Source organism: Molothrus aeneus, chromosome 4 (assembly GCF_037042795.1).
Source record: "Molothrus aeneus isolate 106 chromosome 4, BPBGC_Maene_1.0, whole genome shotgun sequence".
NCBI classification, from domain to species: Eukaryota; Metazoa; Chordata; class Aves; order Passeriformes; family Icteridae; genus Molothrus; species Molothrus aeneus.
Window position 1 is genome coordinate 46,990,862 of NC_089649.1, and position 121,896 is coordinate 47,112,757.

The 121,896-nt window shown below is 38.9% G+C and overlaps 5 protein-coding genes across 10 annotated transcripts; 2 read left to right on the plus strand and 3 right to left on the minus strand.

Moving 5' to 3' along the window:
* Window positions 1–4,497: 4,497 nt before the first annotated feature.
* On the minus strand, window positions 4,498–28,607 carry SPATA18 (spermatogenesis associated 18). Its single transcript, XM_066549143.1, has 15 exons — window positions 28,521–28,607; window positions 26,482–26,587; window positions 26,291–26,370; window positions 24,755–24,873; window positions 22,829–22,951; window positions 22,645–22,651; window positions 21,159–22,181; window positions 20,918–21,106; window positions 19,877–20,038; window positions 19,332–19,507; window positions 17,568–17,691; window positions 17,137–17,202; window positions 16,261–16,300; window positions 15,730–15,789; window positions 4,498–4,584 (listed from the first exon to the last, which is right to left on the minus strand). The coding sequence occupies exons 1-14, from the start codon at window positions 28,605–28,607 to the stop codon at window positions 15,779–15,781; spliced, it is 2,313 nt and encodes a 770-aa protein (XP_066405240.1). The 3' UTR covers window positions 4,498–4,584; window positions 15,730–15,778.
* A 294-nt stretch (window positions 28,608–28,901) lies between these two features.
* On the plus strand, window positions 28,902–36,233 carry SGCB (sarcoglycan beta). Its single transcript, XM_066548440.1, has 6 exons — window positions 28,902–28,974; window positions 30,453–30,662; window positions 31,441–31,626; window positions 31,737–31,928; window positions 32,447–32,578; window positions 33,395–36,233. The coding sequence occupies exons 1-6, from the start codon at window positions 28,951–28,953 to the stop codon at window positions 33,596–33,598; spliced, it is 948 nt and encodes a 315-aa protein (XP_066404537.1). The 5' UTR covers window positions 28,902–28,950; the 3' UTR covers window positions 33,599–36,233.
* A 108-nt stretch (window positions 36,234–36,341) lies between these two features.
* Window positions 36,342–44,747, plus strand: LRRC66 (leucine rich repeat containing 66). Its single transcript, XM_066548439.1, has 6 exons — window positions 36,342–37,201; window positions 39,595–39,764; window positions 40,276–40,606; window positions 41,993–42,814; window positions 42,929–43,565; window positions 43,836–44,747. The coding sequence occupies exons 1-6, from the start codon at window positions 36,706–36,708 to the stop codon at window positions 44,725–44,727; spliced, it is 3,348 nt and encodes a 1,115-aa protein (XP_066404536.1). The 5' UTR covers window positions 36,342–36,705; the 3' UTR covers window positions 44,728–44,747.
* A 3,437-nt stretch (window positions 44,748–48,184) lies between these two features.
* On the minus strand, window positions 48,185–88,915 carry DCUN1D4 (defective in cullin neddylation 1 domain containing 4). 6 transcript variants are annotated; one of them, XM_066548441.1, is made up of 12 exons: window positions 88,804–88,915; window positions 79,369–79,439; window positions 78,386–78,425; window positions 72,632–72,661; window positions 71,228–71,342; window positions 61,795–61,889; window positions 59,434–59,504; window positions 58,619–58,710; window positions 57,618–57,726; window positions 53,173–53,277; window positions 52,620–52,722; window positions 48,185–52,508 (listed from the first exon to the last, which is right to left on the minus strand). In XM_066548441.1, the coding sequence occupies exons 1-12, from the start codon at window positions 88,826–88,828 to the stop codon at window positions 52,453–52,455; spliced, it is 912 nt and encodes a 303-aa protein (XP_066404538.1). In that variant the 5' UTR covers window positions 88,829–88,915; the 3' UTR covers window positions 48,185–52,452. The 6 variants fall into 6 exon arrangements, with proteins under 6 accessions (XP_066404538.1, XP_066404539.1, XP_066404540.1 ...); XM_066548442.1 differs by lacking the exon at window positions 72,632–72,661; XM_066548443.1 differs by lacking the exon at window positions 88,804–88,915 and having other exon boundaries at window positions 79,373–79,389.
* Window positions 88,916–96,499: 7,584 nt separating this feature from the next.
* CWH43 (cell wall biogenesis 43 C-terminal homolog) lies at window positions 96,500–121,662 on the minus strand. Its single transcript, XM_066549104.1, has 16 exons — window positions 121,589–121,662; window positions 120,605–120,796; window positions 117,474–117,594; window positions 117,207–117,361; window positions 115,681–115,882; window positions 114,639–114,727; window positions 113,089–113,343; window positions 110,216–110,341; window positions 108,025–108,104; window positions 107,042–107,147; window positions 104,177–104,312; window positions 102,809–102,958; window positions 100,329–100,473; window positions 99,646–99,707; window positions 98,438–98,593; window positions 96,500–96,930 (listed from the first exon to the last, which is right to left on the minus strand). The coding sequence occupies exons 1-16, from the start codon at window positions 121,629–121,631 to the stop codon at window positions 96,843–96,845; spliced, it is 2,106 nt and encodes a 701-aa protein (XP_066405201.1). The 5' UTR covers window positions 121,632–121,662; the 3' UTR covers window positions 96,500–96,842.
* Window positions 121,663–121,896: the final 234 nt, after the last annotated feature.

Here is a 121,896-nt window from a genome sequence, read left to right on the forward strand (position 1 = left end):
AATCCTATAGGAATCAAAGCAATATTCATATTTAGCAAAATACTACTGAAATAGCCTAGAGGAAGGGCACCAGTGGAGCATAGCTGCTGTGAGAAGTGCATCATCTGGAAATCTCCTTTTCAAATGAGACAGGTTCTGTTCATTACCCTAATGACATTTTTTTCTTCTACTCAGCTTGTACAAAACACACCACTGTAGCTGGGTCCACAACTTGATGGGGGATAGAAGAAAGGCTGGATGAGGGCAGAGCAGCCTGGTTCACACTGACACCAGCATTTTCTTAATTGTAGCTTACTGCAGTGGTGGATTTTGACCTGCAGGACTCTGAAAGGGATGGGCCCTCTGTTGTCTTCCAAATCACTCACTTTTGACTAGTGAGTGCTGGCAAAGGGGGCTTTGGCTGGGGGCTGCGCTGGTTTTCCTGCTGGTTCAGTGCTTGACTTCTCAAACATGGAAATATTTTAAATATATTTTAATATAAGAACTGGAGCAGTTTCTCATTAAAACCCACTTAAATTACCCTCTTCAATGATGAGTTTAATCCTTGAATTATTAATACCCACCAATGAAAGACAGGAGATTGATGTTATTTCCCTGAGTTAGTAATGGTGCTGGAAGAAGAAAACACTACACTAACAGACAACAGACAGACAAAGGGCTGTAGAATTAGCTTGTGTGGCTGGTTTTTCAGTTCAGCAACAGCTGATTTCAATCACTTCTAAACAAACTTCTGAAGTGTTTTGTTCAACTGGCTAATGCCTCTATAAATATCTTCTGTTTAACTATGGACAAATTAACTCCCAGCTTGAAAAGCTAACCAAGATTTGTTGAGGGTTTCCTTCATCTGTCTATGACAAATACTTATCAATAAGAGACAAACCATTGCTTTGGAGCTCAAGAGAGCTCAGTTGAATCCTGCCATGGGTTCTGTGTAGCTACAGAATACAGAACCACTGTGTCCTATTTATCTTTGTAACCCTGGAAAACTCCTTCAGCCTTACAATTAAACTTCCTGCCTTGTTAGGGATTATTTTCTGAGTCAAATATCAAAACCCAAAAGCACCCCAAACATCAACGCCATGAGGGAAGTCTTTTGGACTTCACTCTGGAGTGGAGCCTAAGATCCCAGGCAATGCATGGTCTCCTTGGGCCAGAGCATGTCTTTGGCCAGCAGACTGTGCCGTAGAGGGAGCCGCTGACCATCTGCATCCTATCAAAACTCATTGGAAATTGCACAAGATAATGTCCTTCTGAGTTAACCTCAGCTTTGTGGAGCTGTCCAGAGAGCTGCTGAGCTAAAGCACAGGTTTCTGGGAGCATTGGACACTATTTGTCCCTTAGATGTTTTCTGTCTGTCTGTGTGCCCATCCCATGTGTGACCCCAGCACCAGGTGAGCTGTGGACAGGAGTTTCCCCTCAAAGCACCCAACAGGCAAGCCAAAGAAGACACGGAGCCAGGACTCAGCTGGCTAGTGCAGGGCAGGGCTCAGTGGTAAACAGCAATGGTCAGGGATCCCTCACTTTTCACAGCCTCAAACCTGCTGCTTGTATCATCCTCGGAAGAAGATTCCCACTGGGAAAGGGAAGATGGTATAACACAGGCAATATCCGCCTGCAACCCCTTTACATTCACCTTGGGCCCCTCTTTCCTCTCCTGTGCCAACAGGCATGAGAACATAGACTGGGTTTTCTGACTCAAACACACATTTCTTGCCATGTTTTGTTGTGGGCATTTAAAACTAAGAAGGGCATTTAAAACTATTTTCATAAAGGCTGATCTGGCTGTGAGAGTCATTACATGTTATATTTGAGTGAAAGCCATGTCTTCCTTTGGTAAACAAAAACCTCCTTAAATATCCTGATGGGAACTAGTCTCAGGAAGCTGGTGCATTGTACATACCATTGTACATACCAGCCAAGGCAGAGAGAGCCTGAACAAGCCCAGCTCTGAACAAATTACTTCTTTCAAATTTTCCACTAGGAGCTGTGGGTGTGCCATAAAACATGGCTCCTGACAAAGGAATTCATCATTCAAAAAAAAACCCCAAACACCACTGGGGCTTAGGTATGAGACAAAATGAAAGCATTTACATTTCTGTCTTTCATAATTCAAAATACATAATATTTTGGAAGCAACATAGCAAAATTTAAAGGAATTGTTGAAATCTCGATTTATGCAACTCTTAAACCCAGATTTGGAACATCTGCTTGTCAATGACTGTATCATTATGAGCAGATGCTGTCTTCAAAGACTCAGACAACACAAGGGGAGGAGATATTTCTTTTTTTCTCTCTCCTGTGCATGTGTATGTACACCCATATACAACAATCCAGAGAAATTGCACTTGAAGAAAAATATGGAGCTACACCACAGCACCCTGGCATAATGAACATATATATGTCTACATTCATCCATTACACATGACTACTATGGCATAGATCTGCAATTTTATCACCATGCAATTCCCCTTGATTATACTGACAGCTTTAATTAGTTCCAAAGAATTTGGCTTCCATTATATCCTGCAGCTGAAAAAGCTTGGCAAGAAATAATTTAGCAGTAAACTTCAATTTTCCCTACCTTAAAAAAAATTAAAAGAAAAGAAAGATGGAAAAGGAAACTTTTGGTATAATATCCAGGTGTAAAAATAATGGCATAGCGGTAGTGAAACCATTTTGCTGTTATCTGCTGGCAATCAGAGAGGTAGCAAAAATACAGTCTGTGTATGTATCACTGTTTTCTTCTTTTTAAAGACATTTAAGACAGTCCTACTAGCAAGATAATAAAGAAAAAATATACCTGAACCTCCTTCTTTGCAAGCAGGAAATTGTTATATACTTGAAAGCCCCTGTGCACATCTATTACTAGAATTTGCTAATATTATCATTATCACGGAGTTATCCGGGGAATGCAGTGATTACCAAGCAGCAAGGAACACATCTGGAATATGTCTACACAAAGGGTCCAAAAAACACATACCTTGATGCTCTGTGTTCAGAAGAAAACCTTCTGTGTTACTGTTCATTCACCAACCTTTTATGAAGGGCACAGTCAGAGGGTTCACATATGAGGTCCTCACCAGGCTGTGATTTCTGGATGACATCTAGCACCTCAGTGGTATTTACATCACCACAAGTAATCAGGGGCCATGGAAAAGACTGCCAGCACCACCTGCAAGAAAACTGGGTTTGGAGTTTGATATTGTGACTCAGATTTGGTACAACGGGAATGTAGAAGATTATTTACACAAGCAGGAAAAAAACTACCCTGACAGGATCTCAAAATCACCTACAAATGAGACAAAGAAATGATTGCTGTTGCTGGCAAGGGGCAAACTGACTCACACTTCATTCATGTGGCTGCACTCTCTTCTGCAGGATCTGGGTTTCCCATGAGAAATAACTGAGTAAGGGAACAGCTAAATACAGCTCAGGAGGTTCTGGTTTTACCAATTTGTGTTGGAACACTGGATGCTGAGAATTTTCAACTTTCTGTTCTGAAAGGCACAGACTCACAAGAGAATACTATATTTGACCTAAGGCCATAGAGAAGGCTTCTAAAATTGAATGATACAACTAGGATTGTGAGTGTGTAGTTTGATTAGAAGTGTGTAATATCACATGGTGGAAAACTTAGATTTTAAAGTTTTAGAACATAATATTATATGTGAAACAAGATAGAAGTTTTAAGGCAGTAGCTAGTCCTTCTTTTTCACCTTCTTCATGAGTTTGTGGTGTTTTGTAATTAAACAGAAAAGTCCACATTGCAAGATACAAGAGATTAGTTATTGAGTTAAAAGTGAAAATAATTTAGGTGTCATTTCTTAATTAGATAGTTTAGCCTTAAAAGACCTTGTAGAGAAAAATATTTAGCCATTTTATAACTTATTAGTAGAATACTGCAGAACTCACGACTTGTAAGACTGTGATATAGATAAGAAAAAATAAACATCTGAGTCTGAACACAAAATACCATCCCTACTGCTTTCAATCCCAACCTTAACAGAAGCAGAAAAAAGACCCAAAACCCAACAAATTTAATCTTGTGAATTACTATGCCTCTGTCCTTCATGAATGAACTTGCCCTCTCCAAATGACATAGGTCTGCTTTTTTCAATGTAACCTGATTTAATATCATTACTGTGGTTTCCACTATGTTGCCACAAAACAAGGCATTCAATTTTAGAAAAAAAGCCACTTCCTCAACTGTACACAGAACTTGAATACTCACCATTAATACAAGTGCACAGGCAAATTTTTTTATCCTTGAAAGGCAATCTAAATATTGACTCAATTATTTTCTGTATGAAAGTACCTGGAACGCACCTTTTTGTTTCCCCTTTACAGAATGAAAGTCAGTGGGGTCCTCTCCAAAGCCAGGTGCATTCACATGTGAAATATTCCCTTCTGCACCCATTTTTATGGATAGCCTACCAAGTGTCACTTTTTCAGCATCCCTGGAGAATGGCTTTTCTCCTCAAATAGGTTTTTCATCTACAGGCTTTTTCCACTACATGAGTCCGCACGACACAAAATTTGGTGTTCAGATGTAAAATTGTCTTCTGCTGTCCGAACTGCCCTGGCCTATAGAGCAACAGGAAGACACCACAAGTCAGGTTGCAAATCAGTCCCTAGTGACACACTTCAAATGTTGACCAAATTTATGCATAATCCAGGATTACAGTTTTAATAATCATTTCCTAGAAAAGTGTTCACATTTTATTCCAAACCAGTGCAACAGGCATTATTAAACCCCTTAAAAGCCTTTGTATTAATAGAGTAACACTATTGCTTCTGTCTGAGTCAACTTTTCTGTCCATAGTGAAAAGCAGTCTTGCTAAAAAGCCATCCAGAGGGTTCTAATGGTTTCATCTTCTACATAAAGAGGTTAAAAACACTCTACCAAATTCTGATACCAAAAATACTTTAAAGGTGGGTTTATAAAATGTCAAAACATCCATATTTTTAGAAAATGAAAAGGTAAATATCTAAAGGAATTTGATTTATACTGACTGCATGGCTGCTCTCATGCCAAAACTGGATAGTACCCACAAAAAAGTAATAAAAAGATCCTACATAATTTTAAAGCAAGATAATGTTTTGTCTATAGTCATCCACCCTTTCAAAAGCAAGTTAAACTGCAATGCATTGTTCTGAGAGACATTAAACTTGGAAAACCTATCAAATGGCTACAACATATTTTTAAAAAAATAATCAGTGATAGTGTGTGCAGAGAGCAGTTAAAAATAATTACATCAAACCAAATACATGGCCCGTGCAGTTAATACATCTGTATCTGTGCTGGCTTTGTACAAAGTAAAGAGCACAAACAAACAAAAAAAAAAAAAATAATAAAGCAAACAACAAAAACAAAACCCACCAAAAAATCTCAGTTAAACAGACCCTGAATCAAAATTACAGATTTGAACACAGAGCGTCCATGAAAAATCCAAACAGTCTAATCAATGCAGATGAAGTAAAATTTCACTGTTTACTCAGTGAAAGTCACTAGAAGAAACAACAAACCAAAATTAATTTGTTTTTAGTTTTGCATCCACCCAAATCACTCTATGGCTATCAAACGTGACCATGTAAGATTTGGTGTAACTCTATGTCTTGGTCCTGTTACAGCTTTCTGTGGGAGATGCTTTCCTGCATCGTGTGGCAGACAGACCTCAAATAACACTGAATCCCGAGAGCTCAACTTGATGTGTTCTGCACTATGGTAAAGGACACAAGTATGTTTATTTGACTAGAAATAAAAATCTATTAGTCTGCTGGAGCTCGGGCTTGCTTTGAAAGAATCATTTCCTTCCAAATCACTGGGTGACAACAAAGAGGGGATGTCAAAAACCCCATGTCAATAGTCCCTTTGGACAGAAACTGTGCTTGAAGGAATCTCAGCCCATGGGCTGAAATCTCTCCTCTAGGCATATTGCAAAAGGTAATTTGGGACTTTTAGGCAAAAGAAATTGTCATCACCCTAAAATCATTAAGGCAATACAGCAAGAGTTAAACTGTGGCTTCAGCATAGAATAGTTGATCTATCTTGAAAAGCAAAAGGTTTAAGGAAACCAGGTGGACCATATTATACACACTGTGGCCAGTGCAGGCTGTCTGCTACCAGATAAGATTTTCAGTCACGCAATAGTTCAACAGAGAAACTGGAAACACTGAAATCTAAATTAGACAGGAAAGCTCACAATCTAAAGCTGCCTGATGTCTCTTCAGCTTCAGACAAACTTAAGGTCTCTGTTAGGAGGGGAAGGTTAAACAGACTGACGCCTCCTGAATGACGATTTTACCATTCCTCCATCTTGGCCCAGTCCTAGAGATTTCCTTTCCCTTCTTCCTTGTTTTGGGCAGAATGCCATCTGCTTGCAGCACCTCACCATCTGGTCCAGCCCAAAGGTACATCCCTGCTTTATCAGTTCAGCACCTCTTTTCACAATTTCACTTGAAAATACAAAAGATAAGGAAAAATTACTTCCAGATGTCAGGAACTGAACATGAACTTATACAGACAGAGGTGATATTATGTGATGAGAACACTGTGGGATGATTAGAAATAGAAAAAAGTCTTCTTTTAGAGGTCTGTCAAAGCATTTTAAGTATTTATTGTCTCTGCAGAATTCCCCATTCTAACTATGCCATCCAGAATTAATCTAAACAAAGACTTGGGAACATTTCAGAAATATGGTCTATGTATTGAAGAAAACACCTAAAAAGATGATAAAGACAAATCTCCCTTAAATCCAGCTTGGTCCTAGGATTTGTCCTATCCAGCTCCAAGGGAATGCCTTCCACATCCACAGCTTCCCTAACAGAACTGGGTGCACCCCACCATGAGATATCAACTCAGCATTCCCCACTGTGGGGACAAAGGGAAGAGATACCCTTTGAGTTGCAGCTACAAACTCCAAGTTACACAAGTGGGGCATTTTCTAGATGCAAGGCATGTTTTCTCAGCTCCTCACCACTACAACTTTCTGTACAATGGGAACAAAACAAATACACCCCTTGTTCCAAAATCCAAGTGTGGTACATACACATGCTTGAATGCTTGCTGCCATAGTAATGGTTTACGACTTACTACATTTAGCCTGGTTCTTTGTAGCTGCATAATATATATTATTTTGCTTCACAAGAGACTAAGTCTGGTTTTGATTAGGCTTGTAGAGAGCTGTCAGAAAGTCAGACTCAAGCAAATAAGCCCCTGTAGGTTCTCTTGGAAAAGCCTATAAAATGTCTGCTGTTCATTTAAATTAGGCTCAGAAAGAAACACAAACCTGAAGGCTGCCAGTGTTTATACATTTGTTTAAGATTTTTTTTCCTTGTGGGGCAGAGGAGGCTGGGAGAGGAGTTATTCTGGGAATAAGCCTAGTCAGAGAGCAGCCATGGGCCCAGACCCTCATTCCTGTACACAAAGCAAAGGAAAAACAGGCTTATGCAGGCACCCTGAGCTGTAGCATAAATCCCTCCTATGAATTTAAGCCTAGCAGTGGAGGAGCAGCACAACTACTTTGCAGACATTTCTGAAACCACTAGGTTGTGGCAGTGGTTAAAGCGAGTTTTGAGAATACTTTCCTGTACACGGCTTGCTTAATCACAGTTTTTCTACACATCTCTGAGACTTAGTTAACCAAACCTGCCTGGGCCACAACCCAGATGGCAAGGCAAGATTTCCCTCCACATCTAGCTCAGGCTGTCATGGGGCTGCTGCTCCCAGAATGTGGTGCCTGTCCTACACTTAAATGCCCCTACACACAGAATGGGTATGTTAACCAGCTCCTTTACCTTGTAGTGTACTTTTATTTTCTTAAGTGCTCCCTGGTTTCTATTTCCATGCTTTAGCTGCCAGGAGTGAGGGCTGCAGCGCCAGCTGAGAGGATGACATTGCTCTGTCGTCTTCAGCTCTCACTCTGAGCTGTCTGAAACTCTCCTTACAGTTGGGATTACTTTGGAGGCATCGCTTGAGAGCCTGTCTCTGCTGCTTCTGAGCCAAGCAGGCTGACTGCTCTCTGCCCTTCTCCCCTTCATGCATGCACATGCAGATCCTCAGCTCTCCCACACCCCTGACTCACACATTCTCCATATGAAGATAATAGGCTCAAAACTTCATTTCTTTGCTCTGTCTCATCTGGGTCCCACAGCCTCCAGCACGTCCCTTCCCCATGTGCAGATCCATAGCTGTCCTCCAGAGCCTTCCTCCAGGCACCTGCCTGCCCAGCACCATCCCTCAGGTTTTGGAGTCACATCTCCTACTCCTGGGTTGCCATAAATCCAGCATTGCCTCCCACAGCCTCTGGTTGCATGTTTTTCCTGGGGGATTCACCTGACCACTGTACTCATGTGCACACACTGGTTTTGTCTGCAGCTCCTGCTTGGCACTTTCTCAACATGTTTTTGACTTCCCAAGCTGGGACAGGGGACAGGAATAACCTCTGAGGTCTCTGAGGGGGCAGAGCCTCCCCCAGGACCTCCACCAGCTGCTAGTCCTGACCTCTGCCACTCTAGGGGGCAGGGAGCACAGATTTCCTCAGGATTTTGATGACTGCTAATTATATAACAGTTTGAGAAATAAGTAAATATAAACAGAACTTGGAGGTCCTACACACCTGTCTTTGACCACTCTAGATCAGCAGTGAAGTCCCCAGCAGGGAAATTAGTATCCTGGACCCCAGCAGGAGATAATTCCTCTTTCTTTTTTCTGTCTGGCCATCCACTCAAATGCTTACAGAGGTGTTCTAGCTGCTGCATCTAAGCTACCAGAACAAGGTCCCTTGCTGCCCACTGCAGGGTCCTGGGGACAGTTTGGGAGTCTCTCAGTACTGAAACTTTCTACTAATTGCTCTTATAGTTGTTAGCAGGAAGGTGAGAAGGCACTGGTTGGCTCAGCAGGGCAAGTGAGAGGTGCTGCCCTCCATTCACTCCAAACCTCTCCTTCCCACCATATCAGGGTCAGGCTGCATTTGGCTGAACACACACATGCTAATTGTAGAAAGCAATTAATAGGCACAAAGCATTATCTGTATCTTATCTAGTGTCAGCATTTGATTAATTGTTCCCAAAGACTGAGGCTTCTCAGACTTTCATTTTAATTAGGAGGAACAGTTGCCAAAAGCAATTTCTCTGAGACAACTTTCACCATTTGTTGAAGTATTCATTTATCTGATATTATTCCAAGGCCGTGTTAAAAAAAAAAAAAAAAGCCAAACCCAAAACAACAACAGCAACAAAAACCACCCTATAAGAACAGCCCATCTATTCAAATTCTGAGAAGTCTCCTGGACAGCAGCTAGGGGGGAAGAGCTGACCTTATGAAAAATCTCCTGTCCTTGGCCCAGCCGAATCTCTCAAGCAGCTTTGCTCCCTGTGTGCACTCCATGCTTTAGGGAGATATGGAGGAAGCTACTTTTAAGCCTATTCAAAAATAAGGGAAAAGTGTACAATTACCTTCAAGAACACTTAAAGGCCCACATATTTTAGGGGTGACTTAGGAAGGCTCTTAATGTAAGAGACTTTTTGCTCATATTCCCTCTAATCCTTCCTCTCTGTCTTTATTACACATAGGAATTTCTGCATGTAAACATTCATCCAGATGCCTGGGTTGTTTTTATTTATATGAGATGATGGAGCTAACTGCACAATACTTGGGCACAGAGAGTGATTCATGCTGTGCAACAGGAGCGTGGATGGGTCCACAGCTGACTCATGGGACTAGGGGAGCACGTTGCACCAAGCACTGATATGGTCAGACCGCATCTGCTTTGCAGACACATCACCTGTGAAATCCAGTCCTGCTGCACAAAAGGTAAGAAACTGTTCCTGACCCAAAGATTTTAGTCTGAAAGCTGCATAGTAGATGAACTGTGAAGGAAGAGCCATGGGAACAATAACCATATCCTGTGGGTGCACAGAGATTTAGATACATGAACAGGGTATTTCAATGACAGAGGCACCTGTATATGTTGACTGCTTGCCTGTTACTGGTTGCATGATTCAGACAAGAAGCAATGGCACAAAATAGCCTAGGGAAAGTGCCACTCAACCAAGAGAACAGACTTCAAAACTCTGGACGACCCAGAACTTAGAGATAAACAGCACAAATCCAGAATCATGGCAGAAAATATTTTTAGAAGGGTCATTTTTTCTCTGACAAGTGTTATACATATATTTTGGAGATGCCTATGAAGGCCCTCATCAAATCTAAGGGATAGGCAAATACAACTAAGAAAAAAAATCATGTCTTAAGAAATGAGAGCCATGTCATCAATAAATCAAAAGGCAAGTTTAGATTACTTATAAAATATTTCAATGTTATTTAAAGCTCTTGCTGCAAACCATCAGGTATATAGTTTCTATTCTTTTCATGAGGAATTTCTAGTATTTCATTCTGTTAATATTGACAGAGACCTGTCCATTGAATGGTCTCCAAAATTTCAAGAACTTTATAGTGATACTCTTCACATTTATTTCTTGTCTTGGCAAAGTGGACAGAAATAGAGTTAAGTAAGATATTTTCCTTTGCATCATCAAGCTCCAGGTAGCTACTTTGAAACTTTGTAAGGCTGGTTACTAAAATCTGTTCAGGCTGCTTAATGCATAGAATCACCCTGCAGTAAGTTTTAGCAATAGAGGAATACACCATGATGCACTATGGCATTCACATTGTCATGGTACGTGTGCAAATGGATGCCCAAAGCTCAGCATTTCTAAAACAACCGTGCCATTCATATGAAAAGCATTTAGACATCAAGAGTCCAGCAAAAAATGTGTGGATGAATTAAGTTCTAGGGGGAAAAAGACTCATAAATTTGAAACAACTTAGGATAATAAAGCTTCTTAACTGATCACAGATAATGAGCCACTTCCCACCGACACACTACAATGGTACAATGAAAATGATAAGTGTATGATACAAAGTTGTTGTCAGGCCTTATCCTGAATACTGGGCACCATTTCTAGTCATCTGTACTCAAGAAAGAGGAACTGAAACAGAAATAAACCCAGAACCACCCAAAAAGGATAATCAAGGCAATGAAAAACCTCTCTTCAGAGGAGATGGAAAGATTTGGTGGTTTTAGTTGAGAGGAGAAAAGATTTTTGCTCTCAACAGTAGGGCAAATACCAAAGGCAGAGAACGAGGACTTCTGAAGATAATGACACTGGCAGAAGAGCAAAGAGGTATAGCCTTTTTGGCTATAGGAAATGAATACATTTGGGCTGGATACAAAAGAAAACTTCCAAGCATTAGAGAAATTACATTCTGGACCAACATTGCAATTAAAGATAGAGCATGGTGCTAAACAAACTTTCTTTTAAAATAGTAATTCATAAGTTGAAGAACATAATTACCCAAACCAGTTACTGTGACAGCAGCCTTCCCTGCAGCTGTATCCTGAGGGTTCAGCAGGTGCAATTGACTCTGTCTTTGATTAGAAAATGAACAGAGGTGCAGCTAAAAGCAGGGACTACCTTCCTGATTCAAAGGCTTAGCAGACTTCATTAAAAAGTCTGCAAAGATGTTCAAAAACATCTATTTCAGTCATAGACAAAGGAAATAGTGAAGCAACTTGCCAGTCAGCCATCTCAACAGAAAAATCACACACAAGATAACAATTTTGCAAGCTGCCATTTTCTTGAACTAGATAGAAATTTTAAAAGAACTAGAGTAATTTTCTTGAACTAGAAGTAATTTTAAAAGAACAAATGTTGTGAGAAGTTAATTTTCAATCTGAATTTCAGTTTGGGATTTGTTTTTATATATGTTCTTTGAGAAGATTGGTCAGAATACAACCAGATAAATACCATTCAGTTTGGAAAGACTCATTAAGTAATTTTGAAAAATTGACCCCTCAACAGGAAAAAACCTAAACTCAAACAGTTTCTCCAATAATGTATTGATAGTGATGTTCATCTTACAACACATACGTCAAGATTTTCATATTCTTATCAGGCAGCAAACTTCAATAGTTCAATCAGCAAGCTAATTTGACATCATAATTCTCCATTTGACATCTGTTGATACTGCTTCAATCTGTGACTATTATGTGTTTACTGGCAAACTGCATTATGGCAATAGCTTTTAAAACTGCAGCTGAATTAAAACCTGATTTTTCTGTTCTTAAGGCAATAGTGCCATCTAGTGGGAAATATTCAGCTTTGCGTCTTATGCTGGGCAAAGGAGCCCAGAGAGCCTTTCTTAGACAAACAATTCCTCAAGAAAAAGAGATGTACTTTTTTTTCCCTAAGTTGGTTCCCTCCGGTTAATACATAAACTTTCATCTAAAATGAAAAAAATGAAAACTTTCATCTAACCCTTTCTAGTCACTCTGGTAAGGTTTCATAAGGTTTTTGCTCTGCTCCAAGGTGTTCTACAAACCACAGCCCCTGTCTGGGTAGGTGTCTAGGGAGCCTGCCAGGAGGGTAGGAGGCAGAGCACCCAGCCCAACTGCAAGTAGTGCTACTCTGCATTGTCCAGCAAGACCAGCCTCGCCAACCAAGTCCATGCTGTGAGTCCTCAGCTCTGCTGCATGTGTTACACACACACACACAATGGCCAGTCACATCTTAACCCTGCTTCTTCTGGCAACCTTTTCAGACTCTTTTATCTGATTTTGTGCCTCCTCTCCTTTTAATGGCTTTTTGCCTCAGTTTCTGCAGAGTCAAACAAAAACATCTCACATTGCAGAGAGCACCCGACACCTTTTTACATTTAAAATGCTGTCTGTCCTGCAGAGTGTAAACAACGAGGATGCATCTGGTTTTTCCACAAGCAGTAGGTCTTCTTTATTTCCTTTTTAATAATGGAGGTTATGCTTGCCCTTTTCCAGTTTATGAACTTCATGGGATGACTTCATGCCATGACTTCTCAAACAAGATGGATAGTGGCTCAGTCACTTCCTTGGCTAGTTCCTGTGGATATTACTCACCAGATGTCAGGGACTTGTGCACCTTCGGGTTCCTGAGGTGTTCTCAAACTCATTCTCCTACAGAAGACAGTTCTCTGTGGAATCTCATCCTGCTAAGATCTTTAGCTCAGATGCTTTTACAGAGGGTTTTGACCTCAGACCATGGCAGACAGTATACTGAGGGGGGACACCTAATCAGGTCACAGTGGGAACCATAGGTTCTTGTGAGTAGTATGTAATAGAACCTCCTATATTTGGTCATTTCCAGTTTCTCTTCTCTGTTGCTACAGGACATTTTTCTTATAAGGTCATATTCTGAGTTCACCTTCCTGATTGGACCTGTGCCCCTATACCTGGCTGCATTTGCCCCATCCAAAGGTTTTTTTGGAATCTAGCCTCTGTACCCTGTGCCACTGTTGTTATTTTCGTTATTAAAGTTTTTATTTTCTGGGCTATTCCATCATTCCCGTTGCTCTTTATTAGCCAGCTCCTCCCACCTATGCCAGGCAGGGGGATCACAGTGGGCTTCTAAGCCCGTAGTTCTTCATTCTCCAAATCCTTGATTTCACCTTCTACAACTTTGGCAATGTGGCTGGAGCAGTTGCTGGTGGAGACTGAGGCAAAAAAGCCATTGAATACCTCAGTCTTCTCCATGTCCTGGGTAACTAGGTCTCCTGTATTCTTCCTGAGAGAACCCACATTTTTCCCTAGTCTTTAATTGCTGATGCACCTGAAGGCATTTATTTAGCTATGATGCCCTTGGCAAATTTACTTTTGCTGGTGCTTTTGCTTTCTTAAACAGATCCTTGGCTTTTGGGACAATTTCTCTGTGTTTATCCCAGGCTACCTTTTCCTGTTGCTACCCTCTGTAAGCTACCTGTTTAAGTTTGTCCAGGAGCTCCTTGTTCATCCATGCAGGTAATCCTGGTGTTCTTCCCTGATTTCATCTATGTAGAAATACATTGCTTTTCACCCTGGAGTGACATGGAGCTCATGTCACATGTCATTGTAGCCCAAAAGAGCTACAATATCATGTAGCTCCCTTGGGCTCCTCTACTTTCCAGGGCTCTATCTCACAGCACTCTATCAAGGAGATCCTTGAAGAGACCAAAGTCTGCTTTCCTGAAGCGCTGGGTAGCAAGCTTGCTTCTCACTCTTCTCATTGACTCAAGGATCTCAAACTACACCACTTCGTGGTCACTGCAGCTCAGGCTGCCCTTGAGCTTCACATTCCCCACCAGCTGCTCCTTGTTGGTGAGAATGAGGTCCAGCATACACCTCCCCTCATTGGTTCCTCCATCATTTAGAGAAGGAAGTTACCATCAGTGCACTTCTGACACCCCCTGAACTGCCTGAGCCCTGCTGTGTTGTCCCTTCAATAGGTATTAGGGTGGTTGAAGTCCCTCATGAGGATCAGGGCTTGCAAACATGAGGCTGCTCCTACCTGTCTGTAGTGGGCCTCATTGACTCAGTCTTTCTGGCCAAGTGGTTTGTAGCAGTTCCCTGCTAATAATGACACCTGATCCTGCCCTCCCTTTAATCCTTACCCAGTCAGCTCCTCATCCATGCCCAGGCCAAGCTCTATGCACTCCAGCTGGTTGACAGAGAGGGCAACACCATTCATCTCCCATGCCTTTCCTTCATAAAGTGCCTTTGCCCTTCCATTCCAGCCCTCCAGACACAGGAACCATCCCACCACTTCTCAGGATGCCAATATGGTCCATAGCCCTTGCAGTCTTGCACACGTCTCTAGTTTCTCCTGTTTACTTCCCATCCTACCCGCTTTTTTTAGAATAGAGGATTTAAGCTGGGCCCCCGGTGAAGCTCTCTGCCTGCAGTGGCTGGAATTCCTTGGTGCTATTCCTTCAGGTGTTCTCCATTGATCTGCACACCCTCTCCAGGCTCTGGTCATCTCTTTCTGGCTCAGAGAGCTAACTGGTATGAGTGGGATGGCATGTCATCCCACATCTTATCACCATTAAGTTTCTTCAGGTCTCTCTAATTTTTACACTTAAAGTGCAATAAATGCCTACAGTAAGAGATAACTGGACAGGATTTTTTCACTGTATTCACAACAATTACTGATCTATCAATACAGTATGAAATCCCATTAAGTGCGACACTGAAGAGGCCTCAAATATTTCAAGCCTACAAATACTCAGTGGCACACTTTCAAAATACTTCTAGTATTGAACTACACATTTTTATTATAATAATTTCTAAGTTAGAATGTATTCAAACAAGGACTATTACTGCCTTGCTAAAGAACACGTGAGCATTCATCCATAAATGTCAATAAAGCCCGGGGGATTGCTGGAGTATCGGCAGTTTATGACTGCTCTGTGCAATTTCTGCATTGCAGTTAGAAAATTCAGTTTATCACAGGGATATATTAAAAGGCTGCTGTCTGAGACTGCCACATCCTATGACTATTGCTATTTTCTAAAATTATAAATAAGAACCAATTAATTACATTGTTTTCAAGTAACAGCTAGCCTCAACATTCTGCAACATTCACCATTATATTAAACATCCTATCAAGATAAACTGCATCATTTGGAATCTGGGGGAAGCAAACATTCTAGATGCAATAATTCTATCTCCACCTGCAAGATTACATCATGGGTTCCTGACCACTTTGCAAATTTTGCCAAATGATCCTGTACTGCATAGACTTTTTTTAAAATCAGAAGTGTTTCTAAAATTATAAATAAGCCTTCTATAATACTAAAAAACACACTGAACACAAACTCCATTTGGAGTGACAACCGCCATTCATTGAGAGATTTGAGGTATTTCCAAAGAGAAACGGCACCAGCAAAGTTGTTGAATCCAGTTGTGTTGCACTGCAGGAGGATGTCCAGTTAGCAGCGTCCTGTGAAAGAAAAAGGTACATTTCAGTGCAACTACATTTTCTAAATCTCTAAATTGGCTTGGCTTCAAGATAGGCACACACTTATACAGCCTGAAATCCCTCACTTCACTGTCACAACTTAGCCATCTCTTTGGAATTTGAAAGGCAGGAAGACAGCAGATGTACAGTAGCAAACTGTCTCTTGTGTAAGGAAGGAAGCAAGTTTTACTTACTACAGCACTGGCCACAGTGAAGGCAACCAGCAGAGAGAAACCATGACAATGGTCCAAGTAGAGTGAAAAAACAAGTTTTCCTCCAAGTAAAAAATCTCAGCCTTTTTCCCCCCATAAAAAAAAAAGGCTATCCAATTTAAGACTTCGGCAAGTATTTTAGAATCAGAGACATTCAACATGTAATTTTGTTCTTTTGTTCAATCGTTCAAGGGCTTAATGGGAAAACCATGAGCCACTAGGAACCAATATGCCCACTTACTTTTGACCCTCACTGTTGAAAGACTGCGGCTTCGAGGCACCTGCAAGACAAAGAGAAAAGGAAAATCAGGTGTGCTAAAGAACTGTAACAAAAAAAGCCACCTGGGCACCCATCAACTTTCAGAAAATCTGCATATCCAGAACATCTGCACATCTATCAGTGCAGCTCTACTTGTACTAAGTCAAGTTCAACAACTTTCTATTTTTTTTTTTTTCGCAGCCTGCACACACACAAAAAAGGGAGCCCTACCCAAAGCCTCTCACATTTTCAATATTCACATTTTAAGTTGAGGGTGCCTATGTCCATTTAATAAGATGGACTAACAACTAGAAAAATATACACATTTTTAACAGAAATAATTAAAAACGTTTTGTAACCATACAATACGCAGAATTCTGCTAAAGTTTCACATATCTTATTTGTACCACCTTCCCTTCCTGCTCACCCTACATTTATTTTTGGCCCCTTTGATGTATTTCATAAATTAGGAGTAAATTTAGGTTACTAAGTCCAGGAGGCAGGAACTATGTCTTGCATATGTACTCCAAAATGACTGAAACACTTCCAGATGTTGCTATTATTATTCAGAAAGGCACTAAAGCAACAGAGTAGGGGCAAAGCATTCCAAGATACACAGTTGATACTTCTGAGAATTTAACTATGATCTACTTCTCATACAGTATCTCTACAGATCATTATACCAGGCAATAACTATCTATCAGTTCAGCTTCACCTCATTCGAGACTATCAAGCAAAGGCACTTTTTCCCAGTGTTAAAATGTACATGTGGCACATCAACATTTTTAACAGGTTGCCTACATTCCTAGTTAAAATACTTGATGCTGTTTACACTACAAACATTTAGCTGAGGCTTACTTGACCACACAGCAGAGGACGGCCACAGCTGCAGCTTCTGCTTCTAATTCTGCATCTGCGAGGACACTACAAGAGAAAAGTAGTCTCTTGTAAGTAAATTTCTCCTGAGAGAGAAGGTTTAATAAAGACACACTTTGCAAGCCATGACAGACTTGCCATGCTGGAGACAAGGTTTGAGGACAGAGCAGAAACACAGTAAGCTATCTCCTAAAAACAGGTTCTGACAACAACCATACATCTGCATAATTAATACATGAAGGAAAATGGAACTATTCATCCTATATACAGGATGAGGCACTAAAACCTAATTGATATTTGATATACTACTCCACCCATATAGGGGACAGTTAAAAACGTAACTTTTTACATTTTAAAAACAGTGTTGAAATCCACTGACTTCCCTTAACGTATTTCTTTAACAAAATACGTACCATAACCATTTTTTTAGTGACTACTTCTCCCTTCACAATAACAGTACCGTCTTCTATCAGAGGAGGCCAGACGTGATAGGCCACAAAGGGAGCTGCGAAATCTGAGTCAAAGCTACGATAGTACCTGTTGAAACAAACAGTACAAGAAATGTCTGCATATAAGTGCCAAAAGATAAATACGTTCCAAATCATCAATGTTGATAAAAAGTAGCTACAGCTCTAATATCTTTCCACATCACAAAAATATGTATTCTTTATGTGATCCTGTAAAAGAAATGGACTTGGAAGACAGACTTAGCAGAACATACTGTTTACTTATCGTGACAGACATTCTAGTAAAGCCATCTCACACTTCAGAAGGCCACTAGACCTTAATTTTTGCTTAAGCCCAACACAAGCCAAGGCCCCTGTGTCCGCTGACAGATTAAACCTTCTGAGCAGCAATTCGGCAGACATAGTCATCCCCTCTTCCTGGAATATCTTGCTAGAACAAGCCCCCTATAAGGACAAATAACACATCTGGCTTTATGGATTCAAACTCACAACAAATACCAAATAACAGAAATTGTATTAAAAGCAATGCATCTATACTTAAGTAATCTAGTAAATTATTTAAAACAAAGTCATAACCAGAGGCACAAAGCAAGGCATAGGGTACAACAATGTTTGGCTGGCTGTTTGTAGAATGCTATCACATGTAATAAACAGATATATTTTAATTTCTACAACTTTAATTTGCTCCATCTCTGTGTACCACATACAAATGCTATACATGTAAGCATATACATATGCCACATTTATCTAGCTAGATAGACAGATGTACGTGTCTCCCACAGCAGCACAGAAAAACATATTAAATGTGGTTTCTTAAGGCCATACACACCAAGTAGGTGGAGAAAGCATCTCAAGACTATATCACAGTGGTTTTGCTTCCTAATTTAGCCAATAGCTTTGAGTGTCAAAAGCTAACTGTCCTATATTTGGATAGGATCATTGAGTAGTCCTGTATGATTTTTCACTCCCCTGTTGAGAGTCTACTTTCATCTTCTCTATTTCTCTCCTTGACTTCTCAAGCTCTTCATGACCTCCTTAGTGATGTAAGGTGTTTTGCTTTTGAGAGCAATTTTTATGACCTATCAATTCCAATTATTTTCTAGACAACATGGAAGCACCCTACAGCTCTCTGCTAAAGAAGCAGCTTGACTCTATAGAAAAAAGAAAAATTATTAACAAAATTCTCAATTTTAAGAGGCAGTTTTGATTTTGCCCAGCTCTAAACCAGAAGAGATGGGAGCATATTAATACTCGTATGTTGTACAGCAACCACTACCTGGAGGTTGCAGCAAACATGTTGATGACCCTGGTAATGACACCATCTGCAAGATCTCAGTAAATATATGACTTTTACAGAACAGGCCAGTAAGGAGGAATGAAGATGCAAACATTTTTAAAAAGGCAGATAGAGACTAAGCAGGGAAAGCTGATGATCATATTCTTCTTAAATGATAAATTAAATATGCTCTTGAGACTGAAGTTTATCCAGAAAATTGCTCTGCTGTTCACTAAAAAAAAATTGTTGACGCTTATGTACATGCTAGTATTTACACACTATCCTAAACCTTAAAGACATACCAAATTCACTACAGGCCAGGGGGTTTTGCCCTAAATTAATGTTTAGCAATCTTGAACTGCTATATTAATTAGGAAACAAGTAGACTACAAAACCTTTAATGGTAAGTCTGACTGAATATAAAAATTTCTTACATGTTCCTATTGAAGCATTCTCCATCAACACCATAGGCAATATCAAGAGGAGGAATAAGTGTCTGCATTGAATAAGCCAAACAGCACAACTCTCGAATCAAAGCGCTGATCACAACGAAATCCAATTCTCCTGGACATGGAAGCTTTGGGTTCCTGTTCATGCAGCAAACTACTTCCTGAAAATAAACATACACGAGTAATTTGCACTCACTAACAATTTTTTTCACAAGCAACTACAGAAATCCCCCCTAAATATGCCTCTCAGCTTTCTACATTTAAAAATCAGTATAAGAACCTCATAGTAATGTTGCCCTGGACTATTCCAGAAAACAACTTCAGAAAGAATGTGCTGCTATGAACAAACCAAGGAAGCTATTACTAAGTCATACATATACTAATCCTAGCAATATTGTTCCAGAAAATAAACTGCTACAAGACAAAGTCCATACAGTAACTCTTTTCTACTTCAGGTTACAGTGCATTTCTAATTTACATATTCTGAATTTACTAGCTCCTGAAAGAGATCACCACTGCCTTCGACTTACATGGACACTGCAACAAACGTCATACAGATCCTTGTGGCAAGCTATATAATCCAGGACAGCAACTTCAAGTGACGTAGGTCCGCCTCTGTAACATATACTCAAAGTGTCTTTTACATTTATTTTCACCTTCCAGAAGGCCATCTTTGCAGCACGGAATGATTCCTGCAAAAGTAAAGAACATCTAGTTAAATACAGGAGACCCGGTTTAATATTTTATCAGTTATCTGAGAAAATTAATTTAACCCACTATCATCAAAACAAGGAGGAATATAATACATTGCTGTAAAGGAGATTAACTCATGAGTAATGAATTCTCTGATTGAGTGTAATTTATTTGCAGAAGATAAGATTGAAAAGCTTCATTTGCTGGGAAAAGAGGTTGAATTGGAGAGTGTAAACTGAATGATGGTTGAAAGAAAAAATCTTCAGTAAGTAAAATGTGCTTGGGATCACACACATTAAGAGATGCTGCATCTCTAATACAGGTATGTGTTACACCATTTTTATAGAAAAGAAGATTCAATACAGAAAAAATGAAGACTTTCTTCAAACTGAGTTCATGGTAAATGTGGGGTATCTAGATGGTTTCAAGGGACCCAATTAAACTAAAAAAGCACATAGCTACAAGCATAAGGAAAGCATGATACAGAAAGATTTTTAGCTTTTTAGTGTTGTAGTATTAATGCACCATTCCCAAAAGAATTTTTCTAACTAAGGCAATGTTGATCACTGCAGATACTATGTACTTTTCTGACCAAATCACTTGACCAATTTCAGATTAAATTTCACTCTTTTAGTACCCATACAATAAATCATTGACCCTGTTCCAATCTTGGGACAGGTCAGGTAGGACACTACATTGAGCGTTCAATGTAGAAGTGTGAGGGGAAGAAAGAAAAATCAAAATAAAAAACGGAAGAAAGCTTTTCTTCTCTGCACTTGACAGAAATGCTAATTTACCCACAATTTAAACCACTGCAGACATAGTATTTTACAACACACCTCCAGCCTGTAAAATAAGAAATAATATTTCTTTCTCACCACACATGCAATGTATATTATCCTCTGCACCGTCTCCAAGTTACAGACGTATCGCCTCAAAATGCACTCTGCCTCCAAGCGTTCTTTAGCGTAAATGAAGTTATAGCGAGCTATAAGGCAGGCGCGGTGTGAAGCGCTGCCCCGCCTGAGCCGGGGAGGTGAACAGGGCCTCGGGCAAAGGGCACGGCACTTGGGAGGACAGGGCGTCACGCAGGGTCTCGTGCAGGGTCTCACGCAGGGCCTCACGCAGGGCCTCACGCAGGGCCTCAAACGGCACGGCAGAGGAGAGATACAGGGCCTCACACAGGGCCTGGCACAGGGCCTGATACAGGGCCTGACACCGGGCCTGACACCACACAGCGGAGGAGAGCAGGCCCTCAGACGGCATGGTAGAGGAGAGCAGGCCCTTGGACGGCAGGGTAGGCACGGTGGAGAGCAGGCCCTCAGACGGCATGGTGGAGAGCAGGCCCTTGGACGGCAGGGTAGGCATGGTGGAGAGCAGACCCTCAGACGGCATGGTGGAGAGCAGGCCCTTGGACGGCAGGGTAGGCACGGTGGAGAGCAGGCCCTTGGACGGCAGGGTAGGCACGGTGGAGAGCAGGCCCTCAGACGGCATGGTGGAGTGCAGGCCCTCACAGGACATGGAGAGCAGGCCCTCGGAAGACATGGAGAGCAGGCCCTTGGACGGCATGGAGAGCAGGCCCTTGGAAGACATGGAGAGCAGGCCCTTGGACGGCATGGAGAGCAGGCTCTCACAGGGCATGGAGAGCAGGCCCTTGGACGGCATGGAGAGCAGGCCCTCACAGGGCATGGAGAGCAGGCCCTCGGACGGCATGGAGAGCAGGCCCTCACAGGGCATGGAGAGCAGGCCCTCGGACGGCATGGAGAGCAGGCCCTCACAGGGCATGGAGAGCAGGCCCTCGGACGGCATGGAGAGCAGGCCCTCACAGGGCATGGAGAGCAGGCCCTCGGACGGCATGGAGAGCAGGCCCTCGGACGGCATGGAGAGCAGGCCCTCGGACGGCATGGAGAGCAGGCCCTCACAGGGCATGGAGAGCAGGCCCTCGGACGGCATGGAGAACAGGCCCTCGGACGGCATGGAGAGCAGGCCCTCGGAGGGCATGGAGAGCAGGCCCTCACAGGGCATGGTGGAGGAGAAATACAGGCCCTCGGAAGGCATGGTGGAGGAGAGATACAGGGCCTCAGACGGCACGGTGGAGAGACACACCTCCGGCGGCATGGTGGAGGAGTGCAGCGCGTAAGCCTACGACACACATGCAAAGAAGCTTCATGTCACTTTACCATCCTCAGATGCTTTTCCCTATGGCAGACTTCTTCATCAATTTAATTTTTACAAGGGTAAGGTGAGTTTTGAGCCAAAGTAATTAAAGAAGCTACAGCTGGTTAGTCTAATATGAAGGCATTTTCATAACATGTTTTATGGCCTAAAGCATAAAAAGGTGAAAGAAAAGTAACATGTAAAGCATATAAGGCCAAGCACTTTGTTCCTAGGAAACACACTTTTAACTAATAATATTTTGGAGATTTGTTCCTCTTTCAGTACCACTGAAGAGTACTGCTGAAGTCAAACAAGTAAAAATTGAATACTACAACTACAGAGCAGAACTCTATAAAAGAGGACTCATCAATAAAAGAACTATTTCATACAGCTGCTCTCCCTGTATTTTGTAAAGGTGCATTATTTGCTGTTTTGTCTGAAACCTAACATAATTGCTTTAAAATAAAATATTTGGGCACTAGAACAAATAACCTAAAGAGTTTATGTTCCTTCATAACAAAGTAAAAAACCTTGGCTTTTGTTTATATTTCAATTTAAATGAGGAAGAAATTCATGCTACCTAACATGACTGATTTCTATGATTCAGTGACTTCTCTGAGTAAGGTCTCTACCTGCTCTGGATAACAGACTTTTTGCAATCCAGCATAGCAATCTCATCCCGCAAGTTCTCAATCTTCTGCTCGTACTCATCCAGTTGCTCTAGCCTCCTTAAGTTGCACCGGGAAGCTTTCAGACTTAATCACAGAACAGTCAGTCACAAGGTGTCCTTCTATCAATGTAAACTATCTATCAATTAATCCTCATCATCAAACAAAAGGAGCAAAAAAAAATAGGAAAATAATTGACCAAGCTCCTTATGCTTGCTGAATAATTTCAGCATGCTTTCCTTATGCTGAAATACAGGAAAAATCCAGAGTTTAAAAACAAATGAAACAAAGCAGACCCTTGATCTTACTTTAAATTGTGTACATGTATTGTGGCAGGAAAGTGGATATAGCGCTGTGTGCTATAGGAACAATCACTGCTTAACATTTGGCGTCCTTATACTAGCTCAGATGATCAGGTCTAAAAGAAACTAATTTCTTTCTCACATTTAAGACGCTAACTAAACCATCTCAGTTTTCTGTCCTATAGATCAAGAACCTATGTATTGTCTTCTATCAGGTTCTTGGGCTCTTTTTCTTTGCAGAAATATATTAGTCAGTCAAAAGATATCACAGATGTTAGTCAAGTAATACCAAAAGCTAACAATTCCTCTCCTGCTGTCCCCAAAAGAGGGAGTGATTCTTAAAGATTGGCAGACAACCAGTGAAACAAGTTTATCTTCTCTCCTTTACTCTTAGTTAATATTAAAAACTATCCCAAAATCTCTGCTTTCTGTCCAAATACCAGTATTACTGTTGCTTTTCTCTTACCAAAAGTGGAAGGCAAAAAGAAAATATGTTTTCTATTTATTTTGAAGGTATTCACTCTGTCCTTCCTTTTCCTTACTGGAGGACCCTGGTGAGATTTTTTTGAGACTCTGAATCAACAAAAGCTCTAACACTTATCAATTGATAGGATTCTTGTTCCACCTTTTTAAGGAACAAGCTGACTGAGATGACCACAGGTAATAAGGCCAGCAACATCTGCTAAGAGGAAAGACTGCCCACTTCCATCCTAAGTCAGCTCCTTCAGGGAGGACTAAAGAATTCTACTACAAAGGACAATTGGGAAAGAAAAGCAGATTTGGGAAGATGAGCTCTAGAAATAGGCATGGGGGAAATCCAAACTGATATTCTTCGAATCACTTAGTAAGGGCAGGAAATTATATCACTTAATGTACTGACCCAAGACTTACGGAACATTCATTGTTCTCATGGTAATAGGATGCATGAGAATGGGTCTGCCACTTTGAGCTACCTCTTAAATGGCCATGGAACTGGTAATTACTGCACAAACTTTTATCTGAAGCAATTTATTAACTTTTATATTATAATACTCCATAAAATATGTTTTATGCAACTAGACAAAAACTTTTCAGGCCTAGTTACTCATCTGGAAATCCAACTCTCTTCCTCCATCTTGTGACAATGGCTTTTATCTTCTTGGATATTTATGTATCAAAAACATTGTATAATTAATTGTGACATGTTGTAGGTCCTTCAATAAATGTTACACTGTAGCTACTCAATTGTTTTTTTTATTTAGGGTTTGCTTAGCATGCAACATTTCATAGACTATAACTCCACAAGGGATTGTCATGGACTATACAAAACCTTTTTATGTAGAATACTGGCATGTTTTTCAACATCTCTGTCAAAAGCAAAACTTACCAAGTCAATTTATGAATGTGGGTGTGACTATATAATTTGTACCCCACTTTGGATATATACACACTTTGGATATATATATACACGATACAGAGCTCAGATGCATTTTGAAACTCTGGTTTTAGGCCAGAAATAAAACATTTTACAAATCTCCATCAATATTTAGACATCAAGGGGAAAAAAAACCAAAAAGCAAACAGAGGGAACTGCAGTTAATCTCCCTACTCTCGTTCCATCTGGTTGATCTGCACACGAGTTTCACTTAGTTTGTCTTCCAGGTCTTGCAGTTCACACCTTGGTTTGCAGGACAAATCTCTCAGCTGTAGCTCTCCTTCAGCTGAATCCTACCAGGAAATGAAGTCACACTGCTTGAATGTTCTACCTTATAAATTCCCCCAGTAAAGTACTAGAGCATAATGGGCAGATGTATTTCTAAATATTTCAGCAATGACCATTCCTAAAGAAACTGAGAACAAAAGCTATTGCATTCTCTCTAAGACATAAGCAATACCTTTCAGGCACACCAAAGAAAGACTCAGTTATAGAAAGTAAAATATTCACTTATTTTATACCTCATGGTAGAAATTATAGACGGTCAGCATAAGCAGATTTACTGCCTGAATCATCAGAACAAAGCATTTTGCAGATGTGTTGCATAGTTGGTTTTTTTCAGTTAGTCAACTCCTGATTGACTAAATCACGAACTCAAGTAAACGTTTTGGGAATTCATGTGTACAAAACAACAGAAAAAGTTATTAGAACACGGAAGGCAAGTATCATTCCAGAAAGCACACTACTATACATGCAGCTGCCTTTAACAACCCATAGAATGGCCAGCTAGTACTGGAATTAAATTAGTAACTGTGCAACAGGCTTTTCTTTAAATTTTGAATGTCACATGCAATTACAAATCTGCAACTGGTATTCCTGGTGTACTGTCATTTAATAACTTTGTTGTTTTATATTTTGGGAGGGTTTTGGCATACCACCACTCCTGCTTTATAATAGACTCTAACTCTTAAGGGATATCACTTTTTATTTGTCCTATTTTAATTGTGAAATATTTTGACAGAGCAGGTGTAAAACTGAGAAAGCAAAGAACATGGAGACATCACTGTCAAATCTCAGGATCTTGAAGATCTTCCCCTAGCCTGAATTAGCAAAGTCTCTTATTTTCATTCAAACCAGAAAGCCACAACAGATCTGTCTTTTCTGTTAATATCAAACTGTTAGCATTACAACCCCTCCAGTAAATACCAAATACATATGAACTCCAAATATCATGGCAGGAGCATAGTGATATCATGACACACATGAACACTTTTTTTTAAACACTCTAGGAAATAATATAATGTTAAGATATCCTTAGAGTTTTTTCCTTAAAAAAAAAAAAAGTAAAAGGAGCTCACAGATTAATGCATGGAGTTTATGCACACCTTCAGCTTACACATGTATTTTCACAGTGCTCTTTTTTCTAAAAGAGATATGGCATAAATACTACTATTATGTCTCTGAAATGTAAATGTAAATGGCAAATCTGTACCTAGAAAAGGAAAGCAGTATAATAACACAGACTTCTTATACAAAGCAAATTCATCCATAATAACATAGTTGTCTCCATAGGTGTCTCCACAAGCAACTAAGGACATATTTCATTAAGTAAAATCTGAGGGAGGCTAGTATTAACAGAAAGTCATTAAAGCGCTTCTGCAGCTATAAATTCACCTAGTTCTATTCCCTTAAAATAAGTTTCTTACACACCTGAGTGAGGTTGTCACTTCCTGAAGCAGTACAGCATATACTTGGCAGGAGACAGCCTTTTATTTTTGCTGCACAATCATCTAAGAAAACACATACATTAAGAAATAGTAAGAACACGTACAGAAAAAGCCAGAGTTGGAAAAAATGGCACATGTGAAATGTGTAAGTAATTAGACAAGGCATCAATTTACCTCCTTGAGATGTTTCATTGAGAATTGAGAAGAGCTGCTTTTGAATTGCATTGTTCAGTTCTAATATTTCACAGCATCGGCTCAGATTTTCATCAGCAGAATTCCCCTGTAAATTAATGTGCATTTTTACATCTGTGTGGGCTTTCTTACTTAAAGTTACTCCTGTTACAATCATGGCACATACCCCCCCATAATTACATTTTCCCAACCTTTTCTTACTGGATCCATTAGAATACTCATTTTTGAATACTCATTTCTAATACGCAAATGAGCAAAACATCAGGACTTCTATGACCCAGTTCATTCACTACTTGAGAAAGCATACTCCTTTTCCATCATAAAGAGGATGCAACCACAAGTTGAGTTAAAGTCTTTCAACAGTTATTAAAATAATAATCTAGCTGATTGTTGGATTTTAAAAAATAGCCCAAAATCTGGTTTTCCATATTAGCTGAAATAATACATATAAGGCTCTTATCTTGCTTTGTCAGCAGTCACATGAAGCCTGCATGCAATTTCACCTCATTTTTAAGAGTTACAAACTGAAACATATACTACTGAAGGAGCAAAACCCAGCATTATGCCTAGGAAACAGAAAAACTACATCACTTTCATTAAGTGCAATTCTGAAAAGGAGTTGATTAGGTTAATCTGTTCAGGGTACTACTGCACCTGCCAGAAGAATACACACTTTGTACCCACTTTCCTTATCTTTACCTATAACTTGTGTATCACCTTCCACATAGATCACCCTCTAGGTCTTCAGGGAAGTTTTTACAAGCTTCCCAAACAGTTGAAATTCCCACCCATACCCCCATCAGCTTGTGTTTTGATTGCTGCAACATGCTTTCCTCAGGCCTTGGGGAGTGCAGTAAACCTGCTCACCTCCACAAGAACACAGCTGCAAAGTGCATTTTTCCAGCTCATTACAGCAACATAACACAGTATTTCCATCTGGCAGCTCCTCTTTTTCTGCAACAGCAGCCTGAAACTGTTCATCTTCATTTCCCAAGACCATAAAGACTATTCCTAGCCAACTTTTGATGGAGAGGTCAGCTCCTGCTGCCGCTCAGCCCTCCTAAGGTCTACCTCCAACAACCATTTGCAAGATTTTGAAATACATGACACTGTTCCTCCTCTGGCCTCCTCTGTGGTAGCTTTACCAGCTACTCCCAAACTCCTTAAAACTGTCCTCTGCCATGAATCTTGCAGACAGTTACTCTGGCTATGTAACTGTAACTCCTATTCAACCATGAAGTAAAAGAAAAAAAACTGATTTCCCCTGAAAACACTGCATTTCTTTTCTCATCAACTACAGCACACACAGTAGGTGGTTACAAGCTCGTGACCAACTATCTGCATCCCGAAGGTACAGAAACCTGGGGATGCCGGACGGAAAATTCTATCAAGATTTTTTTTCCACTGAGCAAAGTCACAGCTGTGAAGTCTCATCTTTCCCTAATTTTACACTTTCTCTACTGCTTCCACTGTTTCACCTCCTCACCTCACCTCCTGTCACTCCTGCATGGACTCCATCTCACCCACCGGCAGCCCTCTCCTCATAACGGCCGCTCCTCCCGCACCGCCCGCCGTTTCTGAAGCCGTTTGGCGGCCGTGCCGCGCGTTGCCTTCTAACAGCCTTTCTCCCGAACAAGTTTCCCCACCCAAAAGAGCTGGGATGCTGGATAACCCCTTCTCACTTCCAGCAGCCTTTTTCCTCACGTTTTCCTGACTGTTCCTGGGCCCCAACCCATTCCTTCTGAGCATGACCCCAGCCGTAGTCCTTTCACCGGCCGTTTTTCAACGCTCTCCTCTCTTCTAAGCACAGCCGGTACCGATCAAATCTCACTTTAAGCCTCCAACCCTTCTTTTCAGGGAACCTTGTCACGGACAAAAAGCCAAATAACCGAAGCTGTGGGAGCTTAACAGGGTGTTAAAACTGCGCTAACTGGACGCGCGTTCCGGGCAGTGTCCCAGACCGCCCGTGGAACGCCGAGCGAGGGCGGCTGCCTCTGGCCCCGAGGAGTGGCAGGACTCACCTCGTAGTTCTGCTGCCAGCTCTCCAGCTTCTCCTGCAGCTCCCGGGCGCTTCCCGCGCCCACCAGGCTCTTTAAGTCTTTGGCCATGGCTAGATGTCAGCTCGCTCTGCTGTCCCTTCGGCAGTATTCTTCGGGCGGCGCAGGTGTAATGGAGATGGTAATGCCAGCCCGGGCCCCTTCCCTGGGCTTGGCCGCGTCCGAGGGCTTCCACAGCCGCGGTGGTGTCTCAACGGCTGGCGCGGCGATGGCGGTGCCACGGTACTGGGGGGCTGCGAGGCGCCTCGGGGGGCGCGTGGACGGTTCGCGGCCGCCAGGTGACGCTGCCGGGTAACGACGGTGCGCGCCAGCCGCGGGGACCCGGCGCGCGGAGCGGCACCAGGGGGCGCTCGCGGGCCCCGCGCAGCGGCGGCGGCGGCGGTGGCGGGGAAAGATGGCGGCGGCCGCCCCCGAGCAGGTCCGTCCGCAGCGGGACGCGGGCACGGCGAGGCGCGGCGCCGTCCCCGCCGGGGCCAGGGGGAAGCGGGGCCGCGGGGAGCAGGCGGTCCGGCCGGGGGTGCTGCTCGCGGAGGGGAAGCGCGGGCGGGAGCGCCATTTTCGCCGCGGTGGGCGAGGCTGGTGTGGTGCCGGAGCGCTCCGGCTGGGGAGGGGAGAGACGGCGCTCGGGCGGCCCTTCCCGCCTTGTGCCCGGACAGTGTTCGGACGGGACGGGCTCGGGGAGAGACGGCCCGAGCCTGCTGTCCGAGCGGGGCGGCCCGGAGCGGCGCCGTCCTGCCCGGAGGCGTGGGTGTGTGACTGACAAATACTTCGTGCTCTGTGTGAGGCGCCTGGCATTGGAGCGGTGCGGGGACGCCGCCGCCGCGCCTGTCGGGGCGCTTGGCGCTGCCGAGGGGGCGGGAGGCAGCCGTGGGTGCCTGCGGGGCTCCGCAGCTCGTGTGCGCTCTGCAGGGTCACAGGGGGTCCAGAACATCTCCGAGGCAGCGAAGCCTCCACAAACTCGTCCAGGTCAAGCACCTTTCTCAACACCATCTCCTAATAGTTCTTCAACAGCAGAAGAAAATACGGTGTTGTTACTCATTACATCAGTGTAGATGTGTGCAAGTGTATTTACTTAAGGTGTAGCTTTAGGGTTCATTTCAAGTGAACAAACTTAATTCCATCCAAAAGATCAAACTCCTTCTTTGAAGATGTGAATCCCTAAGTAACAAACCGTTCCCTTCAAGGGAAGTGGAACAAAATTTTGGACAGCTACGAAAATACATCAAAGGTTTATTTTTACTATGAATATGTACAAGAGTTTCCTCTATGACTTTGTTATATTGACAGGATATCCCTTACAATCTCATAACTTCAGATTATTACATGAAAGCTACTCTGGCCAAGTTCCCCATGCCAGGTTTGAAGACTCACAGTATCTTTCCAATGCTGCGTGCAAGCAACAGGAGTTGAACGCAAACCCTGTGCTGTCAAACTAATTTAAAAACTGTATCCACCACACTCTTTTTGAATAGTCACTGGGAGTCTATCACAGATGAGCATGGAGGGAACTAAAATCCTGTGTATTGGCAGATGACCTGCCAATTATGTCCCATATCATCCCTGAGAGGTAAAAACGTAATTAATTTCTTGGTAGCTGGTTTTAGTTTTTTAACTGTAACAATATAATTAATCATTCCTATCTGCCATGATAAAAATGAGATATAAAGCCATATATTGTCTGAAAGTATCTGGATTTTAAATTTAGTCATTGTGCTAGCAGAGGTTGCTGTGGTTCTAAGTGTACATTCTGACAGCCAGCTGCCAGACTTAAATCTAATACTGAACATAATAACCAATATATCCCACTAGTCAATTTACATTTTTTGCATACATATGTGTGTGCCACTGTAGCTAATTTGCATGCCTTTTAAAGCTGACCCATGCCTTGTGTTACAGCAAAGCTCTAACGGCCCGGTGAAGAAGTCTATGCGAGAGAAGGCTGTGGAACGCAGGAATGTTAATAAGGAGCACAACAGTAACTTCAAAGCAGGATACATCCCAATTGATGAAGACCGTCTCCATAAGACAGGGTTACGTGGCAGGAAAGGCAACTTGGCCATATGTGTGATTGTTGTTCTTTTTATTTTGGCTATCATCAATCTGATTGTGAGTATAATAGCTATAGTGTAAGCAACATTAGGTCGTATTTCATTTTGACAGTTCAGTAAAAAAAATGTTTCCAGTATGGCTGAGGATTTAAAACATACTGAAGGAGATTCTCATTTTTCTTCTTTCTTTTTAGTTCTTTTTTAGTCTGAGCAAGGTTAGATGGAAGAATGGTGTAAGTTCAGGCATGAGTATTTTTGTAATAATGGTCACCTCATGAGAAGTGTTATTAGTACATAGCATTCAGGATATATGGCATATAAAACGTGGTTATATTTTATCTTACAGAGCTGTATGTGAGCATTAAGAATTAACAAGCCACTATAATTTAAAGCTTCATTGTTCTAATCATCACATTTTTATTGCTTGGTCAATGAGAAGTAACAAATTATTTTTCATAATTGCACATCCATCTGGGAGGATGCATTCTTGCAGTTCAACATATTATATACCAAGCTGAACTGTTCAGGAAATTTATTTAATTAATTATTACCCTTAAACAGAAAAAAGATATAACTATGGATGTGTTTTAATATTTCATATATGTATAAATCATTTCAGTTACTGTTTCAAGTAAGTCTAAAAATAATTTAAAATGCTTTTCATAATTAAATGTATTATGATGTTTTCAGTAGGAACAAACTAAAGTCAACTCACACTTAAAGCTCACTTTAATATTGGCATTAATAATTGTTCAAATAAAACATCTAATTAATACAATTGTGGTAGGAAGATCTGAACAATTAGCATAATCCTTTAAAATGTGTTTCTCTTTCAGATTACCCTGGTTATCTGGGCAGTGATAAGAATTGGTCCCAATGGTTGTGACAGTATGGAATTCCATGAGAGTGGCTTGCTGCGGTTCAAGCAGGTGTCTGACATGGGCGTCATCCATCCCTTATATAAAAGCACTGTGGGAGGGAGACGGAACGAAGACTTGGTGATCACTGGGAATAATCAGCCTGTAAGTTATACCATGAATTGAAAGTGTGTGAGCAACTAGAGAATTACACTCACATTGCTAATAAATGTTACATTTGAAACATCATTAAGTTCATGCCTTTGTTTCTGAAGATTGTATTTCAGCAAGGAACAACCAAGCTTAGTGTGGAAAAAGACAAAACTTCTATCACCAGTGATATTGGCATGGAATTTGTTGACCCACGAACACAAAATACTTTGTTCAGCACTGACTATGAAACTCATGAGTTTCATCTGCCAAATGGAGTTAAAATCTTGAATGTGCAAAAGGCCTCTACAGAGAGGGTATGTTTCTTATTTTTTGTAAGTAATGAGAATAAAGCCCATTGCTGGTTTCTGTAAGAGTAGAGTAGAGTTAGTGTTTTTATAGGGGGTTGAGTGTGCCTTTGGAAGCACTGAGCAATCCTGTTGCAGAAAAAACACACACAACTATAAATACATAGGAGGAACAGATTCAGTGAAAACAGAGGGGTAAATTTACATTATCTGTCTTAACAGGAAGCCTATATTTGGTACAAGTGTTAGCTGTGTTAGTAATTGCATGCCTTCCAGGGTTTCTTTTTTTACAGCAGTTTATACTAACATAAAAGATTAATTTTACATACCTTCCAAAATTCAGTGATCCTGTTTTGAAATTGACCATGGAAAATAACAAATATGCTGAAGTTAGTGGGCAGAAGGGAAATTCAAGTTTTTTATTAAATTGCACAGCACTGCTTTCAAGGTAATTAAAGTTACTCAGACAAACACAAGTGGCACATTTTCACTAATCCATAATACAGTTTTTTTGGTTGTGTTCTTAGATTACCAGCAATGCAACCAGTGATTTAAACATAAAGGTTGATGGTCGTGCCATTGTCCGGGGAAATGAAGGTGTTTTCATCACAGGCAAGACAATTGAGTTTCGAATGGGTGGAAACATGGAACTTAAAGCAGTAAGTACTTCAAATCGAAGCAATTTTTTTTAACAGCTTAGTTTCAAATTTAGGCTCATAGTAAACTGATGTAGCTTTATATAGCTTCAAACTTTATATAAATTACTCATGCATAAAAGTCAGTATATTTAGTAGGATTTAAATAGATGATTTATTACTTTGCTGTTAAGTAGTGGTTGAGTAAGTTCAGGTAACATTGATTTACTACTGTTAAGACACCTACTATGCAGTTAAAGCTAAGGTATTGACATGAATACCAAAGGGAGTTAATCTCCTCTGGAAGCTTAACCAGGGTTGACAACCTTTGCCAGACGAGCAGAGCATATAGTTTGGAGCATTACCTTCTGTGCTGCTGCTGTAAGACTCACTAGCATTCCTTTAAGATTTTTAGAGATTAAGATGGTAGTATATATGGAGCAATAGAAAAGAAGGATAAAAATAGAGGTATATGCACTTTCAGGTGTGAAGGAATTTCATGTATGAATTCAATTGCCTGTTTCATGTCCATATTTTACATTTACTGCAATTGCTAATAAGAATGTAAGATGAAAAGTCACCCTACTGCTGTCCTTCTCCGTATCGATCCACCACTGGAGTAGCAAAGTAATTGCTCACTAGAAATCCATAGGCATCACTATAATTTTCATTAAAAAATTAAACATTTGTATACATACCTTTTGTATTATTGTTGAATCTACAGCCATCCTGGAGATGTTATTTATCCATTAAACCAGCTTGTCCTTCTCAAAAACAATCTGCCTTATTTACGTTAGAAGTTGTAATTCTCCAATTTATTTTTTCCCCTCTCCTTAATAGGAAAACAGCATCATCCTGAACGGAAGTGTGATGGTCAGCCCAACACGGCTGCCGAGCTCTTCTTACGGGGATCAGTTCAACAACGGCAACTGGCTGCGCTTCAAGCTGTGCATGTGCGCTGACGGGACGCTCTTCAAGGTCCAGGTCACCGGGCACAACATGGGCTGCCAGACCTCTGCCAACCCCTGTGGAGCCACGCACTGAAACAACTGCTCCTGGGACAGGCCTCCTTGGTGTTTACATAGAGCTGTAGGAAGTAATTGCATGCCTTCCAGGGTTTCTTTTTTTACAGCAGTTTATACTAACATTTCTTACACAGTATTTTTAAGGAAAGGCTGTTACGGTCAGCAACGTTAGGTCATCATGCTGTTAGCTGCAATAGTGGCATTGAATCTGTAAGCTTTCAGTGTACATGCACACTGAAGTACCTTCTTGAATTGGGATCAGTGGAATATATGTAAATATATCTTGGCAACAACTCTACTGCCTACAGTTGTCTCTAGAGGAGGTTTTTGTCCTACATCCCAAGACCTTGAAGACTGCTGAGAACACAACTGCAGTCTCAAGTACTTCAACAGGAATGTCAACTTCTTGTTGGAAATAGATTTTCCTAGGATGGCTGAAATGGCAGACTTTTCTTTCTTTTTGATATATTGATTTACCCCAAACTTAGGGGGCTTATCAGATGTGTAACAAGAGGGGTAGCGGCAGATTCACTTTAAAATATTGCATTATTTCTGCCATGTATTCATTCTCACGTTGCTAAAAAATTATGCTATCATAAATACTATTTGCAAAGTAATACTGAGTATGGAAATTTAACTTGAATTTTGAAGTAGTCTTGTGGTTATTGAAGTGTTGCTTGAAATTCCATTCTATCTGTGCAGTTAATGCATTCTGCAGTTGCTTAATTTATGTGAAGTACATATAAAACGTGTTTCTAGTAAAAGTATATTTTTTAAAATGTACTTACAACTTGCTTACTACCCAAAAATAGTGTTTTCCTGGGTGTTCTAATGTGAATAGTGTCTGAGTCCATTAATCAATAGGTAATAATCTGAGTATAACTGTTGCAGCAGTGTCTGAGATAGATCTCTCCTTCCTCATAAATGTCAGTACTGATGCATTACTGAGAAAATCAAAACATTAAATTCTGAAGTTAAACTGCAGGTCTGTAATAATAAATGTGGTGGTAGGACATCAGGGTAAATACATGTGTATCAGAATTTGTCAGCAGTGAAACTATGGTGAACTGGGGCCTATTAGAGTCTTCCAACTGCTTTGGCAGCAGTGAGGTGTTTTGTGCTAAAAATAGACCAGCTATTTATAAGATTCTCTCTTTCCTCACCCCATGTATTCCTTCAGTTTAAAACAGCTTTGTTTTGCAGTAGCGTCAAGTAACCTTAATATTGGAGGTCTCAAAATGACTTTGTAACAGCTTTTTGACAAGTTTTTTGATAAGCACACACTTCTTTACCTAAAAATTATGTGAGTTTTACACATTTACTTCAGAATTGATTATTTGTTACAGGAAGATAAACTATCTACCCGTGTTTTACTGTGCTCAAAGTACATAGGATTGCATGAATCACAAATTGGCTCCTGCTGTAACAAGAAATTAATATCCAAGGTCCCAGTTTCTGAATTTACTGGCAGGCAGTAAGCACTCATGCAGAATGTGTATGGTTGGAAGTGATTTTTGGAGGGGTATTCATCAGTCAGGCATTATGGCACATGGGGGAGGTCAGAGGAGTCATATTTCCCTCACTGCTCAAAGGCAAAGCCAGATTTTGATGCTCAGTAGTTGTTGCATTTTTGGGGCTGGACAGCAATAGAGCTGTTCTGACAAAATTGGAATAAGCAGAATATAATGCAGCAAAAACTACTGAGTTCTCACATTAAAGATTGTTGGGAAGTACTAACATGTTGTAACATTGCGTACTTCCTTCATGGACCTCATAGTTTTATCACAGTTAATAGTTACTAAACACTTTAACACACATTTTGCTGCTTTACACCCACCTGTGCTGCTAAGCAGTGCCTCAATTAGTATCTGTTAGAGTTAAGAGGAGGAAATGAACTAACGTTTTTAGAATTTTCACTCTCGTGCTAATGGAAGTTGGTCACTTTATATATACAAATGCAAACACATATTAAAAATATAAAGAGCGGTATCCTCAAAGCTGAAGTACATGTTGAAAATAACAGATACTACCTTGGTCAAGTAGGTTAAACACATATTAAAGCTCTTCTCTGATTAATACTGACATGCCTATATGCTAGTATTGGATTCTTGTAATTTTCAAGAGTTCTTTTTAAAATACTGTGTGCAATGTACTGTGTGCTGAAAGATTTGTCACAAAGGTACTCTTAAATCATGATCTGCAGAATTGTTTTTGAAGTGTGGATTTTTTTGATCAAAATGTAGCAAAACCAATCATAAAAATACCAAATGAAATAAATTATCAAATTTGCTAGCCACTATGTATTGTTAATATATTTTATATTTATATTACACAGTTTGAGAAATGTTGGTACCACACATGCCTCTGTTGAGCATTTACTTGTTTATCTTCTAACTGCCTAAGGTACATTTTTCTATATGTATTTAAAACACTGAGTGGAACACTGTTTATTTCAGTCCCACTGATGCACTTAAGATTCTGCATGTATAAAGTGTATTCTACATGCCTCTGTAAAATGCCATACTGGGTATGCTGAAACAACTTGCATGTGAAGAGCTCTCACCATCTCTAAGTCTGGTGGTTGTTCCAATGGGTGAAAGGCAGTAGAATTTCAAATGCTTGTTTTGAAATAAAACAATAAATTCTGAGATGCAGCTGCAGTCCAGAAGTGTTATTTGTAAGAACATGGTTTTTCATTAAAATACATTGTTGTGTTATTGATATGACAGCTGGAAGTATAAAAATTGTTCCACACCTGTTTGTCATAGGTTGTATGTAGTGGACTTTGCTCAGTGTAATTGTGTGCAATACCTGAAGCAGAGTTCAAAAGTCTCCACTGTTGTTAGATCTCAAGCTCCCAAGAAGTTGTGTTTCTCGACCAAAAGGCTGGAAAAGGAAAAAAAAAAAGGTTCTAATTGTTTTTGGGATAGATGGGGGGAGGAGGGAGGTTACCAGTTTATGAATGCTCTTTTTGAAAATAAGACTCCAAAACTGAATGTTCAAGGCCGAATGTTGGTAATGCTGTGCTTATTCGGTGTTGATTTTTTTTTAATGTCAAACTCTTAATGCTTTCTATCCGTGTTGTGCTGAATTTAACCATAATTGTACATTTTACATATAGATACTATGGATAACTATCACTGGCATGTCATAGCTGTGGTCCTTTACTTTAATCTTCCTGGATCAGTGGGAGCCAAGTCCCAGCGGATCCTTCCTGCTACACATCGCCATTCAGAGTGCCGGTGGGATGGGCAGTTCTTGCTCAATTGCTCTTTTACCAGAATATCTACTATTCCAGAAGATACATCACAAACAGCAGTAACAGCTGATTTGAGTTACAATTATATTAAAACTTTTGTGTGCTCTGATGGAAGAAATGAAGAGTGGATGCTAAAACACCTGAACCTCAGTAACAACCTGATTTCTGAACTCACCTTAACTACTTGTACAAATTTACCCAATTTAGAAACTCTAAACCTCAGTGGTAATGCCATCCACACCCTCACACTGGAAATGCCTGCACCGGCACACGGATCTAAAAAGTACAGCATTGTTGATCGTCTCCTGCCTGCTTTGAAAGTATTGTCAGTTGAAAGAAACAATCTTAATACAGTTCCAAGAGGTAAGCATTTCAAAAATCTTTAAGGACTTGATTCCCAAGGGGTAGGTTGGCTTTGGATTTAATTCATACATCTTACTGAATCCAGACTGTGACTTTCTCATTTTATTATACTTAAGGTGGGGGAAAGTTCCACTGGCAAATACAGAGGTGGAAGTAAATCGGTTGTTTGTTTACTTTGTTAAGTTTTTTATTGCAGTGTTAGCAACTGTACTGCATTAACAGCAATCAAATATAACCAGTTTTATCCTTAGGGAGCCCAAGCAGTACTCTTACTTGTTGTATAGAAAGGGGGAGTATGAATCTTTAGAAAACTACCAGCCTCCACATCCCAGTCGTGGACTTTGACGCCAAAAAAATTACAGATCATACTACCCTTCAGAAGGAAATTAACACTCTTAAATAAAACTTACTGTAGTTTGGGTATTTCAGAGACAGGAAAATATATTTTTTTCATTGCTAACAATTTTGCTCAGTGCCATTTAATACTCAATCACAGCGACATCTTGGTGTAACAGGAGAGGGCTGCAAGTCTTCAAGAGACTTTGAGAAGGGCTTTGCTGGTCACTGAACTATGCTGGGCAGCTTAGCCTTATCCAGGGATGAGTCACAGTGACCAAACAGTTTAAATGAAGCAGAAGCTACCAGATGAGCAACCCTGTCCTGTACAATATGTTGAATTTATTGATGTCTGATAACACCATCGGATTCATGAGTTTGAAAATACAGGAGGACAAGTGATGACAAACAAAAATGCCACTTATCCCACAAAGTCACACAAAGATAATATATTTGCCCCTACACATGGATCATGAAAGTTCCATTTTTCTCCTTTTATGCTATTAAATAATTCTCTGGCACACAGGAAACCCGTTTCATTTAATGATTTTGTAGTGTCGGTATAGACAAGCTATCTGAATAGACAGTATAGAAAAGCTTACATTTTAAAATATATCTATTAAGATTTGATTTCTTTTGATACAGATAAAAATGATTTCATTGGATTTAGATAAATATGACTGGCCATTATAGGATGCCTCAGAAGGTCAGACAGATCAATCCTCTTCTATAAGAGACTCTCAGGTTTTTAAGTTCAAATTGCTGTGCATGATACCACCATACTTCAAGTTATACTTAAATCCTATATTCATTTAAATACATGTTCAGAACCCTATTCTTGTCCAGAAGACTTCACTAAAATTCTGAGGTTTAAGCTCTGGAAAGAAAACACAATATGCAGTTCTATACCAGAAGTTTCCCACAGAAAAACCCTTCCCTCACCTTTCCCCACCCACCCCAGGAGTAAGGCTGCTGACCACTGCTGCCATACCAGTGTATATTTTTGGCACAAACGTAAATTCAGGGAAGTAGCACAGTACAATTCCTCATGTAGGTACACTGGTGAATTTATGAAGTGTCAGAACTACTGTATGCCTTTCCTAGCACCCACCTCTAGTTTTATACCAGGAATGAATCATTCTCTCTGCTTTTCACAATAAACCCAAAGATCAATTACTCAGCAAACAGAACTGCTGTCTGAGAAAAGAGGTTACTGGTAAACAAGGTGACACCAAGGGCAAAATTGTTAAGAACTCGTAGCTTCTCAACAATGCTGTATGATCAAGAATCACTTCAGAGTGGCACTGTGGTGTTGAGCACTCAGCATCAGTGGGCATGCTGAGTGTTCAAGTGCCTGCCTTTCCACTGGACCCTGCACATTGGAGCTTCAGGGGCTGCCTTCACAGCACCTCAAAACAATTAGGTGTCTCCAGCAAACAAAAGTGTTCTTTATGCAAGGTGGATGTCATTGTAGCTAGGATACACTGAAGAATAGACTGTCATGCTTCGTAATTCACAGGCAGATAGGCATAGGCAACAACATGGTTTTGTTTTCATTTGGTTTTACATCCTAGGAATACAGTTCAAGTAATTCCACATAAGAAGAACTCCCAAAAAACTGCACATCCAAATGGATAGGAGATACAGTATCACCTTTTGCATCTCTTTTACTTGCAATTAGCATATTTGGATCTTGTCAACTCAATATATTCTATTCTATATCCTACCTCCAGTTCTCCAGAGAAGCTTGCTCAAAGTACAGAGATCAAAGTCAGAATAATTTTGATAGCACAAAGAAATGCTAGTGGCTTTTATGAAAGTGTCAATTTTTAAGAATTCATTGACTGTGAATGTTTTAATGTGCCAGCTGTTGATGCTATGCAGCTTTTAGAATGGGACAACCCCTGATTAGGAAAGGCATAACACAAAGGCTGCAGCCACTCATTGCAATAGTGAGGAATGGAAGGAATCTTGTGGCAAAGAATTTTATAAAGAACACTTGATGCAATTGAGAAAGCAAAAAAATGAAATATAAAATAGGGTTTTTTTCTTCCTAGGTCTAGGCCTCCTGCAGTCTTTACAAACTGTCCATATGTCATCCAATGCCATACAACAGATTGATCCAAAGGATTTTCAAAACTGCTCACAGCTGAAAGACATTGACCTGCGAAACAACAAGATAACTAAAATTCATCCAGATGCCTTCAGAGATCTCAACAAATTACAGGTTTTAAAGCAATACAGCTGTTTCAATATTTTATGGTAATCATTAAAGAGATTATTTACCAACTATTCAGCATGATTATATGGTTCTGATTATAATACTAGTGTAGAATTTAAAAACTAGAGAAAATGGTGAAAATAATATTTTATATATTTCCTTTTTATATGTAGGAAAACACACATGCTGAAATGTAATAGATATAACCATAAATTCACAATTTCTTTATGCCACAAACCAATCCATAACAATACATGTCCCTTTCTACCCCCACTCCTTCCATGGCAAGAGCTCTGCAGCTCCCTATTCACACAGGTAAGTCTACAATGGCAGAAATCTAAACACCACCATTTAAACTTTTCATCTACATTAAAAAAGCTTAAAACAACATTACTGAAATTCTAAGCAGGTTCACAGAAATCAGAATTGCTTGTACACTGAATCACTGTTGTAAGATGTTGCAATACGAATTCCACTGTAAGCCTTATCAAATTAATTCTGTGTTGTTTCCATATAGGTCGTGGATCTCCGTGAAAATGCTCTGACAATCCCTCTACCACAGATACTAGTCAGTTTGAACTTTTTTCAACTTGAAGTGTATTTCTCAAAGAATGCCTGGATATTTAACTGCAGGCTAAATGCTTTTAAACAGTTCTTTCATTTTGTCTTTGACTCCACAAGGCAGAAATGGAGCCTTTCCTACAATAAGTCTGCCAACAACCCCCAGAAACCTCTGCTGTATCTTTCAAGTTTCCATTTAAACTGCAGGCACAATGTTGTGCTCAGAAGGGCTACAATCCCAACAGGGAACACATCAGTGCTGACCTGTAACTTGGACAACATTAGGGGTATGTAAATCAGGCACTCCATTCAAATGTTACTAAAATCCAAATGAATGCAGAATGATCAAATAACTCTGGTTTTAAAAGTGTCTTTCTAAAGACACTGTTTAACTGAATAACAATTTAACATGCAAAAATATTTCATTAGAAAGTAGCATTCTGCTTAGAATATTTGAAAGTTAGGTTTCCTGAGTCTTCATCTCCTTCCTTACATTAAAGGAGGAAGTGATGCTAAATTCCATACAAGTAAGTTTCAGTAAGAAATGCATTGCAAATGTATCAGTTCATTTTGGACTGAAACAAAGGACTGAACAGCAGGGTGGCACTTCTGAGGCATGTAGAAAACCAAGAAGGATGCAATAGTTTTCAGTATTCAGTTACAGCAAAATTAATTGAAGGTTTATTTGCAGGGAAGAAGATTTCTAGTTCTTCTAATTAAGTACAGCCACTGTAGCACACACTTCACTTACATTTAAAATTAATAAAGAACATTGAAGGTATAAGCAACAAAATCTAAAGAGCCAAGACTTACTATGGAGATGGAAAACTAAGACCAAACTCAGAGCAGAAGGTGTATTTGCCATGTGCCATAAGACAAAATGGTTTAACTCTAATGGACTAATAGCATTTGGAGGTGGTAAGGCTTTCCCCTGGGAATATTTCATCCCCAGTGAAAATATGCAGGACCTACCAGAAATGCCACCTGCTCTGTTTACAAGAAAAGTCACAGGAACCTGGATTAAATCAACACATTGGATTGCAGCAAAACTCAGCTGGGAACAAAAGCTGATCCAAAGACAAAGCCAAAAATGCAACTTTGAAACAAATTGCTAAAAGCCAACAACCAGCCATGGCCCACACTAGCTCAAGTTTGGAACAATTGCTCAGTCTGTACAAATACCCTTGATTTACAGACTTTTTTTGCTGCAGTCAGATCAGGAACTACAGGAAAATCACAGTGATTGAAACACTGGCAATGAAGAGGTGATGTTTTATCCCACAGGTGCACACAGTGACCATGGCCAGGCTGCAGAGCATCTGGCTGTAGATGTCTCTTCCACAAGGAAGATCAGGAGGTGTTTCTAGAACAACTCTGAACTTGCTTAGATTATTTCAGTGACCTACTTCCTCACATTACCATTTTTCTTGTAAAGTCTACGATTAAGACCCCACATGTACTGTGTTTTTAGATGGGAGACAGTGGGGACAGGCCTGTAATATGCTTTAACAGACTTCATACCATGTAAAATCACTTAGGATGGATAAAAGGAAAATGAGGCTTATAATAAACTGTTAAAATTATGAAAGATAGTCCAGAGTATATTCTTAACAACATACCCAAGTATACTATGCTTTTAACAAAGACTGAGTTTGTATTTTCGTTCATTTCAGGCAATGGAGTCTCCTGGTGGACACCTAAGGGCAGAATTTCAAAAAATCACAGTCTTCCTCATATGACACTGGATAAAATGAATAATTTAGTGATATACAATGCTGAGAAAACTGCTGAAGGATTATATTTGTGTCTTTTTAATACAACAAAAGAGAAATATCTGATTTACAATATAGAGGTGAAAGAAGGAGTGTCAGCATTTTTGGTTCGAAAAACCAGGGACACTCTTTTTAGAGAGAAAGAAACTGAGCCAAACTTTGCACTGGCTGTCTCCCTCTCTGTGCTCATTACATTTGTTTGTGCTTTTTGTCTGGGTGCTTTTGCTAGACCCTACCTGGAGAGCCTGTGGAGACTCATGCGCAGGAACAAAAATTCAGGTTCAGAACACACGTATTCTAACCAAGCTTTTTCAGATGAAACCTTGAGCAGAGACTCTTCTGCAAGCAAGCCAACAAATATGCAGCGTAATACGTTCAATTGTCCTAAGAATTCTTTAAGGAACACACAAATTTTTCCTACAGAAGCTTCTACTGTGTATGAAAATGTCACTGGCAGTGGTGTACATTCACCAAATCCCAAAGCAGAGTACCAGAAACAAAGCAATACTGAGATCAACATGAAGAAAATACCAATGTTTTCAAAAGCCCAAACTAGTAGTGACAATAATGAAAGCATAAATGTTTATGATACTGGACTATTTTTTGTAAGGACGGATTACCAGAACAGCAACAAAATAACACCAAACAGCAAACTAAGAAACAACTCTGGTCTGCTGCAGTCTGAGATCACAAAAGCTACACCAGATTCTCCAGAAAGAAAAGGTGCCCTTTCACATAATAAACCCAGGCAAACTAGAAAATTTATGCAGGGAAGGCAAAGCTGTGAAGAACAACTTTGTCTAAATGGCAACAAAAATATACATAGTGATGTTGGAGATTTTATTTCACCCAGTAGCTTCAGAAGAGATGCAGATATTGAGAAGTTAGGCATCTATGAAACAATAGAAAAATTTCCCATGACAGAGCATGACTGTAAAAGGATACATTCAGATGAAAAAGATGCTACAGCTGATATATTTGGTGACAGTTCTTCAGCTGAAGGGACTCCATTCACAATGAGTGACTGTAGTTCTTTAGCAGACTTTGAAGTGGAACATCCTGGTGTTAGTGACAACCTGCCAGTGTGTCAGTCACCTCTAGATGAAGCCAACACAGACAGTGGAACTGAGAAGTTTGTAACACCACCAGAGTCTCCAAACAATACTGCTGAACTTCAGCAGACTGGGAAAAATGAAGATGAGAACAGTGCCTATTTTGAAACCACTATTAATTATGGATCAGACACCACCATGCAGGGAACAGCATCCCCTTACACTGATAAAAGCAGTAGCCACATAAGCGTGTCTGATCCAGATACAGTTAGTTCTTCAAGTCAAGAAATTCCAGTTACATTTGATTATTTTACTAATGTAGAGTCAACAGTAGAAAACTCTATTTCTGATTCTTTCCACAGTCAAAGAACAGATTTTGGTAACAGGGTACTTAAGTTAAAACTTTTTCCCACATATGACACAGAGAAAACTTCTGAAGGGGATGAACTGCAGCTTTCTCTGCTTCCCAGAGAATCACAGCATTCCCTCACTTTCAGTCACACAGAACAAAAAGGAAATGCACCAGCAGGAAGCACAGATGAGCACATAGCCAGGAACTCCCCTGAAAAGAATCATGGTGAAGCAGACATTAATGCAGAGTCAACAGAAGAAAACTCTATTTCTGGTTCTCTCCACAATCAAAGTACAGATTTTGGTAACAGGGTACTTAAGTTAAAACCTTTCCCCACATATGACACAGAAAAAACTTCTGAAGAGGATGAACTGCAGCTTTCTCTGTTTCCCAGAGAACCACAGCATTTCCTTACCTTCAGTCACACAGAACAAAAAGAAAATGCACCAGCAGGAAGCACAGATGAGCACATAGCCAGGAAGTCCCCTGAAAAGAACCATGAAGCAGACATTACATTACAAAGAAACACGAGTACATCTGAGGACAATGGCTTTATTTTTGCTCCCATTGATACTGATTTGAATGAAGTTGTAAAAAAACCATCACTGCTGCATTCCAGCCAAAAATCATCTCTTCAATTGCTGCCTGAACACACAGCTGAAAAACATTTCATGTTTGTTACACAGCAAGATGACTTGCTACCACAGGAGAAGCAGGCTTGTGTAGATGAAATGCAAGGAGGTTCTGATGAGAAAAATTCTGATGGACTCACAGAATTGCAGGATATCGGCAATCACAGCCTGCCTGAAGAAACGCAGTCTTGTAGTCCTACAGCAGTTCTGCTGCATCTTCATAGTTCTGGGAAAACACAGTCAGAATACACGACAGATGATCCCTTCCAACTGGATCAGAGTGATGAGGATGAATATTCCTTCTCAATCCCACAAGGTTTCTTCAATGAAAGCACACCATACAGCTCATGTTCCTTCCCACAAAAGCCTACAGGAAATACTGAAATCTCTGAATCCAGCAAGATGAAGGATCACACTACTTTGTCAGAACTGGAGAACCACTCTGCAACAACTGGAGAACACCTCCAAAATTCCAGTGAAAATCTTAGCCAAAAAAGTCGGACAAATTCGGGACAGAATCAGTTTTTTGTTAAGAGGAAAAGAGCATTTGATGGATTTGCTAATATTTTGCAAAGCAGGAAAACAAACTTCAATAGCTGAAACACAAAACGGTAATACTAAGCTCCCACAGTTTATGTCACTACAGCAGGTGCAAACATTATTTTGTTTTAAAGTGAAATTACTTCTGTTTAGAAGGGTACTCGTAAAAAAACCAAGAATAGACTTTATAAAAAGCTACTCCAGAATATTAACAAAGCTTTTGCCGAATTATGTTTACTTTCTCATTAGTGGTAGTTGATACTAATACATCATTTCCCTTGGAATTTGCTTCAGATACTCAGTTTTGTCTTTTTGTCTAAAATAAATGCAATATGGAAATTTATTACTATTACTGTGTTTTCTTATGAGACTCAACCTATATATACAGTGAAATAGTACATACCATTGTCTTCTGCTTTTTGAACCAGATTTGTGGATTATCTCTGAATTCCTAGTGTTGCAAAGATAAGTAAAGTCCAAGAAGTATTCAATTACATTTCAAAAATTACTTTTTAACTTGGCAAAAGAGAGAAAACCACCTTTCTCAAAGACACAGAATAGAGTTCAATTCTGCAGAAACATCAGTTATAGAAATGTAGCTGTAATGGGACGTGAAGTTTGCAGATGTGGTGACACAGGCATGGTAATTTTAAAAGAGACAAAGGATCCTATATCCACTTGAGAATTTTATTTAAGAGGGGAAAAATCAAGAGCAGTTGAAAACTGCTATTTTAAAACATCAGTAGCCAAAAGATAGCAATTGAAAGGTAACTTTACCTCTGAACATAGCCCAAGGCCCTTTCAACAGACTGTACCACTGATGCAGTCCTTGAAGGGAAATGTCATCATGAAAGGGAGCAGACCCAGTTCTGGGAAAATGCAGGATGTTGGCTACAACTCTAGGAAAACTCTTTCACAAAGACAATTAACTCCTAAAAACTCCAAACAGAAGGAACATATTTCAATTCCATCACAAGAGGAGCAAGTCCATTGGCACACTACATCACTGAAACTACCTTTAAAGAAAAAATTAAGAACAAAGTGTCACTGCCAGTTTCAGTAAAGCTCATTATCCACACAAGTTCTTTGTGGCCAAAACAACTTTAAAAATGCAATGCCTGAAAAAAAGCACTGACTCACTGTTTTTGGTATCTGTGGATCTTCAAACATCATTAACACCTCTCCAAGGCCTGTCACCTTTTGGTCGTTGCAGCTACTAACACGTTAAGAAATCTAACTATACAAGCAAGGCAATTTTGTGAATCATGGGGGAAAAAACACACTCGAGTTCTCTATTGGTATCTCATACATTGAAATGTTTTGCCATTTGCTTGTGCAACAGTCCAATAGGATTTCAAAATATAAAGTGGAAAATTATTTTCTCACCTTTTTTTCTGACTATGAAAATGCTGTGGTGATGAGGCAGACAGTACACTACATGTGAGAAGCTGCAGGATTTCTAAGATTCTTTTTATGCCATAAAGTTGTGGAAAAGTTTCTGTTCTTGTCAGACAAAATAAATTCACTCTTTTATAGTGGGGTTTTAACATGTGGCAAAGTATTCATTCTACTGCCAAAATATTATGTTTCATCTCAAACTTATCTTTGTATGGCTGTCAAATCTTGCCACTGTCCTTTGCTACTCACCTCTCCATTCTTAATATCACATCTTCATTCAAATTCAAACTCAGCTGCTTCTCCTTAATATTAGTTCATTTCATTAGCAATTGCTCTTTAATAGGTCAAATGCAGTAATCAGGATGAAACAAAACTCCCATTTTCAAACACATAATAGTTTGATAATTGTCAAGTTATTTGCTGTGGGTACAAAGCATTTCAATCTTTCCTAAATATGCTGGAAATTGGGCTGGAAAATAACCCTTAAATATAAGGAGAAGACATGCACATTTAACCTACACATAATCAATAAAACAAACTTTTTTGGATAGTAAATTCTTCATGGTAGAGAAGACTGTGACTCACCCTCTCTCTGATAAATACAGGTAAGCAACAGCATACATTCTGAGAATTGGCAAAGCCAATCCCAGCCTTCATCAGAAACATAAACACAATGAAAAACTTCTTCAGCATGGGTTCTGCATTACAATTTTCTAATTACAATGTAAATACATCCACTTCAAGTAATATTTTAAGTCAAGGTTGGAAGCAATATCTGGAGGTCACCTAGTCCAAGCAAGGCCACCTAGAGCCAGTTGCTCAGGACACTTTCAGACAGCTTCTGTGTATCTCTGAAGAGAGACTCAGTAACAGTGCATGGCAACCCTCACAGAAAAAGAGAGCAGTTCCTGATGTGCAGATGGAGCCTCCTAGGTTTCAGTTAATGCCCACTGCCTCTGTCCTGTCACTGGGCACTGGCTGAAGAGCCTTTGTCTTCTTTACACCATCCCTTCAGATACTGAAACACTTTAGTAAGACTTTCCACAGCACCTTCTCTTCTCCAGGCCGAACAGCTGTAAGCCTTTCCTCATGGGAGAGAAGTTCCCATCCCTTCATTTCCTTCTTCATTATCTTCACAGCCCTTTACTGGACCCTCTCCAGAATGTCACAGTGTCTCTGGTACTGGGAAGCCCAGAACTGGACACAACACTCAGGTGTGGCCTCACTGGGGCTGTGTAGGAGGGAATAGTCATCCCTCAGCCTGCTGGCAATACTTTGTCAGAATCAGGCAGGAACCACTCACCTTCTCAACAGGCTGGCTCATCTCTGACTCAGTGTCCACCAGGACCCCCAGGCCCTTTTCTGCCAAGCTGCTTTCCAGCTGGGTGGCCCCCAGTAGACACTGGTGCAGGGGGCTGCTCCTCCCCAGCTGCAGGACTTTGCACCTCTCCAGGATAAAGCTCAGGTAGCTCCTGTCAGGAATTTCTCAAGCACGCTGAGATCCCTCTGGAAGGCAGTATGGTCCTCTGGCTTATCATCCTTTCTTTACTTCCAGCTCTGTCATATCAGCAAACTTGCTGAGGAGACCCTGTGCCCCATCACCCAGGTCAGTAATGAAGCTGCTGAACAGGACTGGACCCAGCTCTGACCCTGGGGGTACAGCACTAGTCACTGGTCTCCAATTAGACTTTGCTCTGCAGACCACCACTCTCTGGGCCCTACAATTTTCAGTTTTCACCCATCTGTTCATCCATTCCATACATCAACAGCTTTTCTATGAGGACCTTGTGGGTCAAAAGGCTGGACCAAGATGAGTGGGTAACAATTACGCTTCTGTAAAATTTTGTCTTGAGACATTTCTACTCAAATTCACTTATTGTTGAAAATTTTTGTATTACAGTACTGTTTTACACCAACACACTCCATTTGAACCATAACCTTTTTGATACATGTACCCGTTCCCAACAGTTTTAAATATGGATTTGCTCCGCTATTAGAAACCAGGGGAACAAGATCCTACACACAAATTCCCTGCTAATATTTGATAAAGGCTGCCTGCTGATGTATGTTCAGATATGAGAATTTCTGAAGTATGAACCATAGAAAAATCTGAAGTCAGTTTCTGAAACCAACACAAATACTGTTTATTTGTGGGATGCCATTTTACAACAACACCAAGAAAAGACCTAAAAAAATCAACTGGATTAACTCATGTTAGGTGGCATAATAGTATTTTCATCATATTGTGAGTCATAGGAGTTCAGCACACCTTATTTATGTAATATCCAGGTAACTAAGACATAAAGCATTCACAGTTACAGGTTAACTGCTGTTCCTGCCACAGCAGTGTCAGTAGGAGCTATGTGGACACATGTACACATGCACACACACACACACACAGTGGGGGAGTGGGTGAGGATTTAAAAAATAAAAGCAAACAAACAAAAAAAAATTAAGCTGAATTTTGGTCTCAATTAAAGAAAACAAATCATTCTGTTTGTGGATGGATTCTATATACTTTTACAACAATATGAAAAGACAAAATATAAGGCCTAGAAAGAGGTATGTTAGCAGCTATAAATAAAGCCAGGGCACAAGCTAACATTTAAAGCTGCCTATATAAATTCCAAGAGTATCAAACAACTTTTGAGACTTGTGACTAAGGGTAAACAGAAATCTGGGAAAACCTTAACACAACTGAAGTCCATTTCTTGTGCTTCAAAATAGTAACTTGGAAACATTAATGAAGTAGCAATAAACTACGACTAATTTTAATTGTGTGAGAATATTTCTGATGAAATAAAACACACATTTGTGGTAAAATGGGAGAAGCGTCTACAGAATTAGAAATGGCTACAGAAAGAGAACCCAAGTAGTTATTGTAGCTTAAGAACAACCTTAAAGAGGTTTTAACTGAAAACTCAAATACATAAATATTTCAGTAATTTCAATGTTCTTCAGCTTGCTTTCCTTGGAAAAGATAAAAAAGTGAAGAAATAACAGCAATAGAGAATTATATTAATACTTTAAATACTTAGTTATTTTGCTTTAGAAAAAAATTTAATTCATGGACTCTTTTGGTTACTAGTATTAATAGAATCATTTAGGTTGAAAAGATTCTTAAGACTACTGAGTGGAAAGAGCTCCAAATGTTTGTCATCTATCAAAGAACATCAACTGCTATAGTCTCTGGACACTGTTTTCCTTTCACTAACTGTCTTTCGAATTTACATCTCCCAAACACCAAAAATGAACTGTAGATTGATCATCAAGTTTCTGCTTGAAGTTCAATAACAGTACACCAGTAACATTAGCACAAGACCCATAACACTTTTTCAGGAATGACCTCTCAAGTGTCTTGTCCCAGAAAACAGCATGCTTTGTACATTACTTTTCATAAGGGTTGGGATGGGAGCCCACAATCAAACAAAAAAAATAATCTATATCAGCTATTTGATGGCATAATAAACAAAAAAAGCAAATGCCACACTTGTACTAAATACAAGATTAACTAAGTTATTTAAGTTTCCACAACTATTAAAAGTTTCCCAATATACAGGAGTAGACAATGTTAGGATCTTCTGCTTATCAGCATATTTAGCAAAACCAACAGGATGGATAGCACAGGGAAGCTCACCAAACCACAGGTCCATTTTAGTCCATTGTTCACTATAAATGTCAGTAAAGCTGTCTCTACTAGCTTTAATTGAATCTGTGGTTTATTTTATGAAGATGCATGTTTATAAACCTGCTGATGGTGACAGATTCATACTGTTTCAAATGGAAGAAAAAATTTGCAGCATATGATTCATTTCCAAACGTATCCTTCCTTTCCATCACTCTCAATTACTTTTACCCAAATTAAAAAAAACAAGTTTGTTTGCTTACACAACTCAAGTACTTTCTGAGGTTTCTTTCCCCATTTCTATGCTTTTAAGTAAATTTTTTATTCTGATAAACATTTGCAAAACTGCCAACACTTGGCTGAACCAATTTCTGTCAATCCTGTTATATGAAAACTATACCTGTAACAGTAATAGATTAAAAGTGTCTTTGGCTCTTGCTTCCACTATTGGAAGCTCAGTTATTTGTGACATACAAAACCTTTTATACAAACTTGTATTTGTTGCAGGATTCACACTAATTTGTGCTGAACAGTCTCCTAGAGTCAACAGCTAGCTTAATGTTTTAAGAACAATTACATCTATTTCCCTTAAAATCTTGGCAATCGCAATTTGGCCTAATGTTAAAAGTTATATTGCTTCTAAGTTCATTCTTTGAAGAACTAAACCAGCAGCTCCACTGGTATTTCATTACAGTAATACTATTGTAATATACACATTTACATCAGAAGTCTTAATAAAAGATGTGTATTCTTAGAAGGCTTATTGTAAACATTAAATACCACACTCCACTGAATTTCTTGTGCAAACTGGCAACAAACATGGAATTAAGGTTATGTGCATTAGTACACGAGAAAGCACTGACTGTGTATGTTTTACCACTACTAACTTTAAAAAGCACTATTTAGTATTATGGAAATCCAAATGTAGCTATTTCACAGGAAAGGTAGTATTCTTAACATCATTAAATTCTAGGTTTTGTATATGCATGTATATAAATATTGTATATTTACGTATATACAAATATATACAAACAGACACATAGTTTTTGTCTTTGGCAGCTGAGCTTGAAAAACAAAAACTAAGAACAACAACAAACAGATCTGAACACAAATGACCACCTGTACCATGACAATTACAACCTCCTGGCCCAGGGCAGCAAACTAATCTGCTTTTGCTAAACTAGACTTAATCCTGAAAGGAGTCAAGTCAATGGCAGTTGTTCCTCACTTGATGGCAAGGATAGAACCTTCAACACAGAAGAGAATTTCACTTTCAACTTAAAATGCTTTCCTCCTATTCCCCTGGATGGCATTCTAGGGAAATAACAAAACTGCCAACATCTTGAAAAATATTTCTACAGAAAAGTAATGCTATTTGTTGTTCCAAAACACCCACTGGCCCTTTGTTGTTAAATGCTCCATGAATTAATAACATTTTAATAAATCCTTAGGGATAAAAGTTTAATAGCACCTGATACTTTAAGGACCTATTTAGAAATATCAATAATAACATTAATAAAGAAGGGTAAGGCAAAGACAAGAACTTCAACATTATTTCATTCACTCATTTTTTCCCAAAATAATCACTAGAACCATCCCATACAGACAGAGATGAGTGAAACAGGCAGTGGTCCCTACTAAAAAGTACTGTCACTTAATGCTGGTGTCTTACATGCCCATTGCCTGCAATGGACATTCTGCCAGGAAACTTTAATCCCCAACAGGAAAGAAAAAGTAATACTCTGACTATTCAACATCGTATTTTTTCCAATATCATATTTTTAAGTACTTAGAAACACGAAGCTGGAGGCCCTTGGAAAGACTAGTGTTACAAACAAAATAATCCCCAAAACCTTTATCATGTCTGTGCTAGGGGTGAGCATACTTCATTCCCCAAACCACTTACTTCAGCTAGCACTTTCAATGTCATTGGGTCACTAGATCACAACATAGACCAAACACTCGTGGTACACCAAAAATTAAAAGGAGTATGCCAAAGGCAATTTACAAGTCTAAAACCCATTTTTAAAAGGTACTTTAATTTGTTCTTTTGTACCTGTAACAACTACTGCAGTTTTAACATTAAAAAGTCAGTACTTTTTTCTTCAAATGGAAATCATCTGTGGCATGTACAACTATTACAGTGTTTAAATATTTATATGTATATATATTTTTTAAGACACCAATATTTCATTCCTATAAAGCATTAAGTCAGGTTTGGCAAATTCTGGTGAAGGAAATCACAGCATGTCTTCTCTTCTCAGAAATTGGCATCTCAAATAGTAACATTGAAACCGTAAATAGTTCTTCACATAACTATGTCCAGAAAGACTGAAATGCTACATTTGAGACCAAAAGAAAAACAAAATAACTAAAGTTTCAACAGACATGTAAGTGATGATTAGAAATATGCCACAAAATTATTTTTACAATACATTTCTGCAGAAATAATTCCTAGGTGAAGCCTTTTTTTATACACATATACAAAATTTAGACAGCAATATACACATAATCACAGTGAAGACTCTGGCAAGTTCACCAATTTGTAGTGTAAATACAAAATGCAAAGCAGCCTTCAAAGAGAACAATGCTAAACAGCAAGCATAGCTAGCTTGTTAAATAGCAAACATCAAAAGTTCCTTGCCAAAGGGATGCAGTGCAAGAAAAGCAGCATGCACTTTGATACAAATAGCAGTTTATGGCTAATGGTTGACATAACTGTGGTAACAGTGACTCTTGAGTGGCTGTGCATAGTTAAACTCCTATGTCATCTGTTTTCCTTTATACCACTCCACAAACTCATCCAACAACACTGGCCCTGTGGAGAGATCAAAGAACTGTATTTTACAAAAATTTGTAAAAGAACACTGATTGATTAAGCTCAGAGAAATAAATTATTTTAGAAAAATTAACAAATGGTAGTACTTACAGGCTCCATCTTCATCATAGTTACTGAGGTCAAGGTTAATTGTTCTGCTGAATTCAAGAACGTTACACCATTGGTCCTTATTGATAACTTTGTATTTTGATTGCTGCTTGAGGCAAGAAACAGAAATTACTGAAATGTATTTTCAACTGTCTCAAACTCAGATTTTCTTACAGAAAATTTCAACTTTTTGGTGCCTTATTATTTTAATCTGTATGCCATCTAAAACTAGAAAGGATTAAACCAGCAAGTATTGAAACTAGTGTTGAATCATGCTTCTGATTAAGACATCTTTTGAAGGGCAAACATACCGCAATAAAAAAAAGTTCAAAAGCAAATAAATAACATTCTATAGTTTGTTCTGCATTACACAAATCTTAACAGCATAGGATTTTAGGGAAAAGGAAGAAAGGAAAGATAACCAGCTGTATGCGCTGCTTTGGTGGTTACAATTTCCTAAATCAGAACACAGCATTCTTAGCTGTTCATTCTACCTCGAGTTAAAAGTATCAAGGACAGATTAAAACCCCCCATAATTCTGTTTCCAATTCCATACCTCTAGAAACTGATGAAACACTGGAAAAAGGGACCATGCTTTTCCTAAAAGAAGGCCCAACATACATTTAGCAGTATTGATATCTAGGCTGCGCTGGTCCTTTTCCTGCATGAAAACGTCAAAAAGGAAAACAGAGCATGAATTCCAGATTTTTCACTTCCCTCACAGCTCACCCGTGGACAAAATAAATTACCAAATAAATAATATACAACAGTATCTAGCAGTGTTTTTTAATAATACACAACTTGCCAGTAAGATTTCCTTCCTTATAGGTAATGGTTTGTTATATGGAGATGTTGCTTTTTATAGATGTTCCCAATAAAAACATCACCGTTATGGCAGATGAGGCATGAGGTTATTTCTGACTTCAGACCTTCCCAGCCAGCAATGGCCACCACATCCCCAGCCAGGCTGGCACTTATGCTCTGCACAGCCACACCTCTCAGAGTAGCAGTGCTGTCCCCACTTCCCACCCTATTATTACAACTATGTGAGCTGTCAATAGACACTCAGTGCTAATTGACACCTCCTTCCCTGCTCGAGAGTGAGCCAAGGGAGGATCTTTGTTCAGTTATTCTAACTGATTACATGGAATTCAGATTAAATTATCAAATGAGCAGACAGTACACTAGCACACTGAGACTCCCCTCTGGACTGTCCAGTTTTAGTTCAATGTAACAACAACATATTTAAGCTTAAGGGCTGGTTTTTTTTTGTTTCTGCTAAGTAAGAACATATGTACCCAGCAGGTTTGTTAATCAGTGGCAAATATTTAGTAACATAACTTCTGCACATCTCAAAGTAACGTGTATGTGTATGATTCCATTTTGTTAAGTAGTTTATTCACCTACATTTGTTATCACAAAATTAAACCAATTTTGCTGAGAGATGAGACGCAAACCCCCACACTTTTATGCCTTGGTTTGAGCTACAAATTCACAAGTTATATTCACAAAAAATAAATTTCCATATTAGCTAACATAGACGTTGTTCTGTGTATCTATTCATGACAGCAGACTGCAAAGGCTAAATTAAGAGGTATCACAGAATCATGGAATGGGTAAGGGACCACAGTGGGTCATCAGGTCCAGCGCTCCTGCTCAAGCAGGGTCACCCTAGAGCACACAGCACAGAACTGCACCCAAGTGGTTCTTGACTATCTCCTGAGAGGGAGACGCCACAGCCTCTCTGGGCAGTCTGTTTCAGTGTGTGCTCACCTGCAGAGCAAAAAAATTCTCCCCCATATTCAGATGGAACTTCCTGTGCATCACTCTGCTCACAGCCTCTTGTCCTATTGTTTGGCAGCACTGAGAAAAGCCTGGATCCATTCTCTGACACCTTCCCTGCAGATACTGATAGACACTGGCAAGGCTCCTATCCTTTAACCAACCTCATTGCCCTCCACTGGACCTGCTCCAGGAGCTCCATGTCTCTCCTGCCCTGGGGAGCCCAGAGCTGGGCAACAGCACTCCTGATGTGGCCTCACCAGGGCTGAGTAGAGAGGAAGGACCACCTCCCTCAGCCTGCTGGCAATGTCCTTCCTAATGCCCCCCAGAAAACCACTGGCTTTCCTGGCCACCAGAACACACTGCTGACTCATGGACAGCTTGTTGTCCACCAGGACATATCCCACACAGGGATATTCTGGATGTAGGGACTGTCTAACAGATCATTGCAAGACAGCTAGCTGCCCACCACAAGGGGAATTGTGCCCTAGATTTCACCTGCAAAAATGCACTTGTATGTATTACAGAACATGCATCTTTATTAAAAAAAAACAAGCTCAAATCGTAACTGAATTGTTCTATCACACATGAAGGAATTGACAGAGCAAGATCCCAGTTCTCAGTCAACAACTGAATGCCCTAGTTACAAGGTTATGTTCATTTCATATTAAATGCTCCTCAGTTCTAAAATTGTATAGACAGAATTTAATGCAGATTTGTTTTGAAAGTAAAGTGGGGAGACCAGCAATTCTGAAAACATGAGAAACTGTTTTGCATTCTGGGCACTAAATCCAAGAGGGAATTAGGGAAAAAAAAGTAAATTCCATTATGAACAATGCTTTTCAATTAGCAATAAAGAAGAAAAAGAAACCTGCAAAGGCATTTTTGTACTAGTATGATATAAATCTTTCACTTATTTCCAACCTCAAAAAGTTCTAAAAACTAATCCTCTTTCCAAAGCCCATCTATACTTCTGTCACAAACACCTTTAAAGCAGAAACAATACTGCTGTCAGAATACATTTTATTTTACCTACTTTTCATACTCTGAATTCTTCCCACACACTCAAGTATTAATGAAATCAGGCTCTATTGCCTTTACTTTGGCCACACTGGGTTTTCATGCCTTATATTGTTACATTTCTACATTCCCTCTCTCAGACAACTGATCAGAACAAATCGTTCAGATAAGCCCTTTCTACCCACCTCCAACTGCCTAATGGCACATCTGCCATGACAGATGATGCAACTGCATTCTTAGCTTACATTCTAAACACATTCCTTGGATACAGTTGAAGGAATTTATTTAAAAACTTTATTTTATCTTGGTATTTGTTTTACACTAATGATAGACACTCTTCCTGAGATTTTTTCCCCTAATATTTCACATTAAAGATCAATTTAAGCCATGCAATAGATGCATCTGTATGTTCTAAAACTTGGCAGTAACAAGGGCAAACATGGAGTGAGGAATGTTATCTGTGCTTAATATCAACATATGGTGTTATAAATTATTTCCCCAAATCTACGCTGACTTAAATCATGCATGCCACATGAAACCTTGATGACACATCTTTATTCACAAACTAACTTCAAATGCCAAATCAACAGACTCTTTAAAAACCTTTTCTCTTAAAACTTAGGAAGTTTAGACAAGTGGCTTTTTGCCATAGAGCACTCCCTTGAAAGAATTATCCTTAGGACAGAAATTATACAATCTCCTGAATGTGAAACCATCAGCTTTTTTCTATCAATCACTTCAGTGATCCTGAAAAGAAGTTATGCCCAATTTAATCTACCATCTATGAATATACCTGCCTTTGTTCTTTTCTATTTTTACTGGATGCCATTCTCCTATAGACTTTCCCCAAGTCTGTAGTATGGAAAGTTCAATAATCATAATAGCCAAATATGATTATTGAACCTCAGTTTATACGTCGTTGACTTCAAGTTCTACAATCTGCAGGGGCTTTTTGTCACAAATGAAGTCACAGCACCTGTGTCTCAATGTTTACATTTTTTGAGACCACTGTTTGTCACACCAGTTTGGTACCTCTTGAAGAGAACACACACACTATCCACCTTTTTAGTATCTGCACTTACTTCTGACAGGCCATCAGCTGGCACAGGTTTGCTCTCTATCCCAAATATTTCATCAGCATCTTTAACTTCTTAGGCAATGCCTTTGCATTTTACATTCAGCAAAACTAGCAGAATAAAGCTTCATACAGCAAAGGAGGAATTAAGAGGTTGATGTAGCTTTTCTTTTCCTCACATACTAACTAATCCCAGGCATTTTTTTCTATTCAACTGCAAGTTTCCTTGTTTAAAAGTGAACTACCATAAATCCGAATGCTGAGATGCAGAAAGCACTGAGGTACCAAATATCTGAGTTGCTAATGAGATACTATCAGAACTGCTATCAGTTCAACTTCTCCTTATTTTTCTCATGCTACTTTTTTTGGTGCAAGTTTTCTTAGTATTTTTAGTTTTCTTGCACTGAAATCTGAGGTTCAGTTTTACCTTTTTATGTTAAGTCTTCTGTACACTCCATCACATTAGCAAAAGGGATGTCCAAATTCTATTTCAAAATGTTATTTCAGAAAATAAAGTTCTCTTATTACTCCTTGCAAGTATGAACAGTCTTATGCATATTGGTTCCATTACAGGTAAAATTTCATCAAAGCATGTGTTATAGCAGGAAGACTAATATCAGGGTATTCTTTAATGAATACTGAAAACATCATTAAAGCCATTCCAACAATCTTCTGAATCGGTATTTATATCATATCCAGCTTTTATCATGTTATCCATTTTTACCAGCTATTGAAATGTGTGAAGTGCCTTCCTGTTTTATATATGTTTATGCTCACAAAATTCAGAGTAAGAAAAACAACAGTAAATTATAAATTCGGGGGAACTCAGTATAAAGTTCCAATATATAACAGAATGGGGCCTAAATAATTTCCCTGAAGTCATAAAATAGCTTGAGGCAGAGACATAATTAATACATGTCACTAAACCACTAAGCATTACACATTCTATATACTTTTCTTTTCCAGTTTTGACATCTTGCATATACTGTTTAAGAACACAAATTGTTCCATTTGTTCTAAGCAATCTTGAGTGGTACTTTCAGAGAAACAAACTTAGAAGTACACAGTCTTCCAGTTATTATTTATGACAGTAAAGTTTGTAATTTCAAATTGACAGTACTTACCCGTGCAAAGTCAAAGGCATATCTATAAATAAGTTTAAAATTGGTAGGCTCATTTAATAAAGATCTCAAGTAATCCAGAGAATTTCTCAATTTTTCTGTAGTATCACACCTACAAAACAAGCACCAAGTGAGTTTAGAGTCTGCATGCTTACTGAGATGTCTGATGTTCTAGGAAAGAATCTCTAACAAGTATGCCCATTACCCTGTTCAAAACACATCACTCTGTAGACACAAGTTTTTGAGTATGTCTGCATAAAATGCCTTATTAAACCCAGTGTAAAACAAATTTAGATGAAGTAGCGAAGTCTTACACTGGGACTGACTGGCTTTGTAAAAAATGCACCCTCTAACAGATAAAGCTAAGAGCTTGTCCACACCTGGCAAACAAGCATCAAATCAAAGCAGTGAAAAATACTTCTAAAGCCTTGCTGAAACTATAGAACTTCCTACAAAGTTTTAGTAATTCTCTTCTGGAAGGTAAGTCAAAACACTTCGTTCTTTCTCCAACTCTCTGTGAAACATGATTATTCAACTTTATTTATATTAATTTTGCCATAAAATTAAGCTCTTAACTGGAGAAAGCAACTTTTAGAGCAATGCAGAGTTACAGAAAGGGTTGGTATTATTTAGTGTTTTACATCACTCTAACAACATAGCAATATCTAAAAGATACATGCAATCCAGCAACAAAGATTGTTGGTGTCCTTGGGGACAGAAAGAGTGTCAAACCTCATGACATTTCTCTTTTATTGGGACTGCAGATCTTTTAACCCAACTATATTTAAATGTGCAACATCAGGTTTCATCAAGTTGTCTCTAAGTGACCATATTATCAAAAATCAGGCCAAAAATTTGTGACTTCTACTCCATGGCAGAGTTCTTTGCTTTAGGTGTTGAGTGAAAACACTAAAGTGTGTTTTTTCTGAAAAGCTTTGTTTACTATAACAAATATAGTAACTATAGAGAATTAAGTAACTACAGAGAATTTTCAAGGCACTTACTGTAGTGATGTCATTCCTTTTAACCATTCTTGTAATGTAAAGTAGCCCATATTTTGTGCATCCAACTTCCATGCTAGCACAAGCATAACAACCTGTTTTAATGAGAAAAAAATGGAGACTGAGAATTTAACAAAAAGATCCATGTGTTTTATAAATAACCACTGTCTAGTAGGATACCAATGCTTTTACTTGTGTAAGTGGAAAGTTCAGAACTTTGCTACACTATTTTAGAAGTTTAAAAACCCTGTAAGTGGCAAATCTGTACACAATCCAAATGAAGAGAAGGGAATAGTACAAATACATGGAGTGAACATCAACCCAAGTTATCAGTCATCTCAAAAACAATACAATGGGGAGAAAATGAGTTGGTGTGAAAGCTGCAGAAAAGATTTCCCAAAGTAACTACAAAATTTCAGTATCAGTTTGACAAGCTATACCTGACATTTGTTAAACCTTCATCTCAATGAGCATCATCTGCAATCCATGGAATCAATTATTTGAAAGCTAATAATGATCCCACAATTCAAGCAGATAAGTAAATCTAGATGAACTAACAGTAATACACATCAAAACACAGGCTGATATATAATACCTCAGTTTTGCCCAAAAGAAAACAGTCTTTTTCACATCTCACACAGAAGACCAAAGCAAAAAAGAATTTAGATAAGGTAATACCATGAGATTATTATTATCTTATTTATCAACTTAAGAAACCACTTTTGACAAATATGTGAAGAAAAAAAAAAACTTGCAGGACAACTGACCCTACCAACCTGGAGAAAAAAATAATCAAGTTACTTAAATTTGCAACTTACATTTTCTGGTTCAACTCCAATGTCTTCACAAAATTTCTCCATGCCTTCTGGCCCTACAATATCATCTGTGCCTGCAAACAAAATATATTTTACTTATCTCTAAAAATTAAAATGGCCTGTCCTTTACAGCACAAAAGAAGTACAATCACATAATGCAAACCTAACTTTCATACAGTTTGTTTGCTTTGGCATTAAATAAATATTTCCACACTTACTATCAGACTTGGATACACTTAAATCTTTATCTCACCTTTGAAAACAGAGAAACCGTAAAACAACTTTTCATCCCTGCCAATCTTTCAACTCATTTACTGAGATAATCTTGGAAATGTAAATTAGTAAGATTTTTTCCATAATGCACTTAAGACTAACAGAACACCATACAGTATTACCAAATTAAATGAGTGGACGTTGGCTAGTGAAACTCATGCCCTGGCTGGAATCTCTACTTTATCACAAGATCAAACCACATAAAAACATGATGTACAGCTATACAGGATACAAGGCATTATCATTCCCAGAACCTCATTCCTCATTGTCTCATATATTATCTTTATATAATGTTATCCTGCTTATTCATATTGTTACACCATGGTCACACATCATCTGTCTAAGAGTAAATGCAACAGGAAGGAAATAATGAATTACAGTTATTTCTTTGCCTACTTAAAAGGAAAAAAAAGATTCAAAACACAAATGCTATTAAAATGCACCACTAATAAAGCATGGTCTTAAATCAAGATATTTACAATTTCTATAATACTCTGAAAAAATTATACAGACATTATGAATTGTACTGTGCAATTCTATACTTTAAGTATTTGAACTATTTTGTTAGAATTATTTGACTCATATTTAAAAGGGCTCATTTGAAAAAAAATACATGCTGAACTGCCTACTTTCCTCCAACATAAAGATCACATGTGTAAGAAAAACAGGATTTATAAAGGGAAGATCAATCTGTATTTTATTATTAGGTGATCTATTCTAGAAATAACAAGGTTTAATTAGGTCTTTTCCCATCTTCTCATAACAGCCTCTCAGCTCTCAGAGTGTACACAACAGCCTTTAAAAAGACTCATTCTGTTATGCAAAAACACACCAAGGGAGGGAAAAAAAACCCAAATGCAGTGTCAACTGTCTGCATACATAAAGAAGACTTATGAAGCAAGAACACAAGAGATTATTCCTTGAAAATTCAATTTTTAGAATGTTACTCAATACTGTAAACAGAATCGTACTCTCCACTTTTCTGTGTTTTATCTTGGTGTGTGCATCCAGTGGAAACCCCACAGTTCTTTCACAAACAGCCTTCCTTTCATCCTTTCTTTCCATGAAAGTCTTGACAAAAATGAGTCATGCCTGTTGCTAGAGTAAAAAAATAAATCAAGCTGGTCAGAAAGGCAGACAATCTAACAGGTTAGATTTGGCTTGAATTTGTCTGAATCTCCTCTCACAGACTGCCACAGACAAGTGAGATCTCAAAGTATTTAATTTCATTTATATAATTTTATTAGGAGAAAAAAATGTTTTATTACATCAAATTAAGTCACTCTTCATTATGTTTAAAAAGTAGACAAAACAGAACAAGTTAGACATGTTATTCAAGACATCACCAGAAAACTGCAAGATGACACAAAATATCTATTTAATTTCTTTTTGGTCTTTACAGTCATGAGATCATTTTCCCCCATACGTCAAATTCTTCCTTTCAGAAAACATTTGCAGGAAAACAAACAACCAACTTCACTAATAAAGGATTATCTGTGACCACAGACAATAATTAACATTCCTAGAAGTAATGCCTGAAGAAAGTTCTCATACACAAGGGCAAGAATAAATAATACAGGCTACCTTCCCTATACCTTGTGATGCAAAACTATCTGATAAAACTAATACAGGATATTTGAATTCATTCACTTCTTTGCTTGAAACCCTCAGCACCAGATTCAGCAGGAACAAAACTAGCATTACTACCTCCCTCACCCTTTAGATTTTTTAATTAAAGACACACCACTTCTGAGGCTAATTCTGTACTATACAGCACTAACATGGCAGATGATAGAGAGGTAACAACATTTTCAACAGAAGTACAGCTTTAACTGTAGATTTGAATAGTAATACATGTTCCAAAATATTTCAAATTACACACCTTCTGTATTCTTTTCATAGGATATAGACAAAGACAAAACTGAACCTTGAACTCTTCAACCTCACATCCCACAGGATAAAGGAAAGTTTCTCTAAGACTTCTACAAAACATCTTTTATATTCCATCTTTTGAAAGCTCAGTTAATGCAATTTTCATATTCCAATATAAATTTAATTGTTACTGGTAGGAAATTTGCATTTCACACTTACCTGCATATTCATAGAACCATTCTAAGCATCTCTTACTTGAAAAGACTTCTTCTTCCTCTGCTTTTATTCTAGTTGAATCATATTTTCTATACATACTTAGAAAAAAGAAAGAGAAACGAGTAATTAATTAATCAACACTTTTTAAAAGCGATCTTTTAGTCAACAGCCACTCTTAGCAGAAACATTATTCCTTTTAGTTTACTCAACATTCTGTCCTCATATCCAGTCATTTGGAACACTGCTTAAGAATCAATGACACTAAATACTTGGTTTGCTCACTCTGTCATACTTCCACTGATTCATAACCATTACATTAATGTCACTACATTACACATGTAATGACCTTCTCCTAAAATGAATATAGGTCAGTTCAAATTCAACCCCAAACTGCTCTGTAAAAGTTCACAGTAAGGCCTTGCCCTACACCACCAGTTACCACAGACAGCTGATGGGCTGCAATCCAGCTGTGGGTCTATGGCCAGAGTAATTCCATGTCACAGTCAACACAGGTCCTACCTCTAGGTGCACTTTGAATTATTAACTAAAGAATACTGCAAACACTCTTTTTGCTGCCTGGAAAAGATTCTACAAAAGGCATAAAGGCCAAAAGAGACAAGACCTACACTTTTATTATTCTAAAGCCAGTAAATTGGTAACATGAAAGAATCACAGAAAAAAAAGGTTGAAAGTCCTCATAGACAATACCTCAAGGGATGTCATTCATCATGGAACACAGAACCATCTGGAAAGCTGGCCCCTTCCCCTAGAGACTACCAGCAGGGTAATGCTCTTCTCCTTCAACAAGAAGTGTAAGGAATTTTAACAACACTAAGGAAACAAATTTAGTATCTGAAACACCTAAAGCACAGAGAGCATGACAGAATGTGAAGGGTCACTCCCTCAGTTAGACCTTCTGAAACAGGCACAATATCATTTGTGCCTGCTAGAGGAAAGAGACTCAGCAGTCCAAGTAGTTAACCACTGCTGCATATGCATTCTCTGATCCATTTCCACCACTCTTCAGAGCATGGGCTCAAAGGCTGAAAAGAGCAACAAATAAATGGTTTAGTCTAGAGGTGGTAGCCAAGAACAGCTCTGTGAGTGTTCCAAGCATGCAGAGTTTCCTCTCACAATGTCAAATCCTGATGGGGGAAGACAATGAAGCGGCTAACTGGATCAAGGAGAATTTTGAAACCATTTGAATAATGAAATTAATTTGGAGCTGACTTCATCAGTGTTTTATCCTTCTAGAAAGACATGTAAAAGACACCTAGATTTATGAGCTTAGAAGACACTGATCTCACTATCCTCCACCTAGCTCAGCTATCAGCTGTGAGGAAGTGTAGCTAGAAGTTAACAGCACACAGATCATTCTGACAAGAATTCAAAGAAATATTTCATGTTTACTGTCATAGTTCCCTTAAAGCAGCTAACCTTTAGAAAAGTAATACTAGTCAGAACAAAATTATAAATTTTCCTAATTAGAAGAAAAATACAAATGAGGCTCTTAAGAAAGTTCTTATGAAAAATTGACACTGTACTGAAACACACTGATCTACAACAAACTGGAACACTGCATAGAAATGTCAGCCATATGTGTTCCAAACACATTCATATACACACAATTTTAGGTTTGGGTTTTTTTCATTTTGAAAACACTCTTTTCCTATTTGAATTATCTATTTTGCATAAGCTTTACTGAAGCTGCAAAGGAAAAGGCTGACAACATTGCTCAGTAAGAGGTAATCCAGAAGGTATAAGTCTGAGTTGGAATAATTTTTTTTAAATAGGTCTGATAACATTTTCACACTTGCAAAATGAACTGTGATTATGAAAGACCTAGCCAATAATTTTTAGGGTACTCTGAATTCAGAGCAATCAAGACAAAGAAAGGAGGCATTCTGCCACTTTGGCGAAAGTTTTAATTATTCAGTATCCCCTTTTTTGTCACAAACAAACGTGACAAACACCAAGTAGAATACCAAGTTGGAAACTGTAGTAGGAGCTAGTCAACATCTTTATTCTATTCTCTTTATTCAAGAAGTCTGTAAGAGTACTGCTGGGATTGAGGACATGGCAAAGCTAACAAGGTTCACAAAGAAAGTTATTTATCACAAGACTCAATGCTTTTTCTTACAAACGGATGATAATCAATTGTCTTGCCCTGCTTGTTCATGTAAATCATCGACACATTAAGCTGTCAGTATGCAAACAGTGCATTTAAGAAGGAACTCAAGAAACAACTTATTGACAGAGCTGTAAGTCATTCAGGTATTTTAGAAAAAAAGGTATCCTGCATCTACAAATGGCAGAGCTAAATATTGCAGCCTGAAACAAGACATAGGTGCCAGCAGTATGGATAACAGGAATGGTGAGCAAGAACAGAAAAAAACAGCCCTTTTTATACATTCTCTGCATCTGCACATAGCAGAAGAATTTCAGACAACTGATATGAGATTGAAAGTCACTTGTCTTAAGGGCTAAGGTCACAGTTCAGGAACTGCAGGAAATGGCAATAATAAATTAAGTCCATGTGCCCAACATATGGCCAAGTAACTCCAATTAAAATGCTCTTGCCTCAAACTTACGATTGTTCAAAAAGCGCAATACCTGACCACTGGAGCTTGATTTTTGAGAAACCAGAACTGACTACAGATATTCCAGCTTGTGCCAGTTGACAAGTCCAGAAAATAAAGTCAAAAGGGATATTATCTTGAAATATTATCCCACTCTCTGCTATGAGCTAATTAGCCAGACATGCATTACAGTGCATATGACTCTGTATCACGTTTATAATGAAAACAGACTATGCATGGTCAGAATTAGTGATCTCATGTATAAAGACAAACCCTTTGCTTTCCCTGCTTACTCCACATATTAAATGAGTGTCTCATTCCAGCCTAGCCAAGCCAGCTATTTCTACTAGCAAGAGACTCCTAATCTCTGAAGTGGCTAGGGAAGCAAGATGAGTGGGGAGATGCAAACAAGTAGACAAGTACCTGAGATTATTCAGCCTAGGACAACTTGGTTCAATCTAGTGGCACAGAGTAAAGGTGTTTTTAAGGACTACATCCCCTGAATTATGATTAATATAGATTTTATTACCTCAAGAACCATATTTACAGAGGAGAAAAACACAAACTTCCAGACACATCTGGCATCCATTTTATATCTTGCAGTATTCCTCATCTCTGTGGAATTTCTCAGTATATACTGCAAGATGATGTGCCTTGTCTTTGTTCTAATGACAGTATCTCTTGCTATGCAGAAAAATACACTGCTAGAGTGCACAGGGTAGATATCTGAATACTTTGGGAATACCAAACATCTAATGAACAGATCTCACAAACAGCAAGTCATCAATGGCTCACAGTTTCATCAAGATGACCAGCACCAGTACTTGCAAACAGATGCACAACCATTATGCCAACCACATTCTGCTTAGTAATTTGCTTCCATATTGATGGTCTGTAAAAGGAAACTGCCAGTCACAGGAAACTGCCAGCAAAGTGTCAGTCACACACCAGATGTGAAACAACACAATGCTCACCAAAAAAAAGGAAAAAAAAAAAAGGAAAAAAAAAAGGGGGGGAGGGGGAGGGTGAGAGCAGGCAAGGCACAGGGGAAAAATAAAAAACTCAAAAAGATGCCTTCCATAAATATACCTGGCACTTTTGGTACTAGAATTTGCACACTGTCAAAGAATGCTGGCACTGAAACAGGATTGCTAAAGGCATTTTCTCCATCATCAGTTAGAAAGGTGCAAGCACAGCTTTATCCCAGAGTGTCTGCTATACCCATCACTACCACACAATACCAAACTCAGAACCTTTGCCTTTAGAATTACCCTTCCATTTCTAACTCATGACATGAATATCCATCAGGAACAGGAAAAAGAAGAAAAGTGTTACTTACAGGCTAAGTATGTATTTACCTCTCAGATAAAACACACATGTAAGTACAATAACTCAGAAAAATCTTCACTTGAAAAATAGCTTTTTTTTAGTTTAGCATGATACTGTGTCAGTGACAGCAATATACAAGTTATTTGTAACAAATATCCCTGTAAGGAGCATTTAGGTTTTTTTTTTTATTATTATCTCTTTCTAACAGCCATTTCATCAGCTAGAGAGAGGAAAGAATGTGGGACAGGGCAGGGCAAAAGCAACATGAGATAACCCGTCTAAATTTTGTAAGAGTGATTTCAGTTACTTAACCACATCAAAATGTAATAATTTTCTCAGAGATGCTTGCACCTCCATCATGACCTAATGGCTGACTCATAACATCCATGTTCAAACATACATATGAAATACTCATGTGAGCTAGGAAACTGTAATATACCAGCAAAAAAGGTAAGACAATGTAGTTTATAACTGGAAGTGCTATAGGCAAGCATCAACAACCACAAAAAAAATTAAAACTGAGTGTCTAGGCACTTCACACTTTGTGGGAACTTTAAATACATGGTCCACAATTTTCCAGATTATTTTCTTCTCTTCCTACCTAATTTGGTGGGAAAACAAAAGCATGAAAATTCCATCCAACTATAATGGGGTGACTAGGCAAGTGACTGTAAAAGTTGATGGTTGCTGCCAGCAAAAAGAACAAGGGCAATTCTCTTCAACCCACTGCAGTTTTCAAAGCTGGCTGATCTGCTGCTCTGAGCATGTTTCACCTGTACTGGAGTTGGTTAAAGCTCCAGCTGCAGTCCCTCCCACTGCACCAACTCTGGGCTGTGTAGCTCCAGAATATTCCAACCAAGATCAGTGAAAACATGGAGCTTAGGTCACAGAAAACATTCTCTTCATGGTGGAAGCTGGTAATAATCCATTGAGGAGGAAAAAGAATATCAAAAGGGAAGGGGAAAAAAGCTATGTTTTATTATGGTAAGTCAAAAGCTTCTCATGAAGATCTACTGCCTGGTCATTTCAGATGGTCAGTGCTTACTGAATGAAGACATCAAGAAATTCACCAACAGAAGCTTTGTTTCTAAGCAACCAGAACTTAGTCAAAATCTTTTCTGAATTTTGTTTGAGTTTTGAACTAAGTAACTAATTGCTTCCAGATTACTTTTTTTTCAAAACATGCCAATTTTTGATTGAAGAAGATGCCCCACACTACTTCCATTAATACTTATTAATTTTAAATTTTGGCTGAGAATTTTCATCAATGCAGCACAATGAACATACTTTAATAAAGCCTTATCTATTCACCCACAATTATGATTCCAGCAATAGTTTCATAAAATCTGCAGTAGAAACAGAAGGGTGGGAGAAGAGATGTTTTGCAATTTACAAGACATGACAAAAACAGTTTAAAGCAACCCTCAGGACAAACTTGACTGTTAAGTTTTATGAATGACTATACCTTATGTCTCCTTGTTTAAAGACTTACAATCATTCCTAAACCATTAAATGTTTGGAACTTTATCAGGCCTACTTAATGAGCAGTATGTGTAACAACACACATGCTGATAGTCACATGTCCAGTTTAAGTGAAGTGTGCTGAAAAGAAAATACAGAAATATAGAAAATGGAAAAATTATGCTTGTGTGTACCTGAAAACCCTACTTCAAGCAAAAAGATCTACACATCTATGACAGCTGGGAACACAGGTGGTCTGCATGGGGCAGGACCTAACCAGATAGTAAACAAAAGCAGAACAAAAACCAAACCAACTCTCAACACCAAAGGTTTGGAAAACTTTGGAAGTTAGTACATCTTATGTTAATGACACTCTGTTTTCAAAAACTGCATTTTTCCACACAGAGTATGGAGTTTACAATTCAATACAGAAAATCTATTTTTCATGTTAGTAGGCCATTTTGTGGTTCCTACACACATAAGGGTAAATTCATTGAAAACATTTATCTAATTGTTTGAAAACCTAAATTTCAGAGAAGTAGGTAAATATTCCTAGTTTTCATCCTCCTGAAGTGACAATACCCATTACTGCAAGGCTTTTGCCCTCAGTGTGATTCCAGAATAAGGAGTAGAATTACTTTTTAAATGAGACTGTCAAAACATAAGACATTATATTGAACAGCTCATTTTTCCCTATTTGGCTAGATATGATGTAACAGATAAGCAACATAAAACAATTACCCAGTGAGGACTATCGTTTTACCTAGCAAGTATCTTTACATGAATCTTGCTGTACCTTTCTGAAGATGCTTAACATAGTGATGGAAGAACAATGTACAGAAAATGTAATTTTAACTCTGATTTGAGAATACCCTATACTGTGACAGCTTTAAGCACAATAAAGTCAAGACTGTGATACTGAGATGAAAATACAACGAAGTCTTCAAGTGATTATGTTCAAGTTAGCACATGCTCAACTGTTTACTTCCAACAGCTATTCTTTAAGGCAAGATAACTCTTACTGTTATCTATGGAGCACTGAGTTCTTTTTATTATTCGTCATCTGGTATAAAAATTCCCTCCCGCTGAAACACTGCATTCATGCATGGTTCATGGTGATGCTATAAACACTAATTAAGAGAATTCAAGTTCTTATTATGTAAGGGTGCAATACTAATGAACATGCTTGGAGTCTTCTATAATCAGCTTATGCACTAGATCAGCATTTCCAAATAATTTCACAACTAGATTTCTTCCTATAAATGTTTTTCCTCGATTGCCTGTGCATTCCACCAGTGCTTCTGAGATGAGGCTGTACTCCTAGCAGCTTGAAATTAAGGGTGTAAGACATGTTTAAGTTTATAACTTGAAGAGTCTTTAGAAACTATCTTCTCTTTCAGCATAGAGACCTGCTGAAAGAAACTTTATGGAAGAAGGCATATCTAAAAATATTCCTATCAGATCTGAAGAGATTATAGGAATGAATAAAAAATAGTGAAGACTGAAAAGATCACCCAACAAAACACTCCATTACAGATTAAAAAACCCCACATTTTTATAATGGACAAACCAGAAAAAATCATCAACCTTCAGTCTCAGTTGCAGTAACACCATTAATGATGACATCCCTTGAAAATCTTTGGACTACTACCCAATATTTTCCACTGAGAACAAACAGGAGACTTTGAATTACTGAATTTGTTAATGTTGACCCTATAAGTATGCCACTGTAGCTGAGAAACACACAAAAATGTATGTCATTCCATTAAGTATTTGAAGTGACAAATCACTTCTGTTAGGAAAGAGAGGCTCTTCTGGAGAGGACTGTGTAGCTCTTCAGACAGTGACTGCCTTTCTTCACTTAATACAGAATCCGCACAGACTAATGTACTGTGAAGGCTTATCCTGAGTTACTAGAATGAAGCTTCTAATAATTCTGTCTCTAAAACAGAAGCTGAGAACTGGGCCTAGGAGACCCTTATTCTATAAACTGGTATTCCACTCTACTCTTTTTAATGTATATAGCATTCTCTGCACACAATGTAAGCAGAACTGGCTTTGTAAACTAGGTACGCTACAGCACACTGCTGTAGAGTTCCCTGATTTCAGACTGATTTCTGCTCAACTAACTGAGATGTCTGATCCAAAAACTAAACTTGACAGGTATGAACTCCACCTGACCAAAACAAGCATGGAAGTAGGAGACTGTATTTTGACTAACCCATTCAAGAAGATTACAGGGGTAAAAATCCTTCCTTGAAAGAAAATACAACTTCAAGACCAGGCTGAATGTCCAGCAAATAATTTCATATTGCCAGTCATGCTAAAATAAAAAACTGTTTTCTTGAAGACTAAAACAAAATAAACACTCTGGAAAACAGAGAAAGCTCAAAAACCTTTATAGGAAGTCAGTCAGATAAAAACTGGAACCACATCAGAGGATATTACCCCATGGCTCATGACTAGCAGATCTGGTTTCTCCTCCAATTCTAAAAGCAGGCTGAGATCTTCCCTTTAATAAAGACTTACATAGCAGTAAAATGAAAACTAGATCCATTAGTTATAAACTGAGAGGCAGATATTAACAAATCCTTCAAATTACGTTTGCAACAAGCTCTTAAAAATGATGAAATATCCAGTATTCAGAGAGCAAAAAATCAGGTTTTTATAATTTTCTTATGTAATTACACAAATCAGTATTTCTTACTTACATGCAAGCTTACTTTTTAGGGGGTTGCTTTTTTCTATCATCAGTGTCTTGGCTAAGGTAGGTAGAGCTCAGTTTTATGAACCCCTCTATATCCTACAAAGGGTCTGTCCTTGTATTGCTTCCACATTGTATGCCTATCTGTGAATAACCTGTAATGCCCTCTATCAACTATTTACCTTTTATATTTCATTATTTCTGAAAAGGAACAAAAAATATTAAGGACATGAACAGCTTTTTTGTTCTAGTTAGTGTTACAATGCAATGAAAGAGAGAGTTGAAATCTCTTTCTTCTGCATCAAGAGATCATTTAATAAATTCCAGTGCAGTTACACTTGTGCAACCCTATTAAACACAATGGAGTTATAGGGGCATGACCAGAGGCTTAATTTGGCTACCAGTATTTTTCTTACTCATGCTAGATTATAAAAAGGAGAGAACCTAGCCTGATTTCAGGCTGACAGTTTGGAGAAAAATGCCTCTTTTAACCTCCCTGAAGGTACTTGCCATGGAAGCGTGTGTTTTCTGGGACGTCCGTAACACATGAGTATAACAGAGCTCAAATTCTACTGATTGATGCAGTGCCAAGCAAACTTTCTAGTTGTATAAGCCACTTTTCAACATCAGAGCAGTCCTGTATCTATCATGCAGGAGTGTGCAGTTCTATACAGCCTCAAGTTCTGAATTTAGTCCACATAAATAGTGATTTTTGCACACCCTGAGCACATTCAATGCTTTCTGAATGACTCACTACACATACTGGAAATCCAGCACTTGCAGAGGTCTCAGCTATCCAATACTTCATGCCAAGAGAATACACTGTTCATGCACTCTCTTTAACCTGTTTGGCTTCTGCTGTCCAGTGAGAAGCCCCTCAATAACTGCTGAACTACTGGCTGTCACCTTACCTGGGCAATTTCCCTTCTATGTTCAGTATCAATCACAACGTAACAGGGAGAGACTAGCAAGATTTTAAGAGCTGAGTGGACTATAACTACATTCACTTTTTTGACAGGCTAGAGATTGATAATAGCCAATCCAGACCTTATGCATGTACATGAGAAAATAGTACTGTATCTCTTAGAAGTTGGTTTTGAACAAACAAGTACATATCTTCATAGCTGGCAACTAGAGCAAGGAAAAGTTCCCTACATGCTTCTTGTATGTCTAGAGAAAGGTGAGATGCAAACTGAATCTACATATACTTATCAATATCCCACAGTTCAATCACCAGCTATGGTTCCACATTGAGAAACCAAGTAAATTTCAATATTATTTCCATTAGTATTTAAACACATGATATATCAGCTCTTCAACTTTAGATATTCCATCAGTCTTAGCTCATGGTAAGATGACATACCCATCATGTCTACTTTTCTTAGCAGATAAATCATCTCCTGCTGCAGGTCTCCTCTTTTTCCTTGGAGGCATCACTTTACTAAAGCAGTCTGATGAACTGCAAGACCGAAGACTTCCTACAGAGGGAATTAAAAACACCAGCACAAAGAAATGAAACTGTTGCAGACCAGTTAAACTGTGTCCACTAATAGGCATATTACAAAGGAAAGGGAAGGCAGTTAGGGGATTTAAAAATTAAAAAAGAAACAGTCTCCTTTCAATAGCAAAATCCATCTCAGCTTTACATGGTTTCCTATGACCAGATTTCCATTAAGGTCAAAAGTACTATAGCAAAATGCACAGTAGCACTGGCATTACTCCAGTCTAACAGCAGTCAAGAACTGACACTATCCTAAAGACGTATTTCGGTCCTCAAAAAGTCATCCTTATTTTTAGTCTTTTATTCAAATCACACGTTCTAAGAGTTGATCATTGCTTTTTGAAATACAGATGTGAGTGAACACCTACCTCTAGAAAACAGAACTTTATTTTCAAGCCTCAAGTTTTTTGTTAGACAGAGAGCAAGAGGTAGGAAAGGTTTTGTTTGTTCTTTGGTGAGAGGGTTTTTTTCAGGTTTTTTGGAAGGTTTTTTGTTTTGTTTTGCAGGGACAGGTAGAGACAGTCAGCAAACACCAGGGAAAGAAATAAGTGGCTGGCTGTATTATTTGCACTGAACAGTTCTCAAAAAATGAAGGTCCCCAAATAGGAAATAGCCAATTCAAGACACTGATGACAATCAGGTGGCAGTCTTTCCATCCCCTTCTCTCAGCTACATACTCCTGTCTCTGGTAACTCTTCCGTGTGCCAATCCAGCTCACCAAACCTGTACATAATTAACCAAGGAAAAAAGAATAACAACTTTCTGTACATTAGCACAAGAAAGAGCACAGGACCAGCCCTTTTGACCACAGAAAGTCATTAAATTGCTTTTGCTGCCTCATGAAAACAGTAGGCTAACATCCAGGCACAATTTTGTCCTACTTTCATGTGCTGAAGACCACAGTGACACCTGAGAAAGGTGCGTGTAAGAGCAGCTCCAAGAGCTATCACACCTCTAAGTGTTACACAGAGAATTTGAAAAGAAAAGGAAGAGAGAAGTGAGGTATAAAAATCCAGACATAAAGCGATGCCAAAGAAATTTGCAAGAAAACATTAAGAACTCCAGCATTCCTAAGCTATCTTCTCTTTGCTACAACAGCATCCAAGTTTAGCTACGCTCAATCAAGATGCCCACAAAATCTTTTATCATACAAAATCACAGCACAGAAGCAAGCAATAAAACTTTGACTGCTTTTTGACACCAAGGGAACAGACTGAAATCAGAGGCCCAATTCCCAACAAACACTGACAGCAATCTTTTGCTTACCTATTCTTCGAATCTTTGAAAGGCTCTCTCCTGTTATAGGAGAAACACATGTAAGGAACCTTCGAGCCTCACAGGCTTTGCTACATGTACATTATTTAAACATGCATGGAAATTCTAACCCATAAGAAAGTACATATTTCTCTAGTATTATGTTCATATTTCTCTAGTATTACGTAAGATGTTCAACCCAATTTTTACACCAAGATGAACTAATCTGGTTTCAACTAATAAAGTTTTTGCACTAAGTATGCCTTCTTTGGTCTTATCTTTATATTCATTTCTATCTATTAAGAAGAAAATTAATCTCTCTAGTTCAAGAAATACTCTCCAATTAAAAAAATTCTTCCTATTTATTCTTTTTTTTAACCCTAAAACTCCCTCCCCATTATTATCCTGGGAGAGTATTACTGTCTGGCCATACACTGTCTTTTTGAAAGAGAATTAACAGAATTGTAAATTCAAATTACAATTTAACTAATCATCAAAAAACTTGCAAGTATTGTGGTCCATAAACTATTACCACAAAAAAAATCGTAATGGCTGTGTCAGAAGAACTTCTAGAAGCCCTGTCCAGAACACATTACAAAAGGAAATTAGTGACAATAGTATTGATTTTCTCCTCAACAATATGAGATATATTTGAAACAGGTAAGCCAGAGACCATAAAAAACTCAAGAGTACACCCAAGGCATTTTACAAATTAAACAAACTAAGGAACCTGTCCTGCTGAATGTCATTTGTTCCATCTAGTTATGCCTGCACATTAATGATACTGAAAAACTCTACTCTCAAAAGTTATTGAATCTGCAATACTTTATCTTTCAGATCAAATTTCTGAAGACTCTGCCAGTAAGTATTTTTTGAAAGCCTACACAGACTAAAAACACCTAAGATGACAGCAGAACTCAACAGATGGCTAGAAAGAGCCAACAGACTTAAGACACACACTGAACTTAATAAATGAAAATGTGATAGTCAACACCTCTTTTTGGTAAATATGCATTTACTTAAGTATAACCTGTAGCTATCTCATTCCTTTGAGAGCAAATAGATTGCTTTTAAGTGTCTTTCTTTTAAAAAAGTAAAAATCCATTAGTGATGGACACAGGCATTGGATGCTGGTAAAATGCAAGAAAAAAATAGACATCCCCCTCACCCCCCACAAATTTGTGCAGTTTACTGGTCAGTTGATTGTGAAAAGAAATATGCAAGGCCTCTGTGACAAAAGAAGCAGAGCAAAAGAGAAAAAATAAATAAATAAAAGTAAAATAAAGCAGTTATAGAACAGAGAAATCATTTTGTCAGACCTGCAACCCCATACAAACCAAAGAACTTAACTCAAGAATTCCTGCTTGGACTTTTTGCCTCCTTAAACGATAGGATGTTTTTAAGAAGATTGGTGAACTTGTTTTAAAGGCTTAAACTGATCACAATTCACTACACAACCCAATTTCTCTAATGACTCCTATGAAAAACTTGTATCCTTTTTGGTTTGAATGTATCTAGTTGCAGCTCTCAAAGGCACAGAAAAGGGAAGAAAAGAGACAGCTCAGAAATTGGTAGGTTTAAATGCACACATACACTGCCCTCACACACTGACAGCTGACAGCACACAGACACCAGGTGGACATATTGTAAATGCTTTCCAAGACTTAACATCTTAATAACTGGGGTTTGGAGCAAGTCTTCACTAGACTTTAGCTTTTGAATAATCTCTAAACTACTATAAAACACAGTGTAAGGATTTTACTTTCAAAGCATTTATTTTGTTACTAAAATTGGTGTATTAAATTTGAAGGGCAGTTATAATTTCTTTGAAGGGCAGAATATTTATTTCATTTTCATTAAAGCTAAAAAATATCAAATTGGGTTTTTTTACTTTGAACTCCTGCAATTTCTTAATTTACAGTACAGCTCACTAAATAGCAATATTAACCTTTCCTACACAGAGCTTTCTAATTCTAATGTAATTTTAGATCTAGCAGTGCACAACTAAGTTCTCTTCCCAAAGGTCTGACCATCTGCAAACAAACATGCAGCTACCTCTGACTACATGTAAATTTGACAGAATTTTACTTACCAAGTGCAGCTTTGCTGATGTGATTATCTTCAAAGTTTCTCACTCCTAGGCCTCAACTCAAGATTGGCAGAACCCTGCTAGTTCTCCTTGGTTTTTTGACACTTGAAACTAGCATTTGCAAGGTAGATGGCTGCTGAATAGACCACCACCAGCCAAAAGCCTGTCAAGTTTAAATGCTGTTTGCCAAACATCCTATTGAATACTTCCAAATTTGCAGCAGACAAAGCTTCCAAATGGAAGTATCAATTCAAGAGCTAAAATTCACCCTAGGAAATTTAAAACAATATATAAAATAAAATCCACAAGAGAGGGACAGCCCTAGAACAGCAACAAAACCAGAATAAAAAAAAAGAAAAAAAGTCAATAAAGAAGAACTCTACAAGCTGTGTCCCTACGGAAATTATTTACAGGCATGGCACTTTCACCTTCTCTAGCTAAAGCCTGTGAGGAATCCTGCTCTTCTGATGCTTCAGTAGAAGGATGCTTCAAAGGAAAAATAATTAGAAACTGTGAATGCTGAAGCAATTGGGAAGATACAGCTGATCACTTAATAATGCAACAAAATGACCACAAGCATAGCTAACAATCATCAGACACAAGATGAGAAAGCTAAGATACTCATCAAAACAATAAACAACTTGCAATGCTGTTGCAAAAGGAAAAATCATCTTCTCTGTCTTGAATTCCACACTACAGAACTGCTCTGGACTCAAGGGGGGTTTCTTCTCTAATCTAACAAAAGAAATAACCAGCAGAGGCAAAAGCAATTTCTCCCCCTGCAAAGATACATGAGCTGCAATGAAGCCTTCTTTTTGTTGTAGAGGTTACCTCACTGTTTTAAACAAGTCAGGTGACAACAAGAAGCATACTTTTAAAGACTTTTTAGTCTGGATAAGTAAGTCACAATTTAATTACCAAATCATAACCTTAAGCTATTAACAAGCTCCTAGATTTGTAGTTATGACATAAAAACAACTATTATTTCCAATGTAAGTTTTCCAAGTTAATGCATATACATACTAAAAGAAAAAGAAATTGTTTACAGAATCTGAATGCCTGCTGTTCTTACACCTACAAACAGGTTGAAAAGGCAAAGCCCATGACACACTTGAAGTCTATCCTATTTTTCAGAGAGATATGCATACTGAATTATAGCACATGAGACTGCAGCCATTGTAGGGGACCAGAATTTTGAAACAAGATTCATCTTAGCTCTCAAGCCACTGAAGGAATTTTGAAACTGCCACTTCCCTGTAGTCCATTGGTGTTTTAGGGCCTGGTTTCAGACAGGCAATCTGGCTAATACTTAGAAAAGATACAATTTGCTTCTAAGTAATTTAGATGTCCAAGACATTTTTGTTAGCTTACAAAGAACTGCTTTGAAGTAAATGTGATATGCATTTAAAACTTAACACTATTATTAATAAATATTAATCTAAAACTAAGCTTTTTTTTAAAATAGCTTTTAGAAATCCCAATTCAATTTAGATAAGCATACATTAAGTCATCCCAAAACCAAAGTCCACAACCTAATGACAATAACCCAGATAATTTTGTCAGAAAATTAACAGCAATCTTTAAGAATAAGGCCTGAGTCAGAAGATTTAGGGTTAAAATAATCTCAGAACTATAAAAAACCTTGACATGGGTTTGGCAACATTAAAACCTTTTGCAACAGTTCTTAATCTGACTTTCAAATGAGTTCTAGACACAGAATCTTAAATTTACAGCACCTAAACAGTTTCATAAATTGTGCAACAAAATTAATAGGTCTTGACAACTTCTTACTGGAAAACAGAAGTTCCACAAGTTTAGGCACATTGAAATCAAACATTTTTCAAAGGTAACTTTATAGATTTATGCCAGTCTCTCCAAGTAAGATGTTTCAGAAGTGTCAAGTTCCATACAAAACAGAAACAGAAGACCTCACTGTACTACATTCATGAGGGCCAAAATAGCTCCTTGAATGTGTATTTGTCCTCATTTGAGTCAAATCGAACACACATTTCAACTGAACATGCCTGGAACTTATGCAAACATTTGGGCTTCATCTCTTCTCATTTCATATTTGTTTCTGGTTTGAAAGGTTTTACAGCTATTGCAAAAAAACTGCACCCTTTACTGGGATTTTGTGTCCCAACTCATTCAACAGGCACATTTACACTTTTGAAACAGCTTAATTCAAACAACAGTGTGCAGGCAATAGGATACTGGCTTTGATGAATAGTTTTGTACTGACACTGATGGTAATGTGCTCAAGCACCTTCCAATACAGGTAATGAGAGCACCAAGGCTAATTTCTTATACTTTATGACAGAAGTGCTAGGCAAGAGGTAAGACAAATCCCAAATACCTCAAGTACATCAACACATCCTGATTAGTGACAGAAGGGGACTACCTCAATGCTTCACAACAGGTCTTGGTGATCAAGAGTAAACAAAGATTATAGAACACATTTTCATACAGGAAATCAGTATGTAGCTGTTCAGTTTAGAGCACCTGGGACACATAGGAGAAAATTCCAAGTCTCCATCACAAGATGGGAGGACATCAGATCTAAATTATGGACATTGAAATCTCTGTCTTCAACTATTGGTCACAACCTCTTTTTCAGAGGCTTTTCATATACATAATGAGCTAATTTCAAGTATCAAATCACTAACCACACTGAAGGAAAGTATTTCAGAGAAGCCTTTTGTGGCAAGAGTTCAAGCATGAAACAAAGTGACCTGCTGCTGTACAGAGGAGGGTGCATAATCCCTAAGTGAGCTCTGTCCAATCCCAAGCAATGCAGTCTGTGCATCTCTTCTCATTGCTCTAGGCTAAGAGTGTGCTAGATTTGTAAGTGTGTGCCACAAATCTCCAGGAGCTGACAGCTCTCTCCACTTTGCTAAATGCTCAAGGTAACATCAGCAAATATAGCCATCACCTCAGGACAGTGAAAAAGCTTTGAGTCAGATGGTAGGACTGACATGGTTAGTTTTAAAGAATAGTCTGCTGAGTGAGTAATCAAGGCTTGAAGGCAGTGCAAGAGGTAAGAACCCTTGCAAAACATCAAGTCACAAAGCTCAAATGCTGACAAATCAAGAATGACAGGAAGCTGGTACCAGGCACCTGAGAAGAAGGTCTCAAAAAATGGTGACACTTCATGGAACAAAACACAGATATGAACTCAAAAATAGATAGTACTCAGACACTGACTGAAAAGCTGCACAAGAAACAGAAATAACCTGCATCAGAATGAGTCAAGAAAAAAGCTGGTTGTTTGGAGCACAGCATTTAAACTCAGTCACAGGTATCACAACAGCCAGATGAGGTTTTGCTTCTGCTCTGTTCTCACTAATGCTCTTTCAAGACTCAAAACACTGTAAGAACATGGATATTCTGTGGCCCATCAGGCTGAGTCCCAGGAGTGAGAGAAATTTTTTGTTAAGTCTTCTAAACTAAGAGATAGTAAAATTACAGATACTGCTGATACCTGTTCAAGTCCTTCATAATTCGGTAAATTAAAAGCACAAACACCTATTTTGAAAAAAACTAAGAAACCCAGGCACTTGTTTCCTAAAACTCCTTTAGCCTTCTAAAACATCATTTTCAGTTATGTTAGAGAGACTTGCTTAATAAAGCGTGTTTAAACTGTTTCCATCTATTTTTACTCCATCCCTATTAAATACCTGTCTGGTGATCGTCTTGACCAACGTCCTCTGTCAGATTCTGCAAGAAACAGGAATGACACAGTTAAACAAGACCGTGATCGTCATTCTTCTGTACCATTTTAAACTTTTACTCGATAGTAATATTCATCCTAATTACTTAAGGATCATCTGCCTAAGATTGTAGACTTTGTGTTTTCAGCTCATATTTACCTAAAAAGTTACATTTGCACATTTATCTAAAAAGTTCAAGTAAATTGAATTTGATAAATATTTTTGAGGTTTTTTCAATCAAAAACATATCAAATTATTTCAAGAGTGGAAATAATTACCCATCAGGTGGGGAATTGGCATTATTTTACTGAATAATTCCTCCAATAAATGCAGCATTAGAAAGACTGAATTTACCACTTAGCACAGAATTGACTTTGCTTAAGGATAAACATACATATCTGTTCTAAAGCAAACTGATTAAAAACCATCTGAAACCTTGGAAAAGAATTTACCCCCTTCTTCAGGCAGGGTCTTTTCCACTAAATTTACAGTGTACACATAGAAGCCGTATCACCATTTCCAGCTATGGTTGCAATAAAACAAATGTAAATACACAGCACATAAGCAGGAAGAGTCTTCACAAAAACCTTGTTTCATTTTTTGCATGGGTGTAAAAGGACAGCTTGCTCATTCAATATGTTTTCCAGAAGAACTGCAAGAAACTGGGTAACTATGATGATTACCATCACTTAATGTATCCAAGAAAGCTTCTTGTATGAGGCAACATCTAAATCCAATGTTCAAAGTTCAAACTCCACTCTGACCTCTGGAGTATAATCTTTCACCTTTTACTAATACTGCTTATCTCTTCACCATTTCAAACCCAACAGCCTTTCATACAACAAGGCAGTTATAATTTTTACAAGTGTAATCACTTAATGATTTCAATCATGAAATATTCTGGACCAAAGCCCTAGCTATTCTGCTAAGAGAAAATGGCAAGTCATTACCAGCCTATTGAGGGTGTGGTAAATCTTGTGAATATTTGCCAGTGTTGATAGATGAGAATTCAGTTGAAAATCTAGAGGGGAGAAAAAAAAAGGGTTTTAAATTTCTGATTTCCAAATGCAGCAGTCATGATCTTCCCACATTCTGGCTATTTAATAAAATCATCACAGAACTATAAACTAAAAGTAATCGCAACTTTTTCAGCACTGACATTTTCAACACTTGAGTAGAACAATTGAAATCTGCAAAAAGATATTCTATGCATGTATATTTCTTAAGACATGTATGACCCTCAGCAGAACAGAAGTATAGCTAACTATAGCTGAATAAAAAAAAATAAATTACAACATTTTTTCCCCTGATATTGGGAATCATTATAACTTCCATGTTACCCAGTCCTTCTGTTTCGTCTATTCCAAAACCAAGTTAAGTACCATGTAGCATTCTAAAATCATCAATAAAAATCCTAGTTCTTAAAAAATTCTGATTTTATTAATACACATGTACTTGCCTTTATGCTAATTTCCTTGCAAAAAATAAGTGACTAGAATACACTTGCACAGTTGAAACATGGCTTTTTAATAACAAACCAAAGGTTACAATACAGCAGTTGTTAAGACAAGAGACAAAAAAACTGATAATGAAATATTCTGACACTTCTTGGAAGAAGCCATAGCATAGATGTTAATTTTGCTTCCACACTCCAAATATAAAACACTTGAGTTAGCTTCAGTTGCTGAAGAGTGAGAAACTAATTTTTCTCTATTCTTTTGAATTCCCTATTTTTGCTAGGAATGTGGCTAGAACAAAACTGGAATGTAAGTAATTCACAAAAAAACAGCTGAGATCCAGCTAGACAGCAGGCAAACAAAAAAGAATCTCAGAAGCTGAACACAAACCAGCTGAGAGGGCTTAAAGACAGCCAACTATTACAGAGTATCTCCATTTAAACTAAAAATAAATTAGCTACCCCACTAGAACTCATGTGCCAAAACACTCTAGAGAAATGTACTGTATGATAAGCAAAGTATTCCAAGCAAACTTCTTCTATATGTGAAAAGCTTCTGTATGTGCCTAGCATCAGTACCCAGCTAATGCACTAAAGCATTTCTAATACAAGACATTTAATTTGGCTTTGCCCAGCAGCTGATGCAAGATGCAAGTAAGGTCAAAAAAATAATTCCCTTATTTCCATCCAGAGCATTTCAAAGGAAGGTTCTCAAGATACACTTAAGATGACCCAGATAAACAAGAGTCATCATTAAACATCCAACTGCCAAGTCAGTGAAGCACACAGCTATGAAGTTAACAAGTGGAACTGAAAAACTGCCTGCTCTAAGTGTACTTGTTACACACATCCCTGTGGAATTCTCTTATCACAGTGAATTTAAAAAAAATAAAAAGATACTTTTAGAAATGATTCATTTCATTTATTATGTTAGCCAGAGTATCATTTAATTAACTGCTACCTATTTCTTAACGTGTTGTCCCCAGTTCACCACAGCAATACAATTGCTCTAAGTCAGAAGCATCAGAGATGGAATTTCCAACTTCAGCTAACCTTATATATACAAAGTCAAAGACAATCTAGATCTTCTTACCAAGCCACAATAGGAAGCTCTTGAACCCTGAACAGAGTGCTAGAGTTCTTCCTGCATTAAGAGTTCAATAAAGTTCCATTTTTGCTAGTCAAACAATACTAAGCAGAACCATTCTGCAAGAAAAAAATAATCCTGAGTTTCTTGGTCAATCCTCAATTCAATATAAAGCAATGAGAAAAAAAAAAGAAGGAGAGGGGGGCAAACAGGGACGAGGACTACAGAGAACATGAAAGCCATTCTGAGGAGGGCAGGATGAAAAGATAAGATTTGATTTTTTAACAGGCAGATCAGATTAAACTTTCTGGAATATGAATTTTACAGTTTCCCTTGCTGCTTAGCCTAAAATCTACAAAGAACATGAGTGGTTAGAGAAACCAGTTATACCTGGAGGAAGAAGCTGAGAACACTAAGCAAATATTTATTTATTCTTATCTAATATTAACTTCAGATAGCACTCTTAAAATGGTTGAAAAAGTGCTCTAACATTAGGATTATATATATAGGTATCACCTTTGAAACAAAACATTCCTAAGCACTTTAAAACACACAGTTCATGCCAGTACATTTTACATGTCCGCTGGAAATATCTGTACAATTTTAAGCTGCTGCTTCAGAAATAAGATCCATAACTATGATGGACTTAGCAGGGTTATACCAACATATTTTCCAGTTCTAATACAGGAGATATCACACCATCCACCATTTGAATGTGGAGGACCGGAGTCCAAAGTTTTTTTTCTCTCATGGGGGAAGCTTGCACAGTGTAGGGATATTACCTAAAACTGAAAACAGGTTTCTTTTACAGTTATAAAAGCAAATACAAGGAGCACCCATTAAGTTAGGGAAGGTAAATTACAGTCTGAGAAATTAGCAAAAATAGCACTGATCAACAGTGGTCAAGATGGCAAGCAACTGGACAGCAGGTTGCAAATGTATTCTTTAGGGACACACTCTCTCCCCTCCACTTCCCAAACTTTCCACATATGCTTATGCATCCTCCAAAGTTGTGCCTGCTGATCCCCTTCTTGGTCAGCCCACTACGCTTGGAATCTAATCTACAGAATAAATAAACAAACCCTGCCATCCCAGTGCTCTGAATCAGATCACCAAGGAGCTGCAACACAAGCTGAGTTAGAGGAAGAAACAGGAAAGGTCTTCTGAAGTGGGAGCACAACAGCAGCAATGTGTTTCATTAATCCACCTGTCTCTCCCAGTGCCAGCACGAGAGGAACAACACATCACAGGAAGCTGCATGCTCCACAGCTGGTTGGATGAGCCTGACACAAATAATGCCACCACATGTGAAGCTATTTTTCACCTAATGACAAGAGTTTCAAAGCACATGAATTGGTCTGAATTCTTTTTTTTTCCTACAGAAACTGCATCCAGCTCTGGGGTCCTCAGCACAGGAAAGACATGGACCTGCTGGAGAAAGGTCACAAAGGACAACTGGAGGAACACCTAACCCATGAAGAAGGGCTGAGAGCTAGGCTTGTTCAGTGGGGAGAACAGAAGACTCCAGGGAGATCTCATAGCACTTTAAGTGCACTTACAGTACTTTAAGGGGACTTTCAAGAAAGTGGAGAGGGACTTTCCAGAAGAACACGTAGTGACAGGACAAGGAGGAATGCCTGCAAAATGACAGTGGGTTTAGATTAGATATTAGTAAGAAATTCTTTACTGTGAGGGTGGTGAGACAGTAGCACAGGCTGTCCAAAGAAGCTGTGGATGCCCCAAGCCTGAAGTGTGAGGCTGGATGGGGCTCTGAGCAACCTGGTCCTGGTAGAAGGTACTGGTGCCCATGGCAGGGGCATTGGAACTAGATTATCTTTCAGGTCCCCTCCAATTCCAGCCATTCTAGGATTCTGACAGAACACACAGTTCATTGACCTCAAATCAGAAAAAGGAAATCTGCTTGCTTTGTAAATAGTGACAGATGATATGTGGAAAGTTTGCTATGACTTTAAGGGGTATATGTCAAACAAGCATATGTATTCTGTTGATTAAATTAGTTTTCATGCAAAAGGTAGCTGATCATCAGTGAGGTCTGAAGCAATGAAAATTCCAGATGGCATTAAATACTTTGCAGTAATTCAGTATGCAATGGCTAAAAAAAAAAAAAATTTGAGTAAAATAATTGCAAATCCAGAACCCAGAAAGGAAAGAAATGACAGAGACAACCTAGTTTAATGGAATTTAAACATTGTCTACAGTCTGTGATTAACACAATGTTAAGAGTTAAAGGCTGGGTTAGTCAATTATATACGATTCAAAATTAAAAAGAAAATAGTTCAAAAGTAATTTTTAGAATATTATAGGTTAAGGTTTAAACTATGGACCTGAGAATTACAGAGAGGTTAAAGAAACAAAAGTTACCTGGGCTTGCTTCCATAACAAACTAGAGAAAAAACATTCTACACCCTCTCATTAATGCACACATGAAATACAATACAGAAAACCAAAAAACTCAATGTATCTTAAGTATAAGCAAAGTATACAGGTAAACAAGACTCAAATACTCTACTATCCTATCTGAAATGAAAAAAATTTAGAGATCAAATCCCAATTTTTTTTTTATCAGAAGGAGCAATGTGTTGCCAAACTAATTAAATGAACATCTGAAAACCAAGGGGGGAAAAAAAAGTACCTGCTGTGGAAATTTAAAGTTTGGACAAAACACAGCTACAAGGTGCAGTAAAATCTATTAAAAACCTAGTAAGAAATTAACAATAGTAGTAAACTAGATCAGCTGACTCCAAGTTTCTTTTAAAAGCTGCTATTTTTTTTAAGCAAATAGAAAATCTATACAAAATCTCACTTTAACAGTAGGTCTAAAATAGTTATCCCAAATTAATATGCCATATATACAATATTAAAATTTAAATATAGAAGTAGCAGTAGTAATAACATAGTAGTAATTCTTATTACTGCTAAAATACAGCTGTAAACTTCTCAGAAAAAAAAATTAACAGAAAACACATCAGGCAAATTCATATCTAAAAATTAAAATAGCACACTTAGGCTTTTATTCAATTGTTTTCCTTGCTTTCAAGTAACAGAGATAGAAAAAAAACTTGTAGTAGCACTGGCAATAATAGCTCAAAGTTCTGTTGTCTGAGTTAGCTTTAAATAAACTTTACTTACTCAAAAAAGAATCATTTAATCTTCTACAAAATATACTATTTTATAGTCTGTAGTCTACTTATGGAATTATCCTAACAGCAATACAATTTATATTGATTAATGATGAATTGATTAATGATCAGATCTGAAACCTACATTTGCTGAAAGCCCTCAACGTTCATGTCCAAGAAGCAAAATTTTTGCATTCATTACTAATTACAGAAGGCAAAAGAAAAATGTACATCAGTCTTATTTACACAAAAACTTAACAACACACCTGAAGACTGAGAATCCCAAACTGCAGTACACAGCAGATAGGAGCTGACTCTGCATTCCTGTCAAAGACAGGATTAAAAATCTATTTCCAGTGTGTCTGTAGCTGCATCCCTGCAGGCAGTGACACCCTCTACCAGGGCCACCCTGCAGAAGAATCCTTTCTCCCAGTCCATCATGGGACAACAAGCCTTGGGTCAAGGGAGGCAGAGAACAGGCATGAAAAGCAGGGTCTCCCTTGATTTGGTGTGGTCAAATAAAGAGCATGATTCAGAAAGTATGGAAAACAGAAGTGAATTCCAGCTTGGAAAGCAAGGACAGGCATTTAGATGGGATGATCCAAGCTATCTGGAGGAGCATAAGGACCTAGCCATTAAAGCTGAAGACAGGATACTGCAGAATGTTTCTCCTGCCTGCCTGCACCCAGAACTGCACCAAGCTCAGAGCTACTGCTGACACCAGCAGTATCCAAAACCCACAGTTGCAAATTTGTGTAAATTTTGCAAACACAACAGCCTAAAATGTTCTGAAGCAAAACACAGTCTGACTTAAGCCAGTAAATAAAAAACCCTACAGAAAACCCAAACCCAAGGAAAAAAATACAGTAGGAGTTACTAAACGTACTCTAAAATAATTTAAAAGTAAACATTCACATTCAACTCTTAACATTCGGTATTACCACTCAGAATGACTACCTCAACAAAATATTTTAAGGTCACTGCATGCTACATGGATAGGAAAAAGCATAATTCTTTTTTGCCCCCATAGGAACAAATCTTTATTCTACCTACGTGTTTTTGGAGTATCCTAATCTGAAGGCTTGTTTACAAAAAGATCTACAGCAGTTTAAAGTTACTTGAGAATTTTAGAGCAATTTAAGCAGTGCAAAATTTGTGTAACTGCTACTTTAGTTTGAATACGTTTCCATTGACCTTAAATTGAACAAATAAGAGCTAGGCTAATTCTCCTATACTAAAATACAGGATAAAATACTCTGCATAACTGGCTCATGGCAGGATTTGGGTTTGCTTGGGGGGAGGTGATTTTGGTTGGGTGTTTTGTGCTATATATAGCAAAGACCTAACACTAAGTGGGTTTCTGGTGCAAAACATCTGCTTCCATTGATGGCAAGTGTTCATCCAGTCTAATACTTATTCTACCATCAGATTAATTCAAACAAGTGTCAGTGAGCTAGTTTTGCATCACTGGCTGCCACTGAGAGCTGTTTGCAAGCATTACTCTTAACTTCATGCCAGGTGTCACCTGGCACTCTACAAAGGGCATAAAGCTAATACAAACTTTGTATCTTGTGCTCTAGCTAATTCAGCAGAAATGCAACCCTGTCAAGCACCTGCTACAGGGTATCCAGCACCGTGCACATCTGGAATGTGGCTCAGGATGGAGCTGCAATAGCCTAGAAACAGCTATGCCAGTCAAAGGCATCACTGTCCCAGCTGCTTGCTTCTTCCTCCCTGCCAAAATTTACTGACCCCACAGCCTGCCAGCAGCACAGGCCATGGCCACATTCCCTAACCCACTTCAGGCAAGAAATCAACCTGTCAGTTCAGACAACTTAAGTAAGAGGCAAGAGCTAACCCAGGTACATTTGACTGAGTGGATTAGAGTGCTCCTACAAACCACTTTATTAACAGAGCAAGGGAAGCAGTCCTCTTTAGCTAATGAGCAGTAATGAGCAGCTGAGCAGACCCAGTCCCACAGTCTATGCAGCGACACATCTGCATCAAGTGTGCCACACCAGTCAGTTCCCCAGCATGAGCTAAAGCCTTGCAGCTCTAACTCTATATAAATATATATAACCATCTACATACACACAATTTTATATGTATATACACACGCCCCCCACTGAATGAACTGGTAGTTGTTTCCATCTCTTTATGAGCCAAAAGTAAAAATTCTGTTTAACATCAGACCATGATTGTAAATAAAACAATTTAATTGGAGAGTACAACAAAAATGCTGGCACATATAAATTAAGGGTTCTGCTTCAAGCCCCTGTTAAGTAGTCTTACTTCTTGTAGAAGAAATAACCACACTATTAAATGCTCTAATATTTAGGCTGGATACAAGAGATGAACACTTTCACAGGATGTACTGTACTTCCTAATGCTATGCTTTTTGGCAAGCACAAGACAGACAAATTAAGCGAGTTATCTTCTTCTGCTTGAAGACACAAACAAAACTAAGAACTAATGCTTTGAAAAAGCCCAAAGTCTTTGCTTTCAGTACCTGCAAAGAAAGTGTGGGAGGAGGGGAATTAAAGAAAACACAGGATGAATAATTCACTAAGAGCACAAAAAGTACTCAGACAAAAATAAATTTAAATGAAGTGCTGCAATTACACAAATAAGAGCTCATCCTGATACAACAGAATGAAGAGAAGCAGTAAAACAAAACTTTACCTGCCTAATTCAACCTTTTACATGGTCTTATACAGAGAAGGCTTTTCCAATTATAGCTACAGGAGCTACAAGAAACTTTTAAGCAAGCATCTTCAATAGATAAAAGCAAAGTTGATTTCCTCATATAAAGGTGTGTATTCAGAAACTAAAACTGAGACTGAGCAAAAACATATTAATGGAGTTTATAGCATAAGAACAGAAAAGGATCTAAGAAGGATCAAAAAGGTGGCTCAAAATAAACCTTCAGTCAAGAGACTACCATAAGCCAGGTTCTGTATGTGCAAAACTATGCTATGAACACTTCTTGCTTCAAGAAGAAGTGCTCATTTAGATCATCAAAAAAAACCCAACCACTATGAAGCTACAGATAATAAAATTACTTAATTTAGGAAAAAATATCTATTTAAAATAACACATATGCAATTAAAAACAAAAATTGAGGCACAAGATTCAATAACTCCAGAGCACATTGTTAATGAAAAGCCAGTAACAGCTGAAGGCTGAGGAAGACTACTCTTACTGGTTTTTTGAAGACAAGTTAAAATTTAAAAAAATTAAAAATCACTGTGTCGCCAAATCATCCTACATGAGGGAGCCCTGGAATATTTGTAATTTCAATTTATGCATGCATATAATGAGGACCTGCATTTTTTTTGACAGGACATATGACAAAAGACACTGAACAGAAGGCATTTTCTAGAATAATTATCCTTCTATTTCTGAGGCAATCATTCCTGCTTTAATGGCAGCCTTCACCACCAACACATAATGACCCCTAAATACAAAGGTAAAATAAACCAGAACCACTAAAAATGATATAACCGTACGATTTAGAGCCTTTACCAGGCTGCCCCTGTACGAGATCTCATTCTGAGCGACACAGGAGGATTCAAGAAAATCCAGGCATTATGCAGCATTTCTTTCCCGCACTGCTTTCCGGACTTTGTCCAAAAGTCGGACTATCATTCACTAACGCACGATCAAAGCTTCAATTTTCATTATCTTTCCCACAAGCAAGTTCTACAGTAATAAAGCATCTCAGAGCTGCAAATCCTTTCGCAGTGAGAACACGTTCCTGGGAGGTTTCAGAGGCACGCCGCTGAGAAGGACAGCTTTGTGCTCGGGACGACCGCCAGGTCTCTGCAGCGGACGGTGCCTATCCCTGAACCCCGGCCACCCCACGGCCACGCCGATGCGTGACCCCCTGCACCGTGCAACCCGCCTACAGCAGGCGGTCCCTGCTGCTCGGAACGCGCAGCCAGAAACTCGATTGCGGAGACAAAGCCCTCGCTCCGCTCCTCCAGAACAGGCGGCGCGATGCCCCCGCGCTGCCCAGGGCGGGCGGGGACGGCCCGGCCGGCCGGGGGTCCGCGGGGCGGGGGCAGCGCGCCGCCGCAGGGCCCGCTGGGAGTTGTAGTCCGCCAGGCCGCTTCCCGCCACCCCCGTTGCGTCGGGCCGCCGCCGCAGGGACTTCACCTCCCACCATGCGCCGCGGCTCCAGTCCCCCGCACAAGCAGCCCGGTTCTCCCGCACCGGCCCGGCGGAACCCGCTGAATTCACCCCCGTCCGTCTTCCCTTACACACGCAGCTCCGCGGCCCGCGCTCCCCTTTGCAATCCCGGCTCTCTCACAGCCGGCCACGAGGGCCGGCCGCAGCCTCACCCGCTCACCAGCTGGGATGGGCAAACTGCGTCACACCCTCTGAGCGCCCCCGGCCCTCTCCGGTGCTGCTGTCCCCGCCCGCTCCCGCCCCCGCCACCCGGGAGAGCGCGCTGAGGGCCGCGGGGCTCCCTCTGACCCGTGGGGACCCCACCGCCAGGCACGCACACACCGCCCCGCTCCGCGGCGGTCCCGCACCCGCGGGCCTGAACCCTTCCCCGGCATCGGGAGTCCCGGTGGCGCGCTCGGCCAAGCCTCACGGCTCAGGGGCAAGAGAAGCCGCCTCCAGCCGGGCGGTTCTTTCGGTCGGACAGCGGGGCGAGCGGCGGGCCCGGGCCCGGCCCGGCCGCGGCGCTACTCACTGACAGCGGCGGCATCCGAGTGCATTTTCGTGCAGCGCTGCACACGCTGCCGGCCCGGCCCGGCTCCTGCCCTGCTCCCAATCCAGAGCCTGGGCACGGACACCCCCGCCCCGCCCACCGCCCGCGCCCATTGGCCCGCGCTGCCGGGGGACGCGGCGAGTCTCGCCCTCTTACTGGGTGAGGTTGCTGCCACTCTTCTCCCGCCTGCCCCGCACCTCCGCCCCGGCCTCCCATTGGGCAGAAGGCCGAGCCGGCCACGCCCCTCTCTACTCTGACTGGGCTCTGGCGCTGCCAGTTTTTCCCGGCCTTTAAAGCGCGTGCAAAGAGCACCACTTTGTGTCACCCGCGGCGCTGATTGGCTATGGGGACCAAGGGCCGCGCCCATGCACTGATGCTATTGGCTGAGCTAGAGAAGAGGGCGTGGCCTGTGAGGCTGCCCCGTCCTCCAGGGCCGCGGGCGGGGAGGGCCCGGGTCGGGGGGGCCGGACTGCGGCACTTTCCCTCTGCTCAGTGATCCCCGCGCGGTGCGGCTAAATGGCCGGTTAGCCTGGAACGATTTCCTTATTTCTTCCATCTCCCTCTTCCAAGGGAGAAAAATTGCAAGCTGGCAACGCCAGTCGAACGCACACAAGTGTCAGGTCAACATTACAGCAGCGGCAGGGTGGGCTGTGGGCATACCTGGGGCCACCAGCGGTGCTCCGTGCGGGACGATGGTATTGTTCTCCATCCTGGAAATGTACTGCATGGAGCCTCCCTCCCTCCTTTCCCTGCCCTTGCAGGACGAGGGCTCCATCCCCGAGCCCGGGTGGAAGGCTCCCTCTCGGTCATTGCTGCTCGGCCTGCGAGCGCAGCATCCCGGGGCGGTCCGGGGTAAATCCGGCCCCGGCACCTCCCGCCGCTGAAACACTGATGCTAGAGACTGCTAGAGTAGCGTCTGTGCTCAGTGCAGGATTAGAAAGAACTGAGTAATGAAAAAACCTTTCCGCTAAAAGGTTAAGTTAAAAGAAAGTAAAGGACTACGAAACTAAAGTAGTGCCAGATTTAAGGTAATTATCCCTCTGGAGTAATGCACTAACATACAACCCTGAATTAACTGATCACAAGCCTGTTTGTGTTTCTTTGGGGTTTTTTGTAAGCTTTGCCTTACTCAGTGAGTCAAAATGTGCAAGTGCAGATGATTTTATTTTTCTTGTTTTCCACTGCCTGTTTTACAGAGAAGAGGGTGGAGTCCACAATAAAATGAATCCACTTTTCAAAAGTCATGTACTAAAACCCATGTCAGAGCAATGAAAGCTCACACTATTTGAAATTCTCACTTACTCACTAACTTGTTGAAATTATATCTATAGAACTTCCTGCCTGTGTCTCAGGATATTTTCCTATTTTCACCATCTTTTCTTGAGCTCAGTTGGTTGATGTTAATAACACTAAGGTTGGAGTTCAGTCCCCATATGAAACATTTACTTGAGACCTGGACTCTGTGATCCTTGTAAGTCCCTTCCACTTCACAATATTCTGTGAAACCTCTGTAAAAAAATATAATTATAAAGCAATGCAAGCTATGTTTCACTTCTTTGGTAGCTCTATAACATGCCACATGCCAGACATTCATATTAGTATGTGTCAGCCCAAGTTCTTATACCCAATAGGGGCACCACGGAGTAGCAGTTCATCTGATCTAATTCTGGTTTAAGAGGAACAATTCCTTTAGGGGGTGTCTGTTTGTTCACTTGACCATAAAAAGCATGCAGCCTGCTAGTTCAGAATAAAAACATATTTAAAAAGAAAACTTCTTCCATCCTTAACAAAGCTATAAATTGACACAGATGTAAAGAAAGGTGGCACAGAAAACCCTTCTGAAGACAGAAAAGTTTGCACTTTCCCCCCATTTATATTCGTCTGAAATAAAAGATACTACTTGGCCTTAAAAATACTTCCTTAGACTATAGCTTCTGTAACTACTTTCATTCTAGATTGTAAAGCAAATAGGTTTGACAAGCAAAACTTCCATATATTTTTGAATACACAAGTATAATCTCCGACCCTAAAAAATGAGATCTGCAAAGAAATCCAGAGGGAAACATAAACTCTTTTCTTAGCTTCTGCCTGCTAAACAGTGGATTCATGCATCAGCCAGAAGAAGCCTGCCCCATGAGAACAAGGCCGATTAAAACATGCACCTTCATTCCAACCTCAAGAAGTTATAAATAATCCCCTTTGTTACCACTAGCTGTACACCACTATGGAGGTCTCCAAATCAACAGATGCTACAAAATCAGGCCTGTATTTCCTTTATAAAGCCAAGTTTATAAAATGCAGAAATGCTTCACTTTACATAGAGCAGATAAACGGGTCATGGCTGATCAATCGTTGTGTTGGGTCGCTTGCCAAGGTTCTGATAGGGGACGGTGCCTATCCCTGATAGCAGAAGGATTACAGGAGTGCTTCTGTGCGAAGCTGCTAGAAACTTCCCCTATGTCTGACAGAACCAAGGGCAGACAGCTCCAAGACAGACAAATCAGTGATGGGGTAACGCCGCTGTGGTAACATATTTAAGAAGGGAAAAAAAAGTTAATATGCAGATGTAATCGTGGCCAGAGAAGGGGGGAGTGAGAACATGTGAGAGAAACAGCTCTGCAGCCAGCAGGGTCAGTAAGGGAGTGGGAGGAGGTGCTCCAGGTGGCAGAGCTGATATTCCCCTGCAGGCTGTGGTGGAGCCCATGGAGCTCCACAGGGTTCAGCAATCCACCTACACAGCCCCTGGAGACCCCACACTGCAGCAGGAGATGCCCAAAAGAAAGGTGTGGGAAGCCCACACTGGAGCAGGGTCCTGACAGGACTTGTGAGCCTGTGGGAGATCCATGCTGGAGCAGCCTGAAGGACTGCACTCCATGGGAGAGTGGCCCACACTGGAGCAGTTCATGAGGAACTGCAGCTCATGGGAAGAGCTCAGCTTGGAGTAGTTTGTGTAGGACTGTCCCTCTCCCATGGGAGGGACATGCACTGGAGCAGCTGAAGGACTCCTCTCCCTGAGCAGGAAGCAGCAGCAGAAGCAGCACATGATGAACTGACCATAACCCCCATTCCCCATCTCCCTGAGCCACTGTGTGGGAGGAGTAGAAAACTGGGAATAAAGTTAAGACCAGAAAGAAGGGAGGGGTGGGGGAAAGGTGCTTCTAAGATTTGTTTTACTTCTCATTGTGTCCTGCTCTGATTTTGATTGGCAATAAATTCAATTAATTTCCCTGAGTCAAGTCTGTTTTGCTCAGGACACTAACTGGTGAGTGATCTCTCCCTGTTCTTATCTCAGCCTCCAAGTCTTTCATTACATTTTCTCTCCCTGTCCAGTTGCACAGGGGAGTGACAGAGTGGCTTTGGTGGGCATCTGGTATCTAGTCAGGGTGGAACCACCACATGGACTGAGACAGCTTAAGCAGTTCCGGCACTAGTGTCCTAATACTAACCCTCCTGGCATCCTTTATTTTGTGCCAGTGCAATCATCTGGACAGCTAAATAGCAAGGTAGGTCAAATAGCAAGACTGTCCTCAATGCTCCCAAAAAGTAAAAAATCCCAAAACAAAACAAACCTTTCAACACTTGCTTAAGTTTTCTTTATTTGTTTGTTTTCCCAGCCAGCTGAATATCCAGATCTGGCTTACTACACATATGTGCAAGTGCTCCCATCAATGCACAGGAGAGGAATAACAAACCATGGAAGTGAAGAGTGGCAGTAAATGCATCTGCCAGTTTGCACACTCTTAGATCAACCTTGGAACTGCAGACTTCTTTTCTTTTTTCCTGAAAAAGACTGCCATTGTTTGCTTTTTATATGTTTGCACTGCATAACAAGAGAAAGAGGAGCCATTTACTTGGTTATATCTTCTTCACTATCAGAAACAGTGCAGATGTGTCTGAGAAAGAATTTCCAAAAGGAAACTCTGTATCCAAAGGATTTCAGACTCCAGATTGCTAAAGCCATTTTATCTCTTGAATACTTTAATTCATCTTGCTTTGCTTAGAAACAAGCTTGAAAGTTAATTTTAGGCACCAGAATCACATGCCATGATGTGTTTTACAAGTCAGAGGGGAAAGAGAATTGTATTGAAAAGAAAAACATTACAAAGAAGAATTTGCTGAACATTAAGAAAGCAGATAAAGTAGTAACAAAACACAGTGCAGGGTATTGTAAGAAAATAAACACAGTGCCTCCCAAGCAGTAACAAAACACAGTGCAGGGTATTGTAAGAAAATAAACACAGTGCCTCCAAGAAGCCCAGCAATCACAGTTCTAAATCATTTGCAGATATGAAGAGGTAACTGATACCCAAATCAACACATATTTGTGTAATGCTTCTGAAAAGATTTTTCACCCTCAGAGTTACAATGAAAAAACCTAACACCTGTGAGTTATTCCTGCTTGGTGTCAGCAAACTGTACCGATTAGGGACAAAAGAGGACCTCAAGTGGCAGAAAGTAGAGCTGCAGATTATATGAACTGCTTCATAGCACTACTCATAAAACAGTTCAGCTCATTTTAATCTCCTTGTCCATGGATCCACACTGTGTTCCCTGTTGAAGTGAAAAGGTCTGTTCTCTAACACTTGCTCCACAAGTACATGGCTTTGACCCAAAGGCCCTCCTGTAGCATCCTGCAAACCAATGTCATTTTACATACATGAGAAAAACCATGTTGCGGGGCTGTTGATACCTACATTCTTACATTCCAGTTATAGGGTTTTTTCAGCTTCAGTTTTCAATTTTACATTCTCTTCATTCATCAGGAGGCAACTCTAAGCAGCCAAGCTTGAGAGCAGCTAAGAATGTCTTCCTGAACCCCAGATAGTGAGGGGCAGATAGTGAGGGGCCACAAAGCTCCCTCACTATCAGCAGAGGACCATGAACATTCTCAGAGTTCTGTTCCAGTGAGACAAGTGGGAACTGGTTACCTGTACACTTAAGCTGCAACAACTTATTTTAATAACATCAAGTCTGGTTCAAAACCAAAGGGTGTGTCCAACTTTTGCTCAGCTTGTAGCTGCAATACTGTTTTTGAAAATGGGAAATAACAGTTTTTGGTTTTTCTTAGCCCAAGAGGTTTGAACTGCAGCTCCCAGGTTTTGGAGTGCTCTGTAGCAACACCAGAGTCACTGCACCTGAGTGAAGGCAGGAAAATATATGTAAGGGGAGACTGGAGTCTCCACCCTGCTGAAGAATCCATACTCTCAGAAGGTGCTCTGATATATGTTACCTGGAGTTCTTTTTTATTCCAAAGTACACACTGATAGGCCCCTGATGTACTGCTGCCTCTTCCTGTACATTCCTACCAACTTCAATAGACCTGCACAGAATTTCAGAGGATGGGATTTGGAGTACCACAGAATACATATTATTTAGAAGTCAGATATATGTAATCTAGACCTTTTAGCACGAGAAAAAGTTCAAACCTTTAGTAAATAATGCTTATTTTACACATTATTTTCTTTACATGCCATCTCTGAATGCATAAAGATATCCAGAAACTTCTTCTTTCATAACATACTTTCTTATGAAAGCTGAGATGAAGACAGTATGATTAGAAAACTAAAAGATTAGTCACACACCCCTGCAGCAGGACCTGTTCTAGCACATTTCTGTCATAGTTTGAAACAATGATTGTGACTTAGATATATAATGCACATTTTTCTAAACCACTTAAATATCAAGGGATTAGATCAGTGTGTGGATGTAAGGACAAATAAATTTTAGTTTTAGCTTCCCGATTCTAACCACAGGTGTAGAAGAAGTATACAAACTGTTTGTGGTCATGTTTTTTCTTAATCATTTTGATAAAATAATGCAAATGTCAATGAATATTAGCTACTAATTACATACATTAAACTACACAAGCTACTTAGAAGAAAAGAATATTCAAATTTAAGATTTTTTCACTGTCAACATAAACCTTCCTAATAGGGTGAGCATGTCTAAATCCTGTAAAAAAATCCATCAAAGTATGCTCAGAGACTTTGAAGATTATATACAGATATGATTCATAATCTGATCTGTTATGCAAGTCATGTTATGCTGTCTGGCTTCTTGAAAAATATCCTCATCCTATTTTTTAATTGTTAAAAAATTAGGAGTTTTCAAGCTTTTTGTACTTACATGTATTGTCTCTTGCATTTCACATTAGTAATCTGCTCTCATTACAAGGTATTTGCATAGTCAGCCTGTGGAAAATGTTAGATAATGTGGCAAGATAATGTTAAGTGTTCTACAGACTATGAAAAGGCAAACCTGTGGCTGGACATGCATCACAGCTAACATGAGAGCATGCTGAAAATAAATGAGGACACTCAGAGCACTGTGCAATGTTGGTACCAGTGCCAGCTGCTTCTGCAAGCTGGGAGAAAGAAGAGACAAGGGCTACTGGTATTTGCAGAAGAAAACTGCTAAAAGTGCAAGAAAATAATTTGTATCTCTCCACAACATCACTTATCCTGTCTTGCTGGGGAGTCACACAAAGAGCAAGTTCAGAGGGCTTGTAAAGACCCACAAAGCACCCATAGGTGAGAAATTAGTTCAACAATGCCTGGTTAATTGTCAGTTAGATCTGAGATGATGAATACATAACCACTGAGACTTTTAAATGGCTTTCAGATATCCTCTGTCCACAAAGGCCAGTGACCAGTTTCTCTCTCAGAAACACAGCTCTAAAAACAAGGGAGCAAAATGATAGATGATCAGAATAGAGCAACAAGTGTGGTGCTGGCAGCAATTACCCGCCTCCATAGAACAAGAAACCATGGGTAAAAACCCATCCTGTATTTGCTTACATAGAGAAACAATCAAACTGAGTATGCTCAAGCTCTTCTTAAAAGTATATGGTAAAGAATTAGAGAGAGAAAAAAAAATCCATCCTCTTTCCTGCAACATATCCTATTCCTCTTAGTTATGGTATGCTTAGATACGACTGGAAAGACATGCAGTATTAAATCCCTACATCACAAATGTGGTTTCCAAACTGAATGTGTCACTTAAATTATCTAACATGCTTCTTACAAGCAGGAAACATCCTTTGGACAGCAATGAAGATGTCCTCATTGTTAAAGGGAAGCTCTGCACGTATACTGAAGGATCAGGAGCTAAATATAAAAGCCATTGCCAAGAGACCTTGAGAAGACACAACAATTTACATTGTGTCACATGTGCATGGCATAACAGGGAATTCACTGCCTAGGTCAAAAAAGCAACACCTCTATTCAAGTCCTACAGAAGTGTAGTGCTAGCAAAGAAACAAAGCTTTTTTTCCCCCTTTATTACAGTTCATTTTAAATAAAAGTTACCACCAACTTTTCTCCCTTCTCAGAAACCTTGTTATGTTGAGCATGATTGTTCTTAATTCTTCATCAGTGTGTTCATGCAGGTGTCTCATAACCATCATTATTCAGGGGTACTCTGCTCTTCCCTTTGTAAAAGCAGTGAAGTGTCTCATTTCCAGTTAATAAAATGAAGTCTATAAAAGTCACCTCTTTTTCTCCAGCACTATGGACATCAATTATCTGCAAATTGTTGTAAAACTCATTTAAGAATAAAATGTAGAATAGCAGCAGATGTAAATACTGTTTGAGTCAAAAAGGTGCACACTTCAAACACATGCTGCATAATTCCCAATTTAAAAATACACTAGTTCCATTCCTATTTTGAAAAGCCCTAGGTCAATCTTTTTATTGCAGTAGCAGCAATAGCACTCTGAAACATCATGATACATGATACCTTCACAAAAGCTGGAGAAGTTGTTGCCAAAGCAAGTTCCCACCCTTGCTTTGTGGCATACAAAGCAGGTATCTGGCCAACTAGTTTATCAAAATGCATACATCTTCCCCCCCTCACAGTGATGGCAGGTCATTCAAGAAGAAAGTCCCCAACTATTACATATTACGGTGTTGTGCAGCATGGGAGTTGCTCAGCCTTAAACAGTGTAGTCTTTTTGGCTGTCAATTCAGTTTCAAGCAACAAACCTTTCTTGTTGGTCTGAATAATAATCTTATTTTCTTGCTTTAATTTGTCTGTTTAAAATATTTAGGTGTGCTCATATGAAAGTGATGAATAGGCACATAATTATGTCCATCTTTATAAGATCCAAACCTAAAAAAAATATTCAACAGAGCAACACTATTACAACATTATTTAAACCATGCAATTAAATCATACAATCCTTACTCTACTTCTGAATGTTCTAGGCAATTTATTTCAGAAACAGGGCCCAACTCTATTAAATGTACATCAGGTTCTATGAACCCTCTCCTGCTAAAGGTCTTTGAGTATACTGGAGACAATTACATTGATTCTGCTCATGCTATAGGCAGTCTATAACTGGAACTCCAGATGAAAAAGCTGAGTGTAGCATTTATCTACTTAAATTTTTAGTCCTAAGTTTTTAGTCCTGATTTTAGTGGAGATACAATTTAAACACCCATAGTATCAAAACAGTCAACCCTGTTATAAATACTGTACATCTTGCTTTTGCAAATTATGATGAAAATTTTAATTTTTCAGGCCAAATTTAAATATGAAAGTTTTGACAACTGACTATTATGGTAGACAGACTTGCAAAGGTAAAATGGAGTACTTATTCAAAATATCAGTGCTAAATAATATTTAAAAGCAATGCCATTGTGTTGCTAAAGAAGTAGAGTTAATCAGAAAAAGTTAAATACATTCCAATAGGGCAAACATTTTCTGATTATAGGCAGACAAAAGAAATTAGGACAAGATTCTGTGCTGAAGTCAACTGAGAAAAATCTGAACATGAATGCTAACTGTAGGCAAGTTCCATCATGTTGAAAAGTCTGGGCAAACCCCTGCTTAGACAGGAAGCAGTGGTTGAGTGGTACATAAAAAGTGACTACACTCCACTGTCAGATGTATATGAGAAAGTAATATATTCTGCATTATGCATGTTAGGAGTAGTAAATGTGGCATTACTGGGAATTATTCTCTTTGTGGCAACATCTGTCACTAACTTCATGACTCTTTCACTATAAATACTTAACACTAGAATAAATATCTTCCTCTATGTATCTCTTCCTTATGCAATACCAGTGGGAAAATTATGGCAATTTAGAAATAAATGACTCTTTTACATTAAACCTAGTCCTTTTTTTCCCTTCTTGACACATGCAACATACTGTCTCAGGCATTCTTTTTAATTTCTGCTCCAATTATATGGTATGTTTTAAAATGCTTATGCAAAAAGTATTTAATGTATATATTGTATTTGCTATTCTAAGTAACAGTATATTAAGAGCCCAGTCTCCAGAGTGCTGAGAAACATTGGAGACTTTTCATCATCTATCAAATGAGTCACCACACCACTTGGCAAATATCCCTATCAAACAATCTCAGAAATTGCCTGGGTGAAATGAGCATTATTTGCAATTTATGCTGTGACACAACAGACTGATTTTCCCAGGGCATATGCCAAAACAGCCGAAAAAATGGAATTACAAATCAGAAGTTCTTGACTTCTACCCTTCTGCTCAGTTGGGTACTGATCAGTGTCTCTCACTTTAGAAATAATTTTGTTCCTAGACTTCTCTTTTACCAGATGCCAGGTACACCATCCCCTTTATTTCCTATGAGACACACTGACCTGGGATTGAAATGGATGTCCTCAGGAACCTGGCTGGGATCAGTGACAATTCTGTCATTGTCAACATATCTATCCACGTGATCGGGGATTCTAAATTTGGCCATCTGGACTTCTGAATCACTTAAACCAGCATGAGATATGCGAGCATAACCCAGCCTGTCAAATATGAGAAGAGTTAGTTTGAAGAAATAACCCAAGACAATTTCACCCCATTCTTAATGAGCGTTATCTTTTTTTCCCAAGAGTTATGCTTTAACTTATCAACACAATTTTCCATTTCTGTGAATCTCACCCTCAAAAAACTGAAAGTGCTCCATAAACAGGATCATAATACCATGTCACAAGCATAAAAACTGAAAAAATGTTTTTGACAGTAAAAATAATGTCTATGTCTAAAAACCTTTTTTAAAAATTACAGCTTTAGAATGTGAGTAAATTGTCACTGAAAAGATTTCAATATTCAAGAAAGAAACTCAAGCATCAATTGAATGAATAATGAGAAAAATTCAAATTGCAAATAGAGTTTTAATTGAGTTTTTAGTTGCCTTTTTTTCTTTTTTACTCAATACTCTTAAGACAGCTATCAAGTTTACTACTTGTGAACACTGCAGAATTTGCATAGTTTATTCAAAAGAAGATGAAGTCCATTTCAGTACGAAGATCACCAAGGGAATGATTTACAAGCAATTTGGGATTAAAAGATATGGAATGCATAAGTCTAGTGCCTCAATATGGGTTTACACAGTTCACGTTTCCACTAAATCCAGCATAAAGATTGCCTGGATTAGATCAGCATTTTGCTTCAACAATCCCTAAAGCATAGTTCAAAATTTGTATCTTCTGTGTCACATACAAATTAGGGCTTAGCCTTCACATTTTAGACTGAAGATGCAAAGCTAGAGCTTTGGAAAAATGTAGTTTTATGCTACCAAAGAAGAGTAGATCTGAATGTAATTCTGACACAGAATGATGAAACCTGTAATAGTGTCTTTGTGAATTATATTCAGAGTTCTTGTGAACTGGTGAATTATGTTCACCAGCTCTTGTGACCCTAAGATGAATGTTTCATGTAATTTTATGATAGATCCAACTGCCCATAATAATTGTTCAGGGATGTAAGACCCTTCCACAAACACTTACAAAAGATTATAAAACTGATAACCATAAAGATATTTAAGCCTACAAATAGGTGATTTCCTTTAACATACCTTATTACTCCACGATACATAATATAGCTACACCATCTGTCCTGGTCTGTACTGTCAATGTCCTAGAGGGGTAGTGAAAGAGAAAAAAGTCAAACAAATAAGGTAAGTGTTCATCTGGGTAGGCTTTAAAGCAGTAACAGGACCAAAGTGTAAACTCACTGCAGAAAGTATTTTGCCTAACATTGTACTAAGGTAGAAAGAAAAAAGCTCACTGTTAGACATGGACAAATCAGACAACTTTCTTGGTATCTCTTAATGCAGAGTTCAATTTTAATACAAAAGAATCACCGAATTAGAGGCTATCTGGAGGTCTCCTACTCATAACCTTGGTCAAAATAACTTCAGGCAGGTTGCTCAGGGCCTTATGCAGCTAAATTCTGAATATCCCCAAGGATGAAGGTTTCACAACTTCACCAGCTCTCTGTTCTAATCCTTGACAACCCTGATACTTTTTATTTCTTCTAAGTAACATTTCTCTTGGGGCAGCTGCTGTTCATTGCCTCTTGTTCTTTCACTGTGTAACTCCACTTTCTCTACAAGATATCATGAGGTAGCTAAAGGTTATATTTGAAAATGGGCATGTGTTTTCTTCTCTGTCTATATTTAAATTACCAATTTGAAATATTAACCTGAGTGTTTCCAATATATATATATTCTCTAAAGATGCAGTATTTTTATATTACCTGCACATTTCCATTTTTTATTAATTCAGTATAGTCTCTGGATCCAGGTGCTGAAGTGATATATCCTAGAAACACAACTTGCTTAGAGCTAGTCTTCAACAGGTTTGAAACAGCTATTGCTTGGAGTTTTCTGTCCAAGTCCTCTCTGAAAGAAATGGAATGAAAGAAAAGTTTCTTTTCCATTTCCTTCTGAAAGAAATGGAAAAGACTTTAAGACATATACATTTTAGCTCACAATCTTTGTGCTATGACATAGTAAACCACAAATCAATCTGGTACTATTTTTCTTTCTCAATATTAGAGAGCATCAAAGTTCACAGAAAGCTCATTGATTCAAAATTATCACCACATTTGATAAAAGCCACATGGTCATGGTAGATGTAATTCACATTCTCTTTCTATCCACTACAGGAACGACATTTTCTATTACTGTTTTGTTTTTAATACTGATACCATCACTAGGAAATGTGAATGTTAGTGTTTTGGTTATCTAAAGCTTTGTCTCTGCTTGCACTTAAAATTTAACTGTGCTAGCACAATGTGGTGTGTAACAAAGAACATCCATGCTAAAAAATTTTATTATGGATAGATCATGGTAAATAAAGTCTTAAAGTCTGGGTCCCATAATTTATGAAATGTAACTAGAGTTACATCATCCCATTAGCACTACTTAATTACATTTGGCATGTATTTCACGTCTCTTTAACAAGATTTACACAAGAGTTCCAACATGACCGAAAGTGCTAGTGAAGTAAGTGGAGCCTGGTAAAATACTTCATTGGATCTCATTCTCTGTCCTTGGATTTGTCATAAAATAATGAAAAAGCAGTTCTCTTTCTATGATTCTTGGTATTAATGACTTTAAATGATTGTGTAAATCATGTTGTCTTCTAGATTTTGATAGTCTGGGCTAACAGTAAAATCCTTGACAGAGAGAGCTGATTTTGGAACCTGTAAACCCTGAAGAAGACAACAATTTAAGTGCAGCTATGCTTTCTAAATAGTGGTACTTCTGACTGAAGCAACTGTACTAGGGAGAAAGAGCACACAGGCAGGACACAAAAAAACCCCCAAACACTTAAGTAGAATTCTGACCTAGGTATATATGAAGTTCCCTGCTCAGCTATCTGCTTTTTCCAGAATGCAGCTCTCCAGAAGATGGGATCTTTTAAAGGCACAAGCATAGTTATACTCCCACATTTTCAAAATCCTATTTAAAAACAACCTTACCTTAGTCATCTAGTATTCTATAGTCTATATCAATGTAAGCAGCAGAATAAAAAATATTAAAAATGAGCAGTTATGTGCAGTATTTAGTTACAAATTCATTCCCCTCTAAAACACAATCTAATTTGCACTCATTTCCCATTTCCCAAATTTCTCAAATTTTCTCTTTCATCTCTATCTCATTTCTTTGCAAGGGTATAATACAATGTTATTTTCTTCTACTTTGACAAACAGTTTCTCAGTCAGGCAAGTCTAATCATCTGTGTGAGGCACAGAATTAAATTCTGTTCTAGAGTTAAAAATTGGGAGTGATTTCTGACAATTATATTTGTTTAATAAATGGGAAATCTATAAACAATTTGCAGGTTTGGTGCAGTTTCTACTCAGGGGAAGGAAATGGGATACAGACAATTCCTTTGGCTTTCTGAGCAGCTTCTTTGTGTTATAATATTCTGCACCCTATCCATAAATTTGCTGTTCCATTAATTGTAAGAATTTTTTTTTAAATTCCAGATTTTACTACATAGCCACAAACATACTAGATATCCCATCAAATATAACAGAAATAACAGCTACATGGAGTATTCACAAAAGTGTCTCTTATTAATATCCATTACACACAGGTAATCAAAACATTGTTTTCAAGAACTGAAATATATACCTTATTCTTTTCCATCACTTATTTGATTTATTGGTATAATATTGCTTTTCTGAATTCAGAGATCAGACTTCCTATTTCTATTTCCATACTCTCAGAAAGACACTGATGGATATTTTTGCTGCTATTTCAACCCTGTCCTTTCTTGGAGGTTTCAGATGTGTTACTTAAAAAAAAAAAAAAAAACAACAATAGAGTTCTATTAATGGTATCTATCTCTAACTGTACCTCTCTGCACTCATTGTGGAATGTAATACATCTATTCCACATGCAAAAAGTCAGAAGGATGCTGTCTTGCACTGAAATGCATCTGTAGCCCTATAATTTGTTGTGACTTTGCAGAACTGTATCTTTAAATCCCTAGTAATTCAGATAGTAGTTCAGCTGAGTTTTGCATGATACCTTAAAAAAATGCTTCAAAATTTTAAACCAGTAGTTTAACCAATTTTAAACTGTCATTGTATTTCTTCAAATGTGCCCTGCTAGAACCAGTATTACAGCAGCAGATTTTAAAGAGTACAAAATAAATCCTGGAAGTTCACAAATTACATTACATTACTTTGTACACTCTATGTAAAATAAGTGAAATACACACTCTTCATTTCCAAAGTGAGCAACAACAAAATCAACCAGCTTTCCTGTGAAGTTGACAGTCAGGGAGATGGCAGGTGCAATCTCTCCCTCTGGAGATGGAAGGAGGTGATGGGTCGATTTTACAATTGGATATCTGGACAGTGCCATAATCCTACATGAGGAGAGGCAAAAAGTTACACTTTGTGATTCACAAGCATCAAAGGTGTGTAAGCAGATAAATGTGAGCAGAAGTCTAACAGTCACTGAAATAGAAAACTGTAAAACCAGAATACAAACCATGTCTAGTGGATTTTTCTGAATATAGAAAGTTTCCTTCTAAAATACTGCTTAACTACATGTCTAAAAATATATTATCATGTTAATTCCTACACTAAGAAATATATCTCCATAAATATTAATTCTTTCACTGAGCTTTTCCTGATCTGTATTTCAGAAAAAACCAGAATTTTATACTAACAGAAATTAAAAGGTATTTTATTAAAAGTAGAAGTAGGTAGAAATATATCTTTTAAATGAGAGATTTCTCTTTTTTCAGTTTCTGTTTGGACATTTTGCACCAGGTTTTTCAATGTATTTCATTAATAAAATCTCAGAAAATACTTCTTTCCCCCATTCTGTCTCAAATAGGCAGGGTCTGGAAGAAGAAAGTTACAAAATGCCCCTCACATATGGCAAAAATTAAACAGCCATAGCAACATCAGTAGGAAGTTCTATCTGCCATAGAGATATGTATATCCCCCTGAAAATAAAAAGACACATTATATGCCAGTATTTTTCTAGAGGACAAAGATGTTTAAAGATATGCAACTGGTAGGTGGTCAAGCATTAAGGTAAAATTAGACACAAAATATCTGTCAAACAGACATGCACCTTTCTATTCCCATTTCCCATTATACAGCCCAAGTTAGATATGAATTCAAAATTTCTCATACCTCCTATATGAAATCAAAATTTCTCATACCTCCTGGTGTGCTACATTTTCCAACTGCTGTCACATTTTTAAGTCTGCAACATAAAATTCTCATAGCCCAAAACAAAATAATGTGAAAAGGGCATCAGATGCAGCACTTGGAATGCTAAACTTCCAAATCTGTACATTAAAGGGTAGGATGCCATTCTCTGCATCACCAAAACCAAAGCAGCTTATGGGGGCAGGCACCAAAATCTGATCATGTTTAGCAATGAGAGCACTCCATCCACATGGCATGGTACTGCTAATGAATCAAAGCCTGTTGCTAAAGGACAAGTTTCAACAAGTGATTATAATGAGCACTATTCCAACTATTCCTTGCTTCTGTATTAGTGCAGTTTGTATTGGGCAATATATTTGCATCTATTTACTGTCACTGTGCATGTGAAGGTGACTTACCCCCAGGTGTGATCTCTTGTGCTTGGACCAAAATCTGTATAAAATCCCAGTCTTTCTCCTAGCCACATGGTTGGATCATGGTTTCCAATGAATGGTTTAGAGGCATCACTCTCTATAATAGTGATAAAATCTGCTCCTAGGATGGAAGGGAAAAAAAAAAAAATTTCACATTTATAACTGTTACCTATAAATGGGACTTATAAATAAGTACATAATGCCATTATTTTGGTTTCAGAGGGATGGACACAAGCTCTTCAGGGGTCAGTCAAGGCAAATTAATGCTGGCAACAAAGTCATGCCCAAACTTTTGGCTACTGCAGGTCACACAAACTCTGATGAAGATGCACTTAGTGTCTGCTGGCCATGGTTCATCCCTGGTGCATAACCAGAGATACCAGACTGCAGAATACAGCTGGCCTGAGCAGACCTCATGCCATTTCTAAAGCATTAGAGATACTGTGTACACACAAATGAACAGCCCAGTAGCAAATCTACTGCTTTCAATTTCATGAACAAACACTACACAGCACACCTGCACTTCCCTTCATCTACCAAATCCTATTGTGCTTCTTCCTGTGCAAGACACAGCTGGATGCTGTTGCCAAAATAATTATTCAGCCCAGAGCAACCTTGCATCAGCCTCAAGGCACGGTAACAGAAGGGTTTGCAGCTCCAGTGAATTGCTGACCACCTGCAGCCACCTCACTTTCTCAAAGCACTGTGGTCCCTCCCTGTTTACATGAAGAGATGTGGTTTTGCCAGGGGAAGATGATGGATTCCCCTATATTTTAACTGCAGGATACAGGAGAACTTGCAGTTCCTTCAGGAGCTGGCATCTAGGAAACACCTGCCCATGCCTGAAGGAAGGTAGGAGTCTGCAAGCTGCCCACAGGAGGGCTGAACTATTCAGACTTGAAAAGCAGGTCAGTATAGCTGCAGCAGTAAGAAATGCTCCAAGGGCTCCCTTCTTGCTGCAATTATGCCCCTCTTAGAGTGTTCCCCTATACAGGAAGGCAAATCAAGTCACCATTTCATCCACAGCCCTTCCATAAGGAATTATGACTATCCAGCACCACAGAAGATTTTTTGCTTTTGAAATATCATATGCAGGAGTGTGTAAAGCATTGTCAGGAGGGAAAATGAGAATGCAGAGTTCTTAAATAGATTCCCAGGTTCTTCCTTCTACATCATTAGCGTACATGCTGATCACAGAAACAGTAACTGAAACCATTAAGAAGGGTTGATGTTGGATCCCTCCAGGGCAGACAGAAATTCCAGTCACAAAAGTCATTATATGTTGCATCTTCACTACTCCAACAGAGAGGTGAGCCCAAGGAATGCAGACCTTTGAAGACAACTCCTACCCTAAAGCAGATAGCCACTCTTTTCTCTACAGCTCTCAAAATCAGAAACTCTTCTTATAGGAATTTCTCGACAAACTCTGCATGCATTTACTGGCAATGTCAAGGTAGTATTTTATATAACAATATGCATGTAAGATAAAACTTCAGAATACCACCTATTAGAAATTTTTTCCACCTATTTCCACCTATTAGAAATTATGATTTATTATTTATATTTTGGAATTTGCTGCCTTTTTGACTTATCAATTGTCTTTTTTAGAAGTGGTATTTTATTACCCTAAAGAAATGCCAATGGACATAACAAAGTAAGCACTTTTTCTAATATTCATTAATTTAAACTATAAGTACCAGAAATGAATGCATTAATCAAAATTCATAAATAAATATGCAAAGATTAAATAACCACCCAGACACGAACTATAGAATCAGTTATGTAGAAGAATGCCCCAAATTTAAATTCATTAAATGTCCTGGCTCTTTTCTCATATCACCAGATAGCCAACATAGCCCAGCTCTCTGAACCTTTGGTCATGGGACAATGGAGTGAACAAGGTTAAAATCAGTCTCTTCATTCTTCACTAACTCCTGTGTATCTCTGCCACAAAATCAAGACTTGCACAGGAGCACCTTGTCATTGCTTGGGTCTGTAAAGCCTGAGCTGCTCAGGAAAATACTGTGGTGGACCAGAGAGCAACAAATGCTGGAATGGCACTATGGGCATTTCCTAATTCTCTGAACTGCTTTAGATGTTAAACTGTCAGTCCCCTGTCTACCCTATCTCATGGACACTGCAGGAAAAGAGTAACACCTACAAGCACTCCTGGCCAATTCCTTTCAATGCTCTCTGCAACAGCACTCGAGTCCAAATCCTTAATTTCCTATAGCTAATTTTCCAACCAAAATCCTGCCCATGAGCAACACTTTAGATGCTCTTCTTTACAGTGAAATCCTGACAACCAAGCTACAATCACTACTTTTCTTGTATACATTGCACTGGTTCAGTGATGGAAACAGACTTGTCTGTTTCTTCTCTGTATTCATTGTTAAGGGCATTTGAATTTCACATCCTTTAGGAATTCTATAATGGTTCACATTTAAAAAAAAACCACAAAGGAGTTATAAAACATTGTATTTTATCTAAAAGTAAATTTACCTTTGTAAATACCATTGTATTTTATCTGAAAGGATATTATTTCATTTATGCAAAGAATTTCTCTATAGACAAGTAACTCATCAGCAATATGAGAAGAAAAATCCAGGTAAGAAATATGTTTCCTCTAACCAGAAACCTCTTTAAAAATATTAAACAAATTATCACCTCTGCAAATGGGTTTTTGACTGAAGTGATTATATTGGAACAGTTCAGAAATTGAGGAGAAAACCACCAAACACAGGTTCTTGTGTTAATGTGAAAATGGCCTCAGTTACCAAGGTGTTTTCACTTGTCTCTTCAGTTTAGAATCCTCCCAAATATAAATGAAGCATGGAAAAAACTAGTTACCTGTCTGATTAAGCAAATTAGCTGATCCTTCCAAATTAGACCATCCTTCATTGTCATATCCAAATCTAAAAGGCCAGATCATAGCAGAGAAATCTCTTTTTGGAACCTCAAAAAATAAATGGGAAAAAGTAAAATAAAGTTTGAATTTTTACATTCTATAGCTTTGCAGTAAACAACATCAGACACATGGTGCCATAAAAGACATACAAGTTTTACCCAATATATTTTCCTAATAAAGCTGTCAGAATTACAAAAGACTGAATCTGCTATTAAAAAGGTAATAAAAGTCATCATACTTCAAATGAATTCGTACAAATTCATCTTACTAAGAGGAACTGACCACATTTTGCCACACAATAAGGCAAAACCTGAATTAATTGAAAAAAGAAGGCCAACTGTATAAATCTGTGTGCATTTGTGAATCTACCACTGAACTCCATGACTGTTAACCATCTTGTTATTTACTACCTTTGCAATACCTTTTTTTGCAAGACAGAAAACTGGAATCTTCAAATTTTTTATCTAATTTCCATACCTAGTCTAAGTCTAACCTATGTTAACCAACTTTTCAGAGAGCTTCAGTTCCTCAAGGTGAATTCCTTCACCTTGAAGAAACCTCAGGAAGTTATCTGTTCAAACTCCCCCTTCAGGAGATTAGGAGGCTAACAGCATTGTCCAGTTTGAATACCATTCAAATAAACTAATTTATAAAAGTAAAGTTCAAATTGAATATATGAGACAAGAATCTCTCAAATTTTCAAAATATTTTTTCCTTCATAGCATCACTATAAATCTCCAAAGACCCAGACATTTCAATTTGACATGAATTTATAAATTAAATTTTTGCATCTTCATTTATGCATTGGTTTTTCTGAATACTTGGTCGCAAAGATTTCCTCAGCAACAATTAACACACCTAAGCTATTACACACACATTTTACTGTATATTTGAAAGTTACCATTGTCGCAAACACCCTACTCACCCCTTGGCCCAACTTCTTCTGGTAAGTTTTATAACGTAAACCCAGTCCAAGCAAGCCAACACCAACAAGCAGCCATAATACTTGAAATAGAAAAACAGAGAAAAATGGTTTTAATTTGAGAAAAAATAATGTTTATAATGCTGTTAAATAGAACACTTATTCTAAGGTGTGCTATTTACAGAATGAGAAATGTGTCCACTTAAGTGACAACACCAGACCAAGGCAGGATCTATGCACACATGCAGAATGTGTATATATGTGCAAATACACTCTCCAAAACACAACATGCTGAGCAGATAAAATGTACCAAAAATCCTTGGGATAGTTATGTAAAAATTACAACTACTGAAGAATTCATTATAAAGCATGAGTAAGAGCATCATGTAAGCTCTTCAGTGTTTTCCTCCCTCTGTGCAAGTATGCATTTGTAGTACACAATTTTTATCTTGTATTAATACAATGTGTGGAATAAAATTTAGTTTACTTTGCAAGCCCTTAGATGTCAGAAAGATGTGGCTCTTGCCAGATTTACAGAGTGGTCATTGGTTTGGCATACTCTTGGAAAGACAGTGCAGCTTCATAGAAAGCATGTTCAGAGCTTTCTAATTGCTCCTGTAGAATTACAAATAATCACAGTGTGCACTTAAGAGCTCTCACCATTCAGCATGATTTAATTGGAGGATCAAAGCCCTCTGTATTTATTTCATTTACACAGTGGCATATGCTATCTACAATGGTTTCAGTAACTCCAGTTCATTCTTTCACATATTTAAGAAGATATGAAATTATTTTCATGCAAGTTTTCTGGAATGGTTTTGTGTAAAATTTAAACACATTTTATAATGGAAGATATCAGAAAGAAGGACATGCTGCCTATATTAGCACACGTCAAACAATTTCATACTCTGCAAGACACAAAGGTGCTTAGAGTGGAAGCTGAGAAACAGTACAAGTGCGGGCATGATGAGGAAGTACAAGAGGCACTGTTGCAACATTAAAAGGTTAGCTAAGCAAGGGCTGTGCTTTGTGACAGGTAGCATTTTGAAATATTAATTTACTTCTGAAATGTTTCTTAGCGGTAATATTCAAACCACTTGAAATGGTGCTCGTGTTGTCTCTGACACACAAACTCTCACAGGCCACATTCTTTTGGCTCCTGAGCATACAGGGTAAAGATCTCCATAAAGATTCCAGAAATAGCTCTGAAAAACTGTGAAGCACTATAGTCTTCTTTTTCCAAATGCAGCAAAATGTGCACAAATGGCAAGCGATTTGATCTAAAGTCACAGAAGAAAAGATGCAGGAATTGCAATCTCCAGCATCCTGATCTCTGTAGGGTTGCCATGCCCTCATGCCTGGCATTTTGTTCTCCTACCAAACTTCATGCTACTGACAGGCATTTTTCTTTAGAAACAGTAAGCTGACAATGAAAACAAATCAGGCACTCAAATGATTGTTGAGAAATAGTTTGAAAACATTTGTATGCTTCAAAAGCCAAAAAGTGATAAAACCTCAAACATTTGATTTTCATTTCTCCTCAAAACCTAAGGAAAAAAGGAAACCCCGTACATATAATCTGAAAATCTGGGATCGTAGGCATAGTTGAGGGACAGGTCTGGTGTGAACACACAGCCAGCCCCAAGCATTGTGCTGTGCGGCCGGCCACAGCAGGCCCTGCAGGACAGCCTCCTCATGCAGGACAGTGCCACAGGTACAGCAGCTCAGGGCCAGCCAGTACCACCACCCTGCCAGCCAGCTCACACAGCCCTGGCAGTGCTGTCACACCAAACTGCCTCAAAATTGCCACACTGAATGGCTGGGAAACCATTCACAGCTTCTGTACACACCATGTAAAGCCCAAGATCCAGACAGGCTCCTCAGCCACTAAAACAAAACCACCAACGATGCTGAATCCATTTTCATATTTTGGGTTTTGCCCAGTTTCTTGTCTCAGTTTAACACATTCTATTAGGAATAGCCTCTATCAGTCATAACCACAGTGAGTCAGCTCCTCTAGTAGTATATGTCATCATTAACCTGGAACTAGGGAAATATCAACTACCAGTCTGTCTCTAAAACTAGCACCAAAAAAACATTTCTAGAACACTGAGAAAATACTCCACAGTGTTACTTTTTTTCCTCAAACAGTATTCCTAGAGTCATGGAGAAAAGGAACTAAAATTATACTTACATAGTTTAATATAGTTTTTACTCCTTTTGAAGAATGGTTTTTGGTTGCTTTTCACTTCAAAGACAGAGCTAAGGTCTTTCTTGGGTCCTGCTAGAAAGTCTACGCCAATACATAACATTATAAAACCTGTAAAAATATAAGTAATTAGTTTTTTCATGGACCTTTAACATATTAAACATTGCTCATAAACATGTTTTATAAACTTCCAGCTGTTGTGTTACAACATAACAACCATGGTTCCAACAACAAAGAGGATTCAAAGCAAAATGCAGATAAATGCCATACCTAATGAGGAACTATGAGATTTATTGGCAGCACTCTCAAGTAAAGACTGATTTGCAGTGCAGTTACAGGGTATGATGTCAAAAGGGCCAACACATGGCAGATAAATTATGCTAAAATCCTTCCAGGCCCTATTGATGCCTAAAACTCTCAGCTAAGCCCACTGTTTTCAAAGTTTACTGAAATTAACCTGACAAGAACAATTGAGTTACACCTACATATTATAGAATCTTAAAATAACAGCTTGATGAAAAAAGCACATTGATGATTGCACATATCTATTATCTTTGACAATGAACTGCTCTGTCACCAAGATAAAATTAACACATTTTTCATATAGGAACTACAAAAGCAGTTGCTCAACACTTTGTTATAAAACAGTGTAAGCAGACTGCAGCAGTATATTTAACATGGCAGCAACTTGTGTTCTGGAACTCCAGAGCCAACAGAAATAGTTTGGCTTTTTAGGAGCAGAAAACTAAACACACTAGAGACACATTTTAAAAGCTAGTAAGCAACTTCAGTGCACTAACTGATGCAATGGGTGGGAATAGTATCTTTTCAATAAGTAGCTCAGACTAATAGTACAAGGTCTTTTCAATCCCTAATGAGATAAAGAATCCAATTACTTTCAAAAAAAGCATGGGAGGATAATGAAGTGGATAAGAGCTCTGCTGGAGAAGACATATGCCCTTAATATCTTTGTGGCATAGTTAATTAATTATAGAAGCCATATTTTACTTCAGAGTAATAGCTAACTATTACTCAGTATTTTTTTTTATTTTCCTTACTTGTTACATTAGCTGTAGTGAAAGTTTGGAAACCAGGACACTGGGTCTGGCACAACGAAGGGGAACACACAAAACCTTTCTCAAAGGGTGATTGATTCACAGCCATTAAAGTTGATAGACATCAGGAATCTGACCCCTCAGCATTATATCACATCACAGTGAAGCAGCACAGAAGTTTTGAATTTAATGATCTTACTTTCATTGTCACTTTTCGTGGTGCAGTTCCCTACCCAAACTGCAGCAAGAGAAAGGCAGGATATTGGACAGGAGAAGAAAGCAAGAAATAGCACTTGCACCTGGAAGAAACCAGAAGAAAATGAGCAGTTTGCCAGAAAGCCAAGCTGTAAGAGTAAAAGCACAGCAACAAATACCTAGTCTCATGGTATAATCTTTGATAAGCTATGGGATGGCATAAAAAAGATAGAAAATGCATTCCCAGATGGAAGTTAAACTCATGCAGTGCCATCAGCTGAGATGTGTTCCATTTACAGTTTTCTTTTCCAAAGAGAAAATTAGTGCCATCTCTCTGTTACTACCCAGTGATCACTCCAGGTAAATCAATCACAAGTGTGCATTTCAAAGGAAGTAACAGAGAGGAATTTTGAATAAAAGTATTTCTTTTGTGAAAGCATTACTCAAGAAAGCATTTGACACTCCTCTATCTCATGCTTTCTTCATATAACTTCAAAAAATTAAATTTAATTACCTAGGATAACTGTTTCTAAAGACTCCTCAGAGTGCTTTCAGAACAAAGAAAGTAATGCAATAATGGAATTAAATTCTCCTAAAACATAATGAACTTAAATCCCTCATGTGAATGTAATATAAGAAACACACCTGAAGAGTAAGAAGCTGGAGTGACACAAAGTAGTTGCAAAGACATTTATGAAATCTGAAACCTTTGGAGCAACAAGTTAAGCCCAGCATTTGTTAATCCTTTCCAAATAAAATATACTAATGCGTCACATTTTAAAAAACGTCCCACACAATGAGCCCAAGACAATGTTTGGCATTGTTAAATATAGTTAGTGAAATATGCCATTGAAACATGTTAGTACCTATTGCAAAAATATTTCTGGAGACAAAACCAGGAAGGGTTGGTTTCCTTTCCACCTCTCCACCCTCATCAAGTCATCATTTTGCTAAAGGCTTTATATTTGCTCAACTCAGTTTTTCCTGATTTGCAAATACCTGACAATTTCTTTTCTGCCTGTCCTCTTCACATGTTTCTGATGCTACAGGCTCATCTGAACTCCCTGAAACATGCTGGTGTGTCCACAAAACATAAGGTAGAGCCACAGGGGAAAGAAGCTCAGGTCTCCAATGTAGACTAGCTAGATCAGCAGGATGCTGCACTTTGCTCTGCAGAGCAGGGCTAAATAATGCACTGAATTACATTACAGTCCCAGTAGCTACTCTGTTACCTGAGGCACTGCTACCTTAGGTAACCAGCATATTTGTGCATTCACACCCTGGATTGCAGCCATATTTTTAAGGTGACTGGAAAACAGATTTCTTCCTCCACTGCCTACTTTAGTTATCAGACATTTTTCCACTTTGTCCTTTCCCCTTAACTGAATTCCATTTCCTGTCCACATTTTAGACTATTTCTAATAGTAAAGAAACAAGTAGAACATTTTTTGCATGTCTCATTGATTTTTGCACTGAAACTCTTACCACAGTAAGTAATTTAACAGTAACCAAGCATTTGAAAAGACTCTTTATACACTAGATACATTTCACATGTCTGTCTGAGGCTAAAGCAAGCATATTTGTATTTGTTCATTATCACAAATGTACCTAGAAGAAGATGGGAGCTTTCTCTAATGTAAACTCCTCCAGGTACAAATTTATAAGCTGTACACCATACACAGAAGAACAATTCAAGAACGTAGGCAAACATGGCTGTGCTCATGGCTTTCCCAGGATGGGGACAGCTAACAAAGCGTCCCGCTAGCTGAGGCCACACACACATAGTAAAGATCCCAAGAATGTTGCCTGCAACAGCAGCACTCCAGGTGTGTAAATAAAGGAGACCAGCTGAAGATGCCAAACCTGTGAAGGGATAGAAAAAAATAGGGTAAGTCTCAGTCAGGTGTATTACCCACCACATTCATTTTCATATTTTGGCTAGAGAAAAAATAGTCTGGGAAATATAATTGTGCTCTCTAGGCTTAAAAACTGCATCACTAGAAGGACAGGTATTCACAGTAGTTAAAGAGTCTTTTATTTTTCCCAATATCTCATTCTTTTAAACACTGCCTATTCAGCTGAAAACAGTATAGCAAAAAGGGCAGAGAAATGTCATCAAGAGCCAAAACCAAACAGTTTTTTCTTACAGAGTTCTTCAGCACAACAGAGGAGTGATGCAGCTCTTAAGAGAGTAACAGGTCTGTCAGTTATAAATCTCTTTTACCGTAATACAGAAAGAATCAAATAGATTAGTATGAAGGGAAAACATATAATTTCCTGATCTTTCCCTGTAGATAACCACAGGAGGAGCAAGAAAGCAACTATTAATCTTTTACTGACTCCAAGATCCTTGACTTAACCATGCTATCTTTGATTTGGGGATTTGACTCTAAACAGAATATTAGCAACCACAGAACCTCTCTATAACGGGATGACTTAATTTTAAAACATTATTGTAGATATGAACATTTACTGTCACATCATGAAAGCAAATGTATAGAAACACTTCTAATATTTAACTTTAATACATCAAAGTTCTGAGCATTTTAGAATACAATGCTTGAATCAACTAAAGAACCTTTCTGTGCCTATTTTAAATAAGCAATATGTGTGCATCAAAAATCAAAAGTTCATGCTTACATTACAATCTGTATACACATTTCTTAACACTAAAACCTGCCTATTCATACTATTTTACTGACTGCAGAACTTGGCAAGTAAAGACACAGAAGGCAAGCTTGTCTCCAGGTAGACTGCTTGTTAAATTACAAGTTATTTTGCCTCCTGTGGAATTGAGAGGCTTGTGTCCTCTCAACCCCTAACCCTAGATGTGGCCTTATCATAGAATCATTAAGGTTGGAAAAGACCTCTAAGATCATCAAGTCCAACTGTTACACAATGCAGGTGGTCAGAACTGAGATGCTGCTCAAGGGAACAGAACCTTAACAGGGCTTCTGAAGAAATAACTGCTCTGCAATGGCCTGGAGATTTGGCCTGTAACCCTTAGTCAACTGGTGACATATGTGTACTACAGTCAGTGGCAAGAGAAAAAGAGGCTTTGATTAGCCACGCTTTTCTGAGATGTGGTGTCAGGTCAGAGGACTTGAGTAAAGGGAATAAAGTAACAGACAAAAATTCTGCTCAGGATTTGCACCTACCTATAAGAAACAAGGCAAAACTGATGATAGAAGACCAGCTCCAAAATGAAAGCATCAGTCCATGAGCAAGGCCCAACAGAACTGTACCTCTGATACAACAATAAGGAAAAAGAAAACATGCGCTAATATGATCTTAAAAACACCTGATATTTAAAAAAAAACCTTCTAGATATGCAGACAAGGGTTCTTGGTAATATATTATAATTATTTTACTTTAAACAAAGCTAAATTTTGCTCACACCCAGCTACATTTTCTTCCCTTTATGGGATGTAAAAAACATCCAGTTGGAAATAATGGCAATTTACCTTAATGTATAAATGAGTCATGTTCAGCAGCAAAAGCAGTGCACTGAAATCTTGGTACAAAAGGCAAAAACAACTCAGAGGGAAAAAAAAGGGAAGAATCTACCCCAAACAGAAGTATTTTATTCATGTCAAATAAGGAATCCTAAAGTGTCTAACACTGCTCTCAGTCTTGGGGAGCTCTTTTGTATACTAATTCCAAAATATGAACTCTGTCAACTGCCATCACATGTAGCTTACTCAGAACAACTAATTTGTTTTCTTTCTAGATTTTGGAACCTGAATGAACCACACACAGCATTAAGACTAGATTCTTATTAATCAAAACTTCTACTGAAGTATATATTTTAATAGTGCACACACTTTATTTATACTTTGTGCATGTGTCTCTGATCATCTCCTCTCTGAAGTCAACTGCTAGACTAATTTACTGCATATTATAGATGCACTGCATTCATAAGTCCTTGAACCTCAGTCCTAATCTAAAAATTGTTTTGAAATGTGGCAAACCAAGATTTTAGTGCTGAATTAAAAATAATTCTGTATCAGAAAATTTTCAAGTCTGGACAAAATGCTCAGTGATATCTCAAAGGAAGAATGAATCCTCTGTGTGAAGTACCTTGTGCCCACTTTTTTCTGTCTTATACCATCATTAGGTTGAGTTTTAATTTGTCACCCCCTACAGCACTGGCTTTTCATTACAATTTTGTAATAATAAAAATAATAATAATGTACCTACCCATATGGATTAGGATCTGGACCGGTATGTGGATGTCCACTTACTGCCCATCTGGAAATTAAGGAAACCTCCCCAAATATCCACAGAGTGAGGAACATGAGGCTGCCAAAAGCAATCCCTGATAAAAACCAGTGAGGATGGGAAGCAGTCTCTCTAATCACATTACCAGTTTTGTTTGATTCTTGTTTCCTCTTGTCTCCACCTAGAATAAGAATAGAAATACAGCTAAGCAAGCTCTCAAATCCTATTAGCAAGAGTTACTGAGAAAAAGAAATAGGCAAAATCACAAATTTACTAGAATAAATTACATGCACAAAAGCTAATTTATCTGATTAGGATTGTGTTATTAGAAATTGATAATACAAAAAAAATCTTTCCTAACAACCCGAGGTCTGTCAAGAAAATGTACTCACCATAAGCATTCAAAAATGCCAACCTGCCCATCTGATTATTGTCCATAGTAAATTTTAAATGCTTAAATTGCCTTTGAAATTCAGCAGAAAAGTTATTAGAATTTGTTCAGGGGCTTCTGTTCTCTGAAACTCTAAACTCTGATAAGAACAAAACCTGACACTTCCAAATAAGCCAGAAACAAACTCCCTTCCTTCTCTTTTTTTCTGTGTGCTTTAGAACCTCTCTTATCTAAGGAGAAAGCAGCACCTCTAATTGCATAGACATATCATTTTGTCACCCACAAACAAGACAGATTTCCTTCCTAATCTCCTGCAGCAGATTCCCTTTCTAAATTCTGATGAAAGCTCAGGCTTAATTTAGATTGTGTAATGCAAGCTTACAGACAATATGCATGATGCTAATTTATACCCACTTACGCATAGATAAGGTTTTATCTTTCAATTAATTCATTAAGGTTATACTGAGAAGGAAGGATATTCTGAGGATTTAACATGAGCTACCTTAACTAACCAACCCAACCTTCTGTCTTCCTTGGCAATACCACCTCCACTGTTTAGCCTATGCCAACCCCCACTACTGTGTACTCTGTGCAAACACTCCAAGAACTTGGGCAAAATGTAACTGGGACAACTTCCTGTCCACTCCTCCAATTCTTTCTGTTTATTTTCACATATCAACTGTTCCCCAACTGTGTCTCCCCTTCTCTGTTAAAAGATATGCGCTGGCAGAGAAACTCAAAGTGCAAACTGAATTAACAAAGTAAAAAAACACCACAAATGTTTCATGCTGGAAAGACAAAATATCATTCTGATTTTATTGGTCTATCTTATGCCTTTGTTTGTGTTACTGTCATATTGTTGGCACTGCAATAAGGAAAAAGAGGCAGTTCTGGCAACAACTTACTACCACTTGTATGAATTGTGATACCAGTTCTGCCATATTATGGGCAGATGGAAGTACCCCACGACTTCTAAAACCTGCAATGCTTATGCAGCAGGTCTAAAACCAGATGGTGTTTGGGATAAAAATCAAAGAATCAAAACCCATACCTATATAGCTAGGTATACTTTAGGCTCTTTTCATAACCACCATCTTTGCTGTAATATACTTACCTGAATGGATTTGGTCCACTGCTGCTGTGAAACCAATTGTCAGTATGACAGCATTGGCAACTTGTGAGCTCCAGACTGGATTAAGGGATGTGTACCAGATACGAAGAACAAGGAGCATTATCTTCCCTAGCATGAAGCCCCATATCCTGATGAACCTGTAAGAATCAGTTTTTGAAATAGTGAGATATTTGGGGGATTAAACAAAAAAGGAAAACAGCTTTTAATATAAAGAAATATCAGTTAAATTCCATCAGTATAAGAAAATACCTTTGTAAACTGTTTCCTGACCACCATGTTACTGTTTGAACCAGCAATGAAGAAGAAACACCAGCAGCCAAGATGAGCAGTCTAATTGAAGCATTTGGTGCATGGTATGATGCTAAGCTTCCTACAAGCAAATACACACACACAGAGGTTACTTTAATGATCAATAGAGACCAGGTAATAAGGATTCCCTGTGCATTAGGCCAACATTGTCTGTAATTTGGGCAGCTACACCACTCATCTGAAAACACATGACACTACACATTTTTAAACCAACCAAAGAAATGTAGGTATGCATACAAACTGGGTATACATGATTGCATACAGTTATAATTTTCAAGGAAAAAATTTATATGAAGCAATTATCCAATAGTCCAAGTGATTGCCTTAATTTAAGTACTTATGGTGATTGATTCCATAGAGAGGATGTATGGATATCTAAGCATACAGATATTCTTCAACCATGCACTTAGATAACTCAAAAGCCATAAAGTTTTATGCACTGTGACTGTTCCTTTCTAAAAAGGATATGGCTTTTGCTGCTGTGCAGTTACAAAAGTAAGCACAGTGTGGCAAAAGCCATGTTCTTTATTAGACAGGAGCAGTCACCACACATAGCACAGGGATTAGAAATCTACTGCCTCAGTGGGGGTGAACAAGGCTTTCTCTGGCTCAGTATCTGATCTCAGAAGTGGTCAGTACCAGCCTGTGCCAGTTTATTACTGAGAGCTACCACGTTCCCAGCTACTGAAAGAGAGCATGTGCACACACTTTGCCATTTCCCAGGGCACAGTGACCCCACATCACCAGCAGTTTTAGACTCTGCTAACAGGTTTCCAATTCAAGTGACCACATACATTCAGTCAGCATGGTAAATACTGGCCCAGAACCAATGACAAACATCAGGAGAAGCAGCAACACTCTTATGATACCAGCCATTGGCTAAGTGAGTATGAGTCAAAGTTGAGGAGAAGTTAAGCAAGTAATGTCAGAAATGGCGCTGCAACGTGTGCTAGGAATCCTCCAACTGTTTAGCTGCTCATTCTGCTCAGAGTAAAAGATGCAAAGCTTAGAGCCAAGATGATAAACAAGATCAATGTGCAGTGAAGGTGTACTTGCATGAACTTCAACAGAGGTTTCATGTACAGTACACACAGATTTCTGTCACTAAATTGTGCTGGCAATCCATAAACCTGCCTCTTCAAATATTTCATCATGTGTGCTACCCTGATTAAAGGTAGCATGGGTTTGCCAAGTTAGAGCAGACACACCTTTAGTCGCTGGGCAAGTACACCCAAGACATAAATATATCTATCCAAACACCCAAATTTAATGTAAGTTATGTGAAGGCACAGATGCAAATAGAACTACCACAGGATACTTGGCTGTTGTTTGTTTGTTTTCAAATAGAACACAAAATCAAGTAGCACAAAAGGATACAGAAATTAGAAGTTGCAGGGAAAATAAAGCTTGCTGAAAAGGCAGAAAGAAACAGAATAGAAAAAAAATCATCTCCGTAAACATTCTGGTCTTAGCTAAACATGAAGAATTTTCTTATTTTTTGATTGTGAAACTGAAGACTGAGTAAAATGGGGTGGAGCATGCATGTTCTGCCTGACAATTCAACCAGTCCCAGAGGAAGGCCATGGCCTTTTTGAGAATAAAAAAAGATCAAAAAGAGAATGAATAAAATTGTCTCAGTATGAAGCAGGAAAAACATAGGAAGAACTGAGAAACAGGAGAATCAGCAGCACATAAAAGACCATCATAGGCTGGTCACTGCTCTCTATTTAGCAGAACAAAAATTACACATTTCTAAGTGATTTCCATCTCTTTTGGTAAAGTGAACTAGTAAACACAGCAAGGTGATCTGAAGGATCAACTTTAAATAAACATGGCAAATTTTGTGTTACTGTCACGTCTGAAGGAAGGTAAGGTGCAATTTTAAATGCTTATACTCACTCCTACTTTCTAAACTAGAAGAACTTGCAGAAGGCAACACACAAGGCACTACTGCAAGAAGCTGAAAATTCTGTTCACTAAGAAGCTTATTACAAAACAAGTTCTAGGGTGGATATAATGGGAAGAGCAGGAAAAGAAAAGAACATGGTAAGACTATTCTTCATGAAAATCAACGACACCAACAAATTCTGCTCATTTCTAGTATTTTTCTAGCGATAAAGAACAATAATTAATTCTTTTAAAAACTATGCAGGGAAAGTAAATAAGGTTGTCTTACTCTGTCAGTAAAACAGTAAAAGAGGAAAATTATGAGGAAAGTTATTATCTGTCTATCATCTTATATTGACAAATGAGGAGCTAGGATCTGCTGCTTGTGAAACACATCACTCAGCAGCAGCATTTTCACCTCTACGCTGGATGGAGACCTTTGTCTCCTCTGAGTTCATTGGGCATGGCAAACTCTCGCTTCTGAACGTGGCTGTAGCTGCCAAACCTTCCCCCAAAAAACTTTCAAAGAATCAACAAGAGCTAAGATTTGCACCAGCTAGCTGAAACTGAAGTAGGAATTCCAGAAAATCTTGGTTTAAGGAGGAGCCTGTGGAATGGGAAATGAGGCGTCTATTTCCTGAGTTTAAGATCAAATTTTTGTCCTGTGCAACTGACCATATAAGAGTTATTTCATATTTAGGGTGAACCTATAACCCCTCTACAGGCATGTAGATAGATAGATTTAATTTTAAAAATACATTCTTAGAAGAAAAAAATGCCTCAGAAACTAAAAAGAATATTTCACTCAGAGAAATTAGCCCCAAGCTGCTCTGCAATGCCTCATCCCTACCCATTGTCACAATTCAAAAAACACCTGCTCTGCTGATATTTGAGTGATACTGAAAACACCTTTCCTATTGGACACTACTCTTCTTAAATTAAAAGCTCCTAGAAATAAAAGTGAAATTATATTTTTCTGTATTTATGCGATACAATGGCTACAAAAAATATTTCTCTGACTACAGCTAAAACCTTGAGAAAAAAAAACAAACAAAACATGAGTATGGGGAGAGTGAGAACTTCTTATTCCTGTCTCTTTTTGTAATAGTCTGAATTTTAAGACCATTTGGAATGTTTGCTCTTATGCACTGATGCCAAAACAGAATCTATAAATGCATACTTACCAACCATAGTCAGTCTCAGAAAGGCTAGGACATACTCATTGTTAGCCAGCCTCCAAAAGGGGCCAATTGCCAAGAATATTGGGGAAAAGAAGGCAACAGCAAAAACTTCTACGCCTGTGAGTGCCAGCGTCTGAAGAGGGAAGTAGTAGATCATTGGTGGCAGTGCATGGTAAAGAGACCAAGAAATGTAGCCTAAAACGAGAACAAACCAGAAAAAGAAAACCCCATCACGTATTTTCAACAAGATTTCCTGGAGATTACTTAAGAGGTACCATTTTATACTTTCACATATATATAGACTATCAAATGTATATGAAAGCAGTTCAAGCAACAACAGCCACCTTCTTTGAAGAAATGTTTGTTATTTCAAGTTAAACAAACGCATTCTGTGAGAAAATAGAATTATTAAAATAAAACAGCTCTTCCCCCACTCAACGGTTCATACTTTGAACCTCAGTGAAATGCTCGACCTCAGCAAGGATCAGTGTTCAGATGGCTGGCTAAATAAGCAGCCCACCCACAGTGTGAGGGCTCCTCAAAGGCAGACTGGTGATAAAGGAATTATTCTAGTAAATCGGTGTGCTGTTCTCCCCTGGAGACACCTTCTCCGGGCACAGCAGCACTGCGCTGAGAGTTTCCAGCCTTTGCAGGAGATGCACCGAGCCGAGGACACTGCGGGTGCTGGGTCTGCCGACCACCCTCGGAGCCCTGCCTGGAGCAGGACAGCACAGCCTCGCCTCTGCAACACCTGCGCAAACACTTGGCCCGGAGCAGCAATAAGTTCTGGTTGATCCAAGAGACAAAAAGCAATCCAGCACCAGAGGAAAAAAAGAGCCCGAAGAAGAACGCTCAGATGAGAGCACTATTTACCCGTCCCAGAGGGGTGCTGTTCATGGGCGACAGGCCCGCACGCAGGTGAGCCCCGCGATGCCCTGCCCTCAGCCGCGGCCCCGCGCCCCCAGCCCCGGCACCGCCGCCACCTACCCAGGACACTCTCCGAGAGAACGGCCTTCCACAGCGGGAACATCGCCCCCGGCGCCGCCCGGCTCGGCGGGGGCTGAGTGCCTCTCCCCGGGAGCCGCGTCCCGAGTGCCCGGCAGGGCGCGGCGCCGCCGCCCGTCCCGCCTCACGGAGCCGCGTCCTCGGCGGGCGTGGGCAGCCCGCACGGCCGGACCGCGATCTGCAGAGCCCGCCGCGCTGGGCGGCCAGGACAGCTCGCCCCGCCGCTCGTGTGCCAGTAGTGCACATGAGTATTTTTCTTGCTGCCCTGAGCAGTCACGGCAGCAAGAAAA

Bases quoted from the DNA above. Each gene is read 5' to 3' on its own strand.
- SGCB (XM_066548440.1), top strand. From the start codon at position 28,951: ATGGCGGCGGCCGCCCCCGAGCAG. The intron at 31,627-31,736 runs GTAAGTTATACC...TTGTTTCTGAAG, and splicing joins TCACTGGGAATAATCAGCCT to ATTGTATTTCAGCAAGGAAC. The intron at 32,579-33,394 runs GTAAGTACTTCA...TCTCCTTAATAG, and splicing joins GAAACATGGAACTTAAAGCA to GAAAACAGCATCATCCTGAA.
- SPATA18 (XM_066549143.1), bottom strand. From the start codon at position 28,607: ATGGCCAAAGACTTAAAGAGCCTGGTGGGCGCGGGAAGCGCCCGGGAG. The intron at 26,588-28,520 runs GTGAGTCCTGCC...ATTAATTTACAG, and splicing joins GCTGGCAGCAGAACTACGAG to GGGAATTCTGCTGATGAAAA. The intron at 21,107-21,158 runs GCCCTGCGTGAG...TGTCCTCCCAAG, and splicing joins TGCGTGAGGCCCTGCGTGAG to TGCCGTGCCCTTTGCCCGAG.
- LRRC66 (XM_066548439.1), top strand. From the start codon at position 36,706: ATGGATAACTATCACTGGCATGTCATAGCTGTGGTCCTTTACTTTAAT. The intron at 37,202-39,594 runs GTAAGCATTTCA...TTTTCTTCCTAG, and splicing joins TCTTAATACAGTTCCAAGAG to GTCTAGGCCTCCTGCAGTCT. The intron at 39,765-40,275 runs GTTTTAAAGCAA...GTTTCCATATAG, and splicing joins GAGATCTCAACAAATTACAG to GTCGTGGATCTCCGTGAAAA.
- CWH43 (XM_066549104.1), bottom strand. From the start codon at position 121,631: ATGTTCCCGCTGTGGAAGGCCGTTCTCTCGGAGAGTGTCCTGG. The intron at 102,959-104,176 runs GTAAGTCACCTT...CTCCTCATGTAG, and splicing joins ACAAGAGATCACACCTGGGG to GATTATGGCACTGTCCAGAT. The intron at 100,474-102,808 runs GTGTGTATTTCA...CATTTCTTTCAG, and splicing joins GCTCACTTTGGAAATGAAGA to AGAGGACTTGGACAGAAAAC.
- DCUN1D4 (XM_066548441.1), bottom strand. From the start codon at position 88,828: ATGCACTCGGATGCCGCCGCTGTCA. The intron at 57,727-58,618 runs GTAAGTGCCTTG...CTTGTTTTGTAG, and splicing joins AAAGGAATGACATCACTACA to GTGTGATACTACAGAAAAAT. The intron at 53,278-57,617 runs GTAAGTACTGTC...GTTTTCATGCAG, and splicing joins ATGCCTTTGACTTTGCACGG to GAAAAGGACCAGCGCAGCCT.